Source organism: Periophthalmus magnuspinnatus, chromosome 18 (assembly GCF_009829125.3).
Source record: "Periophthalmus magnuspinnatus isolate fPerMag1 chromosome 18, fPerMag1.2.pri, whole genome shotgun sequence".
In the NCBI taxonomy this organism is placed as follows: domain Eukaryota; kingdom Metazoa; phylum Chordata; class Actinopteri; order Gobiiformes; family Gobiidae; genus Periophthalmus; species Periophthalmus magnuspinnatus.
In genome coordinates this window covers 1,989,716-2,131,741 of record NC_047143.1, presented here as the reverse complement: position 1 = coordinate 2,131,741, position 142,026 = coordinate 1,989,716, and the positions used below count along the sequence as shown (strand labels likewise).

Below are 142,026 nucleotides of genomic sequence, written 5' to 3'. Positions count from 1 at the left end.
TGTCCTCCACGTGTCCTTCATGTGTCCTTCATGTGTCCTTCATGTGTCCTTCGTTTGTCCTTCGTGTGCCCTTCATGTGTCCTTCATGTCCCCTTCATGTGCCCTTCACGTGTCCTTCATGTGCCCTTCATGTCCCCTTCATGTGTCCTTCATTTCCCCTTCATGTGTCCTTCATGTGTCCTTCATGTCCCCTTCATGTGTCCTTCATGTGCCCTTCATGTCCCCTTCATGAGTCCTTCATGTGCCCTTCATGTGTCCTTCACGTGCCCTTCACGTGTCCTTCATGTGCCCTTCATGTGTCCTTCATGTGCCCTTCATGTGCCCTTCATGTCCCCTTCATGTCCCCTTCATGAGTCCTTCATGAGTCCTTCATGTGCCCTTCATGTGTCCTTCACGTGTCCTTCATGTGTCCTTCATGTGTCCTTGTTCTCCCTCAGGTCCCGTCGTGGCTGGAATTGTCGGGACCAAAATGCCTCGTTACTGTTTGTTTGGAGACACAGTGAACACGGCGTCTCGGATGGAGTCCACCAGCCTGGGTGAGGAAAAGGGTTTTTTATCTGTGGACGTTTACAGCGTCAGGGTTTCCAGGTACGAGCTTTTTCTGTGGAGTTAGACGGCCCAGTCCATTGCAGTTTGAACAATCCAAGGGTTTCAGAATGATGAAAAACTGTTGCCATAGAAATTAACAATTCAATTTTAAATCAGGGTGTTCAAAGTACGGCCCGAGGACCAAATGCGGCCTGCAGACCAATTTTTGTGGCCCTCAAACCTCCTGATTGGCCCATGTGATCATAGCCAGTGCTTTTTTATTGCATATTTAAATAATTCTACCATTAAACTCATTGTGATACAAACTTAAGACTGAAGTTCCAACATGTACCGTCCGAATAACTCACTGTAATCACCACCGTGGCCCTTCGTCCTCAAAATGGCGCCATGTAACAGGAAGCTGAGGTCCGTGAACAGGCCCCGGACAAGACGTTACATCTGGTCCACAGTTCTTTTAATAACGTGTGTGAAAGTTTAATCATGCAGTAAAGTGAAACATGTATTTATACTTGTGTGTTCGTTCGTAGCGCTGAAGATCCAGTGCAGCTCTAGCGCCTTCTACCTGTTGGAGGAGGTCGACGGGTACGTGCTGGAGTGTAGAGGGACGCTGCAGGTCAAGGTGAGTCTGGTCCAGCTGTGTCTATCAAACTAGTATTTTTTTTATTTTTATTTTATTTGTTTGTCTGATTTAAACGTGAAATGTGAGTTTGGTCAATGGTGAATGGGCGTGATTGACAGGTGGACGAGCCAATCACGGACACGCATGTCGAAAACAAATATGGCCGCTTACGGAGAAAAAAGAATGGAAAAAAAAATATCACAAGGGACTGAAAAACACTGTGGATTTGAGAAACGTAATTTTTAATGAGAGAAATGTGATTTTAGTTCAAAACGATGGGCGACCAATGAGCTTCTTCGTTTCGCATACATCACAAAAAAAGTTAAATAAAATAAAAACGGACAGATCTGATTGGGCGATGATGTTTGGTTCTGGCTTGAGACGTGATGGAGGTGCGTGGAGACTAGACGGACCTCCACCTGCGTAAAAATATAGAGAAAATACACTTTGTCCTAGTGGTCACGGACGGAACTGCGTCTTTCCCGTCCGCAGGGTAAAGGCGACATGGTGACGTACTGGCTCGAGGGAAAGAAGTCGGGTTTGGGAAGAAAGGAAGTGAACGTCGAGGCCAAAACAACCAAACTGGTCACCATGGATTCTGGAGTGGTTACTACGGATACGGAGGCGGAGACAGAGATGTACCGCTCGCTACCGGGAACGCTCAACCAAGACCTCCTCACCATGGAATAAAAACTACTACTACTACTGCTATTACTGCTATTACTACTACTACTACTGCTACTGCTACTACTACTACTACTGCTATTACTGCTACTACTACTGCTACTACTGCTACTACTACTACTGCTACTACTACTGCTACTGCTACTACTACTGCTACTGCTACTACTACTGCTATTATTACTAATACTACTACTACTACTGCTACTACTCATACTACTGCTACTACTCCTACTACTGCTACTACTACTACTACTGCTATTACTACTATTACTACTATTACTACTACTACTACTACTACCACTACTACTACTACTACTGCTACTACTACTACTACTGCTATTACTACTATTACTACTATTACTACTATTACTACTACTACTACTACTACCACTACTACTACTACTACTATTACTACTATTACTACTATTACTACTACTACTACTACTACCACTACTACTACTACTACTATTACTACTATTACTACTATTACTACTACTACTACTATTACTACTATTACTGCTGCTACTACCACGAGCAGATTTAAATGTGTTGTTAAAACTAGCATGAAATTTACTTTGTACTTTTTAACTGTGTAATTAAATTTTAAAAATATATATGCATCGTGAAATTAGGTCAGTGAACAAAATAAATATTTATACATATTTAAATATTTTGTCATTTAAAAATATTGTAAGTTACAGTTATTTTGGAGATTGGAGAACATTTTTTATTCAACTTATACTGAAAAAAATACTGGACACAAAATGTTAAAGGTCCTGTATTACACAAATGTACTCTCTTGTGAGGTTTTAGTCATGTTATAGTGTTATTTCCTCCCCAAAAACACACCTGGAGTTGTGTTTTGTTTCATTCAAACACTTTATTATCAGTCTGTTACATCTCCAAAGCTCAAAACGCTCTGTTCCACCTTGTGATGTCATCGAGTGGTAGTTTTCAACGGGTTTTAACAGCTCCTTTTACCTTTAGTTCAGTTGTAGAGCGTCAGTTATTCCAGGACCTGAAATGATCCAAATGATTCTAGAAATGAAGGTGTGTGGAGTTTAATAAAAACATGGTGGAGCACTTGATGACATCACAAGGTGGAACAGAGTGTTTTCAGTTTGAGAGAAGAACTCGGCCTAAATGTGCAGAGTTTATTTGTGTTGAACATGTGAAAAAAAACAAAAATCGAAACAAAAAACACAACTCCAGGTCTGTTTGTGACGAGGAAACATTAGAAGAGATCAGAAAACAGCGTAACATGAGCCCTTTAAAGAAAAAAAGTGTATTTTTAAGTTTTAAAGTGTCTCGTACATCCTGTTACTACAAATATATCGGCTTTTACTATCGCTCGTGTAAATACTGTTATAGCTTTTAATGGAAACTCGCTTGAGAAAAATACAAAAATTGGATGTATATTTTTGTAGACATTTAAAAATTGTGTAAGATATTGTGAAATTGTTGCTTCTCTCGTGTCCTTGAGCCTGTCCCTCGTCCCTCGTGTCCTTGAGCCTGTCCCTCGTCCCTCGTGTCCTTGAGCCTGTCCCTCGTCCCTCGTGTCCTTGAGCCTGTCCCTCGTCCCTCGTGTCCTTGAGCCTGTCCCTCGTCCCTCGTGTCCTTGAGCCTGTCCCTCGTCCCTCGTGTCCTTGAGCCTGTCCCTCGTCCCTCGTGTCCTTGAGCCTGTCCCTCGTCCCTCGTCCCTGCTCCTCTGATGACTCTCCACATCCTGAGTCTCAGCTGCACATTCACAGTTAAAGTACTTCCACGTCACGCGTCCACTCTCCATTTAAACCCTGAGATTTTTACCCAGAACCCCGAGCTACAGAGAAAACAAAAAGATACAACAAAATATACTGAGCATAAACATGTTACTGTATTTTCGGGTCTTTAAGTCGCACATTTTTTCATAGTTTGGCCGAGGATGCGACTTATATGTGAAATATAAGTCGGTCTCAGTCTCGAATTTTGTCAGAATTTCCCCCCAAAAATGCGACTTACACTCCGGTGAGAGTTATATATGTTTTATTCTTCATTATTACGTATTTTTGGCTGGTGTGACTTTTAATCCAGAGCGACTTATACGCCGGAAAATATGTAAATTATGAATGTACTGATTGAAACAGGTTCAGTGTTTGTACAAAAATGACTAAATATTACTAGTTGATTGTGTGTTAGTCATAGTCTGTTTATATAAATGGACAGAGCTAACCTGCTAGCTGCTGCGTTCCAAACAGGAAGTGATCACGGGCGCACTTCCTGCTCCATTGACTCTGGCTCCAATTCAGTTTCTATTGAAAAACTGTGTCCTCTCTCTGTACCTGCGTCTGTCAGACTCATTTTGGTCTTAAATGTATTAACCCTCTACATGATCCTGGGTTCATTTTTTTTTTTTAGTTGTTATTTTGAGTTTTTTTTTTTTTTTTTTTAGTTGAGTTGTTTATTTTTTTATTTTTGTTATCTTGAGTTTATTAATTATTATTATTATTTTTGTTTATTTTCTTCATTTTTTGAGTTATTTTGAGGTTGTTTTTTTGTTATTTTGAGGTTTTGTTGTTTTTTATTTTAAATGTATTTATTTTATGATTTGTTATATTAATTTTTTTGTGATTTTGAGTTTATTTATTTATTTATTTTTTAGCTATTTTGAAATTTTGTCTTTTTTGTGTTTTTTTTTTGTTATTTTCAGTTTTATTTATTTTTATTTTTTCTGTACCTGCTGCTGTCAGACTCGTCATTTTGGTCTTAAACGTTCGTATTAATCTGCTCTACATGATCCTGTTTTTTTTTTAATTTCACTTTATTTGTCAGTAACTCAAGATATGAACATTAATACCAGACCAATCAGGCGTCTTCTTTCCGCGAGGCCCCTCCCGCTAGCGTTAGCAACAGGTTTGATTGACAGCGTTGTTATTCTTCATCGTTTCCATGGTGACAAATGCTACAAAATCATCTTTCCCACAGTAAACAATGCGCGCAATGTCACTTTTTCTACTTGCTGCTTTTTTTTTGGCGAGTTCACCACCTTGTCTCCATGGCGATGTTATAACTTTACCTATAATATTACACAGTATGGCTTTAAACCCGGACACGAGTAGGATCTTCCCGCAGACTGAGTTTAAGCCACTTTCACGCGCTAAAGACACGGATAATAAACGCTAGATTGAAGTTAAACGCCACACTACGGAACATTCCAGGCGAAGCGTCTCCATGGCGACGAGAAGGCGGACGGTACGGAGCGCATTTTTAGACGCGTAGCTGCCTCGTGGAGACTTTTCGATCGGTTTATCTGTCATTTTTTTTTACGTAAATCATGCAAAAATACGTATAACAAACCAGCTTTCTCATGGTTGACGCTTTCACCCTCTAACGAGAAGGTTTATAGTTCTATTCCCAGACCCCGTAGGGACTTAATTTCGCCTCGTGAACGTAAAACAGCGGCGTTTTTCTGCGTAAACCCCCCCGGCTCTGCTCTTTTGAATTGTAAATGGTGTTTTTAATCACATCTGCGGCCGGAGCGTTTGAAGTGTCTCTTAATGAAATGGGTGGTGACCTCACAGCCCATTTTTTTTTCTCTTCTTCTTTTCAAAACAACACATTTACATTTTGGACACTTCAGATGCAGCGGCGCCGTTACAGAACACATTCAAACGAGCGCTTTTGTCACCGCGGAAAAAGAGGGGAGTGTATTTGTAAAAGGAGAACGACGGGGTTTGGGTTTGAGTCGGGAAAATGTGTTTTTACGTAACAGCGTTTGATTTAGAGAAATACAGAGAAATATGGAGATTTGTGTATTTTATGTGTGTCTTTATTTGTACAGGGAGAGTCAGAGAGAACGTCACACACTAAATGAGCAAATACACAACGATACAAACTAAATCTCCACATTTTTAAGGCGCACAAGTGGATCAGTTTTACACGAGGTTTGGGAAGTAAAAAAACCAAAAGCTTTTTCCTAATTTCAGTTCAGTTTTTAGACGTAGACCATCGTGAGATCTTGGATTACAAGTTCTTTTACACCTCTACTCTCCCCAATGTTCCTCTCTCTCTCCTTTCTTTCTCCTCCTCCTCTCTCTCCCTCTCTCCTTCTCTCTATAGTTCAGTTTTTAGACATAGACCATCGTGAGATCTTGTATCAAAAGCTCTTCTCCACCTCATCCTCCTGTTCCCAATTTTCCTCTTCTCTCTCCTCCTCCCACTCTCTCCCCACTCCCTCTCCTCTCTTTCTCTCTTCCTCCCTCCCTTCTTCCCTCCCTCTCCTCTTTCTCTCTCCTACTCCCTCTCTTTCTCTCTTGCCACTCCCTCTCCTCTCTTTCTCTCTCTTCCCTCCCTCTCCCCTTTCTCTCTCCCCACTCCCTCTCCTCTCTTTCTCTCTCTTCCCTCCCTCTCCTCTTTCTCTCTCCTAGTCCCTCTCTTTCTCTCTCCCCACTCCCTCTCCTCTCTTTCTCCCTCCCTCCCTCTCCTTTTTCTCTGTCCTATTCCCTCCCTCTCCCCTCTTTCTTTCTCTCTCCTCCTCCCTCCTTCTTTTCTTTCTCTCTCTTCCTCCTCCCTCTCCCTTCTTTCTCTCTCCTCCCTCCTTCTTTTCTCTTCCTCTCTCTTCCTCCTCCCTCTCTCCTCCTCTCTATAGTTCAGATTTTATCCATAGACCATCATGAGTGTCTTGTCTTAAACCTTCACATGTCCAGGGGCGGTTGGTCTGGGGGGGTCAAAGGTCACTCTTTCCCCGGGGCCCGGTGCAGGAGGGGGCCCCGTACAAAGATATTTAGGTTTTTTCAACTGTTTTTTGTATTTATTTATTTTTTTGGAGTGTTTTCTTTTGCTGTAGAAAAGTAGAGACACGTTTAACACTTTTTTGTGATATTTGCGTCAATATCACCACCTTTTATTTTAATAATCAATTTTATTTATTTATTTGGGTAAAAATATCTTCTAGAACTTTCCAAAAACAAAAAATACAACAGCAGCTGTTCATAATCTGTGTAAATGTTTTGGTTTGTCAGTTTGTGCTGTATCTGTCCATAAAAATAATAAAAAGACACTTAAACAATAACTTATTTTGCATTTTATTAACAAAAATATACATTTAAATGCACAAAAACATCAAACGACATTGCAGTTTCAATAAATTAAAAAAATATTGTTTTAACATGTGTTTTTTCGTCTTTAGTCTTTGGGTTTGTTTCTACGTTTGGTCCATTTTAAAATGTTCAAGTTCATGTTATTGTCCCTGAAAAACAAAAGACAAAAGCAGAAACAAGTGAGATTACATTAAATTTTATGAGTAATTTAATATAAAACTGGTGTCAAAGTGCGACTACATATTTCAGGGATTTTCTTTTATTTTTTTTAATCATTTTTTTATTTATGAAAAAATGCAGTGAGTTAATGTTTTATTATTATTAGTAAAATGAATGAAAGTTCTGAAGATAAAACCACTTCAGTTTCAGCGTTGAGTCTCCATTCTCTTTTCCTTTTTTCCTTTTCCTTTCTTCCCTTATTATTTTCCTTCCTTTCCTTTCTTCCTCTTTTCCTTTCTCTTCATTTTTTCTTCCCTTTCCTTCCTTTTCTTTCCTCTCTCTCCTCCTTCTTCTCTTCTTTTCCTTCCCTTTTCTTCTTTACCCCTTCTCTCTCTCTTTCTTTTCCCTTTTCTCTTTTCTCCTCTTCCTTTTTCCTGCTCAAATGAGTATCTAGTTTCGATACAGGTTAAAGTATCGATTAGTCCCTGATTTAAATTAGTTTATTATCTTCCATAATTGATCTATTCAAACTAATTTTCTACCAGAGATGAACAAGTGCAGATGCTCCACTGATTCTGTGAAACTCTCCTCTGCAGGTGAGTGTGTGGCGCCCTCTGTTGGTGAACTGCAGAGTTACAGTTTGTCTCCACTGAGCTGCATCTGTTTTATGTCCATGTCAAATTACACATGTCCCTGTTTAACCTGAATACTTATATTTACACGATTACCCTCTCGTTCAGTGTATTTTACTTTAATTTACTACTTTCTACATTTTTTTTTTTTTTTTAAATGTACAGTATATATATATATATTTTATATTCAAATCCTCAAAGTGTCCACCTATTGCTTTGTCAAAACTATTAATTAGAGTGAGAGGGTGTGTCCAAAACTTTGACTGGTAAATGTTTAAACAACACCAGTCTGACAAAAGTTAAATATCTCAAAAATAAATTAATAAATAACTAACTAACTAAATAAATAAATACATAAATGAATGAATGAATAAATAAAAAGATAAATAAATAAATAGGTTAATTTAAAATAAGGTCTGCATTTGGAAAATTTACTTAACAAACTTGGCAATAAATAAATAAATAGATAAATAAATAAATAAATAAATAGATAAATAAAAAAATAAATAAAAAGATAAATAAATAAATAGATAAATAAATAGATAAATAAAAAAATAAAAAAATTAATACATAAATAAATAAATAGGTTAATTTAAAATTAGGTCTGCATTTGGAAAATTTACTTAATAAACTTTGCAAACCTCTGTTTCCAATGGGGTATTTAAGCTTTGGAGCGCCCTCTGGTGTTAGCAATAAAAATGAACATTTAAAAAGTAAACAAATTAAGTCCTTATCCTCCATGAACGCAACTCTAACAGAGCCGTGTGTTTGTTATGAGTAGAATGAGTCCAGTGATGGTTCATGGTCTTAAAAACTCTGTAGGAAAAGTCCAGAGTTTTATCTATGATGCAACTAAACAGGAAAAATTGAGAAGACGATGTTGTATGTATTAATGAAACGAGTGTGAATGAAACAAAATACAACTCCATTTACGAGGGGACGTGGTTAAAAGGTCAGGATGTTCTTTAAAGGGCCCATAGTTCATAGTTTTCTTTATTAACGTGAGGAGTGGTACTAACATGAAATAAAATGAAATATTCAGTATTTGCAGCTCACCTGTTTTTAACTTTAGATTCACGCCTTAGCGGCTCTTTCCTCCAGGAGCCACTGAGCCGCGATTCGACTGGCGTAGATCACATAGGCCCAGGACAACACCACGATCCCCAACAAAATCTGAAAACAAAACATAAAACTGTTTAAAGTACATCGATAAATAACACAGTACAGGTATTGAAAATCAGATACTAATCGATACTGAAACTAGCACCAAAACTAGATACTCAGGAATCAGGAATCAATACCGAAAAAGTCACATTATAGAAGAAAATACTACCATTTAATGTTGAAAATCACATTCTATCGTCTAAAGAAAGTGTTTTTAATCATCATTGTGGTATCAGAATCGGTTTTGCGTATCAAGTCTATTCCTTAGTATTGAAATTCATTTTTTTTATTTTATTTATTTTAGTATCCTATTATTTCACGAGATGCAGTTATAGCAGAGATTATTCCATTGTCACTGTAATAATGTATGTATACTACTATAAATACTTGGTTATTCATTGTACTTTCAATACATATAGACTTTTAAAGTTTGTTTTTTTGTGATCAAATTTTTATTTAAGTATTAATCTCATCTGCAGCTGTACAGGTTACAGTCCAAAATACAAAAAAAAAAAAAAAAAAAAGAATATAGAAATAATAATAAAAAATAAATAAATAAAATAAAAATAAAAAATAAGTAAATTAAAAATAAATACATAAATAAAAAATAAAATAAATAAATAAATAAATAAAATAAAATAAAATAAAATAAAATAAAATAAAATAAAATAAAATAAAATAAAATAAAATAAAATAATAAAATAAAATAAAATAAAATAAAATAAAATAAAATAAAATAAAATAAAATAAAATAAATGGAACGGAACGGAACGGAACGGAACAGAACAAAACAAAACAAAACAAAACAAAACATAAAATAATGAAAATAATCCCGTCCAGGTTTGAATTCCTTCCATACAGTAATTGCAAATTTCTTCCATCAAAAAACATCAGCAGAAAATGCATTATACATATTCACTTTGTAAAAAAGAACTGAGTGTAAACATATTCTGTATTTTTCGTGAATATACAGTTTGACAGGAGCGTCCACAAAACACAAAAACAGATACGTAATATATTTAGATCTCGATTTTGTTATGTACATAGACTTTAAAATTGGGCCATGTAACTTTTCTGATAAAGGAGGTGTTATTGTTTTGCTTGGCCATATTAGGCTATTTTTGGATCTATGTTCTAATGTCGTTTCCTCGTCACAAACAGACCTGGGATTGTGTTTTGTTTCATTCACACTTTTTTAACACACGAACCTCGGATCTCTCAAACTGAAAACACTCTGTTCCACCTTGTGATGTCATCAAGTGGTGATACAGGAAGTGCTCCGCTGTGTTTTTAAACTCCCCACACCTTCATTTCTAGAATCATTTGGATCATTTCACACCCTGGAACTGCCACTTATCTCCACTGAACTGAAGGTAAAAGGAGCTGTTAACTCAAAAACTACCACTTCATGACATCACAAGGTGGAACAGAGCATTTTGAGCTTTGTAGATGTGGACAGACTAATAATACATGGTTATTCAAACATGTGTGAATGAAGCACAACAACAAGACACAACTCCAGGTCTGTTTTTGAGCAGGTAACATCATTATAACACACATTTTTTGAGTTATTTTAAGTAAGTAAAAAGCCAAATCATCTCATTTCTTCCTGATCATGGTCCCTTTGATCGCTCACATCAGATTTCACAGTTTGCATGTAATTTAATTCATGCTCAAGCTCCAGAAATCAGTTTGTAAACAGATTTTGGTGCATGTGAAAAAGAACACTGTGGAACATTCCAGACAATGCAATAACATCTACATGGAGACAAGGAGGTGGTTGATGACCCTGCACCAGAAAAGTATCATAGGTCTCAGATTAATGTACATTTTGGAATGATAAAATATCCAAATGTTTAAATTATTTGCCAAATATACCAGTCTTTATGGAGTATTAAGACTCTTACATAGCATTGTTATTACACAGCTAACTGCTAATGTGGCTCTAATGTGTAGCTTTCCGTTAAAAATAAGCTTTAATTTACCACTGAGTAGATTTTGTCCAGGTCCCGCCGCCCTATACTCTGCATTCTTCCGTTTTAATCAAAGAAAAGCCTGAAAATGCACTTTATTCTGGCTAATTTCTTGATGTTTAGCTTTCCTCGGGGCTATTATGAATCTGTAAGCTGAGCGATATGTTAATATACGACAAAGGTCTCACACTGTATTAAACTCGAAACCACAAATAACTACTTTTTTTCAATTTTATAATCCAGTTTGTTTCTTAATTTATATTCTAATACATGTAACATCAAAAATAATGACTGCACTAATAATTAATCAAAATGTAAATCGAAAATCTGCATCTCAAAGTGACACATCCTCACTTCCGCTAATGATCTTCGCTCCCAGAGTCCTTTGCGTTTACATTCCAGCGGAAATGTGCAGCGACAGTAGCAGATCAAACTCGGGACATTTCTGGATAAATTACACATTTACCACACGGATTATCACTGGAAACTAATAAAAAATAGCGACGCCCGGTTGTCAGCTCGACCATCGGCCACAAATTGAGTAAAACAGCCCGCAAACGGAGCACCAAACCCGGATGAGAGGCTTTGGAAGACGCGGAGGGAGTCTGCTGCGTCGGATCAGGTACGCGAGCTAACATGCTAACACTCAACAAGAACTGCATTTTTAACCATCCTTATATGATCTAACTTAATATTTAATGCATAACGCGAGGTTGGCGACGTATTTGGTTATTTATTTATATGAGTCACTACGGCTTCGAAACAAAAGCCATAATGACAGTCCGAACAAAAATGCTAGTAGCGGTTAGCTTCTTAGCATAATTGCTTTTAGGAAAATAAACACATATTTAAAAGAAATGTTATGACAAAATGCACGTAGATAAAACCTGATGAAGCGGTGCAGCGTAAAAGGGAACATGTATTTAGCACAGGAGAAGGAGAAACCGTGTTTAAAAGGCCTAGCTAAACGTCAAAGTCAAAGCTTATGTCACTGATAAACGTGTATATTGACATGTTTTTATTCCCCTGTTAGATTTGAGTTATGATACAGACATGGAGAAGTGTGAAGGACTCTGTGAAATGCAGATTCATGATGATGAGACTTTAAATGTTTATAATTATTGATCTGTTTTTACAATATATTTATTTTGTGTTGTTAAAGGTGTTTACATGTTCTTCTGTTGGCCATTAGCTCAGAGTGGAGTTAGAGTATTTTTATTATTTTTATTATTTTACTATTGTGTTATTTATTTACATTTATTATTGTTGTAGTTGTTGTAGTTTTTTGTTTTTTTTTAGATTTTATTATGCAATTATTATTATTATTATTATTATTATTATTATTATTATTATTATTATTATTATTTATGTATATACATTTTTTTATCTTGGGTAGGCCTGTCACAATAATCACTATGTATCCTTCCATACAGGATGGATAAAACATAATTTTTGGGGGGTAATATCTATTATGGGAACTTTTTTTTGTACTAGTGCAAATTTTTTGGTTATTTTACTGTACATAAAATATTAATTTGCTTGTTTCTTATTAATCTTGGTCACTGTCTTATATTGAGCATTGTTATATATATTTTTTTTATTTTTTTGTAACTTAAATTTTTATTCCTTTTTACAATAAATCAACATATGAACACAAAGCATAAAACACAAAACATGTCTGGGAGCATATTCCTAGTCACTTTGCTTAAATAACATCCATTTTCCATTGTTATATTGTTAATGTTTGATTTCCTAACTTAATCAAGGTTAAATCAACTTTTTTTTTTCAAACCCTGCGAGGTGACTGCTGTTGTGATTTTGAGCTTTACAAAAATAATGATTTGAATTATTTATGACCAGTTTTTATGTGGAATTATGAGTCTGTAAGGAGGATGTTCATTTTGTGGTGTAACTAAGCGTCAAAGAGGACCGTGAATCTGAAATGTAAAGTCAGATGGATTTATTGAGTCTCGCGCAGCTCCAGCGTCGCTACGGACCCTCCAGAGTTTACAGTTTTTTCTAGAGTGTTGCCGTACGCGTGTCTGAAGGAGGATCCTCTTCTGGTCAAGCAGAGCGAAACTCACAGTCCTATCCTTGAGTCCGAACAACAACGTATTCTGTTGTGTTCTATGTGTGTGCAGTTATCATTATTAACTTTAGCATTTAGCACATTGAAATAAAAGTGTGATATTAAGGAACATTGCTAAATACAGATTCTTTATAATATTTACTACAACAATATATCAAACTTAAAGATGTGTTATCGTGACAGGCCTAGTCCCGTGTGAATCGACGTCTAGTTAACTTAGATAAGCTATCGATTTGCTTGTTTCTTATTAATGTTGGCCACTGAGTATTGTTTTATTGTTAATGTTTGATTTTCTAACTTACTCATGGTTAAATCAACAGTTTTATTAAGCCATGCAAGGTGACTGCTGTTGTGATTTTGGGTTATACAAAAATAACTGGACTGGATTGTTGTTTTTTTTGTTTTTTGTGTTGCCAAAATGTGTCTCGAGCGTGGTCCCAGAGAGATGTTTGAACTGGGTGATTTTTGCCTGTAAAAATGTTTTATATTTTATTAATTTTTCTATATAAATTAGGTTTTTGATATATATTTTTAAATGCTTATTATTTTTAGTAAGTAAGTATATTTATTATTTCTCTCCAGTATTTTTTTTCTCTATGAATTTGATTTTTGACATATTTAAAACTTTTTTTATTATGTTTTCTTCTTCTAGTTTTCTGCAAACTACCGAAAATGGTCAAAGCTGAAAAGATTGTATTTGGTGATCATATTTAACCCATTGGCCTTTGGGGAAATCTGTCATGAGATAAACTATTAAACATGCCCCTTGACATTTAATTTAACTTCACTGATTTCAAAGTCGACAGCGATTCACGGTCCTGTGCTTCTGTGCTAAACTTTGGTCCCTCTGACTGCGGTGAACAGCCTTTTTGACAGTGTCTGTATTAAATCAAAATGTCAAAAAACAATCAATTATTTCTGGTTTTCATCAATAATGCATTTTATTTGGACGTTTCTCTGAAGGCGTCTAAATAGTCGTCATATTTTAATCTTTATTTGGTTAAAAATGTATTTAAAACTTCTAAATCTACAGTAGAAATAATCGCTGACTAGTTGACTTTGCAATTATTATTATTTTTATTTATTTTTAAGTGCCCTGTTTGAGCTAAATGATTTTCTTTTCTTCTTCCAGGTGATGGCGCCCTCACGTATGAAACTGCGTGTGCGTTGCCCCGGTACCACATCATCAAGAAACGCTCAGCCCCAGAGTGAAGAAGACGAAGGACGGCGACAGGAGCGTCACCGAAGCACCTCGACTCGCAGCAGAGGCCGACGAAAAAACAGCAGAAGTAACAGAAATGCCAACAACGCGACGGAGGCTTCAAATACTACCCCCACTACGACGAGCGCCAACGTCCCCTCCGCCTCGCCTCTGCCTTCGTCCTCCTCTTCGGCCACCGCTCGCCAAGTAGTCGCCGCCGAAGACACCTCCCCCGACTCGAAATGCCCCATCTGCCTCGATCGCTTCAACAACTTGGCGTATCTGGATCGCTGCTTGCACCGTTTCTGTTTTATGTGCATTCAGGAGTGGTCGCACAACAAAGCCGAGTGCCCTCTCTGCAAACAGCCGTTCACCTCCATCCTGCACTCGGTCCGCGGCGAAAACGACTTCCAGAAGTACACGATTAGCCGCTCGCCCGAAAACGGCAGCGTGGCGGCGACTGTTGCCATGGTAGCGGCGATGGCGAGCGACCACAGGATGAGGCTGACGTTGCGGAGGAGCAGCACGAATAGAAGTAGAAGAAACCAGCGTATGGTGCCGGTTTGGGAGTGGCTCGTGGATTCGCCTCCCGACAGTCCCGAGTTCATCCCGATCTCGCCCGTAGTGAACGCCGAGGAAACGCAACCCTTCGATTTAGCCGAGCGTGGGATTATTTTCGAAGGGCTAACCGGGCTCGGATCCGCGGGGAACCTGCCTCCTTTTGTCGCGAATAATCGAGAAACGCGGAAGCTGCTTTTCAGGTTAGCTGCGAGACGGCGTTTGCAGAGGGAAGGAGGACGCGTGCGGCCTTTGCGCGATCGGGAGACGATAGCGCTGCGTCGCGGGCTTTACCGATGCGGCATCCGAGTCCGAGGAATCGCCGGGAGCAACCGAGACCAACCGCAAAGGGAGATATCAGTCGAAAGCTTTTGCCATAACCCCTCGAGTTTAAACAGACTGCGTCCATGGATACGACGGGAGCTGGCGGTGCTTTACGGCTCTCACGATTCGCTAATCACAATCGTTCAGAGGATTATACTGGCGCGTATCGCTCGGCACGGACTTGAGGATTTACCCGTCGTAGAAGACGAACTTCGGCCGTTTTTGTTGGCTCGCACGGATCATTTCCTACACGAGCTGGTCAGTTTTGCCCGCTCGCCTCTCACGATGGAAAACTACGACATCCAAGCTGTTTACGAGCCACCGGATGTAGCTTTTAACGTGGACGCTTTGGACAGTTCGACGGACAGCAGCGCCGTCATCGCCATCTCCGAGGAGGAAGAGGAGAGGGAGCGAGGAGGAGGTGAACGTGTCGAGTCAGTGCAGGAGAGTCAAACCAGCCTCAGTATGACAGGTAGGAGAGTTTGTACTGAAGTTGTCACGATACTAATGTTTCAAACTTGATTTCTTCCTGAAAATGCGACTTTTTTTGTATCAACACCTGCTCAAATGAGTATCTAGTTTCGATACTACTTTAACTATCGATTAATATCAGATTTTCGATACTTTGACAACCCTTTTCGTTTTTATTTTACACTTACTTGGTTAATAAAATCTTACTGTTTCAATTCCTTTCAGGCTGGGACGATGAAACTCCTGGCCCCTCCTACTCCATGGCAGACTCTTCCTGTTACCTGTCCTCCTTTAGCCCCGCCCTTCACGAGTCGTCCAATCAGGATCGAGGAGAGACGCTCCCTCAGACGCCTGTATCGCCGCGGCAACAAGGAGAGGAAGAGCTGGAGGAAGAGTGTCTCATCGTGGGCTACAAGAAACCCATCGCCGAACGCACGCCCGAGCTGGTCCAACTGTCGTCCGACTCCGAGGAGGAGAAGAAGGGAGTGGAGGAGGAGGAGGACGGCAAAGGAAGTAAAGAGAAAGATGGAGAGAAAGAAGAGAAGGAAAAAGAGGGGAAAGAACTAACTGAAAAGCAACCGGAGAAGTTTTTCCCAGTGCTCACTCCTTCACCGCAGTGCAGAGAAGGTAGGAAATTGTGTCGTTTTCTTGTCACAAACAGACCTGGAGTTGTGTTTTGTTTCATTCGCACACGTTTAACGCACAAACCTCGCGTATTTAGTCCTTCTCTCAAACTGAAAACACTCCGTTCCACCTTGTGATGTCATCATGTGATACAGGAAGTGCTCCGCTGTGTTTTTAAACTCCACACACCTTCACTAGAATCATCTGTCCTCGTCTTTTTCTCCTCTGTTATGAGCTACTTTCTTCCGTCTGTACCTTCTTTTTTATTAACCACCCCTTTTGCTTCCTCTATCTCTCTCCCTTTCTCTCATTATCCCTCCTTCTCCCTCGCTGTCTCCTTGCTCTCCCTCTTTCTTTCTTTTTCTTTCTTTCTCTCGAATTTTCTTTCTCTTTCTCCCTCTCACTCTCTCCTCTTTCTTTCTCCTCATCCTCTTTCTCTTTTTTCCCCTCTCTCTTTCATTCTCGCCCTCTTTCTTTCTTTCTTTCTTTCTTCCTCTATTTCTCCCTGTCTTTCTCTCTATTTCTCTTTCTCCCTTTTTCTCTCCTCTTTCTTTCTCCTCATCCTCTTTCTCTTTTTTCCCTCTCTCTTTCATTCTCGCCCTCTTTCTTTCTCTCCATTTCTCCCTTTTTCTTTCTCTATTTCTCCCTGTCTTTCTCTGTTTCTCTTTCTCCCTTTTTCCCTCTCCTATTTCTTTCTCGTCCTCTCTCTCTTTCTCCCTTTCTTTTCACTTTTAATTCAAGTTATTCCTAATATTTTCATGTATAATTTCCTTAGTTATTTTTGAACAGAGAATTGAGACTTTTTACTTATTTGGACGTATATTTTTTATTGTTTGGTCCTGGTCGATTTGTTTTCACGTGCCGGAGGCTTTAAATATCGTGATCCCGGCGTGCTCGCTCTCTCTGCTCAGGCTCCATTGCGCCAGAGTGTGTGCGCACTCTGGGTCCGGTGCTGCCCCCTGCTGGCGTCTCGGTGCCAGGACCATATATCTTTTATTAGCCTCGCTTCTTTTTGTTTTTGTCTTTGTTTTTCCTTGTTACTTTGTTTTTTTGGGCACCAGGTTTGATGAGGGTTTTTTCTCCCAGTATCTTTCCAACTTTTACAAAAAACAGAACTTACGAAAATAATAAACATCTTTGAACCTTTCCCTCTGTTCTCCTGTGTCCATTTTTAAATACTTTTTTATTTCTTTGGGTCTTTTCTTTGGTTTTAAAGTTCTAAACGCCTCCGGTCGCCCTAATCTGAATCCATTTTGTGTCCGTACAGAGATCGTCGAGGACGCACATCCGTCGAGGTCTCACTCCGACTGCCCCAACCCCGGACAAAGCCTGACCGAAGCCCTCCTCCGCGTTCTGGGAAAAGGTTGCCCCAAATCCAAGCGGAAGAAACGCGAAAGACGCAGGAATAAGCGACTCCGGAGCAGCAGCGGCACGTCCCAAAACCAAAACTCCTCCAACGTCTCCACGCCGTCGCGACGCTCCTCCCGCTCGCCGTCGCCCGAATCCAGCTTTGACTCCGACTTCCGGGGATACTCGATAGTCTCGCCTCTCGACTCCTCCTGTCCGTCGACGCCCAAATCGTCTACCACTTCCTGTTTTGGCTCCTCCCCTTCCGTAACCCCGCCCCCTCGGGAAAAAGTGCAAAGAAACACGGAGGAGGAGGAGGAGGCCGCGGCGGTGGCGGAAAAACCGGGAGGGAAACGGAAATATAAAAGCCGCCATCTCGACAGTCACATCCGAGATCCAACGTGGAGGCCGAGCGGCGGGAAAGGAAGTAAAAATAGAAGTAAAGCCAGAGAGATGGAGAGAATGAGGAAAGAGGAGAGGGAGAAGAGGAGGAGACGGAGGAGGAGGGAGAGACGGAGGAGACAGAGGGAGGAGAGGTCAGTCTCACTGGATCTTTTAGTATAACTGCATTTGATTCATTCTCACGTTTAACACAAATAAACTCTGCAGATTTAGGCTGAGTTCTTCTCTCAAACTGAAAACACTCTGTTCCACCTTGTGATGTCATCATGTGATACAGGAAGTGCTCCACTGTGGTTTTAAACTCCACACACCTTCATTTATAGAATCATTTGGATCATTTCTGTCCTGGAATTCCTTTCTGTCCTTCCCATCTTTTTCTACTCTTAGCTACTTTCTTCCTTCTCTTTCTTTTTTATTAACCTCCATTTCTCATCCTTTATCTTTCTCTCCTGTTCTCTCGCTATCCCTCCTTTTGTCTTTCTTCCTCCGTCTCCTTCCATCCCTCTGTCACTCTGCTCTCCCTCTTTCTTCCTCTCTCCTTTTCTCACTCTTTTTCTCTTTGTCCCTCCCTCTTCCTCCCTTTCTCTCCCTCTTTTTCTCTCTCCCCCTTTCTTTCTTTCTTTTTTTCTTTCTTTCTCTCTTTCTCCCTTTCTCACCCTTTCTTTCTTTCTCTCCTTTTTCTTTCTTGCCCTCTCCCCTCCCCTTCATTTCTTTCTTCCTTTCTTTCTTTCTTTCTTTCTTTTTCTTAATCTCTATTTCTCCCTCTCTCTCTCCTTTCTTTCTCGCCCTCTCTCTATCTTTCTTTCTCTCAATTTCTCCCTCTTTCTTACATTCTTTCTTGCTCTTTCTTTCTCTCGCTAATTCTCCCTCTATCGCTCTCTTTCTCTTTCCCTCCCTCTCTTTCTCCCTTTCTCTCTATCTCCCCCTCTTTCGCCCTCTCTCACTCACTCTTTCTCCCTTTCTTTCTCTTCTTTCTGTCTCTCTCATTACTCTTTCTTTCCTCTCTTTTGGATCATTTCATCTCTTTCTCTCTAAAGTTTCTCTCTGTTCAAACCTGTTAAACTCCCACTTGATGACATCACAAGGTGTAACGTCACATTTTGATCTTTGTCGATGTGACAGACTCATAATGAAGCGACTCAAACGTGTGAATGAATCAAACACAACTCCAGTGTGTGTTTTTTGACGCACAAACAACATTAAAACATATGGGACCTTTAAATTCCTACATAAACTTTAACTTTTCTTTGTTCAAACTCTTTCTGTTGTTGCTCATTTTCTGCTTCTGTGTAAAGAAAAAGTCCAAACCTTCTGCGTTCGGCTTGCGGCGCTAAACTAAAGACCAACCCGGTGCATTGTGGGAGTAAACCACAGCGTCACAGCCGAGAGGTGGAGCCTAAAGACTAAATTTAAGATTATGGTCGTGGATTGAGAGGGAAAATAAAGCGCCAACATGTCGTCGTTTGATTAGCGTAGGCGGAGCTCCAGGTCTGTGCAGGTTTTAATCAAAGTTTGTTTTGTAGTCGCAGTCGTGAGGAGCGGAGTCCCAGTGTGGAGATCGTCTACGAGGGAACGATCAGCAGCTCGGCCCCGAAACGCAAACGCAGACGCCACCGCAACAGTCTGCTCTCCAGGTGAAGTACTGCAGTATTTATACCCTCAAGTTTGGACTGTTGAGCGCGCCTGAATATAAGACGCAGGTTTTTATGTTGTAACGTGAGATATTTACGCAGAAAGACGGTGCACCGAGGTTTTTTTTTGAGTCACGTTTTCTTTCAAATCTGCACCAACACGACGTCAACACGGGATGAACACACCTGCAGGTTTAGAAAATAAAACGGCATCAACACAGGCCGTCTGCTTTTATTTCCTCTGAAAGATTTTGTCGTCTTTTTACATCGACTAAGTTCTTCCCGCTGCCGCCTCCAACGTCGCACCATAGATTCATCGATAAACTTACGTGCAGTGGCTCTATTTCCTTCTTTGATTCTAAACTTACCTGCAGTGGCTCTACTTCCTTCTTTGATACTAAACTTACGTGCAGTGGCTCTACTTCCTTCTTTGATACTAAACTTACGTGCAGTGGCTCTATTTCCTTTGATTCTAAACTTATGTGCAGTGGCTCTATTTCCTTCTTTGTTTCTAAACTTACGTGCAGTGGCTCTATTTCCTTCTTTGATACTAAACTTACGTGCAGTGGGTCTATTTCCTTCTTTGATACAAAACTTATGTGCAGTGGCTCTATTTCCTTCATTGATACTAAACTTACGTGCAGTGGCTCTACTTCCTTCTTTGATTCTAAACTTACGTGCAGTGGCTCTATTTCCTTCTTTGATTCTAAACTTATGTGCAGTGGCTCTATTTCCTTCTTTATTTCTAAACTTACGTGCAGTGGCTCTATTTCCTTCTTTATACTAAACTTACGTGCAGTGGCTCTACTTCCTTCTTTGATTCTAAACTTACGTGCAGTGGCTCTATTTCCTTCTTTGATTCTAAACTTATTTGCAGTGGCTCTATTTCCTTCTTTGTTTCTAAACTTACGTGCAGTGGCTCTATTTCCTTCTTTATACTAAACTTACGTGCAGTGGCTCTACTTCCTTCTTTGATTCTAAACTTACGTGCAGTGGCTCTATTTCCTTCTTTGATTCTAAACTTATGTGCAGTGGCTCTATTTCCTTCTTTGTTTCTAAACTTACGTGCAGTGGCTCTATTTCCTTCTTTATACTAAACTTACGTGCAGTGGCTCTACTTCCTTCTTTGATTCTAAACTTACGTGCAGTGGCTCTATTTCCTTCTTTGATTCTAAACTTACGTGCAGTGGCTCTATTTCCTTCTTTGATACTAAACTTACGTGCAGTGGCTCTATTTCCTTCTTTGAGCACAGATCCATTGCCTTTAACTTAAAACCTGCATTTCTTCATGTGTTTTGCGCAAAATGAAAGTTCAAAATCAAAACTAGTGAATTCTTCAGCGCGTCTTTCCCCACGTCTGTCTCACTTTTGCGTTTACAGCTAGACAGTGCCCCCCGGTGGACGTTAGCCAGTAAAAACATATCAATTAGCCTCACTGTTGTATAAACTGCAGGGTTCCAATTGTGGGGAAAAAGGTCGCGGCTTATAGTCCGAAACTACACAAGAGTTTTTTTCATTTATAAAAATATTCATGAACCGTCTCAGCTACAAACTCTCTATACACCTCCATCTCTGATCTGAGCGTTATATTTATTTTGTGTAGTACCTGTCAATTAAATCAAATGTAATTAAAGGCGCACTATGTAACTTTTCGGTTGGCACATGCTTGTCTCCATGGAGATGTTATTGTCTTACACAGGATGTTTTATGAGTATGGGGTGTGTTCAAGTACATGTGTTTTTATTGACTAAATGCGTTCACTCTTAATGTGAGCGAAGTCACCTCTCCACAGATCTGAACTGTAACGTGCACAGGTGATGTCATTTGCTTGACTCCATGAAATTAGAAAATGGCAGTTGTTGTGCCTTTAAAAAAAAACAAAAAAAATCAAGTTACTATATGTATTATTTAATCTAATAACTTTTTAACGTTTTTTAGCGTTAATCTTAAAGCAAAACTATTACGGAAAATCGATGTTTTAAAAGAAAATTTCAGTGGTTTCTTTGCGTTGAGCCTTTGAAGTGATTCATGTTTGAGTTTAATCTTTAGTCGACTATTTTCAAGATGCCATTTTGTCAAGACGCCATTTTCACCTCCACCTGTACACGCCCACAGTGACGCGCCCACAGTGATGCGCCCACAGTGACACGCCCACAGTGACACGCCCACAGTGACACGCCCACAGTGACACGCCCCCTGTGACGTCCACTCTTCCTTCTCCAGTTTTATTTTCTTAATCGTTGATACTCGTGGGATTCGGCAGCGTCGCGTCGTCATTTTGGTCTAACTGTGACGTGCATCTGTCCACAGGGGGCGCTGCAGCACGCGGCGCTTTGTTGTGATGACGTTTACGCCGACGTCAGCTCCTATTGGACACCGCAGTGTTTCTTTTATGAAGTGGTTTTAGTTGAATATTGTGATTTAAAAAGTGTAATTTATAACAAAATGATACACAGAGATGAGAACCATAGAGACGCAAGCTCAATACGACTGATTTAATGTCTTTTTTTAAATCAAAGTCATATTTTCTCACATTAACTAAAACATACTTTGTGTCTTTTCGCAGTCCCCCGCTGGTCATCACATTGGACAGTGACAGTGACCGAGGCCCCCTACTGGACCACAGCAGCAGCGCGTGCAGCTCCCCCTTCGGCTCGCAACAAACCGTCGACTTCTGCCACTTTCCCGCCCTCCCATTGGTCCATTCCTCCGGGGTGGGCGGGACCTTGGAGGGCAGAGACATCGGCGAACTTCCCGTGGATATTTTGGACCGTGGATCCGAAAAATCTGACATCGAAAACCGGAAAAATAAGTCCTCCGATCTGATTTCTTTGGAAAACAGCAGCGATAGCAACACGGATATCGACGTGGAGAAGGTTGAAACGAGTAAAACGCCAAATCGTGAAGCAGAGGAGGTCAAAGACGAGCCGGAAACGTTACAACTATTGCAGGATAAGGCAACTTCTTCGAGTAGTCGGAACAATTTTCAAGAAGGTAGCGAAATTCCTCACAAATCACATTCCGATGACGCTGATAAAAAACTTCTTGATAGCATTTTAAGCGTTTTGGACGGAATCTCTACAAAATCCGACCTCCCTTCAACTTCCAATCACGTTAAGAACAACATTTTGCCGCATAAACCCAAAAATCCGAGCGTGGATAGTTTTCAATCGATGTTTTACCCAAGTACGCTTCCCCCGTTTCAACAGCTAACGGAAAATAGAACAAAATTCCCTTCAGATACTTTCTCCCCGCTGGAAAAATCCAATATTGACGCAGACAGGACAGACATCGCCAACGAAATCAGGAGTATGCATAACTTGGAAACCCATCGTGAAATCGCCAGTTCGTTGTTAGCGTTACGAGATCCAAAAAACAACTCGATTCAAAACTCTACGTTTCCGGATTCCCTGTCTTCCCAAGGCAATCGGGTGTCTTCTTCCGAGATTGACACGACCGGATCTACCCCAAATTCCGATTCACTTCTTTCTAATTTAAACGAAAAAACGCAGAACGACTTGGTGCGTGAGAAAGTTTGCAGCGACTCCAGAGCCGACTTGGACATTCGAAAATACAATTCGACGAACGCGGAAGACGTGAAATGATTTGAACGATTAGCGAAACCGTTGAAGTTTTAAAGCGGAACACCGTCACTTTACTCTGGTTTCTAAGCTCTTACTTGTTACAGCGCCCCCTACATTCTGTTGTTTTATGTACACGTTTGTCCATAAAAATAAATCCATTTCCAGCTTGTTTGGTTCATTTTGGACTTTTACAGAAACATTTTTAAACCCACTGTCTGTAAAGTACATTAAAAAGTACCATGGAGTTCTTCTCTCAAACTGAAAACACTCTGTTCCACCTTGTGATGTCATCGTGTGGTGATACAGGAAGTGCTCCACTGTGTTTTTAAACTCCACACACCTTCATTTCTAGAATCATCTGGATTTTCTTTCTGTCCTCCTCGTCTTTTCCTCCTCTTTTATTAGCTACCTTCTTCCTTCTTTCTTTATTACCCCCCTTTCTCTTCCTCTATATCTCTCCCTTTCTCTCATTATCCATTCTTTCCTCTTTCTCCCTGTCTTCTTCCATCCCTCTCTTTCTTCCTTTCTCTCCCTCTCCCTCCCTCTCTACTTTCTTTCCTGTCTTCTCTCTCCCTTGCTCACTTTCTCTCTGTTCTCCCTCTTTCTTCCTCTCCCTCTTTCTCTCTTCCCCTTTCTTCCTTTCTCTCCCTCTCCCTCCCTCTCTCCTCTTTCTTTCCTGCCCTCTCTCCCTTTCACTGTCCTTCTCTTTTTCTCCCTTTCTTTCTCTCTCTTTCTCTCCTTTCTTTCCTGCCTTCTCTCTCCCTTTCTCTTTTTCTCTCAATTTCTCCTTCTCTCTCTCTTTGTCCCTTCCTTTCTCCCTCTTCTCCTCCCTTTCTCACTCTCTCTCATTTCTCTTTCCTCTTTCTTCTCTAGAATCACTTGGATCATTTCATCTAAAACGTCGCTGTTAAACTCCCACCTGATGACATCACAAGGTGGAACGTCACATTTTGATCTTTGTCGATGTAACAGACGAATAATAAAGTGACTCAAACATGTGAATGAAACAAACACAACTCCAGGTCTGTTTTTTTAATTTATTTTTTTAACTTTACATCAAATATATTTTATTATTTAATTGACGATTGGTGAATGTGTTGAAAAAAATGAATTATTTTCTCTCCATGTTCAATCTCGAGTTTCAATTTCATCTTTTAATTTTCAAAAACATAAAAATGTCTTCCAATATATTTATTATTATTATTTTTTTTTTTTATAAACACGACAAACTTTTAACCTCATTTAACTCAAACAGAAACATGATTTTTTTAAGTTTGACTCAAGTCGATCTTGGACTGAATCTGAACAAATCTGATCCAAAACATCACAGAAAAACTTTAAGACACAAAACTGTTTAAATAAACCTCAAGTATAAGTCAAACAGTTGGACCTGGAGCAGTTTTGTCACCGTGTGTTTGTTTATTCGGGGAAAAGTCGCTGAGTTCTGCTTTAATTTTCATATTTTGTTTGTTCCATGATCCACGTTGCACTTTTAGCTCTTGGTTTGTTCCTCTTTTTTCCACTTTCTCTCGTGTTCTAACGTCGTTCCTTCATCAAAAACACGTCTGAAGAGGTTTTAGACTCATCCATGCACGTTTGAGTAATTTAGAGATCTCTACGAGGCTCCGCCCCCAACAAGCCTACATCACCCACGCTCCACACGACAATCCTCCGTAAATATACAAAAACACGACACAAAACTGTTCACTACGACTTCACAAACCTGACGTGATGTGCAGTAGTTTCATTAGTGCGATGCGGCTGATTGTGTTGTGATGGTGCTCTGAAGGGGGAGGGGCTTAGCACAGAGAGCAAAGCGAGAGAGGAGAATCAGAGCAACAAAAATGAAACTGAAATGACACGTTTTGGGTGAATTTTGCATTTTCAAAACAATAAAAGTAAACATGGTGATCGAAATAAATTATGAGTTACAGTTAATACTCCATAGTAGAAGTAAAATACACTTTAAGTACAATTTACTTCAATTTTACAATAAAAACTTTTACTTCAGTACATTTTACTGCGGCTTTATCGAAATTTTTAACTCCTCTAATATATTTAATCAATAATAACCAAGAATTAAAAGCATTTATTTGAACTGCGTCTTCATTAGGTTTGTCAAAAGTATCGAAAATCAGATACTAATCGATACTAAACCCAGTATCGAAACTAGATACTCATTTCCCGCCGATATCGATACTAAAAAGTCACAGAAATGAGTTTATTCCTTAGTATCGAAAATCGAGTTTGACGAAATAAAGTGTCACGAAATAAAAATGTCAGTCTAATTTCAGTATTTCTTCTAAAGGTGCACTATGTAACTTTTCTGTCATGTGCTCGTCTCCATAGCGATGTTATTGTTTCACTGTGGGGTTTTAAATCTCCTCCAGGCCAAGTTACAAGTCACATCTGTGGAACGGTAAAAATGCAGGTTTCCAAGGTTATTTTTCTATTCCTAAAAACACTTTTGATCAAATAAGTTTGTTTAATGACGGACTGCGGAACATTCCAGGCGGAGCAGCAACATCTCCCTGGAGACGACCTCATCAGACGAGTTACGTAGATATTTTTTACTTTGAATTTGCTTAAAAAATTAACTAAGAACTTGATGATACTTGTATTTTTTTTTTTTTAACTGGAGAAGGAAATGTGGGCGTGTCACAGGGGGGCGTGTCACAGGGGGCGTGTCACAGGGGGGCGTGTCACAGGGGGGCGTGTCTCAGGTGGAGATTAAACGGCGGTAAATCGACAAAATGGCGTCTCGAAAACAGTCAATTAAAGATTAAACATGAATCACTCCAAATACAACCAAATAAATCTTAGTTTCTTCTTTTTTTTCTTCTTTTTCTTTATTTAATGCCATATGGTGTAACATTCTAAACTAACTAAAAACATCTCCTCAACCAGAAAAGTCCCACAGTGCAGCTTTAAAGACGATGTTCTGATCTTCATCTTCAACAGAATCAAAACAAAAACACGTCCTGGACTTTTTCAAACAAGCACAAACACGTCCAGGGAGTGGGCGGGGACAGGGGGGAGTGGGCGGGGGCAGTGGGCGGGGACAGGGGGCAGTGGGCGGGGGCAGTGGGCGGGGACAGGGGGCAGTGCTGGAGCCACAGGACGACACAGGACGACTCAAACCCGCATGAACCCGAGGACACGGATCATTTTAAGTCAAAGTTTCTCATTTTCTGCTGTAAAAAGTTTTGTACATTTTAGATTCACTTAAAAAAATAAAAATCCTGAATCTCCCACAGTCGAGACAAAAGTCGCCGCGAGACGAGAGTGAAATGTAACGACAGAATGTAAAGAGGAAAAAGATCAAATAAAGGTCTGGAAATAAAACTGTGACTCATTTTTATTTTTATTCACAAACTGATCGACTTTTTCTGGATTCACTTTGGAAACAGATGGAAAATGAATTTAAACTGTGGCTCTTTTCTCTTTCTCCTCCCTCTTTCTTTTCTCTTTCTTTTCTCTTTCTTCCTCCACCTCTATCTTCTCTCACTCTTCCCTCTGTCTCACTTTCTCCTCTCTCCCACTCTTCTCTTTTTTCTCCTCTCTCTCCCCCCTCTCCCTCATTTTCTCCCCTATTCTTCCCCTCTTTCTGTCTTCTCTCCCCATTTCTTTCTCTCTCCCTTCCACCTCTTTCTCTTCTCTCCCTCCCCTTTTATTTCTCCCCTCTCTCGCCTCCTCTCTTTCTCTTCTCTCTCTCCCTCCCTTCCCCCTTTTCTCCTCTCTCTTCCCTCCACCTCCTTCTCTTCTCTCTCCACCTCTGCTTTCTCTTCCCCCCTCTCTTTCTCCTCTCTCCCTCCCTTTCCCTCTTTTTCTCCCCTACTCTCCCTCCCCCTTTCTTTCTCTCTCCCTTCCACCTCTTTCTCTTATCTCACTCCCCCTCTTTTCCTCCCCTACTCTCCCTTCCACCTCTTTCTCCCCCCTTCTTTCTCTCTCCCTTCTACCTCTTTCTCTTCTCTCCCTCCCTCCCTTCCCCCTTTTCTCCTCTCTCCCTCCCCCTCTCTTTCTCCTCTATCTACCTCCCTCTTTTTCTCCCTTCCCCTCTTTCTCTCCTCCCCCCTTCTTTCTCTCTCCCTTCCACCTCTTTCTCTTCTCTCCCTCCCCCTTTCTTTCTCCTCTCTCTACCTCCCTCTTTTTCTCCCCCCCTTCTTTCTCTCTCCTTTCTACCTCTTTCTCTTCTCTCCCTCCCTCCCTCCCTCCCTCCCTTCCACCTCTTTCTCTCCTCTCCCGCCCTCTCTCTCCACCTCTCTTTCTCTTCTTCTCTTCTTTTTTAAACTATTACTCGAGTAAGAGTAAAAGTGCTGCTGGAAAAGTCCAATGTATTTCAAAAGTTACTTGAGTAAATGTACCCGAGTACTGTCCACCTCTGAGTATTTACTTTATTTGTACTTTTATGAGTTAAATTACTTTCAGTTTCATTTGTGTGTAATAATTTAAAGAGTAAATACTTGTTGTTTGTGTGTGTTTGTCGCCCTCGTGTGGCCACAGACAGAACGACACACGAGGCTCAAACTTCAACAAAAACTCAGAAACATTTAGGAAAAACTTTGACTTTTACAAACAACTACCAAAAAAACAAACTGTCTACACTTAAAGTAGAGATTCTAGCACCTGCTTGTTACCATGGAGATGTTCTATACATTTCCTGGCTGTAATGTTCCACAGTTGGGCTTTAAACTCGTCCGGTTTGTGTTTAACATGTCACAGATGTGCAGTGTGTTTAATGCCACACTGAGGAACATTCCACGTAAAGCCCTAACATCTGCAGGGAAATTAGAAGATGGCAGATCCTCCTCTAGAAAAGTTACTTAGTGCAGCTTTAAATCAGCTCTGTTGTGCTTGTGTCTCTATGGTTCTCATCTGTGACTCTGTGGTGAATAATTTAAGAATAATTTAAGTTTTTTATTTGTAATATTTGTGATGTTTTAAATTGATTTTCTGATGTTTGTGTTTTGTGGAAATCGTCCCGTCTGCGTTTGTTTGTTTTTGTTTTGGTGTTTTTTTGTTTGTTTTTTTCTGGCAGGTTCAGTCGGAGCCAAATGATTTTCCGTCTGGTCTCAGCTCAGAGTCGGCACTCGGCCAATCAGCATCTGCCTCCAACGCCTCGCACCCGCCCCCTCAGCCAGGGGGGGGGGGGGGGGGGGAGAAGGGGGAGGGAGGGAGAGGGAGGGGGGAGGGAGGAGAGAGAGAGAGGAGGGGAGGGAGAAGGATGGAGGGAGAGAGAAGAGAGAGGGGGGGAGAAGAGGGGGGGAGAGGGGAAGGGAGAGAGAGAGAAGGGTGAGGAGGGGGGAGAGGAGAGAGAGAGGAGGAGAGGGAGGGAGAGAGAGAGAAGAGGGAGGGAGAAGGAGGGAGGGAGAGAGAAGAGGGAGAGAAGAAAGATATCACACTTTATACAGAGAGGTGAGAGATGGAGAGAGGGAGAGCAAAAGAGGGAGAAGAGAGGGAGACAGAGAGTGAGAGGAGAGATGGAGCGGGAAGAGCCTAAAGGAGAGGGACAGACAGAGAGAAAAGAGAAAGAAGAGAGAGAATGAGAGAGAAAGAAAAACAGAGAGACAAAGAGAGAGGCAGAGAGAGAGAAACAGAGAGAGAGACAAAGAGAGAGGGAGAGAGAGACAGACAAAGAGAGAGGCAGAGAGAGACAAAGAGAGAGGGAGAGAGAGACAGACAAAGAGAGAGGCAGAGAGAGAGAAACAGAGAGAGAGACAAAGAGAGAGGGAGAGAGAGAGAAACAGAGAGAGAGACAAAGAGAGAGGGAGAGAGAGACAGACAAAGAGAGAGGGAGACAGTGGCAGAGACAAATGAATAAAAAGTGAGTGTAAAACGATGATTTCTGGTGTTTTTCTATGGACAGATGAGATTAAAGTTTGTTCCAGTTTGTTTGGTCTGAACAGTTTGAGTCACAGGTTTAACTCGCTCTCCTCTCCACAGACCTGCTCCTCTCTCCACAGACCTGCTCCTCTCTCCACAGACCTGCTCCTCTCTCCACAGACCTGCTCCTCTCTCCACAGACCTGCTCATTTAAACTGGACCAGACTGAGTCGTTTGTGTCGCTATGACGACTCAGACACGCATCATGATTTCACTTTAAACTGCGGCGTCTGTGTCATTTTCTCCTTTTTCCTCCGTCTTTTTCAGTCTAAACGTCTAAACTTCTGAATCTCTCCGTTCTGGAGTCGCTCACGTCGTTTTTTTCAACTGATACTTTTACTTTTACTCGAGTATTTCTTTACTCCGGTGTCTGTACTTTTACTTAAACTGCCCGTCCGTGTCACTGAAGGAGCAGGAGGAAGCGTCTGGGGAGGTGGAGGTTCAGACTGAGGCTCCACATGTTTTTCGCTTCTCTCTAGAATGTTCCGCAGTGTGGCATTAAACTGTCTCACACTGGCTCAAAAACACCTCGCCTCTCCACAGATCTGACCTGTGACTTAACGTGGTGAGTCAGGTAAGTCAAATGTGACACTGTGGAACATTTTCAGACAAAGAAATAACGTGGTCTCCTTGGTGACGAGCAGGTGGCAGACTGTCCACGGGAAAAGTTCCACAGTGCAGCTTTAAGACAAGACGAAGTTTAGACTTTAAAATGTTTTACTTTTTATTTATTGGATTTTTTTGTTTCTCAATGGGGAATTTTCAGTGTTGCAACAGTAAAGTACAAGAACATCATGGAATAAAAAAGCAAAATAAAATAAAAAAATAAATAAAAAAAATAAGCCTTAAAATAAAATCAAATGAAATAAGATAAATAATAAATACAAATTAAATAATAAAAAACAAATAAAATGAATAATACAATAAAAAATAAAATCAATAATAATATAAAAATATAAACAAAAATAAAATAATAAATAATAAAATAAAAATATAAACAAAAATAAAATAAATAATAAAATACAAATACAAAATAAAATAAATAATAAAATAAAAATAGATAAATACGACAAAATAATTAATCAAATAAATAATAAAATAATAAATAAAAATAAAGTTAATAATACATTAAAATAAAAAAATAAACAAAATAATCACTTCATAAATAAAATATATTGATATATTTTACAGATAGAACCTCTTCTTACACTGGTGGAGCTGAGCGTTCACACACACACACACACACACACACACCCCCCCCCACACACACACACACACACACACACACACACACACACACCCCCACACACCACACTGCAGCGGCTCAAGTGCGTTGCCCAAGGACACAACAGCAGAACAATTTAACGTGATTCAACCACAACAAACACAACAACCCTTCAGCACAGACCCGCGGAGGAGGACAAAAGTTCCACAGTGCGCCTTTCCCCCCCCTGTGTATTTCATAACACGCTCCTTCCTCCTGCTGCTATAAAAAGCCGTCGGTGATAAAAATGGCCACGTTTCCGCTGTCATCCCGCGTCTAAATACTCCCTGTCCTCTCACACGGAGCCATCTCTCCTCCCTCTCTGCGTCCATCCATCTCCCCCTCCCCCTCCCCCTCCCCCTCCTCCCCCTCCTCCTGTCTCCACCGCTGTGCTCCTGTCGCGATCATAACCTCCCCCCTCCCTCCTCCTCCTCCTCCTCGCACATCCTTCCCGGGGCACCATTTTCCATTTTTTATTCCTTCCTTCCTTCCTTGCGTCCTTCCCTCGTTTCCTCGCTTAATTTCCCACACCCCCTCCTCTCTCCTCTCCTCCTCCTCTCCTCTCTCCTCCCTCCACGCTCGTGCCAAACCCAGGTGATTATCCCTCGCGCCCCCCTGTTTCATACCCCGCTCCTCCCTCCTCCCTTTCGCCTTTTTTTTTCCTTTTTTTTTTTTTTTTTTTTTTTTTTTTCTCCACTTCTCCTTCTTGCTCCTCTGCGTTTCCTTTCCCGCCAGCCATGATCCGTGGCGGGCTAATTCCCAGACGATCTCCCCTCCTCCTGAGCCGCGGTAGTCGGTAGGTAAGTGTCCACACGCGAGCCCCAGGACGACGCCTCCACCGCCTCGCGCCTCCATCTTTGTTTAGTGCATGTTTTTTTTCTAGTTAAAGACATTTTTTTTCCTCCCTCCTCCTCCTCTTTCCTCCTCCTTCCTCCTTCCCTTCCTCCTCTTCTCCTCCTCGCAGCTTTGATTTGACGCTTCCTCTTGTCCTTCCTCTTTTCGCTGGAGCCTCGGGGTGAAAGAAAAAGGAAGCGAGGAGGAAAAAGAGGAAGAGGAAGAGGAGGAGGAGGCGGTTGAAAAACAGTATGTCGCGTGGGAAAAGCGCGTAATGCCCCTCGCGCTCGCTTTGGTGACCTTCGCGCGCGCCGGGCCGCTTGACCAGACGGGGGTAATTAGTCACGCCTCGAGGGAGCAGCGGGTTAGGAAGCGAGGGAGGAGGGAAGGAAGGAGGAGGGGAGAAGGGGGGAGAGCGGTTTGACACAGATTTCGCAGCCACACACGCGTGCGCTCGTGCGGGGGGGGGGGGGCAGACGGGGCGCGAGGCGGAGGTGGCGCGTTGTGGCTCGTGCGTCGCAGATTTGGCACGAGGACAGATGCTAATGGCTAAAGGTGTGTCCCTCTGGGGGGGGGGGGGGGGGGGGTTGGAGGCTGATCCCCGCAGCTCAGGCCGAGGATTGACCTTTTGGGGGGGGTCGGTGGAGTCACATCTGTGGAGAGGGGTGTTCACGCGGTGTGGGGAGAATCAAACAGTTTGTGCAGATTTATGATGTGGAAATGAGACACTGCGGGGCCCGAGACTAACAATGAGCCCGAGGAGCTCCATTTCACTCTCACATACAGACAGGGTTTTGTTTGTTTTCTTTTAGATTCTTAACTGTTTTTTTTAATTTTTTTTTTTTTTATCAGATTTACCAGAACAGAATATTTTTTTAAATTTCACTATGGGGAAATATTTGGTTCATTTAAAATACATCTTTTTTCATTTATTTATTTATTTTTTTATATACATATATTTCACTGTTGTTTTTTTTTTTGTAAGATTTAGCATAAGATTTTTTTTTTTTTTTTTTTTTTTCCACAATGGAGAAATATTTGGTACATTTTAAATACACCTTTATATTTTTTTCTTTTTTTAAATATATGTATTTAACAGTTTTTAGATTATTTATTTATTTATTTATTATTATTATTTTTTTTTTTTACAGAATGGAGAAATATTTGGTACATTTCAAATACATCTATATATTTTTTTCTTGTTTTTTAAATATATGTATTTAACTGTTTTTAGATTATTTATTTATTTATTTATTTTTTACACAATGGGGAAATATTTGCTTCATTTGAAATACATCTATATATTTTTTTCTTTTATATTTTTAACTTTTTCATTTTTAATTTTTTATAAGATTTACGAAAACGGAAATTTTTTTTAATTTTTTTTTCTCACAATGGGGAAATTCCAGTGTTGCAATGACAAAATACAATGAGAACAGCCATAAAATATAAAAATACATGAAGATAAACAAAGAAAAAGACAAAAGGGTCTAAATAAAACTGTTAAATGTAACTTTTCTAGGTCGTCTCCGTGGAGATGCTGTTGTTTAGCCTGGAATGTTCCACACTATGGCATTAAGCTCGCGTGCGTATGTTGTTTGTGTGGGACTTTTAACACTCACAGAAATCTGCACATATCTGACTGTGAGCGGGGCGCCAATCCACAGATCTGACCTGTAACTTAACCTCTGTTTGTCACTGTGGAGCCTGTAGCGTTACGTAAGTCAAATGTCACACTGTGGAACATTTTCAGAGAAAGAAACAGCAGTATCACCATTGTTTCTCAGAATTTTCAGTGTTGCAACGGTAAAGTACAAGAAAAACAACGGAATAAAACAACAAAATAAAACAGAAAAATAAGCCCTAAAAAAAATAAATAATAATAATAAAATAAATATTAAAATAAAAATAAATCAAATAAATATTACAATAAAAATAAATATATAAATAAAATAAAAAATAAAATAAATAATAAAATAAATAATAAATCAAATCAATATTACAATAAAAAATACATAAATAAAATAAAAATAAATACTTAATAATAAAAATATGTTGATATATTTTACACACACAGCAGACCACAGCCCAGGTGTCTTGCCCAACGACACAACAGCAGAACAGTTTGATGTGATTTAACCAAAACAAACACAACAAACGTCCACCATTGAGCAGTGGAGGAAGAAGTACTCACTTTTGTTAAGTAAAAGTACAGATACAGAGCAAAAAATACTCAAGTCAAAGTGAAAATATCACATGAAAAATCCACTGAAGTAAAAGTATTAAAGCAGCTGTTTAAAAATGCACTTAAAGAGTAAAAAGTCAAAGTATTTCTCACAGATTTTATGTGTTAAAAACAAACCCTCAGCCTTTTCAGCAGGTCTCAAACTATAATAACAAATACTTTTACTTTAACACAAATATATTTATTAGAACAATGTCATTTTGAGCAACTTCTGGACCAAAATAAAAAGAACCAAACATTTACCTGCACTTTTTGTTAATAACTGTGTGATTTTGGAGTATTTTTGGTGCCGTCGAGTTTTTTTAACCCAAAAAAGTCTGACTCAAAACGGCAGAAAAACACTGGATTAATGTAAAAATATGAAAAATACAGGACTTAGCGCTGGCAGGACTCCATTTTGTGTCATTTAAAAGCACTTCCTGTCATGTGACCCTCGTGTGTTGCAGACTGTAGCTGCCTCCTGCCCCTGTGATGTCGGGGATGAGCAGTGGTGTATGTATGGACACTGACCTCTCCTCAATGCTGCAGAGAAGCTCCGCCCCCTCGCACCATCACCCCAATCACCATGGATACGGGCCGCAGGGACAGGTAACGTCTGTCTGAAATAACACAAAATAACTGTATTATTCTGCGAAAACGAGGCCGCGTCTGCTTCTAAATACTTCAGGGTTTGTTTTTTTTAACAATTTTGTCGTTGTGTTTTAACGTTTATACACGGAGAAAAAAAACAAAACAAAAAACTATTAAAAAAAACATGTAAATAGACTTAAAGACTTTAAAGTACCTGATCTTTTCCCATGTTTTTGAGCTAAATGTGTCTTGCCCCAGTTCAGACATTTTGTATAAACAGCTCCTGAAAAATGACACTTTGAGTCTTTATCTTTTTATAAGAGTCTTATTGCTCATCAGGTAGTGCTCTGTTAGGATTCTAGTTGTGGCAGCTCCACTGTCCTAAAGTGAGACTCTGTGTCTCTGTAGAGCTTTTAAAATGAGCCGCTCTTCACAGTGAGGCCTCTGGTCCTAACGGCGCGTCCTAACGCTGTGTCCTAACGCCGTGTCCTAACGCCATGTCCTAACGCCGTGTCCTAACGCCGTGTCCTAACGCCGTGTCCTAACGCCGTGTCCTAACGCCGTGTCCTAACGCCGTGTCCTAACGCCTTGTCCTAACGCTGTGTCCTTCTCCTCAGATGTCCAGTCTCGCTCCGATGTTGGATTACTCTGAGATGGACCGCTACAGATCATCCATTGCCAACTTCTACAAAACCAACGTCAACATGAACATGAACAACTTCCCTCAGGCCAAACTCGCCGCGCGGCTCGCGGCCGCTCCCATTTTCCCGCCGCGGTTGGGCGCCATGGCGACGGGCCCCTGGGGTTGTCACGACAACATGAACCCGGCGGCCATGTTCTGGGGCCGACCGAAGCCGAACCATCACCACGGCCACCCGGGTCACATGGCGTCTGCGCACGTGCCCAGTGCGGCCATGCACCAGAACGCTTCAGGAAACAGCAACAGCGAATCAGGACGAGCCGACAAGAACTCACTTCCTGGTTCGCAGACGCATCATCACATGGCGCCGAGCAACGGGAACTTTCTGCCGAATTACAGCGGCGCGGACTGTTTGAACAAACAGGGACACACCCACTCGGATATGATGGGCCTATCAGAGGGCGGGGGTTGTAACGGGGGAGGGGTCATGGGCGGGAGCTTCCTGGGGTCGCTTGGAATACCTCCTGGGGTCATTGTCATGGCGATGGGATCGGCCGCGGGAGGCGGGATTTCTTCTGAAGCGGGAAGTGCTTTTCAGATGACGGGCGGCCAGCGCGCGCTAACAGACTGTCAGCAGCACACAAACCCCTCCCCGTGCCCCTCCTCCTCGCCGTCGTCAGGGGCAACGGCAGGGGGCGGGTCTTCTTCAGGTGCGTCGGGGGGCGGGGCTTCCTCAGGTGCGGCGGCGAAGAGGAAGAGGAAGCGCTGCGGCGTGTGCGGGCCCTGTCGGAGGCTCATAAACTGCGGCGTGTGCTCCTCGTGTCGAAACAGGAAGACGGGCCACCAGATCTGCAAGTTCAGGAAGTGCGAGGAGCTGAAGAAGAAGCCGGGCTCCGGGGGAGGAACGCTGGAGGTGAGAGCACCACCCGCTGGACACAGGGCACACTGCAGTTTGTGGAGAGTATCTGACACACAGGGACATTTCAGAACATGTTTATTCACATCCAGACTACAGGGTTAGCAGGTTTTATGCAGAATAAGAGACACAGGGAGACGCAGGAAGGGCATCTGACACACAAGGACCAGGGGATTTTGTCATTTGTCGAGGACATTGTGTTTCATTGTGATTGTTTAAATTTCAGTTCAATAGTGAATCATTGTGCAGCCCTAGTACACCACACAGACAGAGCTGATGTGAGTGAGCGCTCTTGGCTCGTGTGTGTTTGACCTTTGACCTAAACACTGAGAGACACCGGAGTTAAACCGGAGCCCGAGGAGCTCAGCCAAAACGGCCCATTCAGAAATACAACCCACTCACACAGAGCAGAGGACAGCAGAGCGCTCTGTGCCACGGCGTCAGAAGAAACGACAATCAGAGCGATGCTAAAAAACAGTGTCCAAACTCGATACTTATTTTTCACAGAATGATGTTGAGCTGTGTCTTTTCTAACGCGGAACATCACATTCTATCGTCTAAAGAAAGAGCGTTTTATCACCGTGGTATCAGAATCAGTATTCAGTATCGAGTATATTCTTTAGTCTTAAAAATTTTGTTTGGAAGTGATCGTGTTCGCACTTCCAGCTCCATCGACTCTGGCTCCAATTCACTTTCTATTGAAAAACCGTGTCCTCTCTCTGCACCTGCTGCTTCAGACTCGTCATTTTGGTCTTAAATGTTCATATTGTTATTATTATTTCACTATTGTGTCTGTAAATCAAGATATGAACATCAATAACAGACAAATCCGGCGCCGTCTTTCCCCGTAGTCGCTTCCGTTAGCGTTAGCAACGGGTTTGATTGAGCGTTGCTAAGCGCCCGCTCCCTGCTAAACCAGTGACGCGAACGGGAACGGGCGTTACGTTCAACATCCTTTGCTCGGGATCGGCTCTTTGGTTGCTGTGATACTCGCGGACGGAATTCTAAATATGGAACTCGTCTCCGAATTAGCCGCTATAACTGCTAGCCTCGATTAGCTTCATTTGGAGCTGAACGCTGTGACGTCGCGCTCACTTATTCCACTTCTTTACACAGTCTGTGCTTCTGTTTTTCTGATTGTTCATTGGCAAAAAAAGTGTTAATCTTTCTCAAACCAAAGTCAAACCCGTTGCAATTCCCGTTTTGAAGACTTTTTTTTTTAACATACAGGCCAAAACGAGACTAAAAAACACAAATACTTGGTAAATATAAGACTAAAAAACACAAATACTTCGTAAATATTCACATTTTTACGTAGCGCCTTCCACCGTCAAGTCGCTCAAATCGCTTTACGCCACGAAACCACACACACAGTCAAACACCAGTGACGTGCGTTAAGTGTCTTGCCCAAGGACGCAACAAGAGAGCGGGATTCGAGCCGCCAACCCGTCAGATCCGTGGACAAATGAGTACCAAAAACATACTCCGAATTCCTCCGCCAAATGTCTTCGACCCGCTCCACGTGCTTCCTCTGGCGCCGGCTGTAAACCGCTCCATTAAAAAGACCCAAGCCGATCGCTAACGACTATTCGATTAACGGTGCGGCGCTAACTCAAACCCCCCTCGCTGTTTATGAATCATGAAACCCGCTGGAGTCATGACGTCTACCGCCACCCCCCGCCGCCCCCACCGCCGCCGCCGCGAGACCCCAGCCTGACTTATCACTGATCAATAATCCACCGACAGCTGCCTTCGACCTCGGGGAAAAAGTCCATACATCTCCATCGCTAACGGCAACGAGAGCGAGACGGAGACACCAAATTAGCGGCTCTAATCGGCCTAAACGAGGCGTAATTGGACCCGCCGCGGATAAACTGGCACTGACGCCGCGAGAGCAGACAGATCGCAGAGCCGAGCCAGAGGGAGGGAGCCGTGATTAATTAAAACGAGGAACAAGAGGGAAATACGAGGCCCCGGTGTGTGGAGCAGAGAACGTCTGCACAGGCCCGAGACGACCGGACACGGCGTTTATAAGGACGCTTTAGGTTTCAGTTCTGTCCATATAATCACAATTACATCATATTTAGGTGTAATTACATCATATTTAGGTGTAATTACATCATATTTAGGTGTAATTACTGTATTTTCTGGACAATAAGTCGCACTTTTTTCATAGTTTATTATTATTATAACTTGCCTGTAAAGATAAAATTTAGTAAAATAAATTTCCCCAAAAAATGCGACTTATACTCCGGAAAATACGGTACATACAGTTATAATTACATCATATTTTTCTACATATAATTATAATTACATCATATTTTTCTCCGTACAGTTATAATTACATCATATTTAGGTGTAATTACCGTATTTTCTGGACAATAAGTCGCACTTTTTTTCATAGTTTGGACGGTGGTGCAACTTATACTCGATGCAAGACACGTGTTCAGTTCTGTCTGTGCTTCATGTCGCTGAATAAATATAAATGTGTTACGTTAGCGTGATGTACTGATATTCAGCCTGTTGTTCCACATTTTATTATTATTAACATAAATTGCCTTTAAAGATAAAATGTCTGCGACTTATATATGTTTTTTTCTTCATTATTTTGCATTTTTTTGCTGGTGCGACTTATACTCCAGAGCGACATATAGTCCGGAAAATACGGTGCATCAAATTTTGCGCCAAATAGGTACAATTACATCATATTTTGTTTATACGCTCTGGAGTATAAGTCGCACCAGCCAAAAAAATGCATAACAATGAAGAAAAAAACATAACATATAAGTCGCATTTTTGGGGAAATTTATTTTACAAAATTCAAGACCAAGAACAGACATTTTATCTTTAAAGGCAAATTATAATAAGAATAAACTATGAAAAAAAGTGCGACTTATTGTCCGGAAAATACAGTAATTATAACTAAATATGATGTAATTATAACTGTATGTAGAAAAATATGATGTAATTATAATTATATGTAGAAAAATATGATGTAATTATAACTGTATGTACCGTATTTTCTGGGCTCTAAGTCACTCTGGAGTATAAGTCGCACCAGCCAAAAAATGCATAATAATGAAGAAAAAAACATATATAAGTCACATTTTTGGGGGAAATTTATTTTACAAAATCCAAGACCAAGAACAGACATTTTATCTTTAAAGACAAATTACAATAATAAGAATAAAATGTAGAACAACAGGCTGAATATCAGTACATCACGCTAACGTAACACAAACAACAAACTGAACACGTGTCTGGTTTGTTTATGTAAGATATTAACAGTTAATCAGATACTCTACGTGTATGAAAGAGAAATAAACACAGAGAAATTAAATATGAAATGTACAAAAGAAAATGAGTCACGTAAATTTCCTCACAGGTATTACAAACACACCAGCGCGATCTAGTGGTCAAACGAGTGAACTGTAACATGTATAATCAACCGTTACATAACACGTAAACGCGCACGTGAAGCACAGACAGAACTGAACACGTGTCTGGTTTGTTCACGTAAGATATTAACAGTTAATCAGATAAATAAAGCAGAAAAAACAAGCAACGAGTTTACTCTGGATCTCACTCCAAATCAATAAATCCACTGAATTCTTCATCGTCGGTGTCGCTTCTGAACATCTCCACCTGCTCCAGACGTAGATGAAGCGCCGTTTACTCTTCTGCGTGGCTGTCGTACTGGTACACAAGCTTAGAGCGCCCCTGTGTGGTCGTCAGTGTGACATTAACGAAGATGTGAAACTATATATTTGAATCATTTCACGTATAAGTCGCACTGGAGTATAAGTCGCCCCCAGACAAACTATGAAAAAAGTGACACTTATCGTCCAGAAAATACGGTATAACTACGTCATATTTTGTCTTAAATGCTCTAAAAAAGTTTGGATTGAGGTTCAAATATCACAAATAGTAAACAGAGAAGTGAAACTAACGAGAAAAGTGCCGAAATACGTCTTTATATAATGGAGTTCGACGTCCGTTTTCTCATAGACTTTCTGAAAATGAAAAGAGTTTAATGGCATCACTATGGGCGACAGCGGCTCAGTCGGTAGAGCCCATTGATCTGAAGGTTGCCGGTTCAAATCCCGCTCTCACAGGTGAATACTGCCGTTGTGTCCTTGGGCAAGACATGTCCATGGGGAAAATGGATGGGAAATGTTTAACTCCATAGTTTTATTTTCTGTATTTTTTTCTGTCAGTTTTCTTACGTTGTACCAAATATTGATAAGATTTAGGCGATACATTTTTCGGAGTGTAAGTCGCGTCGGAGTATAAGTCGCACCGGCCAAAAAATGCGTAAAAATGAAGAAAAAAAACGACAAATATTTCACGTATAAGTCGCGTCTGAGTATAAGTCGCACCCCCGGACAAACTATGAAAAAAAGTGCGATTTATAGTCCAGAAAACTGCAAACTAATTGAAAATGGCTAAAAAAAATACACTTTATAATCCCCCCTGATCGCCGTCACAGATACGCCTCTGCTTTTCCTGGAATGTTTCGCAGTATGGCTTTAAACTGGCTTTAAAATGGCTGCTTTTAATGCTTTAAAATACCTTGAAAAACATGCGTTCTTATTGTGTCGGGGGGGTCGCCTCTCCGCGGGTCTGACTTGTAACGAGGCTTGGTTTGCGTCCCCTGCTTATCTCCACGAAGATAAGCCGTTTTAATGCCATATTGCGGGATATTCCAGGCAAAACGATGACATTTTTTGACACGGAGACCAGAAAAAACGAATCGAAATTGCAATTTGGAGAGACGCAGTTGACAAATTTGAAAGATTGGAATGTTTAAATCTGCACGAAAACTGATAATTATGTAGTTTATGTCTGCGCAAACATGTTCTGATATGTCTTTTTTGTGTCAGATGCCCTCCCTCTGTCTTATTCTGCATAAAAACGGCTAATCCTGGAGTTTAGATCTGTATAAACTTGGATTTTTCTCAGTTCATGTTTCAGTCTTTGGTCAGTTCTTCTCAACGTGTTTCAGAACAGAATCTGATTATTAAAACATAAATCACAAATCTAATCTCAATCGCAAAGTTTGTCCAAAAAAACCGCAAGAAATACTGTATTTTTTTCCGCAAACCCTTCTATACGTTTAGTTTAAAAACGTCGTAGTTAAGTCAGATTGTCCGTTCGTTCTTATTATGGGCTCTTTAAACTCCAAAGTACAGAAACTGGAGCAAAAAATACTCAAGCAAACGCAAACGAATCGGTTTTATTTGTGAGTTTTATTTGTGTATTTTTATTTGCTCAGATTATGAACAAGATAAAAATAACTCTTCAGCAAAAACTCAGCAGGTCTCAGAGTGAATTTTGTGTATTTATTTTAGTTTCGCTTAAAACCAAAGCTCGAAAATGGTAAAAATATCGCCTTAAATCATAAGAAAAGTAGTTTTACGTTTCAGTCCAGATGTAGTGAAGTGAAAATAAAAAGTACCCACTGTAAAAAGTACTCAAGTAACGCACAGATACCTCAAACTGAGTACTTCACTACCTCTTGTTCTGCTGTACAGCCCTGTATCGTTGTGTTTCTTGAGGTTGTGTCTCGGTTGTGCAGGACTGACCCGGATGTTGCAGAGTCTTGCCTCAGCTCGGCTCCGTTTGAAGTCGACCTCAGACTCCGAAACGGGAGCGTGTTGTTTCCCGGCTCCACCTTTTCCTCCGGCAGCACGGCGTTTGTCTCCGTCTCTCTCTCTCTATCTCTCTCTCGCTGCTTTAGAAACGTCAACTTCGGAAAAATCCCTGCAACTATTTCACGAGGTTTCAGACGCGTTTTAACGGCTCCTCCTCGGTTCGTTAGGGTAAATTTAAGGGTTGCAACGTTAAGTATGGAAAGAGTGGACGCGAAAATGTGCAGTCAGCAAGAAAAATGACGGTATAAAATGGATCTGACGGGATAAAAATGGACTTTGAATAAAATTAAGGTGAAAAAATGCGCTAAAATCTTTAAAATTTCCAAGTTACGCTGTTTTCTGATCTGTTTTAATGTCATTTCCTCGTCACAAACAGACCTGGAGTTGTCCTTTTTTTTGTTTCGTTCACACATGTTTAACTCACAAACCCGCAGATTTAAGCTTGAGTTCTCCTCTCAAACCGAAAACACTCCGTTCCACCTCGTGATGTCATCATGTGGCGAAACAGGAAGTGCTCCGCTGTGTTTTTAAACTCCGCACGCCTTCATTTCTAGAATCATTTGGATCATTTCAGCTCCTGGAATAACTGACGATCTACAACTGAACTAAAGGTCAAACTGTGGCCGATGTTAACGTGAAAACTCCCACTCGATGACATCACAAGGTGGAACGTCGCATTTTGAGCTTTGCCGATGTAACAGACGGATAATAAAGTGTTTGAATGAAACAAAACGCAACTCCAGGTCTGTTTTTTGAGGAGGAAACAGCCTTAGAACACGACTTAAACCTCACAAGAGTCAAGTTTGCGTAATATAGAATCAAGGAATCGACTCGTTACCGATTCCGATACCACGATGCTCATAAAAACACTCTTTTTTTTAGACAATACACTGTGATTTTTTGACGGTAGCACTTTGTTTTCTCTTCCCATGTGGCCTTATGTCCCGCCGTATGTCATTAAACGCACTTATAAATAATAATAATAATAATATATTTTATTTATTACGCACTCTTCATTAAACAGAATCCCAGAGAGCTACGACAATAAAAACTTTAAAATACTAATTCCTAAAAGCTAAAAACATCTGCAGTGAGCTTTTCTAAATATAAAAACGCCTTTAAACATATTTATTTTTCTATTAATAACAACAGATTTAATTGGACATCTTGAAAACCTGCATTTTTACTACGAGCGAGTGGCCGTTCCGCAGATCTGACTTGTAACTCGGCGTGCGTGGAGATTTAAAACGACACAGCGAAACTTTGAAATTCCAGGCGACGCAATAATATCTCTGACAGAAAAGTTACATAGCGCACCTTTAGAAGAAATAATGAAGCTAAAGTGACTAAATCCCGACTAGCGAGATTCGATACTAAGGAAAAGACTCGATACTCGTCACCGATTCCGATACCGCGGTGATCTTATACTGGTGAAAGACGCAGCTCAACGTCTTTAGAAACAGATGCAGTAAAGGTTCTGTTTGTTTTTCAGTTGTTTTAGATCAATATTTGTCATTTACTGTGAAAAAAAACGCAGAAATGTGCAGCGGCGGCGAAGTGCGTTGCTCAAAGGCACGACGGCGGTGTCTTTTTCAAACCGTTTCATTAAGTCATGATGGAGTTTTATTGTTTTTTGCAGAGAGAAAGTTGCATTTGTGCTTTTAACGTGCGATTTCAGCGGACTTAATCGTCTTTTTGTGTGTGTTGTGTTTGCTCCACAGCGCCCCCCGTCTGTCCCGGCTGGAGAGGCGTTCCGATGGTTTTTCTAAGCCCTTGAACACGGACTTAAGATGGGACAAATAAATAAAAACTGTGCGTCAGTGTGGAGTAAACCGGGAAGGAGGAGACGGTTTGGTCACGGGCACGAAATCGACGCCGTTTTTGCGTTTTTTGGTTTGAATTCAGACGTTTTTTCCTCGACTGAACCTGGACAAACATGAAGCACATTTAAGATTAAACTGTTACTTTATAAATCGCAGCTAAAAACAAGACATTTACATTTTTATTCCAAAGCAACAGTATGTAACTTTTCAACATAAAACATCAAAATACATGCAAATTTTTTCTATTTTTTTTTTCATTTTTGTTGTTTTTTTTCACGCTTTTTTTCACTCTGAGCGGGCTTGCCTCTCCACACACCTGACTCTTGTTTTTGGCCTTGCTTGTTTCCATGGAAATGTTGTTTTTTTTTTTGGCTATAATCTTCAACTGTTTCCCATAAAACTTAACCTTAAACTTATCGCCATGGAGAATGTTCCGAAGCATGGTTTTAACTTTCTATTTCCATGGAACCGTAGTGACGTGGCACCTCCAGAAAGTTACATACTGTACCTTTAATTAGCAGTTTTTTTAAGTTTTTTTTTTGTTTTTTTAATGATAATCTCTTTGCACAACTTTACCAACATGATTTTCACACATTGCGCTCCCACATCCAGCCAAATCCCATGATCCGTGGTTGTAACGGCAAAAGTCGCTAGCAAAACAGAGTCGCTAGCCAACATTTTGGATAATAAAACAACAAAAAAACAAACAAACATTGAATCCGAGTGAAAATCTTGTTCAAAGCAGCGTCTGACCTCGTGCCCAAACTGTCTCCTCCTCGGAACCTGTACAACGTCACTGCGAAGGACTTACAAAGTGACCTCATCAAAAAGGGACGAGCTCGGAAGGACTACAACTTCACCACGGTTTGGACTACAATTACCATATCACTGTTAGCCGTCTTCTGTCTACCTCCTGGAGAAACTAAAGGCAACGGAAACGCGCTGGAGTTTGAAACGGCCTGCTTCTGAACTCGGGGAAAAGGCACACCTGTGATGGAGGCGGTAGAGTGGGTTACGATCGCAAACTTTAAGAATTTCAAGGGGAGTGGCCTGGAGGGTCGTTCACTGTGATGTCACTTCCGGGTCCAAGAAAATAATGGACCTTAAATGTTAGCAATTTACTCTGTCTTTTTTAAAATCTCGCGTTAAAAAGGTATTACCGTCGTTTAACACTGGCAACGTCATAAGTGTGATATCTGTGAGGTTGAAGTAAGAAGCTAGGCTAAATTAGCATTAGCGGTAGCGGGCCAACAGGGACCTACAACTTTCACAAACATCGGATTTTGTGGCGACTTTTAGCTATTTTCAGATCATAAAATCCGTCTCAGCTCAAAATCCGTCTGTTGTCTTAAAAAAACAAACACTTTAATCGTTAGCTCCGGCTGCGCTCTACGTTCACTCTAGCTAAGCTCAAGCTCTCATTGGTTAGAGCGGTCACATGGTACGACGTGAACGAGCCAAACTGTCGTGAACGAGCCGCAGATTTAGAACATGGTCCTAAAGCACAAACATGATCATTTATATTATATTATTCTGCTCTTGTCGCACAAAATCTCATGTACCTCGTCGCTAACGGCTAAACTAGCAACATGCGCCACTGGTTCGGCCCCGGGGCTTGGATATACTCAGTGTTATACGAGATTATTACTACAGTATTTACATTTTTCATACAGTTTCAGTCTCTTTAGAAAGACAAAGGTAGAATTGAGCCGTGAAGTAGCCGCTTGGACCCGGAAGTGACATCATCGCTTAACAGTCCCATAAACCTCTATGGGAACAGGAAAGTTGCAATATGAAACTTTAGCGTTCAGATTATTGTAGAAGAAACGTCACAACTACTGACACCGTAACCAGGCAACAAACTCTTTATATTCCTCTAAAACGTTGTGTTCTTCTTGTACGTGACCAATTTTAAATGAAAAAGTAAAACAGAACAAAAATGAATGTGACAAACGGCTAAAAGCTAAAGTTTCCGTTCATTTTTCCCATAGACTTTCCGAAAAATTCAAATATTAACAGTTCAAAGAAGGCTAACCTGCTACGTGCTAACAACTACATGCTAACCAATAACCAATAAGTCCAAAAAGCTAAGATTCAGAAAGATTTTGAACAACTTTCTGGTTGGCGTTAGCCGTTAGCGTCACTACTTCCTGTCTCATGTTATCTCTATGGGGATTTTGCCGAGTCATGCTAACGCTAATGCTAATTTTGAGGCGTAATAAACATTAAAACAACACCACAAACTAAAGTATTCTCTAAATAAAAACAGTTTGGTAATTTGAACGTTAATAGATTGTTTATTTTATATTTTCTTGATTTTAGTAAAAGTGTCAGTTAGCTTGGAGACGCTGTAAGCTAGCTAGCGATTTGTTTTGAAAAGTCCACGGGATAAAAGAACTGTAAATGATGTTTCGGGGCCAGGGTTCGGAGTCGTCGGCGTCGGGCTACGTCTCCATCACAGTATTTATATATTTATTTATTTAATTATTTATTTCCGTGGCGAGTTCTGAAGCAGGTCCCGAAAGAAACACAAACTGGGGTTTAAATTACATTCCTAAAACTCATCTTTCACAAAAAAATAGACACATTTTATATTTGATTTCATGTTTTTACGACCGTCAGACTGTTGCCATTCCTGAATTTTCTCGCTGTTTTTGGATTTTGATTTGAAAATACCTCTTTTTAATATTATTCATTCGATGGACCAAATGAAGTGTCCCGTTCTTAAAACTACCTAAATGTCACGTTACTGAATTCTTATTATTCTCATTAAAAAGTGCAGTAAACATCTTTACCACTAAACTCTGTCTGCGCTGGTTTTATTTAAGGCTCTACGGAAGCCCTCGAGGGACATGTCCTGACCCCAAAAGCAAATTTAAATTGTGTTTTGAGGGTTCTGTAAAATATTTTTGTTTAAAATCTAAAAAAAACTGACTATAAATGTATTTTCAGAGAGTGACTGACTCATGGACGAAATGATTCTAGTGAAAATGTTTGGATTTTAAAAACACAGTGGAGCATTTCAGGCTGATCGTCTCTTTCTCTCTCCTTCTCCTCACTTTCCTCTCTCCATTCTCTCTCTCTCTATCTTTGTGTCTGTGCATCTCTCCCTCCCTCTCTCTCTCTTTCTCTGCGTCTCTCTTCATTCTCTCTCTTTATCTTTGCTCTCTTTTATGCTGGGTCCTTTCTTTCCTCTCTCCATCCATACTCTCTCTCTTTCGGCGTGGGGTTCCCTCCCCTCTCTCTCTTTCTCTGCCTCTTCTTGTTCGGCTTATCTTCTTTCTATCTTTTTGCCTGGTCTCCCCTTCTTTCTCTCTCTCTCCCTCCCTCTCTCTCTCTTTCTCTCCTCTCTCCATCTGTACTCTCTCTCTATCATTCAGCCTGGGCTTCCCTCCCTTTCTTTCTCTTTCACTCCCCTTCTCTCTCTACCTCTCTCTTGCTCCTTCTGTCTCTCCCTCCCTTTCTCCTCCCTGCCTCTCTCTCTCCATCCATACTCCCTTTCTCTTTCTCTCTTTTGGCCTGGGCCTCCCTCTCTTTCTCTGTCCTTCCCTCTCTCCCTCTGTCTCTCCATTTCCCTCTCTCCGTTTCCCCCTCCCCATCCCTCTTTCTCCCTCCATTTCTCTTCCTCGATCTTTCTCTCTTTCTCCCTCCCTCCCTTTCTCTCTCTCTCTGCTCTCCCTCCGTACTCTCTTTCTCTCTCTGTGTCTCTCCATCCATACTCCCTTTCGTTCTCTCTCTTTCTCTCTCCCTCTCTCTCCTCTCCATCCGTACTCCCTTTCTCTTTCCCTCTCTCTCCCTCTCTCTCCCTCTTTCTCTCTCCTCTCCATCCGTACTCCCTTTCTCCTTCCCTCCCTCTCTCTCTCTCTCTCTCTCTCTGTTTTTGTGTCTCCCTGTGTCACACCTGATGACATCACCAGGTGGATCAGAGTGTTTTCAGTGTGAGAAAAACCCCACAGCTTCATCGTGTGAAACGTGTGAATGAAACAACGACTCCAGGTGTTTGTGACGAGGAGACGACACGAGTCAAAAGTCTTTGTGTTTTTACTTTATTCATCATTAATTAGATGTTATTTCATATGAACTCACCAGGTTTTAACGAGAAATCACAAAATCACAAAATCCTGAGATGTTTTCAGTGTCACATGATCATTTTGAATCATGAAAAGACTTGATTACAGTGAAAAATACAGAGAAGAAGAGAGAGAGAACGAGAGGAATGAAAGAGAAAAGAGGAAGAGAGAAAGTAAAAGAATGGGGAGAGAGAGTGAGGGAAGGGAGAAGAAGAAGAGGACACAGGAAACAGCAGAAAAGACGAGAAGAGGAGAGGAGGATGAGAGGAGGATGAGAGGAGGATGAGAGGAGGATGCTGGGTGTCCTTGGCGACAGAGAGGCCTGTTGCCTGGTAACAGATAACAATGAGCCCGAGTCTGAAACATAAAGAAAACACATCAGCGTCAACACGAAGAGAGAGAGAGATGGAGAGAGGGGGAGGAGGAGAGAGGGAGAGAATGAGAGGAGGAGGGAGGGAGGGAGGGAGAGAGGGAGGGAGGGAGAGAGAAGAGGAGAGGAAGGAGAGGAGGAGAGAGTCTGAAACATAAAGAAAACACATCAGCGTCAACATAAAGAGAGAGATGGAGAGAGGGGGAGGAGAAGAGAGGGAGAGAAACAGAGGAGGAGGGAGGGAGGGAGAGAGGAGAGGAAGGAGAGGAGGAGAGAGTGAAACATAAAGAAAACACATCAGCGTCAACATGAAGAGAGAGAGAGAGAGATGGAGAGACGGAGAGAGGGGGAGGAGAAGAGAGGGAGAGAATGAGAGGAGGAGGGAGGGAGAAGAGGAGGGAGGGAGAGGAGGAGAGAGTCTGAAACATAAAGAAAACACATCAGTGTCAACATAAAGAAAGAGAGATGGAGAGATAAGAGAGAGGGGGAGGAGGAGAGAGGGAGAGAATGAGAGGAGGAGAGAGGGAGGGAGGGAGAGAGAAGAGGATGGAGAGAAACAGAGGAGGAGGGAGGGAGGGAGGGAGAGGGGAGAGGAGGAGAGAGTCTGAAACATAAAGAAAACACATCAGCGTCAACACGAAGAGAGAGAGAGATGGAGAGAGGGGGAGGAGGAGAGAGGGAGAGAATGAGAGGAGGAGGGAGGGAGAAGAGGAGGGAGGGAGAGGAGGAGAGAGTCTGAAACATAAAGAAAACACATCAGTGTCAACATAAAGAAAGAGAGATGGAGAGATAAGAGAGAGGGGGAGGAGGAGAGAGGGAGAGAATGAGAGGAGGAGAGAGGGAGGGAGGGAGAGAGAAGAGGATGGAGAGAAACAGAGGAGGAGGGAGGGAGGGAGAGGGGAGAGGAGGAGAGAGTCTGAAACATAAAGAAAACACATCAGCGTCAACACGAAGAGAGAGAGAGAGAGATGGAGAGATGGAGAGATAAGAGAGAGGGGGAGGAGGAGAGAGGGAGAGAAAGAGAGATACGGAGATAAGAGAGGGTGAAGGAGAAGAGAGGAGGAGGGAGGGTAAGAGAATAAGAGAAGAGAGAGAGGGGGGAGAGAGAGAGAAAGAATAGAGGGGGGAGGGGGAAGAGGAAAGAGAGATAAGAGAGTGGGGGTATGAGAACAGAGGGAGAGAAAGAGAGGAGGAGGGAGGAAAAGAGGAGCAGGGAGAGAAAGGGAGTAAGAGTAGAGAGAAGGAAAAAGAGGAGAAAGGGAGATAAGGGGGGGAAGAGAAGAGGAGGGAGGGAAAGGGGGTAAGATGAGAGAAAGGGAGAAAGAGGAGAGAGAGAGTGAAAAAGGGAGGGGGGAGGGGGAAGAGGGAGAGAGAGAAAAAGAAGAGCGGGAGAGAAAGAGACAGGGAGGGAGGGGATAAGAGGAGGGGGAGAGAGAAGAGAAGGGGAGAAAGAGAAAAGGGGTGAGGTGAGAAGAGGGAGAGGGAGAAAGAGACGCAAAGACGACTGAGAGAAAGAGGGAGAGAGGGAAACGGGCTAAGAGGAGGGAGGGGAAGAATGAGTAGAGAGACAGAGGGAGAGGAGAGGTAGGAGAAATAAGGGGAGTGAGGAAAGAAAGAAAAGGGAGAAGGAGCGAGGGGGAGAAGAGAGCGAGAAGGGGGGAAGAGAAAGAGATAGAGACACGAGGGGAGACAGAGAGGGGGAGGTAAAAAGAGGAAAGATAGAGGGCAGAAAAAGAGGTGAGTGAGTGAGGAGAGGTGTTAAATCTTTATATACAGTACAGTTCATACCGTCGCCTCATAACAGGAGAGTCTCTGGTTCAATTCCCAGTGTGTGTGTGTGTGTGTGTGTGTGTTTTTACCACATTACGGGGACAATAATCTGTACAAAAACATCAGGTCCCCACAATGTCACAACAACAACATGATTTAAAGCGGCGCATATTACGTCATTTTCTGATCTGTTCTAATCACAAATAAACCCGGAGCTGCAGATTTAGGCTGAGTTTTTCTTCTCTCGAACTGAAAACACTCTGTTCCACCTCGTGATGTCATCATGTGGCGATACAGGAAGTGCTCTGATGTTTTTAAACTCCACACACCTTCGTTTCTAGAATCGTTTGGCTCATTTCAGCTCTAAAATCGCCACTTATCTCGACCGAACTGAAGGTCGAACGTGGGCAGATGTTCACTTGAAAACTACCACTTGATGACATCACAAGGTGGAACGGAGTGTTTTGATCTTTGAGGATGTCGACACAAATGTGAAATAAAAACCCCAGGATCCTGTAGAGGGTTAATATGAACATTTAAGACCAAAATGACGAGTCTGACAGCAGCAGGGACAGAGAGAGGGAACACGGTTTATCAATAGAAAGTGAACTGGAGCCAGAGTCGATGGAACAGGAAGCGCACACACGATCACTTCCTGTTTGAAACGTAGCGGCGGCTAGCGGGTTAGCGATGTCCATTTATATCTACAGTCTATGCGCCGGAGATCGGATCATGAATACGCCCGAGCTACAAAAAGACTCTCTCCCTCCGTGTTCAGCTTATCTTATCCCTCTCTCTCTCCTCATTTTCCTCTTTCAGTTCTCTCTCTCCATCTTTGTGCTCGGGCCTCTCTCTCTTTCTCTCTTCCTCCCTCTCTCTTGCTCTTTTTCCTCTCTCTCTCTCAGCTTGTTCGGCTTATCTTCTCTGACTAGATTGAGCTGCCCCCCCCCCCCCCCCCCCTCTTTCCTCTCTTCCTCTCCTCACTCCCTTTCTCTCCGTCTCTCCTCCAGCCCGGGCCTCCCTCCCTCCTTCCCTCCCTCCTTCCCTCCCTCCTTCCCTCCCTCCTTCTCTCGTCACACCGGGAGCTTCTTAACAGCCGTTTAATGTTCGCCTGATGGTGTTAATTATCGCAGTGTCGCGGTCTCGCACCTCCCACGAGACTCATTATCCTGGCACGAGCCGCGCGAGGCGAGACGAGGCGGCGCGCGGTGCTGTGGCTCCCTCTGGCGGACAGCTGTGGTACTGCAGGCTCACAAAAAAACAACAACAAAAAAAACAGGAAAAAGACCAGAAAAATCAGATGTGTTGGACTTTTAGAATGTATAAAAAGGAAAGAAAGATTGCAGATGTTGAAATAGCTCGAATTCAACGTTTTTGAGAGGAAAAATAAATAAAAGAGGGTCCTGTTCATGTTGTAAACACGTCCAGCAGCGCAAACAAATGAACTCATGAACTAAGAATTTAACATGTTGGTACAAGTGATCATGGGACTTTCGGCTCTTTTACAGGATCGGTTCATTAAAAAAAAAAAAGCATCAAAACATTGGCTCTTTTTCTGTTTATGTGGGTGAATATGACAGAAGTCAATGTGAAAACTCATTTTATCTACAAACGAATCACAGAGAGAAATGACCAAGGCCCAGATGTTTAAACTGGGTCAAACTGAGAGTGGGAGTGTGTTTACCAATAATAATAATAATAATAATAATAATAATAATAATAATAATAATAATAATAATAATAAGAATAAGAATAAGAATAATAATGCACAAATAAATATGCACAAATCTCTCAGTCGTGTCTCTTGTTCTACTTCTGTGCTGAATCTTGTGTTCAGTATAATAATCACTATAAAAATGCATACAAATTAGAAAAAAAATTCATAATAAAGATTAATATAAAATAATAAAATAAATAAAATACTATTAATATAATATAATATAATATGAAACAAATATAAATAAATTCCTTATTTAATAACAAATAATAAAGAAAAATATTAATCTCTTTTAAAAAATGAAATCCAGATCCAACAGTTCACATTAAGGAATTATTATTATTGTTTTGTTCTTTGCATAGAGTGACCAGAAATAAAAAAAATAAAATAAAAAAAACTGATTGTAATGGTTGGTGTAAATAAACTTATGAAAATGATCTGAGGGAGTTTTGTCCGCTAATTTTTTCCCTTATATCCATTTTTCAAGCACTTTTCCCCGTGTTTTAGCTAAAAAAAATGACAATATATTCCTGCTTTTACTGTTGACAGGGATCAGACTGGTCAAAAAAGGGACAGAAATATGGGACAAATCGGTGGTTTTGTTTAAATCTGCAGGGACAGGGGACACAGGGTCAATCGGGACGTGTTTTCACTCTGTTTTTGCAAAGATTTTCTAAATAACTATAATAATAAATGCTCTTTTTTTCGCCGTTTGCTCTTCATCTCTCGTTTTTACGTCTGTTTACGTGCTCAGCGTCAGCCTCGTCTCTTCCGGTTTAAAAGGTGACGTAACGCCGTAGAGCACGTCGGGCGTTGGTGGTATAGTGGTTAGCATAGCTGCCTTCCAAGCAGTTGACCCGGGTTCGATTCCCGGCCAACGCAAAACCTTTTCATTTTGTTTTTTTTCAGGTTACAACGTTTTTTAAAGATTAATATAAACAGATAAAAGAGTTTTAAAAGAGTTTTTGTCTTACTTTAGTTATTTTTCATGTATAAATATGAAAATATGACGAATGGCTAAAACTATATTAGAAAACACCACAACTAGAACAAGACTATTTAAAACTTTAATAAAAAAACAAAAAACAAAACAAAACCTAGAATATATAAAAGATGACTATTTAATAAGCCTGTTTAACCCTTTAATAAAGCAACAGATTAAAGGTCATTAATAAATAAATATATAAAGAAACAAGGAAATAAATAAATTGATAAAAAAAAGAAATAAATTCATAATGAAAGAAAATGATAAAAAAAGGAATAAAGAAGGATGGAAATAAAAAGAAAGAAAGAAAAAATTAAATAAATAGATAAAAGTAAATTAATAAAGAAAGACATTAATAAAAAAGGAAGAAAGAAGGAAATACATAAATAAAAAGAAAGAAAAACTTAATAAAGAAAAAATATTTAAAAAAGAAAGAAAGAGACGAAATAAAGAAAGACAGAAATAAAGAAATTTAAAAAGAAAGAAAATACCAGTTTTAAGGTAGTGAAAGTCTCTAAAGTGGTTCTGTTGTTGTGGAGCTGCAGATGGAGACTGGTGTGGACAGAGCAGAGGACAGAGTCACACTGTCCCCTGTGTGTGGACAGAGTCACACTGTCCCCTGTGTGTGGACAGAGTCACACTGTCCCCTGTGTGTGGACAGAGTCACACTGTCCTGTCCCGTGTGTGGACAGAGTCACACTGTCCTGTCCTGTGTGTGGACAGAGTCATAGTCGTGTAAAGTCTCTGCTCTTTGCTTCTTTTCGTCGCCTTTAAACGACTAAACAGAGTGAAGTTTGTGAAGATGAAGCAGCGTCTGACACATGAGCAGAACAGACTGATGAAGAATGAGAAGAACAACACAGAGTAAAAACTTCACTTCAGTGTGAGACTGTGTGTCCAGATCTGTCTGACCAGGAGGTGGCGCTGCAGTTCAGTCTAATCCAGCGTCTCTGTCAGTTTGTGGCAGATTAAACTCCAAAATGGTTCTTCCTCTGAAACTACAGCCTCTGTGTGAAGAAGGTCAGGTGTCCTCTGACCCTCTGCTCTTCATCCTCTGACCCTCTGCTCTTCATCCTCTGACCCTCTCCTCTTCATCCTCTGACCCTCTGACCCTCTCCTCTTCATCCTTTCGTCTTTCGTTCAACACGACTTTCTTCAGTCGACTCGAGCTCTGGAAACACATTTGGAAACACTGCAGCGGCTCGTAATGTAGAGTAATCCACCGCCGTGACTCTGTAATCCACCGACATGATGCTATAATCTGCCGCCATGACCCGACATGACACTGTAATCCACTGCTGTGACTCTGTAATCTGCCGCCATGATGCTGTAATCCACCGCCGTGACGCTGTAATCCACCGTCATGACCCGACATGACGCTGTAATCCACGGCCATGGCGCTGTAATCCACCGCCAGGATGCTGTAATCCGCCGACATGACCCGACATGACGCTGCAATCCGCCGACATGACCCGACATGATGCTGTAATCCGCCGACATGACCCGACATGACGCTGTAATCCACCGCCATGACGCTGTAATCTGCCGACATGACCCGACATGACGCTGTAATCCCAAACATTTCACACATTCACCTCACAGACTGAATATCACATAAACGCACAGAGCTAACCTGCTAGCAAACCAAACAGGAAGTGATCATGGACGCACTTCCTGCTCCATCGACTCACTCATCAAATTCACCTTCTATATAAAAAACGTTATAACTTGCGGCCTGGACGAGCTTCGTTTGACTGAAGCTGATCGCCGCGGGTGATGTCACGCTCGCTTCACTGGGTCCACGGTTCGTTTAAGTTTGAGTTTGATTTTATGAATGAACGTGTGAAACGTCCCGGGGCTTCGATACTGTGTCATTCAGTTTGAGCGAGCTGGGCCCCTCTGCACGCTGGAACATTCAGACGCTCTGGATCAGTTTCTCAAAGCCGTTCTCTCGGGCGCTCGTGTGGACATGACCTACAAACCTTCTATTATGTGCATCGCTTTTATGCCAGATGCCCTTCCCCGCTCACAGAACACACGGGTCTGTCTGTGGAGGAGCGTCAGGTGGAGGTTTTATCGCGCGGTTTGAACTGTCGACCTCGTTACTTCAGTTTAAAATGGTAAAAAAAAAAAAAAAAAACACAACAGAAACAGCGGCCCTCGGGTTTAAAGACGCACTGTGGGACTTTTATCTGCTTGTTGCCATGGCGATTTGTGTGACGTTAAACTTATTCACCTCCACGGAGACGAAAAGCAGAAGTGACCAGACAAATTATAATCAGAACGTGACGAAGTACAAGTAGTAAAGTCCGGTACTTAAGTGGAATTTTTATGTATTTGTACTTGGATACTTTTTACTCGAGTACATTTGTATCTGTACTTTCTACTCCACTACATTTCTGAACAGGACTGAAAAGTAAAAAGTACTTTTCGTATGATTTGAAGGAGGATTTTTACCACGTTCGGCTTCGTATTTTTACTGTTGCGCAAAATATGTCTCATTTTTAATCATTTTTGAACAAATATCAACAATGAAATAGTGAAGTACTTTTACTTTTTACTCCTGTAGTACATTTTTAAACGTAAATACTTTTCGTTGAGTCAATTTTCTCATGTGATACTTTTATTTGAGTAACTTTTTACCTCTGTGTCTGTATTTTACTTAAGTACATTTTACAGTGTGTACTTTTTACTTTTACTTCACTACATTTGAGAGCAGTATCTGAAAGTAAAAGTACTTTTCGTATGATTTGAGGGGATATTTTTACCGTGTTCGTGGAAACATCCTGAATAAAGTTTTCGAGTCCAAACAAAACAAAAATAAAAACACAAAATTCATAAGAAAATTAAAAAAAAACGTCATTTTTAATCAATATCACTTAATTTAACACTGAAATACTTTTACTTTTTATTCTCAAAGTACATATTAAACAGGTACTTAAATACTTTTACTTAAGTAGAGTTTTTCACGTGATACTGTTACTTTTACTAGAGTAACTTTTTGCCTCAGTATGTGTATCTACTGAAGTATCACAGTGAAGTACTTCATCAAGAAAATTGAGCAAAACATCACAGAAGTACAAATACTAAAGTACTAGACTTAAGTATACATTTTTTCTGTTTTCTGTACTTTTTACTCCACTACATTTTTGAACAGAACTGAAAAGTAAAAGTATTTTTATTATCGTTTGAGAAAAATTAATAAATTGATTTGTGTTGTTACTGTGGCCAAAATATGTACAGTATATGTATATTTTTATTAAACAAGTACTTAAATACTTTTATTTAAGTCAATTTTTTTATGTACTTTAATAATGTACTTTACTTGAGTACATTTCACTGTGGATACTTTTTACTTGAAGCTTCACTGGATCAAAATCTGCACAAAATACTTTAACTTTTTAGTCTTTAAGTACATTTTTAAACAGATACTTTTACTTCAGTCCATTTTTCCGTGTGATACTTTTACTTTTTGATACTTTTCATTTCTGTACTTTTACTTAAGTTGATTTTTTTTCCTTCTGTTCTTTTACTTTTTCCTTCTGTACTTTTACTTAAATTCATTTTTCTGTGTGATACTTTTACTTTTTGATACTTTTTACTTTTGTACTTTTACTTTTTGATTCATTTTCCTTTTGTACTTTTACTTAAGTCATTTTTTCCATGTGATACTTTTACTTTTTGATACTTTTACTTGAGTATTTTTTACCTCTGCATCTGTACTTTTACTTAAGTTCCTCACTGTTATACATTCACGTTCGATAAACTCCTCATTAAAAAGCCCAAATATCGGTTCGATATATCGGCCCTGTAATCCGGTTCGCTCCGTCCGTCTCGTTTCCCGCCGTGTCACGCGATCACCTTGACTCTGCGTTCTCACCGCGGCAGCCATGTTGGATCGGGTTTCACTTCCTGTTTGCGCGGTGATGTCACTGGCTGCAGGTCGTACTTTAAAGCCGCGTGTGAAACTTATCCTCTTTATGTGGCCCACGCCCGAGAGGACGCCGCCGCGAGGAAGTCATGACGCCGTGTCCCACATACTCGGACGCCGCGAGGGCCGTGAACCAGCACTTTCACCGCACGGATTTGAATCTAAAGAATCACACGACGCTGTTTCTGTTTCCTCGTCACACACAGACCTGGAGTGTGTTCTGTTTCACATGTTTAACACAAACAAACTGCAGATTTAGGCTGAAAACACTCTGTTCCACCTTGTGATGTCATCATGTGATACAGGAAGTGCTCCACTGTGTTTTTAAACTCCACACACCTTCATTTATAGAATCATCTGGATCATTTAAACTGAACTAAAGGTAAAAGGAGTTGGAACATGGAAACTTCCACTAAGTCAGGTCTGTGGAAGGGCGACCCCACTCCCAGTGAAAATGCATCTCCTCTCTCTCTCTCTCTCTCTCTCTCTCTCTCTCTCTCTCTCTCTCTCTATGTCACCACCATCTCTCCCTCTTTCTCTCTCTCTCTTGCTCTCTTTCTTTCTCTCTCCCTCCCTCGCTCCACTCTCTCTCTCTCTCTCTATTTCACCACCATCTCTCCCTCCTTTCTCTTTCTTGCTCTCTCTCCTTCTCTCTCTTCTTCTGTCTCTTCTGCCCTCTCTTCTTTTCTCTCTCCTTCTCCCTCTTCTTCTCTCTCTCTGCCTCTCTCTCTATGTCACCCTTCCCTTCCTCCATCCTTTCTCTCTCTCTTGCTCTCTCTCTCTTTCTCTCTCTATGTCACCACCATCTCTCCCTCTTTTCTCTCAATCTTGCTCTCTCTGCTTTTCTCTCTTCTTTTCTCTCTCCTTCTCCTTCTTCTTATCTCTCTTCTTGTCTCTCTTCTCTCTCTCTCTGCCTCTATGTCACCCCTTCCCTCCCCCCTTTCTCTCCCTCTCCCTCTTTCTCTCTCTATGTCACCACCATCTCTCTCTCCTTCTCTCTCTTCTTCTTTCTCTCCTTCTCTCTCTCTGTCACCACCATCTCTCCCTCCTCTCTCTCTCTTTCCCTCCTTTCTCTCTCGCTATTTCTTTCTCTCTATTTTTCTATATAACCCCATTCCTCCCTCCTCTCTTTTCTCACTATTCACCACTCTCCCTCTCTCATCTCTCTCTCTCTCTCTGTCCATGTAACACTCTGTTCCACCTTGTGATGTCATCATGTGATACAGGAAGTGCTCCTCTGTGTTTTTAAACTCCACACACCTTCATTTATAGAATCATCTGGATCATTTCAGTCCTGGAATAACTGACAATCTACAACTGAACTAAAGGGAAAAGGAGGAGTTCACTTGAAAACTCCCACTTGATGACATCACAAGGTGGAACAGAGCGTTTTGAGGTTTGGAGAAGTAACAGACTAAACAAAACACAACTCCAGGTCTGTTTTTGAGGAGGAAATAACATCAGCACAAGTCTGACTTCATTAATGCAGTAATGGTAGTAGTAGCAGTAGTAGTAGTCGTAGTAGTAGTCGTAGTAGTCGTAGTACTAGCAGTAGTAGCATCATCGTTACTGTAGTATTCCTCATAACGAGCCTGTACTTCACTGACGGCTCTTTAACGAGGGGCTGGTTTTGGTCTCGTTGTACTTCATTTACATCAACAATAAAACTGATCCTCAGGGACAGATATACTGAAGTATTTACTCAAGTAGAAGTACAAAGAAGTGGGCCAGGAAATGACTCAAGTAAATAAGTACTAGTAACTTAAAGAGTAACTTAAAGAGTAACTTGAATAGTAACTTAAAGAGTAACTTAAAGAGTAACTTGAAGAGTAACTTGAATAGTAACTTAAAGAGTAACTTAAAGAGTAACTTGAAGAGTAACTTAAAGAGTAACTTGAAGAGTAACTTAAAGAGTAACTTAAAGAGTAACTTGAAGAGTAACTTAAAGAGTAACTTAAAGAGTAACTTAAAGAGTAACTTAAAGAGTAACTTGAATAGTAACTTAAAGAGTAACTTAAAGAGTAACTTGAAGAGTAACTTAAAGAGTAACTTAAAGAGTAACTTAAAGAGTAACTTAAAGAGTAACTTGAAGAGTAACTTAAAGAGTAACTTGAAGAGTAACTTAAAGAGTAACTTAAAGAGTGACTTAAAGAGTAACTTGAATAGTAACTTAAAGAGTAACTTAAAGAGTAACTTAAAGAGTAACTTAAAGAGTAACTTGAATAGTAACTTAAAGAGTAACTTAAAGAGTAACTTAAAGAGTAACTTAAAGAGTACCTGCGGGGACATAACATCTCATTTATAATTTGAGGTGAATTTGGACAAACTATGAAAAACTGAACAAACTGTGATATTTTCAGACAAATAAAATCTGAAGGAGCCAGAAACACAGAAGATGAAATAATTTAATCTTGTTACATAAAACTCAGTCACTTTAGACGAGGGGCGTCAGACTCACTGTGGTCTGGGGCCCAGACTGGGGCCCAGACTGGGGCCCAGACTGGGGGCCCAGACTGGGGGCCACATACGACTTCATTTGTCTCCAGGACCAGAAAACTCACAGCATAAATACTCAGAAATATCAATGAGTAAAAACATTTGTGCAGAGAAACATGTCAAATATTTGTACTGAAGAGAAATGTTCCTTTATAAAATATTAAGAACCTGAAACTGTCAACAAAACAAAACAACATGTAGATTTGATCAGAGCATGTGCAGATTAATACAGAAATGATGTGAACTCAACATTCTGCACATAGAAAAAAAAAAAAAAAAAGATCCAGACCTAAAATCATCAGCATTTTACCTTTTTATTTTACAGGATTTAGTCGTTTTGTTTTTGATCCATAAACGTGGCGTCTTTTAGCTCAAGTGCGTCAGTATCAGGCGTCACGTCCTGAGCAGCTGCCACTTTACAAATGTCACTTAAGTGTTTGTGCGGCTTTGAGCGCAGCTTTGTTTTATTAAGGTTCATAAATAAATAAATACAAATTAAAATTTTTGTTACAAATCAAGTCTGTAGACGGGCCGAATCCAGCCCCCGGGCCACATGATTGACACTCCTGCTTTAGACTCACAGAGGGAAGAGGAAACATAACTTTTACTCCAGTAAGAGTACTGTTACTGCAATATGAATATGACTCAAGTAGGAGTGAAAGTATGCTACTGGAAAAGTACTCTGAAAAGTACCAAGTTACTCGAGTCAAAGTATGTGAGTACTGCAAATGTTGGTTTTGTTTTGGCCTGAGATTCTTTTGTGACGGTTCAGGACCAATCACATCGTCCCAGAACGATCATGTGATCAGTATGTTTTTACTCTTTAAGTACATTTTTATACAGGTACTTTTACTTAAGCTGTTTTTTCCATGTGATACTTGTACTCTTTGATACTTTTTCCTTCTGTACTTTTACTTTTTGACATTTTTTTCCTTCTGTACTTTTACTTTTCAATACTTTTTCCTTCTGCATTTTTCCTTTTTGATACTTTTTCCTTCTGTACTTTTACTTTTTGATACTTTTTCCTTCTGTACTTCTACTTTTTGATACTTTTTCCTTCTGTACTTTTACTTTTTGATACTTTTTCCTTCTGTACTTTTACTTTTTGATGCTTTTTCCTTCTGTACTTTTACTTTTTGATGCTTTTTCCTTCTGTACTTTTACTTTTTGACATTTTTTTCCTTCTGTACTTTTACTTTTCGATACTTTTTCCTTCTGCATTTTTCCTTTTTGATACTTTTTCCTTCTGTACTTTTACTTTTTGATACTTTTTCCTTCTGTACTTCTACTTTTTGATACTTTTTCCTTCTGTACTTTTACTTTTTGACACTTTTTCCTTCTGTACTTTTACTTTTTGATACTTTTTCCTTCTGTACTTGTACTTTTTGATACTTTTTCCTTCTATACTTTTACTTTTTGACACTTTTTCCTTCTGTACTTTTACTTTTTGATACTTTTTCCTTCTGTACTTGTACTTTTTGATACTTTTTCCTTCTGTACTTTTACTTTTTGACATTTTTTCCTTCTGTACTTTTACTTTTTGATACTTTTTCTTTATGTACTTTTACTTTTTGATACTTTTTCCTTCTGTACTTATACTTTTTGACACTTTTTCCTTCTGTACTTATACTTTTTGACACTTTTTCCTTCTGTACTTTTACTTTTTGATACTTTTTCCTTCTGTACTTATATTTCTTGACACTTTTTCCTTCTGTACTTTTACTTTTTGATATTTTTCCTTATGTACTTGTACTTTTTGATACTTTTTCCTTCTGTACTTGTACTTTTTGATACTTTTTCCTTCTGTAATGGAGTACTTTGTCCATCTCTGCTTCTTGTTCCTCACTGAACTCCTGATAAAACACTTGTTCTTGTTCTTGTCCTGATCCGGGCCGGTCCTGCGCGTTTCGGTCCTGTGCGCGTGTGAATGGCGCGCGCGGGGGGGAGGAGGGGGCGGGGGCTCAGGTATCGATGGCGCGCGTGGACAGGTGAAGGGCCAGGTGCGTGTCCGCGTGCAGGGGGCGTGCACTCTACCCCTCGTGTCTTATAAAAGTGTAACCCGCTGTTTACACGCAGTCCACGAGCAGACACGGTGCGTAACGGCCACTCAACTCTGAAAACACGGATTTTTTACTTTACTACGGAACATTTATCACCGCCGAATTCAACTACACTGCCTCAAGAATAGGTAAGAAAAGTTTTATAACAAAAGAATAATATTAAGCTTGTTTAGAACTGATTTTACTGCAGAATTTGCTGTTTTCGTTACGCAGTCCGATTTGCGCCTTATAACAACGCAGACAACACTTGTTCTTTACGCATAATGACACTTTAGGGCTGCAAAATCTGTCAAATTAACTTACATATTTGCCTAAGAGGGGTTTAAAAACACAGGAAAGAAGTATTTAGCTTAGATTACAAGTGAAAAAAGGCTCCAAATGCACTTTTACGCAATTTAAGCCAAACTCAAATCAATTATTGCATTATTTTTCGCAGTAGGAGTTCATCTTTTGGATTCGCCTCGTGCTTTTTTGCTCATAATCTTTGTCTTTTCCAGTCATGCAGCTGCAGATCACGCTCCTGGCTCTGTGTCTCCTGCTCTTGTCCGTCGCTTCTCTTGTGGCTGAGGCGCGCGCCAAACTGAACTCCATCCGGACCATCATCCTCCGGGACAGCTTCGTTTTACCCGTGAACCGGAGCATCTGGGAGCCGAGCCTGGACTTCACGGTAAGACTCAATAAAATGGTTTATTTCAAATCATTTGAACTTTTACTTGAGGAAATTTTTACCCTTGTATCTGTACTTTTACTTAAGTAACACAACTGAGTACTGCATCCACCACAGCTAGAAACATGATTAAACTCTTATAAAAGACAGTTTTTTAGGCAAAACAAGTTTATTTGTACAGCACAGTTCGTACACAAAGTAATTCAAGATGTTTTACAGAATAAGAAAGACATTAAAATCACAAAACAATGAAACAAAACATAAATAATCAAGTAATTATCATAAAATTAACATTAAAAAAGAAAAATGCAAAATAAAAACCTTTCAGTCACAGGTTCAGTCCTGGTTTAGTCCTGGTTTAGTCCTGGTTTAGTCCTGGTTTAGTCCTGGTTCAGTCCTGGTTTAGTCCTGGTTTAGTCCTGGTTTAGTCCTGGTTTAGTTCTGGTTTAGTTCTGGTTTAGTCCTGGTTTAGTCCTGGTTTAGTCCTGGTTCAGTCCTGGTTTAGTCCTGGTTTAGTCCTGGTTTAGTCCTGGTTTAGTCCTCAGAGATGGTTCATTTGACATTTCTACATAAATATCTTGTATTTCCTCTGACAGTTTCTACACATTTAGCAACAAAACATTGACTTTTTGGTTAAACTAGAGGCTTTTATTTTCTCATTTTGAGTCTGCACATCCCCTGAAACGTCCTTTAGTCACAGACGTTCACACTTCTTACTCTTGATGCTTTGGTCTTGGTTTGTGCACAGTTTGTTCCTGATGTTGAGTTGGTTTGGTCCAGTTCTAGTCCTGGATTATTCCTGGTTTAGTCCCAGTTTTGATGTGACATGTGAGGAAGTACACACTCAGGCCGACAGTACAATGTGCATTATAATAACACAATCACATCAACGACCCGCCCCACAGTCCAAATCCAAACTCAAAACTATTCACACGTCCAGAGCAGAGCTGCCCCTTTAAATTAATGATTTTACTGGATTTAAGTTGGATTTGTTTAATATTGTAAGGCAACCTGAGCGTCTAGAAATAACATTTTATTATTGTTATTACTATTATTATTATTATTATTATTATTATTATTATTATTATTATTATTATTATTATTATTATTATTATTATCTTTGTCACTACAATTTTTATTATTATCACTAAAATTTGTATTATTATTATGACAATTTGTATTATTATTATTATTACTACTAAAATTTTTAGTATTATTATTATTATTATTAGTATTAGTACATTTATTATTATTAGTACATTTATTATTATTATTATTATTATTATCATCATCTTCGTCGCTACAATTTTTATTATTATCACTAAAATTTGTTTTATTATTACTACAATTTTTATTATTATTATTAGTACATTTATTATTATTATTATTATTATTATTATTATTACTATTATTATTATTATTATTATTATTATTATCATCATCATTATTATTATTTCTACTACTACAATTTTTATTATTATTTTTACTGCAATTTTTTTTTTTTATTATTATTATTGTTAATTAAAATATTTCCTTTTAAATCCTCAGATGTACCAGTGCATGAGTGACCTGGAGTGTCGGGAGGGGAGCTACTGTCACTCTTCGCCCAAAGGTGGCGCTCACTCACGGTGCCACAGCTGTCGCCGCCGGAAACGCCGTTGCCATAGGGACGGGATGTGCTGCCCCGGCAACCACTGCAGCAACAGTGAGTACTCTGGAATATTTAGATCTGACCAAAGTTATTCTGCACAGCACAAATCTAAAATAATAATACATAATTCCACCATTTTTTTTTTTTTTTTTTGCCGTTATAAAAGTTCCACCATTTTCAACAAATCCAATTCAGTTTTGTGGCGTTTTATCAACTACTTTTACGTTTTCCAGCTCAGTTTTATTAATCTTGGTTTTATTTCTTCGCAGATATCTGTGTGGCAAACGCAGACAGTTACGTATCCCAGAGAATTCCCGACTCGGATGGCGGCATGAGCTCACTGGCCTCCAAAAAATCCTGGAGGCGACGAGGAAGAGGAGACATGAAGGGGAGCGCTGGGAAAGGTGAGGAATTCTGTAAATATCAAGCTTTGGAATCGTTAAAATGAAGCGAGAGACAATAACCTAAACTAGGACTGTACAAATGCGACCGCGCGAAGGAAAACCGCTAGCTAAAGTACGGATTTAGCATTTTTAGCTAATTACGTTGCTAGCTTTAATCTTAACAGCTGCTGTGTCTTTGATTTTTATGACAAATATCCAAAAGAGGAATCCACAAATCTCAAATCTGATCATTTATAACCGTTTGTTTAGTTTTGCTGACACATTTTGAAGCGCGAGATGTTGCTGAAGTAAATACAGACGATAAACGATGATACTGAAACCAAACCTAAGGCCGAATTAGCTCCACAAACTATTTTAAATCTACAAAATTGTTAAAAATATGAACTGCAGTGAATAAATAACAGAAGAAAACTCTTAAGTAGTCGGTTTGTGTCCATAACGAGCCGTAAAAGTTCGTAATAACGTTTTCCCGATGAAGGTGTAGTCGTTGAAACGTTGCAGCTTGACTCTAAATAAACTCACTTTTTGCAAGATCGACAGACAGAAGCAGGAGTGTCTTTTCGATTAGCGTTTCGCGTGGCTTCTTCAACGCACCTGGCTTCAGAAAAACCATTGCCGAAGCGTCTTTTTTATCTCAAATCTCGTTTCTACAGCTCAAAATCTCATCGTACAACAGAAAAACAACCAAAATGTTCCCACGAGTGTTAAGAAAATGAACCAACGATAAACACTGATCGTTCCATGTGTTAAGTGCTGAACGTTAAGTCAATATCGTGATCATCGTGACTAGTTGGCTCTTTCAAAACAAACGTTCAAATGCTCTGGGACCAACTGCAAAAGGAAACTGACTCTTGCGATCGTTTCAGTCGGCAAAACATTTAAAATAATAAGTATATATCTTTGGGTTTATTGTGTTTTTTGACCAAGTTTCACGAAAAACCACCTTTTTTTTTCAATTATTGTACAAATTATGTCTTCAATTTCAAAGTTTTGCTGATTTTAGTTCCATTATTCTGCGATGAGACGTAATCCTTCAATCATTCGTGCATATTAAAGCTGAAACGGTATATTTTGGGGCGATTTTGTGTATTTTTGTTAGATTTCAATAGTAGTTTCAATGCTATCGTTTATCGCGATATTTCTCTGTAGCGATATAACGATCTTCAAAACGTAATGGGTTCATCGTTGATCATCTGGACTCGACTGGTTTTTGCGATCGAGTTGTAAAAAATCCCAATATTTCAACGCAGGTCCATCGATTTAAAATGGCGTCTGGATGAAAGACAAAACTTCTTGATCGTAAAAAACGCCGAACGCTAAATAATCCACGTTTTACCTGCTCCATCTCGGTTAAACTTCGACTTGTTCTCGCCAGAAACTAGTAATCATGTTTTCTTATGCTCGTTTACTAAAGTTCTTCTTCTTCTTCGTCTGTTTCCAGGTCAAGTCGGCGACCCCTGCTTACGCTCGACCGACTGCTCTGACGGACTCTGCTGCGCTCGCCATTTTTGGACCCGAATCTGCAAACCAGTTTTACGAGAAGGTCAAGTCTGCACCAAACAGCGACGCAAAGGAACGCACGGTCTCGAACTCTTCCAACGATGTTCATGCGGCAACGGGCTAACCTGTCGCACGCTAAAAGACGCCAAAACGCAACCCGCTAGCTCTCTGTTAGCAGCTGTGGCGGCCAACTCCAAGCTAGCGTCGTCGTTTTCCGCTTCTACGAGGCACTCGTCGCCGCACACGTCGCTGCTGTCCGCCTCCAGAGCGACGTCTTCTTCGACTGTGGCTAAAACGAGACTTCACGTTTGTCAAAGAGAGTGAACGACTGAACGGGACAAGACTTTGAAGTGATTTTAAGAAGCGATGGCAGGTCCAAGCATAGACTGTATATATAAATGGACATAGCTAACCTGCTAGCCGCCGCCGCGTTCCAAACAGGAAGTGAGCGTGAGCGAAATTCAGCTCCATCGACTTTAGCTCCAATTCGTGGGGTTTTTATTTTGGTTTTTATTCTGTTATTGTGTCTGTAAATCAAAATATGAACATGAGCTGCCGTCTTTCGCCAAAGTCGCTCCAGCTAGCGTTAGCAACAGGTTTGACTGACAGCGTTGCTAAAATGCTAAACCAGGGATGCAGGTGTCAAGGGGCGTTACCTTCAACAGCCTCGCTCCTGATTGGCTCTTTGGTTGCTATGATACTCGCGGACGTAATTCCAAACACGAAACTCGGCTCCAGATTAGCCGCTATAACTGCTAGCCTCGATTAGCTTCATTCGACTGAAGCTGAACGCCTTAGTCCACTTCTTTATACAGTCTATGGGTCCACGGAGGCTTTGCTAAATGCTAAAAAGTTGAATTAACAGAAAAAGAATCAGAGAAAGAGATGGAAATTGAAAAAAAAAGCGTCAAAAAAGAAACCGAAAATGTGTTTTGTGTGAGTAACGTGACGCTGGTGTCGTGAAAGTCGTGTTTTTCTGGTGCGGTGGTTGTGTGGATGTCAGTTTAAAGATGTTTGTGTGTTTGAAATGAATGAAACAAATGAAAAATAAAAGTTTTGTTACTTTGAAAAGTCTTGGTTTTGGGCGTCATTTTCGTTGGGAGTTTATGGAGTTTTCAAACACTAAGAGTAATGTTATGCGACGGGCGATAATTACGACTAATTATCGACTTTTTCTTTGCGTTACTGGAACATTTTTGGTTATTTTTTGGCTTTATGATGAGATTTAAGTCGTAAAAGTTTGAATTAATAACTTGTTTGACTCGTTACAGACACAAACGGACGACTAAAGTGTTTCATTCTGCTGTTTATTCATGATTTTTTAAAATAATATTGTAGATTTTGGGTCGTTTTTGTGGTTTAAATCTGCTCTTGGGTTTTCGTTTGTCGTCTATATTTACTTCAGCGATATATCAAAGGTTTCAAAGGTTGTTATGGCGACAGGGCCTTTATCTGACAGTTTTTTTTGCCTTTTGAAAACATATAGGTCGACTACTTTGGTTCATCGCAAAAGAAAATTGAATTCGGTCAATTGGACAATCGTTTTTTTAAAGAAAATGTAAAGAATAAAGAATAAACCAATTTTGTTTTGCGATGGATCAAACTTGAGCGACTGATAAAAAGACCCACTGCTTCGATTTACGTCTCATCGTTCAATCCCTCAAACTTTTCGTTGTTTTTCCCTCTCTTCCTCCTTCATTCTCTCACTCTCTCCCTCCCTCCTTCCCTCCACACTCCCTCTCTCTTCCTCCCCCTTGAGCTGCCAATCCAAAGGTTGCCGGTTCAAATCTCGCTCTCGACGTAAACATCGTCGGTTGAGCGCAGGTTGCTGGTGCGATTCCAGCGCCCACAGGTGAACGCTGTTGTTGTGTCCTTGAGCAAGACACTTAGTCCACCTCATCCTGGTTTCGTTGTGCTGTATAAAAATGTTTCCAGTCTCCATTTGAGCCTTTCCCCAAACTCAAGCACCATTATGCTCTAGAATTTAAATTTTTTGAAGTCAGCAATATTTTTGGTATTGTTTTGGAACATTAGATACATTTTTTTAAAAATTTTTTTTATATATATTTTCCTGATCATGAGGCCCACCCTTGGAGCTATTGCTGTTTTTTATTTATTTTATTTATTTATTTATTATTTTTTATGTATTTATTTGTATTTTTATTTATGTATTTATTTTTATTTATGTACTTATTTATTATTTATTATTTTTATTTATTTTTTATTTATTTATTTAATTTTTTGTAATTTATGTATTTATTTTTTATTTATTTATTTATTTTTATTTATGTATTATTATTTTTTTTTTAGGCCGTAGACATTTCTTGAGGACGCTGCTTCTAATGTGACTATTTCATCACATTTTATTTCAAGGCAGGTTACCACATTGTAAAGCCACACTGTGCAACTTTTCTAGTAGAGGTTCTGCCACCTGCTTGTCTTCATAGAATTGTTATTTGTTTGCATAGAATATCCCAAAGTAAAGCATTAAATCAATCTACCTACTATATTTTGTATTTATTTTGATGTAGGTGTTTTTACAGCTCAGAAATACCTCGACTTGGCTCTCCTGTCCACAGATCTGACCCATGACTTGGCTCAGTCTCGTTACCTGCTTATTTCCATGGAGATAGAAATGTTTAATGATTATACTGTGAAATATTCCAAGCTATGTAGTAACATCTCCATGGAAACTGCAGGTAGAAACAGTTACGTAGTGCACTTTTTATTTTTTATTTCTTACTTGATTTTGTCGATTCTTTTTTATTTCAGATAAACCGACGCTTGTTTTGATGTGCTAAACCGGACCAGCTGTAGATTGAAATAGTATTAGCATTAGCATTAGCATTAGCATGTTACGTTACATTAGCAAACATTTAGCAGGAAAAGTTTCTTCCTTTTTTCAAGCCCAAACAAAGGCGTGAAACTCGTGCCCGTGTGTCCTCATGCGCCCGATGCTAATTAGCTTCTCGCTACGCCGCTTTCTCAAACTAACTGAAACCGGCTCCTCTTTGACGTCTAGACGATCAGAAACCGGAGTAAAACCAGATCCGCGTCAAACCGGTTTGAAATCATCTGATGTGTCCCAGGTGCGACGCATTTCCTGATCGTATCTCCGCGATGCTAACGATCAAAGAAAAGAACAGGAAGTCGCCGCGGATTCTCAGGTTTATAGCGTAGTGTCGGGTTAGCGTGAAGCGCGGTTAAACCCGGGTTCACTGAATAAGCTATTGAGTGATACTTTACAGCTAATGACATCGAAATTGCCCGGGGGTGTGATGCTAACTGTAGGCACTTCTATATCTGAGGCTTTGTTAGAATTTAATCTGAGCTTTGTTTTAATAAAATCTGACGACAACGAGCCGGTTTGGGAGAGCCGATGTTGTGCGCTCTCAAATAACGTTACAGTCACAAGCTAGCTAGCGTTAGCCAACAGTTTTTCATTTTTGGTGTAAAATCAAACTCCTAAACAGGACTGTAAACGCTCGGATTGATCACAGGCTCCTGAAAATGTGTTTAAATCCATTTTGTTTTGTTTGTTCTTGAGTTTGCAGACTGTGTTAAAACATTTTGGGCGGTGTTTGCTAATGTGTGCGTTGTGTTGCCATGGTAACTGCTGAACGTTCATTAAATCAGGAATGTCTCACAGTTTCAAATGTTTATGTGGTGGAAAAAAAACAAACAGAAGTGCCACGATGTCTCACAGCAACAAGGTTTTGGGTTTGATTTCTGGGTCGCCTTGGCCTTTAAGTGCTTAAGTGTGTTTTGTGTGTTCTCCCTGTGTCTGTGTGGAGTTTGTGTGTTCTCCCTGTGTCTTTGTGGAGTTTGTGTGTTCTCCCTGTGTCTGACTGGAGTTTGCATGTTCTTCCTGTGTCTGTGTGGAGTTTGCGTGTTCTCCCTGTGTCTGTGTGGAGTTTGTGTGTTCTTCCTGTGTCTGTGTGGAGTTTGCGTGTTCTCCCTGTGTCTGTGTGGAGTTTGTGTGTTCTCCCTGTGTCTGTGTGGAGTTTTTGTGTTCTTCCTGTGTCTGTGTGGAGTTTGCATGTTCTCCCTGTGTGGAGTTTGTATGTTCTCCCTGTGTCTGTGTGGAGTTTGCGTGTTCTTCCTGTGTCTGTGTGGAGTTTGCGTGTTCTTCCTGTGTCTGTGTGGAGTTTGCGTGTTCTCCCTGTGTCTGTGTGGAGTTTGTGTGTTCTTCCTGTGTCTGACTGGAGTTTGCATGTTCCTCCTGTGTCTGTGTGGAGTTTGCGTGTTCTCCCTGTGTCTGTGTGGAGTTTGTGTGTTCTTCCTGTGTCTGACTGGAGTTTGCATGTTCCTCCTGTGTCTGTGTGGAGTTTGTGTGTTCTCCCTGTGTCTGTGAGGAGTTTTTGTGTTCTTCCTGTGTCTGTGTGGAGTTTGCATGTTCTCCCTGTGTGGAGTTTGTATGTTCTCCCTGTGTCTGTGTGGAGTTTGCGTGTTCTTCCTGTGTCTGTGTGGAGTTTGCGTGTTCTTCCTGTGTCTGTGTGGAGTTTGCGTGTTCTTCCTGTGTCTGTGTGGAGTTTGCGTGTTCTCTCTATGTCTGTGTGGAGGAGTTTGTGTGTTCTCCCTGTGTCTGACTGGAGTTTGCATGTTCTCCCTGTGTCTCTGTGGAGTTTATGTGTTCTCCCTGTGTCTGTGTGGAGGAGTTTGCGTGTTCTCCCTGTGTCTCTGTCGAGTTTGTGTGTTCTGTCTGTGTCTCTGTCGAGTTTGTGTGTTCTTCCTGTGTCTGTGTGGAGTTTGTGTGTTCTTCCTGTGTCTGTGTGAAGTTTGCGTGTTCTCCCTGTGTCTGTGTGGTGTTTGCGTGTTCTCCCTGTGTCTCTGTGGAGTTTGCGTGTTCTTCCTGTGTCTGTGTGGAGTTTGCGTGTTCTCTCTATGTCTGTGTGGAGTTTGCGTGTTCTCTCTATGTCTGCGTGGAGTTTGCGTGTTCTCCCTGTGTCTGTGTGGAGTTTGCATGTTCTCCCTATGTCTCTGTGGAGTTTGCGTGTTCTCCCTGTGTCTGTGTGGAGTTTGTGTGTTCTTCCTGTGTCTGTGTGGAGTTTGCATGTTCTTCCTGTGTCTGTGTGGAGTTTGTATGTTCTCTCTATGTCTGTGTAGAGGAGTTTGTGTGTTCTCCCTGTGTCTCTGTGTGTTCTCCCTGTGTCTCTGTGGAGTTTGCGTGTTCTCCCTGTGTCTCTGTGGAGTTTGCGTGTTCTCCCTGTGTCTGTGTGGAGTTTGCATGTTCTCCCTATGTCTCTGTGGAGTTTGCATGTTCTTCCTGTGTCTGTGTGGAAAAGTCAGCGGATTTATTTCTTTTATGAACTGCTTTTCGTTGAATTTTGTGATTTAAAAAGTGTAAATTATAACAAAATGATCCACAGAGATGAGAACCATAGAGACTCAAGCTCAGTGAGTCTGATTTAACCTTAATCTTACACTGATTTACACATTAAACGTCCACTATGTGAGGTTTTCTGGTGGAGTTTTCTGAAACATGTTTCCATAGAGATGTTATTGTTTTATCTGAAATGTTCCACAGTATGACATTAAACCTCTCCACCTCCACCAGGCCGAGTACTTTCACTCTACTCACCCAAATAAGAACAGAATATACAAATCCCCGTTCTGTTGTATTTCATGTGCTCATTTGCATGTAAAAGGTGAATTCTCTTTCTCTTTTTGTTGCCGTGGTAACGCTCTTTTGATGTCAACTTTGAGGAATCCTGTATTTGTATAATTATTTTGTACTTCACATTTGCATATTAGCACTTTGTGTGTGGCGCTTTGATAAAACAGGAGTCTGTCATTAACATAAACGTAAAGAAGTGACCACAAGTTCAGCTCCAAGTGAAGCTCATCCAGGCAGTTTGTCTGTGATTAATGTGCAAATGTTGATTTTACGGATTAAAATGTGAAATAAAAAACCCAGGGATTAATACGAACATTTAATAATAAACTAAAAAATGTATACATTCAAAATAACTAAAAAAAAAACTCAAAATAACACAACCTAAAAAAAAACCCCTCAATATAACAAATCATAAAATAAATCAACTCAAAATAACAAAAAAGCTCAAAATAACTCAAAAAATGAAGAAAATAAACTAAAAAATGTATTCAAAATAACTAAAAAAACAAAAATTCAAAATAACAAAAAGAAACCCCTCAAAATAACACAACCTCAAAAAAAACCAAAAAAAAAAACCCCTCAATATAACAAATCATAAACTAAATCAACTCAAAATAATAAAAAAACAACAAAAACTCAAAATAACTTTAAAAAAACCAAACAAAAACAAACAAACAAACAAACAATCAAACAAAAAAACAACAACCTCAAAATAACTAAAACAAAACAAAACCTCACAATAAACAACTCAACAAAAAAAAATAAAAAATAAAATAAAAATTTACCCAGGATCATGTAGAGAGAGTTAACACAAACATTTAAGACCAAAATGAGTCTGACAGCTGCCGTCACATGGAGCTTAGCGACAGCTTTTTAGTAGAAAGTGAATTGGGGCCAGAGTCGCCGGAACAGGAAGTGCTCCATGATCACTTCCTGTTTGGAGCATAGCGGCTAGCAGGTTAGCTCTGTCCATTTATATAAACAGTCTATGGTCAGTAGAATCTAAATGACTTCATACTTTAAGCCAACTGAAAAAACACAACTAAAATACAAACAGGTTTATTAGAATTATAACATACACACACACACACACACACACACACACACACACACACACACACACACACCCACACCCACCCCCACACACCCCTACACACCCCCCTACACACCCACATACACACACACCCCTACACACACACACACACACACACACACACACACACACACACATATATTTTTTTAAATTATGTATGAATGTTTTGTCATTGTAATGTTGTGTTTTGCTCTTTCATTCAACAGTAGCGTTTTTGTAGGTGCTCTTCTTCTTGCCTTAAGCTCCATTTACAATGTGAGTACTGCCCCCTAGTGGCTCCAGCAGATACAATATACAAGAGTCTGTTCTGTTGTTTCCTCGTCACACACAGACCTGGAGTTGTGTTTTGTTTCATTCACACAAGTTTAACACAAACAAACCCTAAAGATTTAGACTGAGCTCTTCCCTCAAACTGAAAACACTCTGTTCCACCTTGTGATGTCATCAAGTGGTGATACGGGAAGTGCTCCGCTGTGTTTTTACAAAAATCTACTCAAATAAAAGTATTAAAGTACCTGTTTAAAAGTGTACTTAAAGAGTAAAAAGTTAAAGTATTTTGAGTGTTATAAAGCTTCAGATGTAGTGATTTTGATAAAGATTGGAGCAAAATTTTGTTCAAAAGAAACAACTGAATCAATCATTTTATTTTTTTATTTTTTTATTATTATTTATTTTTTGTATATTTTTATTTTGCTCAAATTCTGAACATGTTAAAAATAAATCCTCAGCCTTTTCAGCAGGTCACAAACTTTAATAAAAACACTTTTACTTTTCAGTTCTGCTCATAAATGTAGTGGAGTATAAAGTACAGATACTGCTCTCAAATGTACTCAAGTAAAAGTACAGATACCTCAAATTTGATCTTAAGTACAGTACTTTACTACTTGTACTTCGTTCTGCTCTACTACTGAAAATATATTATACTATATTAATATCTCTGAAGTAGAAGTACAAAGTATTGGTCTGTAAAACTACTTAAGTAAGAGTAAAAAAGTATTTGAGTGTGAGTAAAAATGGTAGGAAGTGATGTCGTCTGAAACAGAAACGAGCCTCTGTTCTTCCTCTTATCTCTAACTCCGAGTCGTTAATCATCTGTGTGACTTTTTTACAGCTGTGGCCTCTGGAGCAAAGGCTCATGGGAAAAAACCTGGTTACACATTAACGTGTTCCTCCCATCACGAAGTAAATGTCCACAACGCACAAACGAACGCCAGGGTCCAGACGCCGCTTCATCACCTGCACAGGTAGGACTCAGGTAGGACTCAGGTAGGACTCAGGTAAGACTCAGGTAAGACTCAGGTAAGACTCAGGTAAAACTCAGGTAAGACTCTAGTAAGACTCATGTAGGACTCAGGTAAAACTCAGGTAGGACTAGGGAAGACTCAGGTAGGACTCAGGTAAGACTCAGGTAAGACTCAGGTAAAACTCAGGTAGGACTCAGGTAAGACTCAGGTAAGACTCAGGTAGGACTCAGGTAGGACTCAGGTAAGACTCAGGTAAGACTCAGGTAAGACTCAGGTAAAACTCAGGTAAGACTCAGGTAGGACTCAGGTAAGACTCAGGTAGGACTCAGGTAGGACTCAGGTAAGACTCAGGTAGGACTCAGGTAAGACTCAGGTAAGACTCAGGTAGGACTCAGGTAAGACTCAGGTAGGACTCAGGTAAGACTCAGGTAAAACTCAGGTAAGACTCTGGTAAGACTCATGTAGGACTCAGGTAAAACTCAGGTAGGACTAGGGAAGACTCAGGTAGGACTCAGGTAAGACTCAGGTAAGACTCAGGTAAAACTCAGGTAAGACACAGGTAAGACTCAGGTAGGACTCAGGTAAGACTCAGGTAAGACTCAGGTAGGACTCAGGTAAGACTCAGGTAAGACTCAGGTAGGACTCAGGTAGGACTCAGGTAAGACTCAGGTAAAACTCAGGTAAGACTCTGGTAAGACTCATGTAGGACTCAAGTTAAACTCAGGTAGGACTAAGGTTGGACATAATGAGCGAGAGAGTTTCATGAACAGATCAACTTTGTTACTTGAAGATGTCAGGACAGTTCAATAGATTCAATTAAAGGTTCACTATGTAACTTTTCAGATGGGGGTCGGTCACCAGCTTCTCCTGCTTCTCCTGTTTTTCCTGTTTCCATGGAGATACTATCACTTTGTCTCGAATGTTCCACTGTTTGGCAGTAAACATATTTATAGAGCATCTCTTTCGGAGCGGGTGCCCTGGTCCTCCTCTCCCCTGGTCCTCCTCTCCTCTGGTCCTCCTCTCCCCTGGTCCTCCTCTCCTCTGGTGCTCCTCTCCCCCGGTGCTCCTCTCCCCCGGTGCTCCTCTCTCTCCCCCGGTGCTCCTCTCTCTCCCCTGGTTCTCCTCTCTCTCCCCTAGTTCTCCTCTCTCTCCCCTGGTGCTCCTCTCTCTCCCCTGGTGCTCCTCTCCTCTGGTCCTCCTCTCCCCCGGTGCTCCTCTCCCCCGGTGCTCCTCTCCCCTGGTTCTCCTCTCTCTCCCCCGGTGCTCCTCTCCCCCGGTGCTCTTTTCCCCCGGTGCTCCTCTCCCCCGGTGCTCCTCTCCCCTGTGGTACTCCTCTCCCCTGGTCCTCCTCTCCCCCGGTGCTCCTCTCCCCCGGTGCTCCTCTCCCCCGGTGCATGTCCATATTTTCATCACGCCATTTAGATCTGCAGAGTAACAAAAGCGTGGAAGGGCATCTGACACACCTGTTTATATGTATTTTTGTGTCTCCAGTAAAGTTTCACTATTGCATGAGTAACTTGAGAGCTGATTGGTTGAGAGACAAAGATCGCAGGCTGTGATTGGACGATAGTTTTCTTTCATCCTGTTACTCCATATTTTTATTTTATTTGTTTTTATTTTATTTTGAAGGAACCGTCGGCGTCTTTGATCCAGATGTCTGTCCGAAGTCTCTCCAAACCCGTCGTTTCTGAAGTAAACAAAGATGGCGGCACGGAAACACTGGCGCTAAGTGTGCTGTTGCTAGGCGGACGGCAGAGTGGGCGGAGCTCTGTGGGGAACGCTCTGATTGGTCAGTGATCGTAAATTAATATGACGTAACTGTTGAGTTTTTATGGAAAATGATCAGCTTTGTTTTGTTTTCTCCGCAGTTAAATATTTGTCATTGTCGTTCCATTGACTGGAATGTTCCGCAATATGGCATTAAACTTATCTATTTGGCATTTATTCATTTTTACTGCTCCAAAATAACCTCGAAAAACCTGCATTTTTACTATGGAACATTCCAGGCAAAGCTATAACTCGCCATGGAAACAAGAAGATGACCCTCCACTAGGAAAGTTTCACAGTACAGCTTTAAATATCAAAGTTTTAATAAAATATATACTGTGCTCGTTTCTAGGTGGTGCTGTTTTCCGCTCAGGTCCGGGTTTCGGCGGAGTCTCCGTCACCTCACGTCCGCAGCGCGTCTCCCGGACTTTCCCGCGGTACTTCCGACGAAATGGGGCGGAGTCACACCTGTCGCTACGGGTGATAGACACGCCTCCCGCTAAGCCCCGCCCGCAGGAAGTACGCGCATTCTGTCCCGACGGCGTGCACGCGATCGTGATGGTGGTGAGAGCGGATCTGATCGGCGAGGAAACACAACTGGAGAGGGAAGCAGAGGTAAACGAGATGACGGAAAAGCAATGTTACATCTGTTTTAATGTCTTTAATTAAAGCCCTACTGCGTAACATTTTTGATTGGAGCTCACAAAGTTACTAATCAGTTCTGTGGAGAGGTACGGCCGCACACAGTAAGAATACATGTTTGTTTTAATGAGGTTTTGAGCAGTAAACCCTAATGAAACCATGTATTTCATTTCTGCCCTATTTATTGTCTGAAATGTTCCATAGTAGGGCTTTAATATGCATATTTTGGTACCAATTGACTACAGGAATAAAGGAAGACGGGAGGGCATCTGACACACTATTTTTGCATCTTTTCAGAGCCTTTTTGGTCCAGACTGGTTCAAACACTCGCTTCTCGTCCTGACTCACGTCGACGATCTGAAAGAGGCGGGGCTACAGCCGTCGCTCTTCCTCGCGCAGGCCCCTGATTGGCTGAGAGCGCTGGCTGACAGGGCGGCGGGCGGGGTTTTGTTCGTGGACAGCGGCTCTGATTGGCCATCGCTCACGGGAGAGCCAATCAGAGAGAGAGTTTTAAGTCTGTCTGCGAGAAATCACCATCAGACGCTCGCTGTGATTGGACTCGACGTGAAAGACGGCGCTCGACTTTCATGACGTGTTTTTATGTCGATTTTTGGATTGGGAAACAAAACTTATATACCGTATTTTTTGGAGTATAAGTCGCGCTGGAGTATAAGTCGCATCAGCCAAAAAGTGCATAATAATTAAGAAAAAAAACAAACATATTTCACGTATAAATCGCACCTGAGTATAAGTCGCACCCCCGGACAAACTATGAAAAAAAAGCGACTTATATTCCGGAAAAAAACGGTATATTAAAACATTCCTGGAGTTGCGTTTTGTTTCAGAAATGGAAAATATTTACACTTTTTTTTCTAAATGGCTAAATTGATTAAACATTCTATCTCATCACTTTTGACCCCCGGACTCGACGCTTCATTCATAGAACCACAGTTACATAGTTAACCTTCTTCTCCTGTTCTCCTGCTTTTCTTGAACTTGACGTTGCAACACTGGAATTTTCTTCATTCTGGGACAAATAAAAGTTCTCTTATCTTGTTTTACCCAGGCCTGTCACGATAACGCATTTTTGAAGTTTGACGTATCGCAGAAGTGAATATAGACGATAAACGATAAAACGGAAACTAATTTACGCCACTGTCAACAAAAAACAAAAAAACAACAACAGCAGATTTAAACCACAAAAACTATTCTAAATCTACAATATTATTAAAAAAATATCATGAAAAACAGCAGAATTAAACACTTTAGTCATTAGTTTGCATCTGTAATGAGCCATAGATGTTATAAATTCAAACTTTTACGGCTTAAATCTGATCATAAAGCCAAAAAATAACCAAAAATGTCCCAGTTGTGCAAAGAAAATTAACTTAAGATAAATGCTGACCCTAAAAATTACTGTTTCAGCTTCATATACTGAACGAAAAGGCGATATATGAGTAAAAATAACCATAAAAGTAAAGAACGCCGATGGAACCTGCCAATGGGTCATAATGATTTTTAATTCTCACTGTATTTTTACACATTTCCACCTCAAATCCACTGTTCGGTTTTAAAACTGTTTGTGTTTATCTGATGGAACAGTTGATGAGAGTGGGCGCTCTGCACAGGCCTTTCCCTTTGACCTCGAAGCCGCAGCCTTTGTACTGAGCCACGCCCTTCGAGTCCACGCACAGGTCGGGCTGCAGACGCTCGAACACGCGCTCCTTCGACGGCAGCTCTTTGTCTGGTTCACCTGGAAAAAAACAGACACTTTTTGAATGCGATTTTGTAAAATATGTCTCTCAAGTTCATCACAGACTGAGTAAAGACGCGACTGAGCGAGTGTGACGTCATCCACGGCGTTCAGCTCCAAATGAAGCTAATCGAGGCTAGCAGTTATAGCGGCTAATCTGGAGCAGAGTTTCGTATTTGGGATTCGGACCGCGAGTGTCATAGCAACCAAAGAGCCAATCAGGAGCGAGGCTGATGGAGGTAACGTCGCTTCCCGCCCACATCACTGGTTTAACAGGGAGCGGGCGCTTAGCAACGCTGTCAATCAAACCTGTTGCTAACGCTAACGGGAGCGACTACGGGGAAAGAAGGACCTGATTTGTCTGTTATTAATGTTCATGTCTTGATTTACAGACACAATAGTGAAATAAAAACTCCAGGATCATGTAGAGGGTTAATACGAACATTTAAGACGAAAATGACGACAGCAGCAGAGACAGAGAGAGGACAGTTTTACCAAAACTCAAAAAAACTCAAAATAACAACAAAAAAAACCCAAAAAAACAATTCAAAATAAACAACCCAACTCAAATCAACTCAAAATAACAAAACATATGCCAAAAATAAACTACTAACTCAAAATAACTCAAATATATATATATATATATATAAAAAAAACAACTCAAAATAAACAACTCAGCTCATGAAAAAAAAAAACAAACACACACAAAAAAAAAACAAACAAACCTCAAAATAGCTAAAAAATAATAATAAAAAGAGCCCAGAATCATGCAGAGGGTTAATACAAACATTTAAGACCAAAATGACGAGTCTGACAGCAGCAGAGACAGAGAGAGGAGAAGGTTTTCACAAAACAAAAAATAGACAAAAAAACTCAGAATAACAAAAAAAACCCCAAAAAAAACAACCCTCAAAATAAACAACCCAACTCAAATCAACTCAAAATAACAAAAAAATAACAAAAATAAACAAAAAAAATGTATTAATAAACTCAAAATAACTAATATATATATATATATATATATATATATATATATATATATATATATATATATATATATATATATATATATATATATATATATATATATATATATATATATATATAAACAACTCAAAATAAACAACTGAACTCATGAAAAAAAAAAAAAAGAGCCCAGAATCCTGTAGAGGGTTAATACAAACATTTAAGACAAACAAACATTTATACCAAAATGAGTCTGACAGCAGCAGGTACAGAGAGAGGGAACACAGCTTTTCAATAGAAAGTGAATTGGAGCCAGAGTCGATGGAGCAGGAACGTGGCGGCGGCTAGCAGGTTAGCTCTGTCCATTTGTATAAACAGTCTACATTTTTTATGTTTTTAATCATTTGTTGAGGTTGTACCTGTTGTAAATGTTTGTCATAGTTTTTATATCAGTCAGATACTGATGTTTGTTTGTACCTGGGAAGTTGAGGAAGGTGATTCGATCCCCGGGCGTGGACCCTGGGGGCGGGGTCAGCAACTCGATGCAGTCTTTCGATTGGCTGCAGCAGACGAGACGCGCCTTCGAGACCACGCCCCTCAGTTTGCGGGCTTTGACGTTACAGATCAACACGACCATCGCTCCGGGCAGCTACGATTAAAACCCGTGAATGAAATATACAGTTATGTCACGGGTCACCTGTCCTCACCTGGTCCAGCTGGACGTTGGGCCCCAGTTTGCTGACCACAGCCCTGGGAGCGGCCTCTCCGACGTCTACTTCCTGTATGCTCAGCGAGTGGGCGTGGTTTCGGGCGCTAAGGACACGCCCCACCCTGAGGTCCAATCGTGACACGTCCAGACGAGGCTCCACCCCCAACAGGAGCTCACTTCCTGTTCCTGATCGGACTGAGACGACAAAAACAAACGTCAGGGGCGGAGCCTTTCACCTTTTGACCTTTTCACCTTTTTCTACATCGTGAAGATTTTTTTTTTTTTTAGAGGATTAAGGATTATTTTGAGTTCTGACCTCTCCTGTCTCCTCTTTTCCTGCGCTGTCCGTCTCTTCGATCCTGCGCAGGTTGATTGACAGGTGAAGCGGCGGGTGAGTCTGAGGAGGAAGAGGCGGGGCTTGTCTGCTGAGGGGGCGGGGCTGGAGAGAACAACGCTTTGGCTAAAAAAAGCAACAAAACATAACTGAAAATTCACGTACGTGGAAGGATAGGCAGAAAACGGCGACACGAGTACAAGGGGAAAACACGAGGGGAGTTGAGTTAAGTGTCTTGCTCAAGGGCACAACAACAGTATTAAAATGCGGGAGCTGGAATCGCACCGACAACCTGCGAGTCAGCGGATCGAACGCCAAAATTATTCTTGTTTACATTGAGAGCGAGATTTGACCCGCCAAACTTCAGATCAGTGGGTAAACGCTCTACCAACTGAGCCACTGTTGCCCCCTAGTGTTGAAAAAAGATTTTAACGAGCAATTTTAATTTAGTTTAGTTTCAGTCCGTGGTGGAAGAAGTACTCAGTTTTGTTACTTATATATTTTAATGTTGGTAAAAGTGCAGGTACGGAGATAAAAAGCTGCTAAAGTAAAAGTAAAAATATATACTAAAAAAGTACTTCAAGTGTCACAGTTTTATTAATTTATAGAGTTAAATGATTACAAAAATTAGATATATTTTGGTCGCAGTAAAAATACAAATCAATTTCTTAACTTTTCTTATAATTTTTTTGTGTTTTTATTTTTATTTTTTCTCGGACATGGTAAAAATACTTCAACAAATCATATGAAAAGTACTTTTTAACGTTTCAGTCCTGTTCAAAAATGTAGTAGAGTAGAAAGTACAGATACTACTCTCGAATGTACTGAAGTAAAAGTAAAAAGTATCACTGTAAAATGTACTTAAGTAACGCGCAGATACTGAAAAATTCTACTTAAGTTAACTTTAATTTAGTTGTTCATCCAAAAACTGAGACTGAAAGTGAAAGTGAAAGTGAAACAAAAAAAACGTGACACATTAAATCCACTTTTTGGACGTGTTTTTGTGTTTTTTTCAGACCTAATCGTCTCCTCTGTTTGTCCTGCAGTTGTCCTCTCAGATCCTCAATGTCCTTTTTCAGTTTGGCGTTTTCCACCAAAAGTTTCTTCTGCTCCCGAACCGACGACTGCAGCACTAAAAACAACAAACATGTGGTTAGGACGCGCCTCGCAGCCAGAGGGTTTCAGGTTCAGTTCTGTTTTTATGTGGCGTTTGCATGTTCTACCAGTCGGTCTAAACGTCAGCTGCTTTTTTATGGATCTAAACTGTTTTCTTCTCCACATCTCAATCAATAAAACGTCTATCGTGTCCAAACTTTGAGGTGGAAATAATTATATATATATATTTTGAACCATTAATATTAAATGGAAATTATCTATTTAATTATTTTTATTTTTTTTTACATTTTATTGCAAATGGATTTCACCTTTCAAAAAAAAAAAAAAAATACAGATTATAAATATGAAAAAGTGAAGATTTTAACTGTGGTTTTGATGATCACGATAAAATAAATTCACATTTTAGAATTTATACAGAAGACAAATAAATTAAAGAAATAAAAAATATACAATAAATAAAAGAAATAAAACAAATACAAAAAATAAAACAAATACAATAAATAAAACAAATAAAACAAATACAATAAATAAAACAAATAAAACCAATAAAACAAATAAAAATAAATAAAACAAATACAACAAATAAAACAAATCAAACAAATCAAACAAATAACCTGCACTAATGTGAAGAGTGAAATTGAGATCTGGACTGTAGGAAATAAACCAGATTTGGCTCACGCTAAACATCACGCTAAATGTCACGCTAAACGTCACGCTAAACGTCACGCTAAAGGTGAGAGTCTGTTAGTCGTGTCCTCGTACGTTTCTTGTTAAAGTTCATAACCGAGAACGTCTTTTCACACAAAGATCTCAAACTAACCAAACTCAGCATTTTCTTAGCAAAGCAAAGTTAGCATTTTCTTTAACTCTATAGCGTCGGATGCTAACGTTGGTGTTAGGCTCACGGTTGCGGACTTTCCGTTACCGTAACTCCACAACCGATCGTGCCTCATGTAAATCCAAACGGCGTCTCAAAGCAGAGGCATGAGGCTCTTTAAATATGTCACTGTCATTACGGTAATGAGCTTACGTCGCCCTCGAAGACGACCAATCAGAGCGCAGGAGCCGCCGGGAGTTTCCCAGTCAGTTAATCAATGAATCAAAAGAAAAAATATGGATGGATGTGTGAAATAGAGGTAGTTGTGTGAAATAAAAGTGCAGTACATTGTGATACTTCCTTTAACATGATTTTTACGGCTAAAAAAATAATAAAAGTCTGGGCGAGCTGTACTGGTCTATAATGTGCTCAGTCCTTAAAGGGTTAATCTCGTCTGTGCCCTCTGCTGCCATCTTCTGGTGAAATATAACGCTGCTTGTAGATGTTTATTTTACTCTGGTCCACACAGAATTATCTTCATTCCAGAGGCCAGTGGACACCTTTACACGTGCCACAATTAGCCCGCGGGCCGTACGTTGGGTCTGCCTGATGTAGACACTCGACATCAGCGTGAAAGCGTAAAACATTCGGTAAAGTGAAACCAAACATAAACGTGAAAATGGAGTTTATTCTCACGGGCTTTCTCTCTGGAGAGCAGGGCCTGAGTTCTGATGTAGTCCATGATCTGAGCCCCATCGTCCGGGTCCAGCTTCATCAGCGCCGCCGCGAAACTGGACAAAAAAAACAAGTCGATTTGACGCGTAAATGTACTTCACACGTAATACTATAGTGCGCTGAGGTGTGAAGCAGTTTAAATGAGGCTAAAAACAACAGCTGCTTGAGATTTTCACTGGAACTGCAGCTGGAGTTTGTCGCCTTAAATGATATGAAAAAAAAAAGTAATTAAAGAAACAAAAGTAATTTAAACTCCGCCAATCTCAAGCCTCATGGTAACAATAGTAGTAGTAGTAGTAGTAGTAGTAGTAGTAGTAGTTTACGCCAGTTTACTTTATTTGTATTCATGCGTACATCTCCTACCAGTAGCAGTAATAGTAGTAAATGTAATAGTAGTAGTTGTAGCAGTACTAACAGTCATGTGGTAGTAGTCATAGAAGAACCAGCAGAAGTAGTAGTAGTAGTAGTAGTAGTAGTAGTAGTAGTAGAACTGATAAAAGTGGATTAAATATATTCACAGGCTTCATTCTTTATGAGGAGAAAGTATTAAAGTACTAAAGTATTAAAGTATTACTGTTGTATATATTTTCTACCTCTAAGTATTTTATTTTATTTTTTAATCTTTTTTCACTTTGTGCTCTTATTTATATTTGTGTTTATTCAGTGTGTTTTATGTTGTACTTTATCACCGCAGTAAGTTCCTAATTCCTACGATGGAAATAAAAGTTTTGTGATTCTGATTCTGATCATTAAAACAAACCAGGACTAAACCAGGACTAAACCAGGACTAAACCAGGACTAAACCAGGACTAAACCAGGACTAAACCTGGACTAAACCAGGACTAAACCAGGACTAAACCAGGACTAAACCAGGACTAAACCAGGACTAAACCAAGACTAAACCAGGACTAAACCAGGACTAAACCTGGACTAAACCAGGACTAAACCAGGACTAAACCAGGACTAAACCAGGACTAAACCAGGACTGAACCAGGACTAAACCAGGACTAAACCAAGACTAAACCAGGACTAAACCAGGACTAAACCAGGACTAAACCAGGTCTAAACCAGGACTAAACCAGGACTAAACCAGGACTAAACCAGGACTAAACCAGGTCTAAACCAGGACTAAACCAGGACTAAACCAGGACTAAACCAAGACTAAACCAGGACTAAACCAGGACTAAACCAGGACTAAACCAGGACTAAACCAGGACTGAACCAGGACTAAACCAGGACTAAACCAAGACTAAACCAGGACTAAACCAGGACTAAACCAGGACTAAACCAGGTCTAAACCAGGACTAAACCAGGACTAAACCAGGACTAAACCAGGACTAAACCAGGACTAAACCAAGACTAAACCAGGACTAAACCAAGACTAAACCAGGACTAAACCAGGACTAAACCAGGACTAAACCAGGACTAAACCAAGACTAAACCAGGACTAAACCAGGACTAAACCAAGACTAAACCAGGACTAAACCAAGACTAAACCAGGACTAAACCAGGACTAAACCAGGACTAAACCTGGACTAAACCAGGTCTAAACCAGGACTAAACCAGGACTAAACCAGGACTAAACCAGGTCTAAACCAGGACTAAACCAAGACTAAACCAGGACTAAACCAAGACTAAACCAGGACTAAACCAGGACTAAACCAGGACTAAACCAAGACTAAACCAGGACTAAACCTGGACTAAACCAGGTCTAAACCAGGACTAAACCAGGACTAAACCAGGACTAAACCAGGTCTAAACCAGGACTAAACCAAGACTAAACCAGGACTAAACCAAGACTAAACCAGGACTAAACCAGGACTAAACCAGGACTAAACCAAGACTAAACCAGGACTAAACCAAGACTAAACCAGGACTAAACCAGGACTAAACCAGGACTAAACCTGGACTAAACCAGGACTAAACCAGGTCTAAACCAGGACTAAACCAGGACTAAACCTGGACTAAACCTGGACTAAACCAGGACTAAACCAGGACTAAACCAGGACTAAACCAGGTCTACATCAGCACTAAACCTTAAAGTCATTCATTCTACTCCAGGACTAAACTAATCAGACCCAAACCAAATCCTGAGACTAAATGTGCTCCTTTAAATAATCTCATTAAAGTTGTGTGTGTGATCATTTAGCCGAGCGTTTTATTTCACGTTCCACTTTCACAAACCGTTGGACTAAACCGTTTTTTTCTTCACATTTATAAAACTTGGGTCGTCGGTTCATTTGATGACGTCATGAGGTCACTCTACATTTTGTGACCCACAGTGAGTCTGAAACTTACTCAAAAGTGTCTGTCAGAAGTGGGATTCGAACCCACGCCTCCAGGGGAGACTGCGACCTGAACGCAGCGCCTTAGACCGCTCGGCCATCCTGACACGAGGAGAGGAGTGTACTGCCCCGTGTGGACACAACAGGAACTACACCAGCAGAAAAAGTAACAGCCCGATAGATGGAGTAGTGACAAGTAGTACAGGTAGTAGCAGCAGTAGCTTGATTGTTGTAATAGTCACATGTAGTAGCAGTAGCAGTAGTAGTAGTAGTAGTAGCAGTACAAGTAGCAGTAGTAGCAGTAGCCCTGTAGCTGTAGTATTCACGTACAGTACCAGTAGCAGTAGTAGTAGTAGTAGCAGTAGCAGTAGTAGTAGTAGTAGCAGTACCAGTAGCAGTAGTAGCAGTAGCCCTGTAGTTGTAGTATTCTCGTGCAGTACCAGTAGTAGTAGTAGTAGTAGCAGTAGTAGTCACGTGCAGTACCAGTAGCAGTAGTAGTAGTAGTAGTAGCCCTGTAGCTGTAGTATTCTCGTGCAGTACCAGTAGCAGTAGTAGCCCTGTAGTTGTAGTAGTCCCGTGCAGTACCACTAGTAGTAGTAGCCCTGTAGTTGTAGTATTCTCGTGCAGTACCAGTAGTAGTAGTAGTAGTAGTAGCCCTGTAGTTGTAGTAGTCCCGTGCAGTACCAGTAGTAGTACATGTACTGTATGTGCAGCAGCTGTTGGTCTGAGCTCAGCTGCGAATCTAAAAATAAAACGTCACTGAAACACAACACGAAACTCACGACTCTCTCACCAACAAAATACTGCAGTACAACACGAGTACAGTACACTCACCACACAGTAAAAGTACATGAGTCCAGGCAGGATCCTTAATGTAAGAAAAGTTCAAAAAAGTAGTTGTAGTGATGACGTTTTGCTGCTCATCCAAGCCCACGACACTCACTACTCACTACAAGTACTTTTTTTGAACAGTTACTACAAATACGGAGACGTAGTCGTGCACAAAGTTAATCTCAGTTTTTTTGTGTTTTTTTCTACATGTTTTGATACTTTTGTACTACATTTGTTGTGTATTTTTGCGTGTTTTGCTTTATAACATCACACTTTATATTGCACTTTAAAAAAAATGTACTTTATAAATAAATTTGGTTTAATTTGACTTGAGAAATAACTACGAATTTTACTTTACTACTTGACTACTTGTACTTGTACTTCAATACCCATCCACCCAGAGCCGTGTGGTACTTTATTGGACTGAACTGGAGCGTAACAATCGACACCTGTTTGAACAAATGGCACAAAATAAACCTTGAATTCCCAGTCGCTTGGAAACACAAAACTGTTCTGCCTCAGGTTTTTACACAATATTTTTAGATTTTTTTGTCATAACTTTGATTTTTTGTTGTTATTTATTTGCTTTGTTGTTATTTATTTGCTTTGTTGTTATTTATTTGCTTTGTTGCGGATCTTTAAACGTTTACTGCATTTTCTGGAGTATAAGTCGCACTTTTTTTCATAGTTTGGCCGGAAGTGCAACTTATACTCAAATAATATTTATGTCACATGTGTTAGCAGCAGTAACAGCAGTAGTAGTAGTAGTAGTAGTAGTAGTAGTAGAAGTAGTAGAAGTAGCAATAATAGTAGTAGCAGCAGTAGCCCGGTAGTTGTAGTAGTCACATGTAGTAATAATAGCAATAGTAGCAGCAGTAATCATAGCAGTAGCAGTAACAGTAACAGTAGCAGTAGTAGTAGTAATAGTAGTACTAGTAGCAGCAGTAGTAGCAGTAGTAGTAGTAGTAGTAGTAGTAGTAGAAGTAGTAGTAGTAGTAGTAGAAGTAGAAGTAGCAATAACAGTAGTAGTAGCAGCAGTAGTAGTAGTAGTAGTAGTAGTAGTAGCAGTAGTAGTAGCAGTAGTAGTAGTAGTAGTAGTAGCAGTAGTAGTAGCAATAGTAGCAACAGTAGCCTGGTAGTTGTAGAAGTCACATAGAGTACCAGTAGTAGTAGCAGTAATAGCCGTAGTAGTAGTATTAGTAGTAGTATTAGTAGTAGTAGTATTAGTAGTAGTTTTAGTAGTAGTCACATTTTTTTTCATATTGTGTCCGGGGCTGTGACTTTTACTCAGATGCAGTTTTTATGTGAAATATATTTTTGGCTGGTACTTATACTCCAGAAAACACAGTACATCCCACGAAAGGTCAAAGGTCAAGTATTAGCGCTCTCTGACAAGAAAAACACAACATAAAGTCTAAAATAAAACATTTAAAACACTTTGCCCCATCTCAGTGCAACACAGAGGACGGGAGGGCATCTGACACACAGCAGTACTTAGGACGGGAGGGCATCTGACACACAGCAGTACTTAGGACGGGAGGGCATCTGACACACAGCAGTACTTGTATTTTGTACCTGGGGTTGATGATGTCGTCTCCTTTCTCCATGTTCTTCAGACGTGTGTGTCCTTCTCTCCGTCGCCCTCACACTGGCCCACACCTCAGCTGTGCCGCTCAGTCTCACACAGAGGTCAGAGGTCAGCCCCGCCCCCTTCTCCTCCCGCCCCATAAAACAACAAAAACAAACATGGCCGCCGTTCATATTTTCATAATAATACAACAAATTACCACAACTACTGCATGTGTACTTTTGGAAATGACGCGGGTGTAACTGATTCCACGGAAACACAAAGTTAAAGCCGTACTTCGGAACATTCTCCATGGAGATAGATGCGTTTTTATGTCATTTTGTGGAATGTTTATAGCGAAAGGAACAATATTTCTGTGGAAGGTTTGTGGAGATGCGAGCCCAAACACAGTGAGGACTTTGAAAACATCCACTATGAAAAACATGTCTATTATTGTGAACAAAAAGTTACATACTGCAGCTTTAATATGTGTAAAATGAGGTAAGTTTGGTAAAGATTATACCTAACTTTACATATACATTGTTTTCATTGTCTTAATAAACCAGTCACTTCTCGGCTTGTTGTAGTTTTAAAGTTACTTCACGATATTTCATTAAAGCAACATTGTGTAACTTTTCTGGAGGATTCAACACTGGCTCGAGCTGCAGTAAAGTCTGCGCTGTCTCTCGGAGGATAGACGTATTTAATGCTATATTGTGAAACATTTCTAAGCAAAGCGATAACACCTCAGTGGAGACAAGCAGGTGGCAGATCTGCACTGGAAAAGTCTCATAGTGCAGCATTAAAAAACAAGTATGTATGATTTATTTATTAATTCATTTAGTTAGTTATTATTTATTTATTCATTTATTCATTCATTTATTTATTTAGTTATTATTTATTTATTTATTTATTCATTTATGTATGTATTTATTTATTTATGTATGTATTTATTTTTTTATTTATGTATTTATTTATTTATTTATTTATTTATTTATTTATTTATTTATTTATTTATTTATTTATTTATTTAAAGGACTTGACACCTTCTCATAATAAAGAAAAAGCCAGTGAACATTTTGATACACCTTTGTCAGTTCTAAGCTTCTGTATAATCTTACTTAATTAAAAGTTACTCAAAAGTACATTCATTGTTATATTTTTCTTCTAGTTAAACTGGTATTAAACACTTATTTGCTGCATCAAAGGAAAAATGAGGATGGACAGAGGTGTAAAATAGAGGTAGCTGTGTAAAACAGACAAAAGTACACGTTCATTCTTCCTTTAACATGATTTTTATGGCTAAAAAAAGACAAAAATAAAGTCTGGGTGAAATATAATGTGCTCAGTTCTTAAAGTGTTAACGGACTGAATTTGGAGGAAGTAGTTTGTTTGATTATGTCTCACTATTATTAAAGATTTCACTGAACTCTGAAGTGTTTTTTGGTGTCGCTCAAAAGTATTTTGTCAGAAGTGGGATTCGAACCCACGCCTCCAGGGGAGACTGCGACCTGAACGCAGCGCCTTAGACCGCTCGGCCATCCTGACACGAAAACAACACACACTATACCGCCTTCAAGTGGAGTCTAAGTGTAACTGCAGGGGATAAGTTTTAAAGAAATAAATAATGACACATACAAAAAATAAATAAATAAAAATAATAATTTAAAAATATATAATAATAATAATAATAATAATAATAATAATAATAATAATAATAATAATAATAATAATAATAATAATAATAATAATAATAATAATAATAATAATAATAATAAATCACGTGACTTTAAAGGTGCAGCTCTTTTTTTTTCTTTCTTTTTCTTTCTTTCAGTTTTGATCTGGTCTGTCTGTCTTTCTCATAAAGGACTTTTATTATCACAAATAAAAGTGTAGACCAGACATGTTATAATCAGTAAAAGTCTAATTTGTGAAGTAGCTACCGGAAATAGGGGCACTAGGGGGCGCTATACATCTGTTCCTTAATCAAAACAAACTCATTCTTAAAGCTCACATTTTGTCTTTAAATATACTATTATTTTCACTTTATTGAGTTGTTTCTGCTCTAAACTGTAGGAAAAATAAAGAGTTTATAAAGTAAAATATTGAGCTTTAGTACTATTTTTAAGTATCTGTACTTTACTTAAGTAGATTTTAAAGTAGATTTGACCTTTAACGTTTATTTTTCATTTCTTTTAGCCTTATTTATACTTTTTTTTTTTTTTTTAATTGTTGATTTAGCCTGAACCTGAAAACAGCGCCACGGTCTTTGCTGCCCCCAAGTGTCAGATTAGTGCAACTACAAGTGAAAATTTAAAACAAAGAATAAACAAACAATAAAATAAAAGAACAGTTTGAGACTAAATAAAATAATGAAAAGTACAATTCACAATATAAACTGTAATTTTTAATTATTTTTTTAAGACAAACCTACCGCAATATGAGCTATAAAAAGTTTCATTTCAGTTTCATTTCTGTTAAAACGCCTCGAAATGGAGCCAAATAAAAATCAAAACTGATCAAAGTACAGTTTGTTCTTCTGACCATAATGTACATATTGTATTTATATTTAGACTTATTTATTTTTATGCATGCTTTTATTTTTTATCATATTATTAACTACTGTTATTTTTTTATCATGTTTTTTTTTTTTGGATAGCGACATTTTTATAACAACAAAACAGGGAGTAGTTTGTATAAATATGTTTTACTTAATGACTTTAATGAACTGATGCTGTTTCTTTTGGTGATGCAAACAAAACAATAAAACAAATTACAATAAAGAGAGTGAGAAAGTACAAAAGAGCGAGAATAAAAATGTCTCACACAAAGTTGTCGACCCAAACAAACTCAGCAAATGTTTGAATTTCTTTAATCCCGTCCCTTGCAGCCTCGGAGCTGAGATCTGCTGCCTCTTCTGGTGAAATATATCTCTGCTTGTACATGTTTATTTTACTCTGGTCCACGGCGCTGACGGGACTCACATAATTATTTTATTCCAGAGGCTGTGGGCCAGAGGGAATTTGTACACGGGCCACAATTAGCCCCTGGGCCGGACTTTGGGTCTCCCTGATTTAAGCTTCACTTTGTTCAAAAGTGTTTTGTCAGAAGTGGGATTCGAACCCACGCCTCCAGGGGAGACTGCGACCTGAACGCAGCGCCTTAGACCGCTCGGCCATCCTGACATAAGAAGGACATGTGCTATACTGCCTACAAGTGGAGTCTAAGTGTAACTGCAGGTGATGGACTTGGGATAAATGACACTGTTTGAAGTCAGTGATTTTAAGAAATAAATAATGACACATACAAAAAAAAAATATACAAAATTATAAATAAATAAAATAAAATAAAATAAAATAAAATAAAATAAAATAAAATAAAATAAAATAAAATAAAATAAAATAAAATAAAATAAAATAAAATAAAATAAAATAAAATAAAATAAAATAAAAAATAAAATAAATGTATTTGACTCATACAACTGAGAAAATATCAATGATAATATAAAAAAACAAACAAAACTAAAAGCAAAACATTTGTTAATTAATAGGTGTTGGGAGTGTATATCTGCAGTCTCTCCTCCAGTGATGCAAAATAACAAAAAAAAAAAAAAAAAGTAAAAGTAGTAAAGTACTGTACTTAAATATAAATATTTAGGCATCACAAAATTTGCACATTAACCACAACCATAGACAGGGAAGGGCATCTGGCATAAACTGTAATGAATAACAGAGCTAATAAAGTAAAGTACTGAACTTAAGTATACACTTTTAGGTATTTGTTCTTTACTTAAGTGCATTTTACAGTGGATACTTTTTACTTTTACTTGAGTACATGTGAGAGCAGTATGTGTACTTTCTATTCCACTCCATTTTTGAAAAGGACTGAAAAGTAAAAGTATTTATTTATTTATTTATTTATTTATTTATTTATTTATTTATTTATTTATTTATTTATTTATTTATTTATTTATTTATTTATTTATTCATTTATTTATTTATTTATTTATTTGCCCCAGTATCTGTACATATATGCAATGTTTTGAGGACTTTTTACCATTCAAAGTGTATTTTTCATTTTTTTTTTTTTTTAAATTAAGTTTATTTTAAATAGTTACTTGCTAAAACGTCTTTCAATGTTGCTGGTGTAGTTCCTGTTGTGTCCACACGGGGCAGTACACTCCTCTCCTCGTGTCAGGATGGCCGAGCGGTCTAAGGCGCTGCGTTCAGGTCGCAGTCTCCCCTGGAGGCGTGGGTTCGAATCCCACTTCTGACAGACACTTTTGAGTAAGTTTCAGACTCACTGTGGGTCACAAAATGTAGAGTGACCTCATGACGTCATCAAATGAACCGACGACCCAAGTTTTATAAATGTGAAGAAAACGGTTTAGTCCAACGGTTTGTGAAAGTGGGACGTGAAATAAAACGCTCGGCTAAATGATCACACACACAACTTTAATGAGATTATTTAAAGGAGCACATTTAGTCTCAGGATTTGGTTTGGGTCTGATTAGTTTAGTCCTGGAGTAGAATGAATGACTTTAAGGTTCAGTGCTGGTTTAGTCCTGGTTTAGTCATGGTTTAGTCCTGGTTTAGTCCTGGTTTAGTCCGGGTTTAGTCCAGGTTTAGTCCTGGTTTAGTCCTGGTTTAGTCTTGGTTTAGTCTTGGTTTAGTCCTGGTTTAGTCCTGGTTTAGTCCTGGTTTAGTCCAGGTTTAGTCCGGGTTTAGTCCTGGTTTAGTCCTGGTTTAGTTCTTGTTTAGTCCTGGTTTAGTCCTGGTTTAGTCCTGGTTTGATTCTGGTTTAGTCCTGGTTTAGTTCTTGTTTAGTCCTGGTTTAGCCCTGAATTAGTCCTGGTTTAGTCCTGGTTTAGTCCTGGTTTAGTTCTTGTTTAGTCCTGGTTTAGTCCTGGTTTAGCCCTGAATTAGTCCTGGTTTAGTCCTGGTTTAATTCTGGTTTAATCCTGGTTTAGTTCTTGTTTAGTCCTGGTTTAGTCGTAATTTCTTCCTAGTTTAGACCCATGTCAGTCCTGGTTTAGACCTGGTTTAGACCTGGTTTAGTCCTGATCTGCTCCTGGGTCAGACCCACAGGAGGAGGCGTTGGGGAAGACCCAGGACACGCTGGAGGGACTATGTCTCTGGACTGTCCTGGGAACACCTTGGGGTCCCACCGAAGAAGCTGGAGGAGGTGTCTGGGGTGGGGGAGGTCTGTTAGTCCCTGCTGAGACTCCTGCCCCTGGACAAGAGGAAGAACATGGACATAAAGACTTTGTCCTTCTCAGACTCACAGGGAGAACCAAAGTGTTTAAGAGTACTGTTACTTTAATAAAAACATTAGTAGTCGTAGTATTTTGTTACTTCATCTCGGTTGAGTCTTAGTTTCATTGTGACTTTTCAGGATCTTTAATCATTGACTATTTAAACACATTTGACTCAGAACTTGTCACACCCTCGTAAATCAAACTCTTCCTCTCGTGTCTGACTCTTATCAGTCCTCGACCCCGCGCGTTCACACACTCGTCACTTTCATTATTTCGCAATCGTTTTGCGTTTCAGGTGAGTCATTTCCGAGGCACAGGTACAAGGGGGCGGAGCCTGGCACTGACGCGTGACACGTACGTCCTGACGCGCCGTGGAGGACCGGGGCGCACTTTACGCAGCGCCGCCAAACCCAAAACAACACGGTTCGGACACAGAAACGAGCTCAGGTTTTGTTTTTTTTTTGCTCCAAACGCAGCGCGCGGGGTCTGAAGAGGTGAGTACGTTTTATTTTGTCATTTTGAAAGGAAAAAGTTTAAGAAAAAGTGGAGGATCTTGTCCGGCGGGCTGAACAGGTGCAGGGTAAACGTTGCGTAAAAGTCTCCAAACTTCGCCAAAAGTGTTCGGAAAGTACCTGAAACTTCTCTTTTATTCGCACATTTTCATATATGTCGATGCCTCACGTGGATTTTCGTAGTTTTGTAACAGTTTATGGGGTCGAAGGAGACAAATCCGTGCGTAAAAGACAATAAAACGCGTGATATAAAAGCGCAGGGTACGAGCAAACGACGCCGCGTCTCACGTCGTTTACGTAACAGTCGGACTTAAATATGGAAAATGTTTTGTTTTTAATGACAAAGTAAAGGACATGATGGAGGAAAGGGCGTGTTTTGTGTTTAAACCATTAACTGACCCTGTGGTGTGTGTGTGGGGGTGTGTGTGTGGGAGGGTGTGTGTGTGTGTGTGTGTGTGTGTGTGTGTGTGTGTGTGTGTGTGTGTGTGGAGTAATGTAAAGTTTGTTTAGTGGAGCCACAGCCCCGAGTGTGTCTCAACCTGAGGTGTGTGGACAGAGTTGAGGATACACAGTGTGATAATGAGATGGTAAAGAATTATCCTGGTTTAGTCCGGGTTTAGTCCGGGTTTAGTCTGGGTTTTGACTTGGTTTAACTCATTACTCCTGAGGTCCTAATCTAGTCCTAGTTTAGTCCAGGTTCTGTCCTGGTTCAGTCCTGGTCTAGTCCTGGTTCTGTCCTAGTTTAGTTCTGGTTTTATCCTGGTTTTTGTCCTGGTCCAGTCCTCGTTTAGTCCTGCTTTGGTCCTGGTTTAGTTCAGGTTCAGCTCCGGGTTTTGTCCTGGTTTCGTCCTCTTTCTGCCTTGGTCTAGTACTAGTTTTGTCCTAGTTCAGTCGTGGTTTAGTCCCGGGCCAGGCCTGGTCTAGTCCTGGTCTAGTCCTGGTCCAGTCCTGGTCCAGTCCTGGTCCAGTCCTGGTCCAGTCCTGGTCCAGTCCTGGTCTAGTCCTGGTCTAGTCCTGGTCCAGGCCTGGTCTAGTCCTGGTCTAGTCCTGGTCTAGTCCTGGTCCAGTCCTGGTCTAGTCCTGGTCTGAGTTCTTCTGGCGTCACTTTCTGTTTACAACATTTTCAATTCTCCATAATCAAGTTAGAGGCATGAGATCCCAATTTACTATTAGTCACTGAAAGACTGAAAACACCACTGCCCCCACCCGACCAGCACCACCCGACCAGCACCACCCGACCAACACCACCCGACCTGCACCACCCGACCAACACCACCCGACCAACACCGACCCATCAGCACTGACCAGCAAAAAGCAAGGAATTGAATTTCGATAGATTGAATTTAGTCCTGGTTTAGTCCTGGTCTAGTCCTGGTCTAGTCCTGGTCTAGTCCTGGTCTAGTCCTGGTTTAGTCCTGGTTAAGCTTGAGGTTTGACCTGGTTTAGTATAGACCCATGTTTTTGTCCTAGTTTCTTTTTGTTTTAGACCTCTGTTAGTCCTGGTTTAGTCCTGGTTCAGTCCTGGTTCAGTCCTGCTCTAGTCCTGCTCTAGTCCTGCTCTAGTCCTGCTCTAGTCCTGGTTCAGTCCTGGTTCAGTCCTGCTCTAGTCCTGCTCTAGTCCTGGTTTAGTCCTGCTCTAGTTCTGGTCTAGTCCTGGTCTAGTCCTGGTCTAGTCCTGGTCTAGTCCTGGTCTAGTCCTGGTCTAGTCCTGGTTTAGTCCTGGTTTAGTCCTGGTCTAGTCCTGGTCTAGTCCTGGTCTAGTCCTGCTCTAGTCCTGGTCTAGTCCTGGTCTAGTCCTGGTCTAGTCCTGGTCTAGTCCTGGTCTAGTCCTGCTCTAGTCCTGCTCTAGTCCTGGTTTAGTCCTGCTCTAGTTCTGGTCTAGTCCTGGTCTAGTCCTGGTTTAGTCCTGGTTTAGTCCTGGTTTAGTCCTGGTCTAGTCCTGGTCTAGTCCTGGTCTAGTCCTGGTCTAGTCCTGGTCTAGTCCTGGTCTAGTCCTGCTCTAGTCCTGCTCTAGTCCTGGTTTAGTCCTGGTTTAGTCCTGGTCTAGTCCTGCTCTAGTCCTGGTTTAGTCCTGCTCTAGTCCTGCTCTAGTCCTGCTCTAGTCCTGCTCTAGTCCTGCTCTAGTCCCGGTTTAGTCCCGGTCCAGTCCCGGTCTAGTCCAGGTCCTGTAGGGGGAGCAGACTGTGGCTCTGATGGTATTTCACACTAAACAGTCACATACTTGTGCCGCTAAAGGAATGCACTGCTCACTCTGCAGACGTTGTGCTAACTCAGGCTAACTCATGTTTGTGAAGAAAGGAATTGTGGGTATTTTTCCAGTAGTGCAAAGAAAAAGTCACACAAGATAAATATTGACTCTAAAAATACTGTTCCAGCTTCAATTTACTGAAGGAGAAGTCGATGGAGTCATGAACATGACGTCTAACTCAAAATAAAATACATTTTCTGTAAACACAAACGGCAAATAGTAAAAAATAAATATCTAAATGTGTTTTTTAATAGTTATTTGTTTAAAATAACTACAGAACAACTTTGAAAAATACTATGAGGTGTTTTGGGCCAACATAGTCCAGTAAATCGTCTTATTACACCGATTTATGGACTAAAATAAGGGAACCAATTGATCCGATATCGGCTGCATCAATATCGACTGAACCGATATCCAGTCCGTCCAAATGTTCAATATCGACGCCAACATCCAGTACTAGTATCGTATCACTGCATCTCTATAAAACAAAGTCAAAGTTTAACAATAGAGCTGTCAAAAGTATCGGAATCAGATACAAATCGATACTAACACTAATATCGAAACTAGATACTCATTTGAGCAGGTATCGATACCGATACAGTCACAGGACAGAACTGAACATTTTGTGAATATCTTTAGAATGATCTTGAGCTGTATCTCAAACGCTGAATCCTCATGTTTAGTCCCGGTTTAGTCCCGGTTTAGTCCTGGTTTAGTCCTGGTTTAGTCCTGGTTTAGTCCTGGTTTAGTCCTGGTTTAGTCCCGGTTGAGTCCCGGTTGAGTCCCGGTTGAGTCCCGGTTGAGTCCTGGTTTAGTCCTTTCTCTATGTTTCTCTGTTTCTGTGACTTGAGTCTTGTCTGAGTTTATCTGGAGAAAGTTGTTTTGCCTCCACACGTCTAACAGCAACAACAGGGGCCCCAGGATTGACCCTTGGGGCACCCCGCAGGTCAGGGACATTCTATCTGAGACACATTTCCCAATTTCAATAAAGTTTGTGCTCCAAAGGTTGGGAAACACTTTTGTAATGAATCTTACAGTAACACTCCCTTTGGAAACTCCATACCTGTGTTTATCTTTGTGTGTCGTGAAAATGAGCCGCCCCTAATCCTGAGGGTGGGTCCGTCCTGGGACAGTGGAGTTTACATTGAGAAAAAGAGCTTTAAATCATTAGGTTACATAATGTGACAAAGCCCACACAAAGAGACCAGCTGTAGTCCTGGTTTAGTCCTGGTTTAGTCCTGCTTTAGTCCTGCTTCAGTCCTGTTTTAGTCCTGTTTTAGTCCTCCAAGTTAATACAGTGGTTGAGTCCTGGTTCAGTCCTGGTTCAGTCCTGCTTTAGTCCTGCTTTAGTCCTGGTTAAGGTCTGTGTTAGTCCTCCAAGTTAATACAGTGGTTGAGTCCTGGTTCAGTCCCGTTTTAGTCCTGGTTTAGTCCTGGTTTAGTCCTGGTTTAGTCCTGGTTTAGTCCTGGTTCAGTCCCGTTTTAGTCCCGTTTTAGTCCCGTTTTAGTCCCGTTTTAGTCCTGGTTAAGATCTGTGTTAGTCCTCCAAGTTAATACAGTGGTTTAGACCTGGTTTAGTCCTGGTTTAGTCCTGGTTTAGTCCTGGTTTAGTCCTGGTTTAGTCCTGGTTTAGTCCTGGTTGAGTCCTGGTAAAAGCCAATGGTGGAAAGAGAAAAAAGTACTTCATTACAAGTACTGCTAGTAGTAAAAGTATATAAAAAGTACCTCCTCGATTACAGTAATGTGAGCGTTTGATGTGTTTCTTTCCATGTCTGGTAAAAGTCCTCGTTTAAACCTGTTTTTTAAACCTGTTTTAGTTCTGGTTTGGTTCTGGGTGGGACTTGGTTTGGACCTGGTTTAGTCTGAGGTTTGTAGGTACAGTACTTTAATATATTTACAGTACAAATACAGCAGGTTTCATGTTGGTACTTGGTTTGTTGTAGTACTTGTGGTGAATATTTCTCGTCAGTTAAATTCCTAATGAAGTGTTTGACAGAAAATGGACAAAACTAAAAGTGTGTTTTTTTCTTTTTGGATGTTTTTACTGCACTGATGTCCTGACTCGGGCTCGCACCTCCACAGACCTGACTCTTATTTTGACCTGTTTGTTTACACAGAAAGTCTGGGTTTAACTTTTGATTTCCAGGGAATTGTGCCGTTAATGTTCTACCCCCAAAAATTAGAATAGAATAATAAAAAAATAAAAAAGTATATAAAAAAAAATAAAAAAAATAAATAAATAAATAAATAAAAAAAAATAAATAAATAAATAAATAAAAATAAAATCTATCTGTCAGAACTGCACTGTATAAATGTATTTATGAGGGACGACGACGATGGACTGTCTCAATATTGAGGAGGGAGAGGAGGGAGAGGAGGGAGAGGAGGGAGAGGAGGGAGAGGAGGGAGAGGAGGGAGAGGAGGGAGAGGAGGGAGAGGAGGAAGAGGAGGAAGAGGAGAAGAGCTTTTAATCTAAGATCTCATGATTGTCTGAATCTAAAAACTGTCCACAGAAATGAACTGAGAGAAAAAGCTTTTCTTTTTTTTTTTTTTTCTTCATTTTACTTCCCAAAAATGTAACACATTTGACAAACTGGAGTCAGTTGTTGACTTTAAAAATGTGACACACACATTTGGACTCAAAGCTGCTCCTGGTTTAATGTTTAAATGGACCTGGATGTGCAGGTTTGTGTTTGTGTTTGTTCTGTTTTTAAAGGCTCAGACAAAATAAACTGTTGTGTTGAGGTTAAGGCTCAAGTGAAAATGGACGAGATGAACGACAGACGTGTGTGTGTGTGTGTGTGTGTGTGTGTGTGTGTGTGTCTATGTGTCTGTGTGTGTCCAACCAGGAAGTAACTATATTAACTTGAAATGAGAACATACACACACACACATATACACATACACACGTATATACACACATATATACACGTATATACACACACATACACTCATACACAGACACATACACTCATACATACACTCATAAACACTTACGTATGTGTTTTAGTATTTGTTATACTATTTGTTATAGTATGTGTTGCAGTATTCGTTGCAGTATTCGTTGTAGTATTCTTTGTACTGTGTGTTTTTCCAGTGCAGTTTACGTTGGGACACTTGGGTTTAAGTCTTTATGTAACTCCAGCCCTGAGAGTAAAAACAACAACAGCACAAAGACCCGCTCAGTCCTGGAGGTTTAAGTCCTGTTTAGACCTGTTTAAGTCCTGGTTTAGATCTCATTTAGTCCTGGTTCAGTCCTGGTTCAGTCCTGGTTCAGTCCTGGTTTAGTCCTGGTTTAGTCCTGGTTTAGTCCTGGTTTAGTCCTGGTTTAGTCTTGGTTTAGTCCTGGTTCAGTCCTGGTTCAGTCCTGGTTCAGCAGCAGCACAAAGACCTGATTGATGAAGTCGACCTGTAGTGACCTGAGCCATATAGTCTCTCCCCCCCCCCCCCCCCCCCACACACACCCCCACACACCCCCACACACACACACACCCCCACACACACCCCCCCCCCCCCCACACACACACACTCTCTCTCTCTCTCTCTCTCTCACACACACACACCCCCACACTCACCCCCCCCCCCCCCCACACACACACCCCCACACACACACACACACTCTCTCTCTCTCTCTCACACACACACACCCCCACACTCACCCCCCCCCCCCCACACACACACACACTTCCTCATTGCTGTGTGTTGTTGTAAATATATTTCTTTCGTTCTTGTGTTTACTCCTCACACTCAGCTCGACCAGGAAACTGCCCCAGACGTGTTCACGAGGACAAAGTATATAAAAAAAAACCTTTAAAATGGATCGAAATAAATATAAAATCAGACAGAAGTACTCCATTTTGCTACTTAAGTAAAAGTACAGATATTAGAGTGAAAAAATACTCAAGTAAATAACACATAAAAAAAAATCTATTTAAGTAAAAGTATTAAAGTACTTGTTTAAAAATTTGCATAAAGAGTAAAAAGTAACATTTTTTCTAACATTTTATTTTTATTTATTTATTTTTATTTTATTTATATATTTTTGTTGTGCTCAAACTATAAATGTGTTAAAAATAAACAGGTCGTAAACTGTAATAAAAAAATAAAAATAAAGTTGAAAAAATAAAAAAAACAACTAAAAAAACTAAAACCCTATAAAATAAATAAATAAATGAAAAAATAAAAAATAAAAAAATAAACTAAGCCTCATTAAATAAAATTAAAAGTGTTTATTACCACAGGGCAAATCAATTTAAAATCACACAAACACTTTTCTGCCCTTCAGCCTCCGTCAGGACAAACCGGTTCGTCCTGATCAGTGTTTTTTTTTTAAAATATATTCAATTTTTAGGCAGTAAATTAACCAAAAGCTTTTTTTCCCCATTTCCCAGTCGACCCTGAACACACCTCATCGCTCCGTCTCTCACCTCCATTTTCTCTGTCGCAGGTTTTTACCAAATCATCTCCTGGAAGCTGTTGACCAATCACCTGCCGCCTTGTGAACGTACTGACCAATCACGTGCAGCGGGCGTCAACGAACCGACCAATCACCTGCCTTCTGTGTCCGCTCATCGGCCAATCACATTTGCTTTGTAACTGGCACAACTTGGAGCTCGAAACCTGAATTTTTCAAACAATTTAGAATATTTTTGGGGGAATTTTTACCTTTTAATTTATATATTTTTATTTATTGATTTATTGTCCTGTTCATGCGTTAATGTCTCAAGTTTATTCCATCGACCGGCGGGAAAGAATTTACAACTTTAAAATATTTTTGAAAAGAAAAAACGTGAATGGCGACGTTACTTTTTTCATTTTTTGACTTCCTGTGTTGTCTAAAAATTTTGAATTAATATATTTTTTTCAGGACTTTTTTCCCCAGACATTCTTTTGTATAGTTTTTCAAAATGGCCGCCCAGGACTTGATACAGGACGACGGCGACGTGCGCATTCACGTCGAAGCTAACGTCACTACAGTGGACTCTTCTCCGCACTCCCCAGCGCACCTCGCTAACGGCACCGCGGACGCTAATGCTAACACCGTGAAACCGGAGGAAAACGCCGAAGACGACAGTAAACTCTGCCGCTTTTTGAAAGAAAAACGCCTCATTCAAACTTTGAGCAAAGGACTCAGGCGACACTGCGATTACGTTAAAATCACGATACCGGAGGATCGCGGGAAACGTCTCCCGAAGGAGTGGTGGAAAACGGGGATAGCGTTTATGTACGCCGTGTTCAACCTGGTGTTCACGACCGTGGTGATTACCGTGGTTCATGAGAGGGTCCCCGATAAGTCCCTGAACCCGCCGCTGCCCGATAAGTTCTTTGACTACATCGACCGCGTGACGTGGGCGTTCACCGTGACCGAGGTCAACGGCCTCATCCTGGTGGGACTGTGGCTGCTGCAGTGGGTCTTCCTCAAGCACAAGTAAATATTTTATTTTACTCTATTTTATTTTTTATTTTGCAGTTTATTTTTTTATTTTATTTTGGAGTTTATTTTATTTTTATTTGTTATTTGTTATTTAGAATTTTTTTTTTTTTTGTTATTTTTATTTTGCCTTTTATTTTTTATATATATTTTTATTTTATTTTTTTATTGTGCATTGTTATTTTGTATTTTTATTCAAAATTTTGCTGCAGTTTAACTATTTTATTTTATTTTTATTTTGTATTTATTTTTATTTTGCCTTTTTATTTATTTATTTATTTATTTTGTTTTATATATATATATATATTTTTATTGTGCATTTTTATTTTTGTTATTTTATATTTTTATTCAAACTTTTGCTGCAGTTTAACTATTTTATTTTGTATTTGTTATTTTTATTTTTTTTATTTGTTACTTTTATTTTGCCTTTTTATTCTAAATTTTATTTGCATTTTATGTCACATTTTTATTTTATTTTTTTATTTTGCATTTTATTATATGTAAAAAATTCCTCATCCATTTTTTTATTTTTTATTTGTTGTTTTTATTGCATTTTAATTTTAATTTTTTTTTTTGCATTTTTTTTGTTATTTTTATTTTGCCATTTTATTTTATTTATTTTTAGTTAGCATTTTTTTTCAGCTTTATTCATTTTTTTATTTGTTACTTTTATTTTTCCTTTTGATTCTAAATTTTATTTGCATTTTATGTCAGATTTTTATTTTATTTTACTTTGCATTTTATTATTAGTAAAAATTCCTCATCCATTTTTAAAATTTTTATTTGTTGTTTTTATTGCATTTTTATTTTTATTTTTTGCATTTTATTTTATCTGGTATTTTTATTTTTCCTTTTTTTATTTTATTTATTTTTAGATAGCATTTTTATTTTATTTTTTATTTGTGATTTTGCATTATTATTATTATTATTATTATACAAGAGTCAGTTTTGCACCCCAATGAAAATAACCCTGGACACGCCCCTGGACACGCCCCTGGACCCCGCCCTGTTCTCCTGCACATTTCCAGAGCAGCTGTTTTGAAAGGCAGTATATAATTTGAATACTTTGTTATTTTTACATCTCAAGGTCATTCTAAGTTCATCCAGGAAAGGTTCAACTCCGTCCCGTCGTCGTGTTTGTGTTTTAAAATGAGCGTAGAGACTCGTTTTAGTGTCATTTAGTATCAGGAATCGTTTTACCCGCTCAGTCGAGTCCAGGGGCGTAGTGTCTGCAGTAGAGGTCAAAGCCTTCCATGTGAAACGGCTCCACCTGCTGGCAGAAACGAGGAACAGCTACAGTAACTTCAGCAACTTTTAGCTTGAAAAAGTCAGAATCCTATTTAAATTATTCGTATTATTAATCGTATTTTGGACGCTATGTGCAGCAGATGTTGATCTTTTATGTAAAAATGATTAAATATAAAATCTCCGTGTTTAAAAAAGTCGTATTTGTTGATGTTTTTAGGGCGATCGTGGGCCGCCGTTGCTTCTTCCTGATCGGGACCCTGTACATGTACCGCTGCATCACCATGTACGTCACCACTCTGCCCGTGCCAGGCAAACACATGGTCTGCGCGCCCAAGGTAACTGCGTTTGACCTGCCACGGACGCCATTTTGAGGACTTTTGACCATAACAAAAAATCCATCCGCATACGTAATCTGAATGCTTTATTTTTGTCGTGTTGTTTTTAGCTTTACAACGACTCCACGGGGAAGATATGGAGGATTCTGCGACTGATTTCGGGAGGAGGTGACTGAAATATTTTTATGTGATTATAAAATGATGTAATTACTCTTAACAATGAAGGATTATTATTAGAAAGGCGAGGCCAGGCCGGAGTGTTTGTGTTGCACATTTCATATATTACGTAATTCAAAGTGCGTTACATAATAAGAAAGACGTTAATATCACAAAACAAATAAATACAAATAAAAATAATCATCATGAAAGTAAATTAAAAGAGAAGAGAAAACATTTGAGTCTGGATTTAAACTTTGTCAAAGTCGAGGCCTGAGTCACATCTTCAGGAAGAAGGTTTAGTCCTGGTTTAGACCTAGTTTAGTTTTGGTTTAGTCGCGGTTTAGTTCTGGTTTTAGTCCTGGGTTTAGTCCCGGTTTAGACCTAGTTTAGTTTTGGTTTAGTCCCTGGTTTAGTCCCGGGATTAGTCTTTGGTTTAGTCCCGGGTTTAGTCCCTGGTTTAGTCCTGGATTAGTCCTTGGTTTAGTCCTGGTTTAGTCCCTGGTTTAGTCCTGGATTAGTCCTTGGTTTAGTCCTGGGTTTAGTCCCGGGATTAGTCCTTGGTTTAGTCCCGGGTTTAGTCCTGGATTAGTCCTTGGTTTAGTCCTGGTTTAGTCCCTGGTTTAGTCCTGGTTTAGTCCTGGGTTTAGTCCTGGTTTAGTCCTGGTTTAGTCCCTGGTTTAGTCCTGGATTAGTCCCGGGTTTAGTCCTGGATTAGTCCTTGGTTTAGTCCTGGTTTAGTCCCTGGTTTAGTCCTGGTTTAGTCCTGGTTTAGTCCCTGGTTTAGTCCTGGTTTAGTCCTTGTGTTGTGATAGTGCTCTGAAGGGGGAGTGACTTAGCAGAGAGAGCAAAGGGAGGGGAGACTCAGAGCGTTAAAAACAAAAGTGAAACTTGTAAAACTTGTCTATGTTTTGGGCAAATATAACATTTTCAAAACAGTAAAATGAAACATGGATGTATATATATATATATATATATATATGTGTTTAAATATATTTTTGCAGGTTTGTCGATGACGGGCTCTCACTTGATGTGTGGAGATTTCCTGTACAGTGGACACACTGTGATGCTCACTCTGTCCTACCTCTTCATCAAAGAGTGTGAGTATCACGAAACACAATGAAACACAACGAAACACACAACACAACGAAACACAACGCAATGAAACACAACACAACGAAACACAATGAAACACAACACAACGAAACACAATGAAACACAACACAACGAAACACAATGAAACACAACACAACACAACGAAACAACGAAACAACGAAACACAACGAAACACAACGAAACACAACGAAACACAACGAAACACAACGAAACACAACGAAACACAACGAAACACAACGAAACACAACGAAACACAATGAAACACAATGAAACACAACACAATGAAACAAAACACAAGGAAACACAACGAAACACAATGAAACACAACGAAACACAACACAACAAAACACATCAAACACAACGAAACACAATGAAACAACACAACGAAACACATCAAACACATCCAACACAATCAAAGTGACAGATTTCGATGTTAAATGTCAAACTCCTCCGTGCTGCAGACTCCCCTCGCTGGATGTGGTGGTACCACTGGGCGTGTTGGATCCTGAGTGCGTCCGGCGTCGTGTGCATCCTGGTGGGACACGAGCACTACAGCGTGGACGTGGTGGTGGCGTACTACATCACCACACGGCTCTTCTGGTGGTACCACACTATGGCCAACACGCACGTAAGCATCTCACACTGTAACCCAACTTTAAAGACGCTTTCTGCTTTGATTTAACCATTTAAAGCTTCATCGGGGAACATTCAAAACACTCGAGGTCACAGAGTTCAACCAGTCGTCAACATAAAACGTGATTTATGTTCGTCTTTAAAACTAACAAGAATAATTTTATGTAATACAGGTACTTTAAATATCTGATCATTACAGTATTATATTCGCAAATGAATGTAATTTTAATTTTTGAAAGTGATTTTTTTTACTGTTTAACCATTAGTAACTATCAGGATCTATTCATGGGTTTTACAGTTACATCAGGCAGACCCAAAGGCAGGCTCGGGGGCTAAATGTGGCACGTGTACAGGTTTCCACTGGCCCGCAGCCTCTGGAATAAATAATTCTGTGTGGCCCGTGAGCGCCGTGGACCGGAGTAAAATAAACATGTACAAGCAGTGTTATATTTCACCAGAAGATGGCAGCAGAGGGCACAGACGAGATTAACCCTTTAAGGACTGAGCACATTATAGACCAGTACAGCTCGCCCAGACTTTTATTCTTTTTTTTAGCCATAAAAATCATCTTAAAGGAAGTATCACAATGTACTGCACTTTTATTTCGCACAACTACTTCTATTTCACACATCCATCCATATTTTTTCTTTGACGTATCGAATAACTGACTGGGAAACTCTCGGCGGCTCCTGCGCTCTGATTGGTCGTCTTCGAGGGCGACGTAAGCTCATTACCGTAATGACAGTGACATATTTAAAGAGCCTCATGTTTCTGCTTTGAGACGCCGTTTGGATTTACATGAGGCACAGTCGGTTGCGGAGTTACGGTAACGGAAAGTCCACAACTGCGAGTCTAACACCGACGTTAGCATCTGACGCTATAGAGTTAAAGGGATTAAAACATTTGCTAAGAAAACGCTGGGTTAGTTTGGTTTGAGATCTTTGTGTGAAAAGACGTTCTTGATTATGAACTTTAACAAGAAACGTACGAGGACACGACTAACGGACTCTCACCTTTAGCATGAGGTTTAGCGTGACGTTTAGCGTGACGTTTAGCGCCTCAAAACCACCATCTTTGACCCAGACTTGGTTTATTTCCTACAGTCCAGACCACAGTTTCACTCTTCACATTAGTGCAGTTATTTATTTTTTCTTCTGAGGTGAATAAATAGTTAATTTATTTTATTGTGATCATCAAAACCACAGTTTAAATCTTCGCTTTTTCATTTTTATAATCTGTGCATCATTCATTTTGTTTTTTAAAGGTGAAATCCATTTGCAACAAGACTTAAAAAAATAATTAAATAGTTAATTTGCATTTAATATTAATGGTTCAAAGAATATATATTAATATTTTCACCTCACCAACTCTCGGCCTCTGTGCCAAAAGTTTAGACCCCCCTGACTTATATGAACTATTCTGCTTTTAAGAAAATAACCACTAGAGGGCAGTGTTCGTCTATTTTATGTGAAACAAGTGACTGAAACTGTGCTGAGCTTTAATGTATTTCTTCACTAGGGCTGTCGAAAGTGTCAAATCTAAAACTAGTACTGAAACTAGATCAGGGACGGGCAAAGTTTTTGACGCTCGGGGCCACAGTGGGTTTTAAAATGTGACAAAGGGGCGGGGCCAGGAGATATATATGTGTGTATTACATTAGAGATTTGTCCTGCAACACGAAGTGAAGCCTGAATATGTACGACTCATTAGACTCAAGTGTTTTCCAAATGAATTCTTTTTATAAACTTCAGAGAAAGGCTTGCTAGTTTTTGTTAATTTAAATGCCAGCGTAAAACTTACCTTGGTACTTTGATTGGACTTTGGTGAAAAAATATTTTGTTGTCCACTCTCTATTAAACATATTTTTTTTTTTTGCAGAAGGGCTGATAAGAGAATAAAAGAGTAACACAAGGTTGATGTAGCTGAAGTACACCATAATTTGGTCACGTACCACCGGATTAATAAACCCAACGTGCCGTATTTGACCCCTGGGACGTAGTTTGCCCACCCCTGAACTAGATACTAATTTTTCGCAGGTATCGATACTAAAAAAGTGATATACACAAGACAGAAATGAGCCTTTTCTGAATATGTTTATAAGACACATGAGAATAGAACACAAAGTACTGCACTTTAACGTTGAAAATCGCAGTATATTGTCTAAATAAAGAGGGTTTTTATTGTCATTGTTGCATCGGAATCAAGTTTGAAGTGTTAATATCGTAACAAAATCCTTCCCGCCTTGTAAAAAACTTCAGGAAGACTGTTAGATAAATGACAAACTACGTCTACTGCGTTCTATCATCTGTGTACTATGTCAACCAGTTTGTAGTTAAGTATTCATGGGTTCAGTTTCCTTATTTCCTTGTTTATAGGCGCCATTTTGAGGACTTTTAACCATTCAAAGGCTGTAGCGCTTGACTTATGTTCACTCTGAAACGCAGAGGTGGAAGAAATATGCATTTTTGTTGAGTAAAAGTACAGATATCAGCGCAAAAAATACTCGAAATAAAAGAAAAAGTATCACGTGAAAAGATCTACTTAAGAAAAAAGTATTAAAGTACCTGTTTAAAAATGTACTTAAACAGGAAAAAGTAAAAGTAGATGGTTTTATTTGTATATTTTTGTTGCTCAAATGATGAAATTGTTAAAAAATAAACCCTCACACGATGATAAAAAGTACTTTTACGTTTCAGTCCTGTTAAAAAATGTAGTGAAGTAAAAGTAAAAAGTACACACTCTAAAGTCTACTTAAGTACACATTACACACACTAACGAGCCCAAACTACAAGAATCAAGACTATTATTCTCAAGTCGTCATTTTAAATCAAAGTGATAATAGTTTTTGTTCTAAACTGTGTCATTTTTCTTGTTTCTTTCCCGTAGTCGCTGCGTCGAGCCCAGAACAACCTTCTGTCCAGAGTGTGGTGGAATCCCGTCTTTAACTTCTTGGAGAGAAACGTTCAAGCCGTGGTTCCCGTCGAGTTCTCGTGGCCCATAACTCTGCCCTCGTCCTGTCGACAGCGATACAAGATGGTGGAAGGAGGGCGGGACGAGTGATGCGTCAAACAAACTCTTTAACCGAACGGAAACTACGGCGACGCTGCGAAACGAAAAAGTCTCCAACCGACATTCAGATTTTTGAGTTTTGACACATTTGGATCGATTTACACAGCAGGAGATGGTTTTATTTTTATTATACACTTAAAGTTGCACTATGTAACTTTTCTTGTGGTTGATCAGTGACCTGCTCGTCCTCATGGAGACGTTATTGGATTATCAGGAATGTTCCGCAGTACTAATTTAATTTAAACTACACGCGTCGTTATGGTTAAAAATCACCTGAAGATCATGCATTCTTACAGTGAGCAGGCTCTCCTCTCCACTGAGCTGACTTGTGATTTGGTTTGGTTGTGTTTGGTGGTCTAAACCGGGATTAAACCGGGATTAAACCAGGTCTAAACCAGGTCTAAACTGGGATTAAACCGGGATTGAACCAGGTCTAAACCGGGTCTAAACCAGGATTAAAACCGGGACTTAAACCAAGACTAGACCAGGTCTAAACCAGGTTTAACAACAGGAGATGGTTTTATTTTTACTATACACTTAAAGCTGCACTATGTAACTTTTCTTGTGGTTGATCTGCGACCTGCTCGTCCTCATGGAGATGTTATTGGTTTATCAGGAATGTTCCGCAGTACTAACTTAATTTAAACTGCACATGTCGTTATGGCTAAAAATCACCTGACGATCATGCATTCATACAGTGAGCAGGCTCTCCCCTCCACTGAGCTGACTTGTAATTTGGTTTGGTGATGAGATGGATACGTTTAATGCCATACTGTGGGAGAGTGCTTAGTAAAAACAGACAGGTCCTCAACTGAAAAAGTTCCACAGTGTCCCTTTGGTTCTGTAGTTAAACTGCAAAACTGAATTGAACCTTATAAAAATAATGTTCTCGTCAAATCAACACGTGTAAATATATTTTTTTTGTAGAGCAACGACAAAATATAAAAACATTCTTATTTAATGAAGGATTTCTCAAAGGCATTCTGAAGACGCTTACTGAACACAACGCTCAAGTGTTACTGATCCCCCTACACAGACCTGAACAAACCAGGTCCAGACCAGGTCCAGACCAGGTCCAGACCAGGTCCAGACCAGGTCCAGACCAGGTCCAGACCAGGTCCAGACCAGGTCCAGACCAGGTCCAGATGAGGTCCAGACGAGGTCCAGACGAGGTCCAGGCGAGAAACTTAAACCTGAGAAAAGTGTTTGGTTTAGTGAGACTTTGTGCAGCTCTCCATCTGAGATTAATGGAATAAATCAGGTCTTAAACAGGACTAAACCAGGTGTCCAGACCGTGTCCAGACCATGTCCAGACCAGGACTAGACCAGGACTATCAGTTCCTGGAGGTTTTTGTTCTACTTGAACTCTCCTGTCAGTGCATTTGGACAAGAAATAACTGGTTTTACTTCATGTTAAAAGAAAAATCCTGCATCTCCGCCTTTAAGAACTTGAAGCAGAACTGAGGGACTTTAAAGGAGCTGTACCTGATTTTCACAGTTTTAAAGAACCTGAAAAACTGAACACAGCGATGAGTTAATAAGCGCTTTACACAACTAGCATGCTAACCGCACACTTCCTGATTATCAAACAAAACACAGTCTTTTTAATCATTGACAGACAGAAAACAGCAGACATATTTGGACCTCGAGAGCCGCTTATACAATATTTCTGTGCTTGGGGTAAGACACATTAATTAGATTTTATTTCCAGGATAATCTCTAAAATCACCAGTTTTCAGTTTTTGTTGCACTGACAGAAGACACTCAACTTTTGTTTTGTTTTTGTTCAGGTGGATAAGCTCAGAAATTAAGACACATTAAACAAAATTATGGTTAAAACAACTTATTAAAACATGGAACTTGAAGCTAGCTTGTGTCGTATCTGATCTGAACGCTGTACTTCCATCTCCGACGAGTTTATATAAAATACTTTTGCACTATGAGTCCTCCACGTGAGTTTATAAATATGATTCTGTTAGATTTAGCTAATGTTTGTCTTCCTCTTGATATTTCGCCTGCATTTAATCTAAATGTAGTAATGTAGCCTAGCAAAACTAGCCTGCTAGCAAGCTAACGTTTGAGAAGTATTTAAATGATGTAGATTTGGTCTTTTGCATAATTTTGTGATTTCTAAAGTGTTGATTCGTGTTTTGTATTAATACGCTGCTGCTAACTTCTCAGAAATGTAAAGTGTAGCTCTGTGATGTAAAACAGATGTTAAATTTGATAATAAAACACCAACACGAAATGTATTTTACTGGTATTTTTTTTTATTAAGTTAAATATGTAATAGGTCAATGTAATGGACATGGAGACCAGGTTACGGGTCAGATCTATGGAGTTTCAAAATGCACCTTTTAAACAAACAAGAAATTCAGTCTTTAAGGTGCACTATGTAACTTTTCAGGTGGAGGGTCTGTCGCTTCCTTGTCTCCATGGAGATGTTATTGCTATTGCTAGAAAGTTCCTCGCTCTGGCAGTCGACGTGTCTTTCTCGCATTTCTTCAACTGCAGGTGTTTTGTACAATGAGGCTCACCTCTGCACAGATCTGAACTATAACTTGTGTTGATGACATCACAAGGTGGAACGTCGCATTTTGAGCTTTGTCGATGTTACAGACGAATAATAAAGTGACTCAAACATGTGTGAATGAAACAAAACACAACTCCAGGTCTGTTTTTGAGGAGGAAACATGTTTAAAGATGAGACAAGTGTATTTTCTTTAGCAGAGTTTGGACACAACATCATTCAAAGTGTTTTACAGAATAAGAAAGACATTAAAATAACACAAAACATAAATAAAATGAACATTAAAACAGAAAACTGCAGAATAAAAACCTTTTAGTCATATTGTCAGATAAACTGAACCGTTTTGAGCCTGGATTTAAACATTGTCAAAGTCAAGGTCTGACTCACATCTTCAGGAAGAATGTTCCAGGTTTTAGCTGCACAAAACTGAAACACTGATTCTCCAGATTTAGTCCTGACTCTGGGAGCTTTGCCTAAAAACGGCAGATTTGAGATTGGTCAGAAATTGTTCAATATTGTGGAATTAAAACTGCTCTTCTTTAGGAGAGGCTTGATAAACGCAGTTTTCAAAGCACTTGGGAATGTTCCAGATTGCAGTGACATGTTAGCAAGCGAGTGGTAGCAAACTGTTTAGCACAGACTTTAGAAATTTAGTGGGTAACACATGGAGGCAGCATGTAGATGAACTCAGACTGGTGACGATCTCATGGACAGTTTTGTCAGTTACAGGTGCAGAGTGAGTCAGCTCTAAGTGTCTTGGTGGCTGCAGAGTTATTATTTGCATTGTGGAATTGATGGTATTATTAATATCCTCAATCTTGTCATTAAAGAACTCTACAAACTCTTTGCACTTAGATGTGGAAATTGCTGGAGGGTTTGTTATTGCTCGTGTCCTGTTTGCAACAGCAAAAGGATTGTTACTGAAACTTCCACTTTTCGCTCATCTTTAACCATTTTAACCTTCATCGGGGCAATGGTGTCCAGAACATTCAAAACACTAGAAGTCACAGAGTTCAGCAAATCATCAGCATTAAAACATGAGGCATTTTCAAAGAGTGTCATTTCCATGAATCTATTTTATGTAAAATAGGACCTTTAAATAATGAGACACACTGGCATAGACAATATTTTCTCCACTATAGACCATGCTTTTGTGTGAAAGGTCTGATTTTATATTGTTTTAGGTGGTGCTCCACAGAAAGTTTTCAACCAAAAAAGTGACACAAAAAGGGTTGGAAGACACAGATTTAGTTAACCAGAAATCTCTTTAGTCGACCACAGCCCTACATCAGTTACATCTTGGTATTTTTCCTGCTCTGCGTAAGAACAGTACAGGAAGCATTAGATTACTGACCATACTCAACCATCTTGTGAGATGCTGTGCCGTTACACAACTTTCTGGATATAACTGGCTAATTTTGGAGAGGTAGCAAAACATGCAGTCAATCAGACTCCACATGAACTTCCAGAACAAAACAGCCATTATTACAACTATCCTTTGAATAGCGTGACGCCTGGATTGTTCTATTCTGGACCTGATCCGTTCTCCGGGTTTGGAGTGGCTTAAAACATGCAAAACGGAAAGGCAGCAAAAAACGCTAATGATTAAAAATACAATTGCATTACTGATTTCTACGAGTAAGAATTCTCTGCAATGGAAATACGTTTTCAGTCCTATGATGGCCAAAATCCAAAGCGACGCATTGCTGACATGTCTGATCCAAAGTCCATGTCCGTGCTTTAGGTTTAAATACGTCATAGGATGGACCACAGCGATGTAATGTTCTATACAGGCAAATATGGGGAAAACCATTTGCCCAGTCCATGGAAATTCCCCAATAATAAACCCTACACGATGGTCGAAATGACAAGAGATACTGACGAGAGCTGTAGTATATCCAACAACGCCAATAACTTCCATTGCTGCCAAGTTTAAGGTAAAAAAGTCAGCGTTGGTGATGGTAACGCACGGATTTGTTGCTTGTTGTTTGCAGCGTTCAAATCCCCAAAAAAGAACTATTAAGGAAATCGGAAGCATGACCGCTACATAGGATGCGGCGTAGCTCAGATCTAACATAAGATCTACTTTTGATGCATCAGAAATTGTAGAATTGTTGGAAGCCATTAGCTGAAGTCGACGAGGCAAAAAAGAAATGTACTGTCTCTGTGTCGCCTCCAACCAAACAGATGGAGTAAACAGACTCAGGTGTAAAGATGGTTTGGTGTTTTGCATTTTTAATATGACACTGTTAAGCTTCAACTGTAAGCAAATATATGTTTTTCATTTTGCATGTTTGGTAGAATGACAGAACCATGACACGACAAAACCACAGGAGATGGGCTGTGAAGACATGCACAGATACACTGGGGTTTAAAGGTGCACTATATACAGTAAAGTATTTAGTCAGCCACCAAGTTCTCCCACTTAAAAAGATGAGAGAGGCCTGTAATTTTCATCAGTTTCACTTCAACTATGAGAGACAGAAAGGGAGGGAGAAAGAATCCAGGAAATCACATTGTAGGATTTTTTATTAATTAATTGGTAAATTCCTCGGTATAATACGTATTTGGTCACATTTGTGTCTCTCACAGATCTGTAACTTCTTCTTTAAGAGGCTCCTCTGTCCTCCACTCGTTACCTGGCACCTGCTTGAACTCGTTATCAGTATAAAAGACACATGTCCACAACCTCAAACAGTCAGACTCCAAACTCCACTATGGACAAGACCAAAGAGCAAAGGAACCACAAACAAAACTGTAGACACCAGGCCCCGAACACTCAATCTGCAACAGGTAAGAGCTGGAGTCAACAAATCAACTGTGGAGCAATTATTACAAAATGGAAGACAAGACACTGATAATGTCCCTCGATCTGGGGCTCCACACAAGATCTCACCCTGTGGGGTCAAAATGACACCAGAACGATGAGCAAAAATCCCAGAACCACACGAGGCGACCGAGTGAATGACCTGCAGAGAACTGGGACCAAAGTAACAAAGGCACCATCAGTAACACACTACACCACCAGGGACTCAAATCCTGCAGTGCCAGACGTGTCCCCTGATTAAGACAGGACATGTCCAGGCCCGTCTGAAGTTTGATAGAAGCATTTGGATGATCCAGAAGAGGATTGGGAGAACGTCATATGGTCAGATGAAACCAAAATACAACTTTTTGGTAAAACTCAACTTGTCGTATTTGGAGGAGAAAGAATGTTGCGTTGCATCCAAAGAACACCAGACCTACTGTGAATCATGGGGGTGGAAACATCATGCTTTGGGGCTGTTTTTCTGCAAAGGGAAAATGGCAACTGATCTGTGTAAAGGAAAGAATGAATTGGGCCATGTATTGTGAGATTTTGAGTGAAAACCTCCTTCCATCAGCGAGGGCATTGAAGATGAAACATGGCTGGGTCTTTCAGCGTGACAATGATCCCAAACACACCACCCGAGCAACGAAGAAGTGGCTTCGTGACAAGCGTTTCGAGGTCCTCGAGTGGCCTAGCCAGTCTCCAGATCTCAACCCCATAGAAAATCTTTGGAGGGAGTTGCCCAGCGACAGCCCTCTCTCATCTTTTTAAGCGGGAGAATATGCACAGTTGGTAACTGACTAAATAATTTTTGCTCCACTGTAACTGTACTGGTAGGGAATTTTCTCTTCCACCACTGTCTCAGATCTGCCTCTATAAAAAAGGATCTGTTGCTTGTAATAGTGACAAAATACAAGAAAAAATAGAGCCACAAAATAGAGTAGACATGTTTGTGCCATCAGATTTGTTTATTTCAGTGGTACATGTAAAATGAAGACGCGCTTTGGTCATCTATCATTTTGAACTAAATCACATTTCTCTCAACTTAAATTAACATCTTTGTAAATAAATGGAGTGTGTATTCTGGATCCCAGGCAAGACTCATTACTAAATGATTCAAAAATATAAAACTGATGGAAAACAAAGACTTGTCTGGGACAGTGTACAGCATTTGAAACCAGGACCTTTCAGATTATTTATGTGCTCCACATTTGTTCATACACTGCTGTAGCTTTTCTGTTCGCTGCAGATAAAGCAGAGGCAGAGTCAAACTGCTCAATACGTTAGTACAAAATGAAATAAAACTTAAAGAGATAAAATCCATGTCATCTAGGCTCAAGAAAATGTTCAAAATTGCATCAACACAAAACTTTAAACTCAGCACTACCAAGACCAGGACAATGACAAAGAAGGCGTGATGTTTTGATTTTTGAATCCTCCTTTTGTCTGTTATAGCGCCCCCTGGCTTTGGATGGATGAGGACTTTGAGAACAGCTACACTGCAGTACAATATTACGCTTAAATAAGTAATCATTTGGCACCCATCTAAAATAATGAAAGGAAGACCGTAACCCTTAATGAATATAATGGGCAATAGTACAAATGTGACCACCCAAACCAGCCCAGTGGAAATGTTCCGAATCAGACGACCTTTGCTCTTTTTGAGGTTGAGGAATGTCACGGGATGCACCACGGCAACGTAGTGTTCGATGCATGTATAAGTCGGGAACATCATCTCTCCGTACCATCCAAAATGTCCAATGTACCAATGTATTAAGCTTTGGTCATAATCTCTGAAAATTACACAAAGAGTTCCAACAAAACCAACAACTGCGACCAGTTTCATAACGACAAGATTGTAGGTGAAGAAGTCGGTGTAGCTTATGAACCAAGAGGGATCATTTTTCTTGGATTCCCATTGCTTGAATCCCAAATAAAGGACATAAATACACACAGGGAGTACAATGATGATGTACATTATGGACACTGGAACCCTCAGAATGATTTCCGAGTAGTGAATCACAGAGTCATTGGTAGCCATTTTCATACTGGAGAAAAAAAAAAAAAAAAAGTTTTAAGTCATTTTTATAATTTCCAACTTTTTAGTGTCCAGGTTCAGTCCTGATTTAGTCTTTGACACATCTACAGCCTGTCTGTCCTGGTTCAGTCCTGGTTCTGTCCTGGTTCAGTCCTGGTTCAGACCTGGTTCATGTTTCCATTTTGGATCTGTTCTGGACACATCTACAGCTTGTTTTAAGTTATTTTTTTGTTTTTTGCATTGATAAAGGTCTGATGACAGGTCCCTTGGTTCCTGTCAATATTGGTCAATACTTGTCTTACTAACTACAATATTTATTTTTTCTTTCTCTACATTCATAAATCTTGTTCTGTCTTTACGTTTCTTGTTTTCTGTCTGCTCTGACCTCAGCATCCTTCTACTTTTATATTCACTATCTCTCCATCTGGATCTCACATTAGAAGCCCCACTCCTTGTTCCAAATCCAAAATCTAAGCACCTGTCATTTAAACTATGTAATATTTAGATTTTAAATGTCATAATCTTGACCTACCAGTGTCTCTGCAGGTTTAAGTTCTGGCAAATCAGGTTCAGTTGTGACTGTGATACATTTTTAAAAACAGTAAAAGTCCAGGCTACGTCCAGTTCTTTAAAAAGAAAGAATAAAGAAAACATTCAAAATGGTCAAAAAGTTTACCTCTAAATCCAGAGAGCTCCTTTTGCACGTTCGTTCATCCGTGAGTGATTTTGACAGCGTTGGAGAGATATCAGTCTGTGTTTTCTTTTGTTGAGGTCACAAACCTCATGGAAAAATGAGCTTGTATCCAAATTAAGGGATGTAAATCAAAACAATCACAGTCTGCCTCTATCTCCTCTTCACCACCAGTAGCATCTTTGGATTCTTGGAGACATATATTCCTAAAAGATTCATGATGAATTCTTTTGGTGGGTTTTGCCACTTGCTTGTCTCCATGGAGATTTCATTGCTTTGTCAGTATGGCTTTAAATTTTCTATCTCCATGCAAGGAAATGACATCCCCAAACAAGCTGCAGGTCAGATCTGTGGAGAGGCGACTCCACCTGCAGTAAAAATATTATATTTTTGTGCAATAAAAACACCTGCAAATGAATAAATGCAAAATAGACACATTTATTGCTATATTGTGGCACATTCCAGTAAAAACATCTCCATGGAGACAGAAAGGTTACAGAGTGTAAGCATAGTTCCACATCCTCCTGACAATATTTACATTACATTTTAATAACCTGTACATTTCACTTCAGAGGAAAACCATTACATTTAGTGTCACACCTCAATGTTTATGGACCACACAGAAAAACATACACAAGAAACAAACATTAGATTTTTTTCTAGCACAATTTAACACAAGTGGATATTAAATATGGGAATAACAGTGATGTCTCTCTGTGATCGTACAGTCAGATCTGTTTATTTCAGTGGCACACGGGAAACAAAGGAGCTCATTGGTCATTTATCATTTTGAACAAAACCACATTTCTCTCTCACATTAACAGAGTTTAGTGCTTCACTTGTTGATTTTATATAAATCCACAATGTTTTTCAGTCCTTGGTGATATTTTTGTCCTTTCTTTTTTCCTGGTGAGCAGTTGTATTTATTTGTTTATTTTTTATATGGACACACCATGTGTGTCCCTGACTGGTGCCCAATCACGCCCATCTGAACTCCAGGAGATGCATCAGTGACCAGACTCATGTCTTCGTAAAGTAAAACTGTATGTTCTGGATCCCAGGCAAATGTTATTACTAAATTATTCAAAAAGTATGAAATTGTCTGAAAACAAGATAGTTTTTTGGTACAGTGTAATCACATAAACTCGGGCCTGAGTTTGACATATGTGTATATAGAGCTGGCCCGCCGGTGTATGGCACATGCACCACTAATACTACAGATCCAAGAATGCTTTGCTAGTGCACTGGCACGCAGTCGAGAAGCACCCTCCTTTCAGTTGACACTCATTAGCAACCAAGCTACCAGTCACCTCGGCCAATTAATTCAAGCCCTTCACAAAAATGGCCAAACAAAAAATAGAAAACAGGAGCTTTCAAGACAGGTGGGGGGCAGATTTTTATATATATATATATATATATATATATATATATATATATATATATATATATATATATATACATATATATATATATATATATATATATATATATATATATACATATATATATAATAAATTAATAAATAATAATAATAATAAAATAATAATAATAATAATGATAATAATAATAATAATAATAATAATAATAATAATAATAATAATAATAATAATTATTATTATTATTATTATTATTATTAATATGTATTCATTTAAATAAGACATAAATACTACTAGTGTGTCTTTTATTTTAATTTTAATTTCTCATATGTTTGTAATATCAAGCTTGAGTTGTTACAGATTTTATGTTTAGCAAAACTAAAGATTGTTTCCATATGAAAAGGTTAAACATTACATATTGGGTGCAATAGTTTTTTAATGAATATTAAATTTAGGTCTGACACTCCTGGTGTAAAGTATTTGAAACTAATCTTTCAGTTTATTTACGTGTTCCACATTTTCTCATACACTGCTGCAGCTTCCCTGTTCGCTGCAGATAAAGCAGAGGCAGAGTCAATCTGCCCAATAAGTTGGTACAATATGAAGTCACAGATGCACCCACAAAATGAGCAGCATCTACTTTGTTCATTCCCCAAAAAATGTTCAAAATTGCATTGAGACAAAGCTTTAAACTCAGCACTACCAAGACCAGCACGATGACAAAGAAGGCGTGACGATTTGATTTTTGAAGCTTCCTTTTGTCTGTTATAGCGCCCCCTGGCTTTGGATGGATGAGGACTTTGAGAACAGCTACACTGCAGTAGAATATTATGCTTAAATAAACAATCATTTGGCACGCATCTAAAATAAAGAAAGGGAGACTGTAATATGTACTAAATTGTGTGGGAATTAGTATAAGCGTGACCACCCAAACCAGTCCAGTGGAGATGTTTCGAATCAGACGACCTTTGCCCCTTTTGAGGCCAAGGAACGTCACAGGATGCACCACGGCAACGTAGTGTTCAATGCATGTATAAATCGGGAATATCATCTCTCCATACCATCTAAAATATCCTATGTTAAACATTATGTTGCTTTTGTTATAATCTCTGATTACACAGAGAGTTCCAAAATATCCAACAATGGAGATCAGTTCCATAACAACAAGATTGTAGGTGAAGAAGTTGGTGTAGCTCATAAACCAAGAGGGATCATTTTTCTTGGATTCCCATTGCTTGAATCCCAAATAAAGGATATAAATACACACAGGGAGAAGAATGACGATGTATATTGTGGACACTGAAGCTCTCATTATTATGAAGTCCTGAATCAAAGAGTCATTGGTAGCCATTTTTCTGGAAAAAATCAAAACGTTTAAGTCCTTTTTACAGTTTCCAGCTGTTTAATGTATTGATTTAGTCCTGCTTTAACCCTGATTTAGTTGTCACATCTATAGCTGGTCTGTCCTGCTTTGGTCCTGGTTTAGTCCTGGTTCAGCTTTGTTTTTTTCTGGTTCAGTCCTGGTTTAGTCTTAAGCTGCATTCAGACTGGCTTTAGTATATTTATTACATATAGTTGAAACCTGAAGTTTACATCCACTATATAAAAAGACACATGCTTTTTTTTCCACACTGTCTGGCATAAAATCAGACCTTTTTGCTGTTTTAGGTCAACTAAGATTACCAAAACATACATACATTTCATTAGTATTTGGTAGTTTTGCCTTTAAACTGTATGACTTGATATCCTTCCACAAGCCTCTCACAATAATTGACAGAAAGTTTGGCTCATTCCTCTTGACAGAACTGGTGTAACTGGGCCTAGTTTGTCGGCCGTCTTGCTCGCACATGCCTTTTCATGTCTGTCCATACATTTTTTATAGGGCTGTGATCAGGGCTTTGTGACTGGCACTCCAAAACATTGACTTTGTTATCCTTAAGCCACTTTGTAACCAGTCTGGCAGTATGCTTCGGGTCATCGTCCATTTGGAAGACCCATATGCGCCTAAGCTTTAACGTTTTGTCGTGAGATATTGTGTCAGTATTTCCACATAATGTTGTTTCCTCATGACAACATCTTTTTTGTGAAGTGCACCAGTCCCTCCTGCAACAAAACAACCCCACAACATGATGCTGCCACCCCCGTATTTCACAGTTGGCTTGGTGTACTCAAGCTAGCAAGGTTCCCCTTTTTTTCCTCCAAATCTAACGATGCTCATTATAGCCAAGTTACCAAATAGTAAAACAGGGAAAGTTTAGTCTGATTTTGTGTCTGAAAGAAAGAGAAAAACAAAAAACAAAAAAAAACCCCACATATCTGTCGTGTCTTTTTATTCAGTGTATGTAAACTTCTGATTTCAGCTGTACAACTATACTCCATTAATGTCACGTCATACAGTTCTGGGTGCAGCCAAACGGCAACAATGAGGCTATTCTCATCACTGAAGTGTAGTCTCGTGCCAGATCAAACGGAAAAAGTTCAGCTTTTACAACATTTAGTCCTGATTTAGTCCTGGTTCAGTCCTGATATAGTCCTGGTTCAGTCCTGATTTAGTCCTGGGTCAATCCTTGCTCTGTTCTTTTTCAGTTCTGGCTCAGACTTGTTTGAGATCTGGTTCATGGTTCAGTCCTGGTTTAGTCCTTGTTTAATCCTGGTTCGGCTGCTACAGGTTGGTTTTAGTTATTTATTTATTTTTGCCATGATAAAGAGTCTAAGTACAGGGTGCTTGCCTTCTCTCAATACTTTTGTTAATAATAACACCATGTCTTCTTTCACTAGATTCATAAATCTTGTTCTGTCTTTAAGTGTCTTGTTTTCTGTCTGCTCTAACCTCAGCATCCTTCTACTTTTATATTCACTATCTCTCCATCTGGATCTAAGCATTTAACATTTAAACTGTAATATTTTGAGTTTAAATTTCATAAACTTGACCTTCCAGTACCTCTGCAGGTTTAGGCACTGGTAACTCAGTTCAGTTGTGATTGTAATCTTTTTTTTTTTTTTTTTACAGTAAAAGTCCAAGCTACGTCCAGTTCTTTAAAAAGAATAAAAAAAAACATTCAAATTGGTCAAAAGGTTTACCTCTAAATCCTGTGAGCTCCTTTTGCACGTTCGTTCATCCGTGAGTGATTTTTTACAGCGTTGGAGTCTGTGTCTGTGTTTTCTTTTGTTGAGGTCACAAACCTCATGGAAAAATGAGCTGGTATCCAAATCAAGGGATGTAAATCAAAACAATTACAGTCTGTCTGCCACCTCGGTGTAACCCAGTGGAGAAAACATGCCTTATTTCTCTCCTAATGTTAATCCACTCATTTTATTTTGAGAGCTTTTATTTTGGTAAGAGGAAGTGGGATGCTCTCTCTTTGTTCATTTCCTGTTTTGTCAGTCATGTTGGGTGATAATGACCTTCTTAATTGTCGAAAGTAATTAAGTCCGACCTCCTCCAGGTGCGATTTCAGATTCACATTAGTTTTTCGTTCTTTTAAGCTTTGGTTTCGTGACAGTGTTTGTTTCATGACAGTGTTTGTTTCATGACAGTGTTTGTTTCGTGACAGTGTTTGTTTCGTGACAGTGTTTGTTTCATGACAGTGTTTGTTTCATGACAGTGTTTGTTTCGTGACAGTGTTTGTTTCGTGACAGTGTGCTGTTTCGTGACAGTGTTTGTTTCATGACAGTGTTTGTTTCATGACAGTGTTCCTTTCGTGACAGTGTTTGTTTCATGACAGTGTTTGTTTCGTGACAGTGTTTGTTTCATGACAGTGTTTGTTTCTTGACAGTGTTTGTTTCGTGACAGTGTTTGTTTCATGACAGTGTTTGTTTCGTGACAGTGTTTGTTTCGTGACAGTGTTTGTTTCATGACATTGTGCTGTTTCGTGACAGTGTTTGTTTCATGACAGTGTTTGTTTCGTGACAGTGTTTGTTTCGTGACAGTGTTTGTTTCATGACAGTGTTTGTTTCGTGACAGTGTTTGTTTCGTGACAGTGTTTGTTTCATGACAGTGTTTGTTTCTTGACAGTGTTTGTTTCGTGACAGTGTTTGTTTCATGACAGTGTTTGTTTCGTGACAGTGTTTGTTTCATGACAGTGTTTGTTTCGTGACAGTGTTTGTTTCGTGACAGTGGGCTGTCAATGTTTTATGCTAAGTAGGTCTGAGGCTCAGTTTTACACTTAGTGCAGCTCAATAGACCTAGACTACAAACAGAATCTGTGAACAATAGCTGTTTACAGTGATAGGTTCACCCTTTTAACCTATATTACAGTTCAAAAGAGAAGAGAAGACAAGAGAGATTATTTTGTCTCAATATTGAGGAGAAAAAGCGGAGAGGCAAAACCTTCAGTTACAACATCACAGTTACACCTCGCACCCTATTTCTGAAGGCCCACCATTTTTCTCCTCCTTTTATTCAAGTTAGGAAACCCTAGTTACAAACACATACACACTCTGAAGGGATGGGGGGGGACATATACTTTGCAAGCAGTGTAAAAACATATGATAAAATTCACAGATAAATATATTCTGTTTTTGCATTTCCAGAAGGTCACTCTTCCCCTTCGCACAAACATCCTCCCATGACGTTTCTGTTTTAGGGTTTCACAGTGACCTTCTTCCCGTGGGATCCTGCACTTTCAAAAGACATTTTCTGCAAGACTCAAGAACAAACATTAGTGCAGATGACATAGTTTACATAGTTGAATATAACGAAGAGTGAACATTACAGTACCTTTAAAATGAACAGTGAGATAACATAATATAACTTGAATATATATTTTGAATCTATCAACGGTTTCAATGTAGTTAGCCCCTCCCTTCAGACAGATATAAGGTAGTGTCCACCAGCAATCTGACCAGAACTGAAGGAGCGACTTGGATGAGGAGCCAAACGTCTTCAATTCTACAGCTTCTTTGTCCAGTTGACAAATTTATCCTATGGCTTTTACTATAGATCAAATCTGGATGACTGAAGTGTTACACAGACACCTTGATAAGAGCAGTCTCAGTGCTGTGGTCGGGTTTAAAACCTGACTGAAAAACATCAAAGGAGTTGTTCATTTGGCGAAAGTTAATAAGCTGTTGGTAAACAACTTTTGCTGGAATAATTGTCAGTATTTGTTCAGTATTGTGGCATCAAGGCTGCTCTTCTTTAGGAGAGGCTTGATAATCGCAGTTTTCAAAGCTCTTGGGAATGTCCCAGATTGAAGTGACATTAATTTATTTTTATGTGTTTTATTGATTTTATTTTTTATGTCACTTTGTCTCTGTGCAGCACTTTGGAAACAATTTGTTTATGAAATGTGCTTTATAAATAAAGTGGATGATGGATGACATGTTAACTATGCAAACGAGCGGTGACATGTAGTTGAACTCAGAGTAGTGACGATCTCTTGGACAGTTTTGTGAGTTACAGATGCAAAGTGAGTCAGCTCTAAGTGTCTTGGTGGCTGCAGAGTTATTATTTGCATTGTGGAAATTTTAATATCCTGAACCTTGTCAATAAAGAATGCTACAAACTCATTGCACTTAAATGTGGAAATTAGTTGTAACAGCAGTGGAGGTGGAGGCAAGGCAAGTTTATTTGAATAGCACAAAGTAATTCAAAGAGGTTTACAGAATAAAAAGATATTAAAATCACAATACAACAAATCAAAACATAAATAATCACAAATAATCATGATAATATTAACATTAAAGGAGAGAAAAGTGCAGAATAAAAACCTTTCAGTCATATACACAGCTAAACAGAACTGTTTTGAGCCTGGATTTAAACATTGTCAAAGTAGAGGCCTGGCTCACATCTTCAGGAAGAATGTTCCAGGTTTTAACTGCACAAAACTGAAATGCTGATTCCCCATGTTTAGTCCTGATTTAGTCCTGGTTTAGTCCTGACCCTGGGCACCAACAGAAGGCCTGTCCCTGAAGTCCCCAAAGTGCGAGATGGTTCATATGGCACTAACACTGGAGATTTACTTATGGTGCTAGGCCATGCAGAGACTTGTTCACAAGCAGAGCTGCTTTAAAGTGTATTCTCTGAGCCACAGGAGCCAGAGACCTGAGCACAGGACACATGTGTGAAGTACTTCCTGGTTCTAGACCTGAGCACAAGACTTATGTGCTTGTACTTCCTGGTTCTAGACCTGAGCCACAGGACACATGTGCTTGTACTTCCTGGTTCTAGACCTGAGCACAGGACACATGTGTGAAGTACTTCCTGATTCTAGTCAGGACTTGAGCAGCAGTGTTCTGGATGTACTGTTCTGTCTTAAGGCTCGTTTGGAGAGGCCAGTGATCAGGACGTTACAGTCGTCTAACCTACTGGACACAAATACAGGGTAAGTCTCTCTAAGTCTGGTTTTGACAGTTTATCTTTGATTTTTTAGATGGTAAAAAGTGGCAGATGTTTATTGATTTGATGAGGCTGTTAAAGTTCAAGTTTGAGTCCATTATTACCCCTAGATTTCTCACCTGATTTTAAGGTTTTAGAGAGAAAGAGACTGGAGGTGACGCTGACACTTTCTCTATGTTTGAAGATGATGACTTGAGTCTTGTCTGAGTTTATCTGGAGAAAGTTGTTTTTCCTCCACACACTGATCTGTTGATGCACTGAGTGAATCCACTGGTCCATATTCACCTACTGCAGTGAGACATAGATCTGAGTGTCATCTGCAGAGTTGTGTGTGACACATTATTGCTGTGTATTAACTGTCCTAACAGCAGCATGTAGAGACTGAACAACAGGGGTCCCAGGATTGACCCCTGGGGCACCCCACAGCTCAGGGACATTTTGTCTGAGACACATTTTCCAATTTCAACAAATAACTCCCTGTTTTCTATATAGAACATGAACCAGTTAAGTGCCATACCACAGATGCTCTCCCAGTCCTCTTGTCTCTGTAAGAGGATCCCATGATCCACAGTGTCAAAGGCAGAACTCGGATTTAACAGGATCAAGACTGAGACTTTGCCTGCATCAGTGTTCAGGCGGATGTCATTTGTCACGTTGATAAGAGCAGTCTCAGTGCTGTGGTGGGTCTAAAATTTGATTGGAAGACATCAAAGGAGTTGTTAATTTCGAGAAAGTTAATAAGCTGTTGGTAAACAACTTTTTCGAGGACTTTGCCACAAAATGGCAGATTTGAGATTGGTCAGTAATTGTTTAATATTGTGGCATCAAAAGACTGCTCTTCTTTAGGAGAGGCTTGATAACCGCAGTTTTCAAAGCTCTTGGGAATGTTCCAGATTGAGGTGACACCTATGCAAATGAGTGGTAACAGCAAACTGTTGAGCACAAACTTAAGAAATATAGTAGGTAACACATGGAGGCAACATGTAAATGAACTCAGGCTAGTGACAATCTCTTGGACAGTTTTATCAGTTACAGGTGCAAAGTGAGTCAGCTCTGAGTGTCTAGGTGGCTACAGAGTTATTATTTGTATTGTGGAATTGATGGTATTTTTAATACCCTTAACCTTGTCATTAAAGAACACTGCAAACTCATTGGACTTAGATGTGGAAATTAGTTCTAATGCCAGCAGAGCTGGAGGGTTTGTTAATCAGTTTAGAGTTTTAATGCAACTTCCAATAATGTTCAAAAATACCTCTCCCTTGTTTGACATAAACTGTGGTTCCACATGTGCATCTTTTCTCTGTAAATCTAATAATGAACCTGGAGCTTTGACTTGCACCATTCCCCCTCGGCTCTCTGGCACTCCCTTTTCTGTGCCCTGACCGAGTCATCATTCCTCCATGGTGCTTTATGCTGATCTTTAACCATTTTACCATTCAAAACACTCAAAATGACAGAGTTCAACAAATCATCAACATTAGAACATGAGGCATTTTCAAAGTGTATCATTTCCATGAACAGTGCACCTGTTTTATCATTTATGTGTCTCCATCAAACTGTAGCAGCAGCCGCTGGTTTGGGAATAACAGACAGGTCAAAGAAGACACAGAAATGATCAGACAGAGCAACATCCACCACATTGGCATTTGAAATATTTACTCCTTTTGTAATGAGCAGGTCCAGAGTGTGCCCTCTGTTGTGCGTGAGCTCACTGACAAAGGTTTCAAGGACAAACTTGAAGTTGTTTGGAGTTGATTCCACTAGAATTACATTACCTGTGTTTGTGTCGAGCCATGTTTCGGTTAAAAACAAAGTCATGATTAAAAGAAGAGAAGATGAGAGGGGACAGGTTGGTACGGAGAACGGTTCAGCATAGTTGATGCCAGATCTCTTGATCGCATTAGGTGTGAGGGGAGCCATCTTAATTCCTGATCTGATGAGGCTTTCTAGATGGTTGGGAAGGGCCATGGGTGAAGGTGGGGAGGAAAAGGAGAGTGAGGAGACCCTAGAGGGAGTAGATGTAGCAAAGGGGACCCGGGGCTGGTCTGTGGGCAGGGGAGGTGATGGGGGCGCTGCTGGGACTGAAACCTCTGTTGGGGCCCTCGGGGAAGTGACGCTGGAGATGGATCCTTCACTTGGGAAAGTGGTGGTGCTGCTGATATGTTCTCGGGGGGAGGTGGTGGTGCTGCTGAATCCCTCACTGTGGTGATGGTGACTCCTTCTCTGGGGGAGGTGGTGGTTGCAGTTGTGGTGCTGCAGATGGTGCTGACACATTGGCTCGGTCTCTGGTTGGCGCAGCAGGAATGCTTCTCTCATTCCTTTTTTCTGTCACTGGCCTGGAACCCTGTCCAGGCCGGTGCCTCAGAGCGTGGAGGAGATTCTCCGTCAGCACTCTCATTCCACCTTTTCTCAGGTGTGGGCCATTTCCCTTGAACAGGTCCTCTTGTTTCCAGAATAGATCAAAGTTCTGAATGTAGTGCAGTCCTCTGACCGCACACGTGTTGAACAGCCATGTGTTCAGCTGAAGCAGCTGGGTAAATTTATTCATCTTCCTTCTCTCTATGCTAGGAAGAGGTCCACTGATGAAAGTCTTAACCTCCACTTTATCAATCTCCTTGAATAATATAATGAAATCTCTTTTCAAGATTTCAGTCAGTTCCATTCTGGTGTCAACTGCACCCACGCACACAATCAGCTGTTTAACTCCTCGGTGTGTTGACAAACCTTTGGCAAGAGTTTTGTAATCTCAGAAACATTGTGACGAGGGTACGAGCAAGTTTGGATTCCTCTGTGGCTCACATCTGATACCACCGGCTCCAAACAGCAGCGTATGACCTTGGCGTTTGGCACAGACCACTTGTCTGCCACTGCTCTTTTGCCAACTTAATTGCTCTTGTTTTGTGACAAAAATCCATTTTCTGTTTGTATGTTAACATCAACATCAGTCTGTGACAGTGGTAAAGATCTGTTTGTAATCTGTATTTTGGGTGTTTTTGTTTTTTCACAATCTTTGTTTTGGCTTGGCATTCGTCTTTACAAAGTTTTGGAAAGGACACTGTATCACTCAGGTTTAAGTTGAGTTTTTCATCTTCTTCTCTGAAAGTAACTGTGGGCTGCTTACCATTTGAAGTCACAGACAGCGTCCGGTGAAGTCCTTTTTCAGATTCTAAAATAAATATCCAGCTCATCCAGCCAGATAGTTCCGACAGCGCTCGACAGAATTCCTTTCATTTCTTCCTCAGGACCTGTCTCTGGCTCATCAGAAATTTTGGTCAAATATTAAAAAATGGTTTAAAAGTCTTGGTTTACTTAAAGGAAAAAAATACAAAATAAACAAATCTTCCAGCACTGGAAGACGTAAATGATTAAAAAGCAAAGTAAAGATAAAGAAGGAAGCAGCAGGAACAAGCAAAGTTTGAGTTTGCGCCATCATCAGGACAATGGTGTCCAGAACATTCAAAAAACTCCAAGTCACAAAGTTCAATAAATTATCAACATTAGAACATGAGGCATTTTCAAAACAAAGAAAGAATTTATTGGGACAGTGTAAAGCATTTGAAGCCAGGACACGTTTCAGTTTATTTACGTGTTCTACATTTTCTCAAACACTGCTGTAGCTTCCCTGCTCGCTGCAGATAAAGCAGAGGCAGAGTCAGACTGCTCAATAAGTTAGCCCAATATAAAAAGAAAAAAACACCAAAACCATCAGTGTTATCTATTTTGTCCATGCCTCTGAAAACATTTATAACTGAATTGAGACAAAGCTTGAAACTCAGCACTACCAAGACCAGCACGATGACAAAGAAGGCGTGACGTTTTGATTTTTGAACCTTCCTTTTGTCTGTTATAGCGCCCCCTGGCTTTGGATGGATGAGGACTTTGAGAACAGCTACACTGCAGTACAATATTACGCCTAATAAAGCAATCATTTGACACGTATCTATAATAAAGAAAAGGAGACCGTAACCTATAATGCATGCAACGGGCATTAGGACAAGTGTGACCACCCAAACCAGTCCAGTGGAGATGTTCCGAATCAGACGACCTTTGCCCTTTTTGAGGTTGAGGAACATCACGGGATGCACCACGGCAACATAGCGTTCGATACATGTATAAGCCGGGAACATCATCTCTCCATACCATCTAAAATATCCTATGTTAAACATTGTTTTGCTTTTGTCATAATCTCTGAAAATTACACAGAGAGTTCCAACATATCCTGCAATGGAAACCAGTTTTATAACGACAAGATTGTAGGTGAAGAAGTCGGTGTAGCTCATAAACCAAGAGGGATCATTTTTCTTGGATTCCCATTGCTTGAATCCCAAATAAAGGATATAAATACACACAGGGAGTACAATGATGAAGTACATTGTGGACACTGAAGTTCTCAGAATGATTGAGTCCTGGATCAAAGAGTCATTGGTAGCCATTTTTCATACTAGAAAAAATCAAAACGTTTAAGTCATTTTTACAATTTCCAGCTATTTTATTGTCTTGATTTAGTCCTGGTTTGGTTCCTGATTTAATAGTCACATCTATAGCTGGTCCATCCTAGCTTGGTCCTGGTTCAAGTCCTGGTTCAGTCCTGGTTTTCTTCTGGTTCGGTCCTGGTTTAGTCTTATGCTGCGTTCAGACCATGGCCTTTGTTTACGAGTAAACCAGGAAAAGGCTCAAGAAGGATTTGTGGCAAGCTGATACTTGGAAATACGCAGCAGAAACGCAGCATGGCCTAGACTCGCATGCACCATAGACCTTGCCTGTAAACTCGACACCATAACGCCACAGTCTGAACACAGCCTTAGACACATCTACCACTTGTCAGTCCTGGTTCAGTCCTTGCTCAGTTCTGGTTTGGTCCTAGTTTAGTTCTGGCTCAGTCCTGAACACATACACAGTCTGACCGTCCTGTTTTTTTGTCCTGGTTTCGCTACTGCAGCTTGTTTTTAGTTATTTATTTATTTTTGCCATGATAAAGAGTCTAAGTACGGGGTGCTTGCCTTCTCTCAATACTTTTGTTAATAATAACACCATGTCTTCTTTCTCTACATTCATAAATCATGTTCTGTCTTTAAGTTTCTTGTTTGCTGTCTGCTCTGTCAAATGTCATAAACTTGACCTTCCAGTGTCTCTGCAGGTTCTGGCAACTCAGGTTCAGTTGTGATTGTAATACATTTTTTAAAAACAGTAAAAGTCCAGGCTACGTCCAGTTCTTTAAAAAAGAAAGAATAAAGAAAACATTCAAAATGGTCAAAAAGTTTACCTCTAAATCCTGTGAGCTCCTTTTGCACGTTCGTTCATCCGTGAGTGATTTTTTACAGCGTTGGAGTCTGTGTCTGTGTTTTCTTTTGTTGAGGTCACAAACCTCATGGAAAAATGAGCTGGTATCCAAATCACGGGATGTAAATCAAAACAATTACAGTCTGCCTGTTACCTTGACACCTCAGATAAGCACATGTCAAGCCTTAAATCAGTAAAATAAACCACAGCAGCAGAACCATTAGGCCCCTCAGCCTCTCTTCCTTGTCTTCACCACCTGTAGCATCTCTACATTCTTGGAGAGATATATTTCTAAAAGATTCACAATGACATTTTTTTACGGAGAGTCTGCCATCTGCTTGTGTCCATGGATATTTTATTGCTTTGTCAGTATGGCTTTAAATGTTCTATCTCCATGCAAGCAAATGACATCACCAGGAAAGCTGCAGGTCAGATCTGTGGAGAGCCGACTCTACTCACAGTAAAAAAAAATATTTACAAAAATATTTTGAGCAATAAAAACACTTGCAAATGAATAAATTCAAAATGGACACATTTATTGCTTTTTTGTGGCACATTCCAGTCAAAGAAAGCCAGGACAGACAAGCAGGGTCAGAAAGGTTACAGAGTGCACTTTTAACCTTAGTTAAACCTTAGTTTAACCTTATCCACATTCTCCTGACAACATTTACATCCATCCATCCATTTTCTTTGGTTTATGAGGCTGGGCCACGGTGACAGCAGTCTTTGCAGGGACTCCCAGACTTCTCTCACCCCAGACACATCCTCCAGCTTCCCTGGTCGGACCACAAGGCATTCCCAGGCCAGCCGAGTTCCTCTAGCATATCCTGGGTCTTCCCCAGTGCCTCCTCCCAGTGGGACATGCCCAGAACACCTCCCCAGGGAGGGGTCTAGGGGACATCCTGAACAGACACCCAAGCCATCTCAGCTGACTCCTCTTGACATGTAGGAGGAGCGGCTCTACTCCAAGCTCCTCCAGTGTGACTGACCTCAGCCAGCCTGCAGAGAAAACTTCTTTCGGCTGCTTGTATCCGCGATCTTGTCCTTTCAGTCATTACCCAGAGCTCATGACCATAGGTGAGGGCAGGAACGTAGATTGACGGTAAATCGAGAGCTTTGCCTTTCGACTCAGCTCCTTCTTTACCACAAAGGTCCGATACAGCGACCGCATCACTGCAGATGCTGATCCAACTGTCAATCTCACACTCCATTCTTAAATAATAGTGATATCTCTCTGTGATCATACAGTCAGATTTGTTTATTTCAGTGACACATGTGAAACAAAGGAGCTCATTGTTCATTTATCATTTTGATCACATTTCACTCTCCTCAGATTAACAGAGTTTTGTGCTTCGCTCATTAATTTTGCAGAAATTCACAATGTTTTTCAATCTCCAGCAAACAGCCCAGTCTTTAAATATTTTTAAATCTTTGTTGACACTAGCTGAGCGTGACTTTAGTATGGTATTTGTTTTGTTTTTATTGTATTTTTGCATGATTTGTTTTATAAGATTGCACTTCATATTGCATTTGTACAAAACATTGGGCAGCGGTGGTTGTTTTTAAATGTACTTTATGAGTAAATTGGACTTGACTTGATATTTTTTCCCTTTCTTGTTTCTTTGTGAGCAGTCATATTTATTTTAAAAACAGACAAACTGTATGTCTCTGATTCCACCTAATCCACCTGTCAGTCACACTCATCTAAACTCCAGAAGATGCATCAGTGATAAGGGTCACGCCTTTGTAAAATATTGAAGAAATGTGTATTCTCAATCCCAGGCAAGAGTTATTACTAAATGATTCAAAAATATAAAACTGGAAACGAAGACGAGTTGTTTGGGTCAGTGTACAGCATTTGAAACCAGGTTATCTTTTAATTTACTTACATGTTCCACATTTTCTCATACACTGCTGTAGCTTCCCTGCTCGCTGCAGGTAAAGCAGAGGCAGAGTCAGACTGGTAAATAAATTATTAGAATATGAAATAAAACCTATAGAGATATCATGACGGTCAACTATTTTGCCCATGCCCCATAAAATGTTCAAAATTGCATTGAGACAAAGCTTTAAACTCAGCACTACCAAGACCAGCACGATGACAAAGAAGGCGTGACGATTTGATTTTTGACCCTTCTTTTTGTCTGTTATAGCGCCCCCTGGCTTTGGGTGGATGAGGACTTTGAGAACAGCTACACTGCAGTAGAATATTACACCTAAATGAACAATCATTTGGCACGCATCTAAAATAAAGAAAGGAAGACCATAACCTACAGTTAATGTAATGGGCATTAGGACAAATGTGACCACCCAAACCAGCCCAGTGGAAATGTCCCGAATCAGACGACCTTTGCCCTTTTTGAGGCCGAGGAATGTCATGGGATGCACCACGGCAACGTAGTGTTCGATGCATGTATAAGTCGGGAATATCATCTCTCCATACCATCCAAAATGTCCAATGTTAAAATGTAACCTGCTTTTGTCATAATCTCTGAAAATTACACAAAGATTTCCAACATGTCCAGCAACTACGACCAGTTCCATAATGACAAGATTGTAGGTGAAGAAGTCGGTGTAGCTTATAAACCAAGAGGGATCATTTTTCTTGGATTCCCATTGCTTGAATCCCAAATAAAGGATATAAATACACACAGGGAGTACAATGATGATGTACATTATGGACACTGGAACTCTCAGAATGATTTCTGAGTAGTAAATCAAAGAGTCATTGGTAGCCATTTTCATACTGGAGAAAAAAAAAAAAAAAAAAAAAGGTTTTAAGTCATTTTTATAATTTCCAACTTTTTAGTGTCCAGGTTCAGTCCTGATTTAGTGAACACATCTACAGCCTGTCTGTCCTGGTTCAGTCCTGGTTCATGTTTCCGTTTTGGATCTGTTCTGGACACATCTACAGCTTGTTTTAAGTTATTTATTTTTTTGTTTTTTGCCTTGATAAAAGTCTGATGACGGGTTCCTTGCTTCCTGTCAATATTGGTCAACACTTGTCTTACTAACTACAATATTTATTTTTTATTTCACTACATTCATAAATCTTTTTGTTCTTTTTTTGTTTCTTGTTTTCTGTCTGCTCTAACCTCAGCATCCTTCTACTTTTATATTCACTATCTCTCCATCTGGATCTCACATTAGAAGCCCCACTCCTTGTTCCAAATCCAAAATCTAAGCACCTGTCATTTAAACTATGTAATATTTAGATTTTAAATGTCATAAACTTGACCTTCCAGTGTCTCTGCAGGTTTAAGTTCTGGCAAATCAGGTTCAGTTGTGACTGTAATACATTTTTAAAAACAGTAAAAGTCCAGGCTACGTCCAGTTCTTTAAAAAGAAAGAATAAAGAAAACATTGAAAATGGTCAAAAAGTTTACCTGTAAATCCAGAGAGCTCCTTTTGCACGTTCGTTCATCCGTGAGTGATTTTGACAGCGTTGGAGAGATATCGGTCTGTGTTGTCTTCTGTTGAGGTCACAAACCTCATGGAAAAATGGGCTTGTATCCAAATCAAGGGATGTAAATCAAAACAATCACAGTCTGCCTGTTACCTCTGGATCTCGGACCATTCCGGGTCATTTTGGTGAAATTACCCTTTTTCTCACCTCTCCAAATTAAAATGATAACCATTATTGAACCTTCAGTAGTAAATAAACAAGTTTGGGGTCTTTGTAAAGGTATGTAATGAAGCAAGTCCATTACATGGGCCTTTCTCTGAGGCTAGCAGAAAGAAAGGACAATACACAAAAGTTTAACATGTTTTATTGATGAAAATGTTGTGTCAGCTAATTGATTATAATTGTTGCAAATTTCAACTCATCCATGTTCTCTGCCTTAGATGTTTCAGCCAAATGAGTCCCTGGGGAGCCGGAGCACCTTAAGAAAGTACCAGGGCAGACAACTGGGTGCTCACAAGGAGGGGTGTCAGATATTCTAGCTTTTTGGTTATCTAATCTGTGTTCACTGCTAAAACAAATAAATTAAGCATTGAGTTCTATTTTAACAAACTATTTAATTTAATAAATATTTTGATTAGAGCTAATTTTTAAGAATATAATTGGATGTGGGAAAACTTACCTGTACTACAGAGTGGGCTCAGCCAATTAGGGAGGTGCTCTATCAAAGGAGCAAACCTCAGCTGGCTAAGGAGTAGTGATGGCCAACTGAAGCCTCATGAACCACCTGAGGCTTTCAGCCAATTGTACCGGTACAAGAGTCGATACCTCGCCCAGAGTGTAATTGCTCGACTCTGCCATCTTGTGGCCATAAAAAGTGTACGCAAGTCAAGTGATGCACTGTCATAAAGCAAATAAAGACCTTTTTATTGAGAAAATCACACAAATAGTGCACTAATTAAATAAATATATTTTTTGCATGCAGTCATTTTAGTACAGTATAATTCATATTTCAAAGTGTGATTTGAGCAACCCAAGTCTCGATCTCTCAACCTTCTGCGTGGCAGGCAAACACTCATGTGTAGGCAGCACGGTGGCTGAGTGGCAACACTCATGCCTCACAGCAAGAAAGTTTGGTTTGATCCCCGGGTCGCCCAGGCCTTTCTGTGTGGAGTTTTGCATCCGTGTCTGGATGGGTTTCCTCCGGGTACTCCGGTTTCCTCCATCAACCAAAACATGAACGCCCTTCGAGACAACTGTTGTTGTGATTTTGGGCGTTACAAAAATAAAATGAATTGAATTCCTGCTCTCTTGCTCGTCTCTGCTCCTGGTCTCTGGCCTTGCTCCTGACTGTGCGCTCCAGCTCCGGTACAGTCAACCCCTTGTCTCCACCTCCTCGTCTTCCGCTCCTTGGACTACCCCTGCTCGGCTCTCTCTGGCTCCATTCCTGGTCTCGTCCTCGCCCTGGCCGACTGTAAATAAACACCGTAAATCTGCCCCGAGTTCTGCACTTTTTGGTCCGCCCTACACCAGCCATTACGACACTAGTTTAACTTGTACAAACATCCACAGTGTCCTTGGTCACGTACTTCCTTTGTTTCTTCCGTTTTGTAATGTTTAAAACACAAAACTGCTGCAAAACAGTGCGTAAAATGATGCAATTACTTGTGAGGATCTTTGCATCCAGTCTCCTCCTTTTACGCGCGCAGCAAACTCCATCTGTTTACGGTAAACCATTGCATGTCATGCATCATTGTGTTCTGCTGCTCATTGGCTGCAAGGGGAAAACATCACTAAACGTGTGTGGCTCCAGTAACTCACAATCCCCACCTTATTGGCCAATTTTGGTGTCAATCAAAAGCTCACAAGTTTGTTTTTACACTGAGGAACAAAGTTGGCGCTGTCAGAAGTTTATTATGCTTGAAATCGGCAAAAGAAATGCAGAAAAAGTGATGGAGCAGATTTCACTTTCCTGCAACAGATTGGACATGGAGGATCTAACTTCTTTTGTGGACATAATTTCTTGACTGGATTATATTCTCTGGACCTTTACAGAACGAATGAGACCAACTTTGTGTGAATATGTTGATATTTGACAGAACCAGAGCGCTCAAAGTGAAGTCCAAATCCACATTTCTAAATGGTCTACATATTCAGAAAGATGAGAGCCGTAGCTTTCATTTGATGTGTAGATTGTTTTGGTGGGTGACATAGAAATATATGTACATTGCTGTAAAGTAAAGGCTATGGCCCGAGGGTGGGCCATCGGAACGTTAAGGTGTTAAATAAGTAAAATAAGTCACAGCAGCAAAACCATTAGCCCCCTCAACTTCTCGTCCTCTTGTCCACCACCAGTAGCATCTCTAGATTCTTGGAGACTGTCGTAAAGCTGGCTAATTGGACCAAGAGACGCAAGACTCGGGGAAAGTTTACAGTGTTTATTTACAGGTTGTGAATGAACAAACAATAACGTGGGTTGAGCTGGCGGGGGACAGGGGGCAAGGTGCAGGGACCAGGGACAGGACGGGTGGTGTGGCAGAGCCGATGGTGCGGGCAGCGCTGGAGCGGGGAGCAGGAAGCGAGCCGGGGTCCGAAAACTGGGGCACAGGGACGGAGACAGGTCGAGCAGAGCCAGGAAGAGGAGCAGGGTGCAGAGCGGGGTCCAGAGGCGTACTGTGCGGGAGCGAGACAGAACTGTACCAGGCCTGGGAAGCCGGGTGGGGTGGTCCAGAAGACAGGATCTGGAGGGGAGCATGAAAAATCCGAATGAGCAGGATACAACGAGCAAAATACAAAGGCAAAAGACAAGCTAGATATTCACGTGGACACGCGGACGATCTGGCACCGTGTGTCTGGTCCTGGCTCCTCTTATCCATGGCCAGTGGCGTTGATTGTGCTGATGAGCTGCAGGTGTGCATGGGAGGAGCCAGGGACTCAGCCCAGCTCTGGCTCCGGCAGGTGGGGGAGGGAAGGAGCAGGACAGGAGACAAAACATGGAGCGGAAAGTGCAGATCGCGACAGAGACATATATTCCTAAAAGATGAATGATGTTTTTTTTTTTTGCCCAAGTGTCTGCCACCTGCTTTGTCAGGTTTTTCTATCTCCATGCAAGCAAGTCACATCACCAAGCAAGCTGCAGGTCAGATCTATGGAGAGATTAATCTGTTATGGCTTTCTTTAGCATAAATCTTAGAAATTCCACAACAAATCCAATCATACTAAAAATGCAATTTTATTTTTTATTTTATTTTTGAGCAATAAAAACACCAGCTACTGATTAAAAGAAAAAGAGACATGTTTATTGCTATATTGTGGCACATTCCAAGTAAAGCAACATCTCCATGGAGACAAGCAGGGTCAGAGAGGTTACAGAGTGCAACTTATAACCATAGTACCATATTCTCCTGACAATATTTACATTACATTTTAATAACCTATACATTTCACTTCAGAGGAACCATTACATTTAGTGTCACACCTCAATGTTTATTCACCACACAGAAAAACATACACAAGAAACAAACATTAGATGTTTTTCAAGCACAATTTAACACAAGTGGATATTAAATATGTAAAGAATGGTGGTGTCTTTCTGTGATCGTACAGTCAGATTTGTTTATTTTGTGACACGTGAAACAAAGGAGCTCATTTGTCGTTTATCATTTTGAACAAAACCACATTTCTCTCTCTCTTTAGTGCTTTACTCGATTTTATAGAAATCCACAATGTTTTTCAGTCCGCAGTGGTATTTTTTTCTTTTTTTTTTCCTTGTGAGGAGCCATATTTCATATTTGTTCAATACATATGAACCACAATGTCCCTGATTGGTGAATCCACCTGTCAATCACGCCCATGTGAACTCCAGGTGATGAATCAGTGACCAGACTCACATTTCTTAAAGTATTGGAGAAGTGATTTTGGATCAAAGGTTAGCGTTATTACTAATTATTCAAAAATAAAATACAATTTACTGAAAAAAGAGTTGTTTTGGATGGTGTAAAGCATTTGAAACCAGTTTATTTTGGTCAGTTTCACTTTATTTTATTATAAACATCAGTTTATTGATGTCTTCCACATTTTCTCATACACTGCTGTAGCTTCCCTATTCGCTGCAGAAGAAGCAGAGGCAGAGTCAGACTGCTCAATAAGTTAATACAGTATAAAAATAAACGGACAAAAATATCATGAGCATCATCTATTTTGTCCATGCTCCAGAAAACATTCAAAATTGAATTGAGACAATGCTGAAAACTGAGCACTATTAAGACCAGCACGATGACAAAAAAGGCGTGACGTTTTGATTTTTGAACCTTCCTTTTGTCTGTTATAGCGCCCCCTGGCTTTGGGTGGATGAGGACTTTGAGAACAGCTACACTGCAGTAGAATATTATGCCTAAATAAACAATCATTTGGCACGCATCTAAAATAAAGAAAGGAAGACCGTAACCTAGAATTAATGTAATGGGCATTGATGCAAGTGTGACCACCCAAACCAGTCCAGTGGAAATGTTTCGAATCAGACGACCTTTGCCCTTTTTGAGGCTGAGGAATATCACAGGATGCACGACGGCAACGTAGTGTTCGATGCATGTATAAGTCGGGAACATCATCTCTGCATACCATCTAAAATATCCTATCTCAAACATTATTTTGCTTTTGTAATAATCTCTGAAAATTACACAAAGATTTCCAACATATCCAACAATGGAGACCAGTTCCATAACGACAAGATTGTAGGTGAAGAAGTCGGTGTAGCTCATAAACCAAGAGGGATCATTTTTCTTGGATTCCCATTGCTTGAATCCCAAATAAAGGATATAAATACACACAGGGAGTAGAATGACGATGTACATTATGGACACTGAAGCTCTCATCATTATGAAGTCCTGAATCAAAGAGTCATTGGTAGCCATTTTTCTGGAAAAAATCAAAACAGCCTTAGACACATCTACCACCTGTCAGTCCTGGTTCAGTCCTGGTTCAGTTCTGGCTCAGTCCTGAACACATACACAGTCTGACCGTCCTGTTTTAGTCCTGGTTTCGCTACTGCAGCTTGTTTTTAGTTATTTATTTATTTTTGCCATGATAAAGAGTCTAAGTACGGGGTGCTTGCCTTCTCTCAATACTTTTGTTAATAATAACACCATGTCTTCTTTCACTACATTCATAAATCTTGTTGTTCTGTCTTTAAGTGTCTTGTTTTCTGTCTGCTCTGACCTCAGCATCCTTCTACTTTTATATTCACTATCTCTCAATCTGGATCTCACATTAGAAGCCCCACTCCTTGTTCCAAATCCAAAATCTAAGCACCTGTCATTTAAACTATGTAATATTTAGATTTTAAATGTCATAAACTTGACCTTCCAGTGTCTCTGCAGGTTTAAGTTCTGGCAACTCAGGTTCAGTTGTGATTGTAATACATTTTTAAAAACAGTAAAAGTCCAGGCTACGTCCAGTTCTTTAAAAAGAAAGAATAAAGAAAACATTCAAAATGGTCAAAAAGTTTACCTCTAAATCCTGTGAGCTCCTTTTGCACGTTCGTTCATCCGTGAGTGATTTTTTTACAGCATTGGAGGGAAATCAGTCTGTGTTTTCTTCTGTTGAGGTCACAAACCTCATGGAAAATTGAGCTGGTATCCAAATCAAGGGACGTAAATCAAAACAATGTCAAATCAAACATGTCAAGCCTTAAATAAATAAACCACAGCACCAGAAAAATCAGCCTCCTCAGTCTTTCCATCTCCTCTCCACCACCAGTAGCATCTCTAGATTATTGGAGAGATATACAGATAAAAAAGTATTTATTCAGCCCCAATTGTGCAAATTCTCCCACTTAAAAAGATGAGAGAGGCCTGTAATTTTCATCATAGGTTCACTTCAACTATGAGAGACAGAATGAGGGGAAAGAATTCAAGAAAATAATACTGTAGAATTTTTAATTAATTATTTGGTAAATACCTTGGTAAAATAAGTATTTGGTGACCAACAAACAAGCAAGATTTCTGGCTCTCACAGACCTGTAACTTCTTCTTTAAGAGGCTCCTCTGTCCTCCACTCGTTCTCTGTATTAAAGGCATCTGTTTGAACTCGTCCTCAGTATAAAAGACACATGTCCACAACCTCAAACAGTCAGACTCCAAACTCCACTATGGACAAGACCAAAGAGCAAAGGAACCACAAACAAAACTGTAGACACCAGGCCCCGAACACTCAATCTGCAACAGGTAAGAGCTGGAGTGAAGAAATCAACTGTGGAGCAATTACTATAAAATGGAAGACAAGACCAAGACACTGATAATCTCCCTCGATCTGGGGCTGCGCGCAAGATCTCACCCTGTGGGGTCAAAATGACACCAGAACGGTGAGCAAAACTCCCAGAACCACACGGGGCGACCGAGTGAATGACCTGCAGAGAGCTGGGACCAAAGTAACAAAGGGACCATCAGTAACACACTACACCACCAGGGACTCAAATCCTGCAGTGCCAGACGTGTCCCCTGCTTAAGACGGGACATGTCCAGGCCCGTCTGAAGTTTGATAGAAGCATTTGGATGATCCAGAAGAGGATTGTGAGAATGTCATATGGTCAGATGAAACAAAAATACAACTTTTTGGTAAAAACTCAACTCGTCATGTTTGGAGGAGAAAGAATGCTGAGTTGCATTCAAAGAACAGCATACATACTGTGAAGCATGTGGGTGGAAACATCATGCTCTGGGACTGTTTTTCTGCAAAGGGAAAATGACAACTGATCTGTGTAAAGGAAAGAATGAATGAGGCCACGTCTCAAGAGATTTTGAGTGAAAACCTCCTTCCATCAGCGAGGGCATTGAAGATGTAATGTGGCTGGGTCTTTCAGTGTGACAATGATCCCAAACACACCACCCGGGCAACAAAGGAGTGGCTTTGTAAGAAACACTTCAAGGTCCTGAAGTGGCCTAGCCAGTCTCCAGATCTCACCCTCATAGAAAATCTTTGGAGGGAGTTGAAAGTCCGTGTTTCCCAGCGACAGCCCCAAAACATCACTGCTCTAGAGGAGATCTGCAGGAGGAATGGGCCAAACTACAGCAACAGTGAAAACCTCTGGAGACTTACCGAAAACATTTTACCTCTGTCATTGCCAATAAAGGGAATATAACAAAGTATTGAGATTAACTTTTGTTATTGACCAAATACTTTTTTTCCACCATAATTTGGAAATAGATTATTTAAAAATCAGACAATGTTATTTCATTGTGGAAAATTACAGGCCTCTCTCCTCTTTTTAAGTGGGAGAACTTGCACAGTTGGTGGCTGAATAAATACTTTTTTACCCCACTGTATTCCTAAAAAATTCATGATGAAATCTTGTTTTGGTGGAGGGTCTGCCACCTACTTGTCTCCATGGAGATTTTATCGTTTTGCCAGTATGGCTTTAAATTTTCTGTCTCCATGCTAGCAAGCAAGTCACCAGGAAAGCTGCAGGTCAGATCTGTGGAGAGGCTACTCTGTTCACAGTAAAAATGTAATAGTTAAAAAATATTTTTGAGCAATAATAACACAAGCTACTGATTGAAAGCAAAATATACAAATGTATTGCTACATTGTGCCACATTCTAGTCAAAACAACATCTCTATGGAGACAAGCATATGCAGAAAATGTACATAGTGCACCTTTAACCATAGAACGACATGCTCCTGACAATATTTACATTACATTTGAATAAACTATACATTTCACTTCAGAGGAAAACCATTATGTTTAGGGCCACACCTCACTGTTTGTGTCCACACAGAAAAACATACACAAGAAACAAACATTAGATGTTTTTCAAGCACAATTTAACACACGTGGATATTAAAAATGGAACACAATAGTGGTATCTCTCTGTGACCGTACAATGAAATTTGTTTATTTCAGTGACGCATGTGAAACAAAGGAGCTCATTGGTCATTTATCATTTTGATCACATTTCACTCTCCTCAGATTAACAGAGTTTTGTGCTTCACTCATTAATTTTGCAGAAATTCACAATGTTTTTCAATCTCCAGCAAACAGCCCAATCTTTAAATATTTTTAAATCTTTGTTGACACTAGCTGAGCATGACTTTTGTATTGTATGTGTTTTGTTGCTATGGTATTTTTCCACGTTTTGTTTTATAAGATTGCACTTCATATTGCATTTGTACAGAGCATTGGGCAGCGGTGGTTGATTTTAAATGTACTTCAAAATCAATTTAACTTGATATATTTTGTCCTTTCTCTTTTACTACTAAGCAGTCATGTTTGTTTTGAAACAGACAAACTATGTATGTCTCTGATTCCACCTAATCCACCGTCAGTCGCACTCATCTAAACTCCAGAAGATGCATCAGTGATAAGGGTCACGTCTTTGTAAAATATTGAAGAAATGTGTATTCTCAATCCCAGGCAAGAGTTATTACTAAATGATTCAAAAATATAAAACTGGAAACAAAGACGAGTTGTTTGGGTCAGTGTACAGCATTTGAAACCAGGTTATCTTTTAATTTACTTACGTGTTCCACATTTTCTCATACACTGCTGTAGCTTCCCTGCTCTCTGCAGGTAAAGCAGAGGCAGAGTCAGACTGGTAAATAAATTACTAGAATATGAAGTTAAATCTGCAGCGATATCATGAGTGTCAACTATTTTGCCCATGCCCCATAAAATGTTCAAAATTGCATTGAGTAAAAGATTTAAACTCAGCACTACCAAGACCAGCACGATGACAAAGAAGGCGTGACGATTTGATTTTTGAATCCTCCTTTTGTCTGTTATAGCGCCCCCTGGCTTTGGGTGGATGAGGACTTTGAGAACAGCTACACTGCAGTAGAATATTACGCTTAAATAAGTAATCATTTGGCACCCATCTAAAATAATGAAAGGAAGACCGTAACCCTTAATGAATATAATGGGAAATAGTACACATGTGACCACCCAAACCAGCCCAGTGGAAATGTTCCGAATCAGATGACCTTTACCCTTTTTCAGGCCGAGGAATGTCATGGGATGCACCACGGCAACGTAGTGTTCGATGCATGTACAAGTCGGGAACATCATCTCTCCGTACCATCCAAAAGTTCCAATGTTCCAGTGTATAAAACTTTTGTCATAATCTCTGAAAATTACACAAAGATTTCCAACATGTCCAGCAATGGAGACCAGTTGCATAACGACAAGATTGTAGGTGAAAAAGTCGGTGTAGCTTATAAACCAAGAGGGATCATTTTTCTTGGATTCCCATTGCTTGAATCCCAAATAAAGGATATAAATACACAAAGGGAGAAGAATGATGATGTACATTATGGACACTGGAACCCTCAGAATGATTCCTGAGTCCTGAATCACAGAGTCATTGGTAGCCATTTTTCATACTGGAAAAAAATAAATAAATAAAAAATAAAGATTTCTGTAATTTTTGTAATTTCCAACTTTTTAGTCCTGATTTAGTCTTGGACACATCTACAGCCTGTCTGTCCTGGTTCAGTCCTGGTTCATGTTTCCGTTTTGGATCTGTCCTGGACACATCTACAGCTTGTTTTAAGTTATTTATTTTTTGTTTTTTGCCTTGATAAAGGTCTGATGACGGGTTTCTTGCTTCCTGTCAATATTGGTCAATACTTGTCTTACTAACTACAATATTTATTTTTTATTTCACTACATTCATAAATCTTTTTGTTCTTTTTTTGTTTCTTGTTTTCTGTCTGCTCTGACCTCAGCATCCTTCTACTTTTATATTCACTATCTCTCCACCTTGATCTCACATTAGAAGCCCCACTCCTTCATCCAAATCCTAAATCTAAGCACCTGTCATTTAAACTATGTAATAATTTGAGTTTAAATTTCATAAACTTGACCTACCAGTAGCAAACGACAAAGTTCAAATCTGTCAATTGGACAAATCGTTGTAGGAGTGAAGACCTTTGGCTGCTCATCCACGCCGCTTCTTCAGTTCTGGTCAGAATGCTGGTGGCCACTGCCTTAAATCTATCTGAGGGGAGGGGCTAACCACAGTTGACAGATTCGAATTTCGTCGTTTCTTATGGATCAGACCTGGACGACTGAGTGTCTACGCAGACAATTACCTACCAGTGTCTCTGCAGGTTCTGGCAACTCAGATTGTGATTGTAATACATTTTTTAAAAACAGTAAAAGTCCAGGCTACACCCAATTCTTTAAAAAGAAAGAATAAAGAAAACATTGAAAATGGTCAAAAAGTTTACCTCTAAATCCTGTGAGCTCCTTTTATACGTTGGTTCATCTGTGAGTAATTTTGACAGCATTGGAGAGATATCAGTCTGTGTTGTCTTCTGTTGAGGTCACAAACCTCATGGAAAAATGAGCTTGTATCCAAATCAAGGGATGTAAATTAAAACAATCACAGTCTGCCTGTTACCTCTGGATCTCGGACCATTCCGGGTCATTTTGGTGAAATTACCCTTTTTCTCACCACTCCAAATTAAAATGATAACCATTATTGAACCTTTAGTAGTAAATACACAAGTTTGGGGTCTTTGTAAAGGTATGTAATGAAGCAAGTCCATTACATGGGCCTATCTCTGAGGCTAGCAGAAAGAAAGGACAATACACAAAAGTTTAAAATGTTTTATTGATGAAAATGTTGTGTCAGCTAATTGATTATAATTGTTGCAAATTTCAACTCATCCATGTTCTCTGCCTTAGATGTTTCAGCCAAATGAGTCCCTGGGGAGCCGGAGCACCTTAAGAAAGTACCAGGGCAGACAACTGGGTGCTCACAAGGAGGGGTGTCAGGTATTCTAGCTTTTTGGTTATCTAATCTGTGTTCACTGCTAAAACAAATAAATTAAATGTAGAGTTCTAGTTTAACAAACAATTTAATTGAATAAATATTTACACTGTTTGATTAGAGCTAGAGCAGGAGTAGAGCCGCTGCTCCTACACATCGAGAGGAGCAGCTGAGGTGGCTCGGGCATCTGCTCAGGATGCCTCCTGGACGCCTCCCTAGGGAGGTGTTCTGGACATGTCCCACCGGGAGGAGTCTCCGGGGAAGACCCAGGACACGCTGGAGGGACAATGTCTCTCGGCTGGCCTGGGAACGCCTTGGGGTCCCACCGGAGGAGCTGGAGGACGTGTCTGGGGTGAGGGAAGTTTGGGAGTCCCTGCTTAGACTGCTACCCCCGCGACCCGGCCACGGATAAGTGGAAGAACATGGATGGATGGATGGATGATTACAGCTAATTTTTAACAATATAATTGGATGTGGGAAAACTTACCTGTACTACAGAGTGGGCTCAGCCAATTAGGGAGGTGCTCTATCAAAGGAGCAAACCTCAGCTGGTTAATGAGAGGGTGCTCTGTGTATAACAGCTACTGCCATGCTGATTCTTTTAAAATTTTCCTTGTTTTTGTAAATATTTTTGGTATATCTGCACAACTAGATGCTCTATTACTGTACATTTATATATCATATCAAAACACAATATAAAATCTATATTTGTATATAAAATATAGTCAAAACAAGTGGTATGGGTCAAAATATAGATTTATAAACCACACACT

The 142,026-nt window shown here is 40.0% G+C and overlaps 7 protein-coding genes, 1 long non-coding RNA gene and 5 other non-coding genes across 15 annotated transcripts in view; 8 read left to right on the top strand and 5 right to left on the bottom strand.

Annotated features, from left to right (window-relative positions):
* The window catches only part of LOC117386643 (atrial natriuretic peptide receptor 2-like), a 19,474-nt gene extending 17,616 nt beyond the window's left edge, over window positions 1-1,858 (top strand). The window contains exons 21-23 of the mRNA XM_033984054.1: window positions 438-536; window positions 1,077-1,168; window positions 1,661-1,858. Coding sequence (XP_033839945.1) covers window positions 438-536; window positions 1,077-1,168; window positions 1,661-1,858 — 389 coding nt within the window. The remainder of the gene's footprint in view (window positions 1-437; window positions 537-1,076; window positions 1,169-1,660) is intronic.
* A 5,149-nt stretch (window positions 1,859-7,007) lies between these two features.
* LOC117386329 (uncharacterized) lies at window positions 7,008-11,011 on the bottom strand. Its single transcript, XR_004542660.2, has 3 exons — window positions 10,868-11,011; window positions 8,775-8,891; window positions 7,008-7,076 (listed from the first exon to the last, which is right to left on the bottom strand). It is a non-coding gene; the product is annotated as an uncharacterized LOC117386329 (long non-coding RNA).
* A 215-nt stretch (window positions 11,012-11,226) lies between these two features.
* Window positions 11,227-23,300, top strand: LOC117386325 (E3 ubiquitin-protein ligase Topors-like). The gene is made up of 6 exons (XM_033983670.2): window positions 11,227-11,477; window positions 14,077-15,499; window positions 15,724-16,125; window positions 17,390-18,005; window positions 19,395-19,505; window positions 22,069-23,300. The coding sequence occupies exons 2-6, from the start codon at window positions 14,080-14,082 to the stop codon at window positions 23,105-23,107; spliced, it is 3,588 nt and encodes a 1,195-aa protein (XP_033839561.1). The 5' UTR covers window positions 11,227-11,477; window positions 14,077-14,079; the 3' UTR covers window positions 23,108-23,300.
* A 7,657-nt stretch (window positions 23,301-30,957) lies between these two features.
* On the top strand, window positions 30,958-42,947 carry LOC117386642 (methylcytosine dioxygenase TET1-like). The gene is made up of 4 exons (XM_033984053.2): window positions 30,958-31,033; window positions 33,759-33,900; window positions 34,500-35,435; window positions 42,814-42,947. The coding sequence occupies exons 2-4, from the start codon at window positions 33,784-33,786 to the stop codon at window positions 42,859-42,861; spliced, it is 1,101 nt and encodes a 366-aa protein (XP_033839944.1). The 5' UTR covers window positions 30,958-31,033; window positions 33,759-33,783; the 3' UTR covers window positions 42,862-42,947.
* An 8,705-nt stretch (window positions 42,948-51,652) lies between these two features.
* On the top strand, window positions 51,653-51,724 carry trnag-ucc (transfer RNA glycine (anticodon UCC)). The gene has a single exon. It is a non-coding gene; the product is annotated as a tRNA-Gly (tRNA).
* A 4,433-nt stretch (window positions 51,725-56,157) lies between these two features.
* LOC117386641 (dickkopf-related protein 2-like) lies at window positions 56,158-64,860 on the top strand. The gene is made up of 5 exons (XM_033984052.1): window positions 56,158-56,179; window positions 60,812-60,981; window positions 62,530-62,686; window positions 62,902-63,036; window positions 64,478-64,860. The coding sequence occupies exons 1-5, from the start codon at window positions 56,158-56,160 to the stop codon at window positions 64,858-64,860; spliced, it is 867 nt and encodes a 288-aa protein (XP_033839943.1).
* Window positions 64,861-72,428: 7,568 nt separating this feature from the next.
* On the top strand, window positions 72,429-76,080 carry LOC117386471 (GTPase IMAP family member GIMD1-like). Its single transcript, XM_033983831.2, has 4 exons — window positions 72,429-72,490; window positions 74,120-74,279; window positions 74,610-74,872; window positions 75,197-76,080. The coding sequence occupies exons 2-4, from the start codon at window positions 74,144-74,146 to the stop codon at window positions 75,488-75,490; spliced, it is 693 nt and encodes a 230-aa protein (XP_033839722.1). The 5' UTR covers window positions 72,429-72,490; window positions 74,120-74,143; the 3' UTR covers window positions 75,491-76,080.
* A 297-nt stretch (window positions 76,081-76,377) lies between these two features.
* Window positions 76,378-86,095, bottom strand: LOC117386364 (aminoacyl tRNA synthase complex-interacting multifunctional protein 1-like). The gene is made up of 7 exons (XM_033983718.2): window positions 86,021-86,095; window positions 81,291-81,385; window positions 79,680-79,793; window positions 78,644-78,787; window positions 78,326-78,522; window positions 78,096-78,267; window positions 76,378-76,652 (listed from the first exon to the last, which is right to left on the bottom strand). Exons 1-7 carry the CDS (start codon window positions 86,050-86,052, stop codon window positions 76,486-76,488), a joined length of 921 nt encoding a protein of 306 aa, XP_033839609.1. The 5' UTR covers window positions 86,053-86,095; the 3' UTR covers window positions 76,378-76,485.
* On the bottom strand, window positions 83,639-83,721 carry trnal-cag (transfer RNA leucine (anticodon CAG)). Its single transcript has one exon. It is a non-coding gene; the product is annotated as a tRNA-Leu (tRNA).
* A 1,382-nt stretch (window positions 86,096-87,477) lies between the features above and the next one.
* Window positions 87,478-87,560, bottom strand: trnal-cag (transfer RNA leucine (anticodon CAG)). Its single transcript has one exon. It is a non-coding gene; the product is annotated as a tRNA-Leu (tRNA).
* Window positions 87,561-89,114: 1,554 nt separating this feature from the next.
* Window positions 89,115-89,197, bottom strand: trnal-cag (transfer RNA leucine (anticodon CAG)). Its single transcript has one exon. It is a non-coding gene; the product is annotated as a tRNA-Leu (tRNA).
* Window positions 89,198-90,204: 1,007 nt separating this feature from the next.
* Window positions 90,205-90,287, top strand: trnal-cag (transfer RNA leucine (anticodon CAG)). The gene has a single exon. It is a non-coding gene; the product is annotated as a tRNA-Leu (tRNA).
* Window positions 90,288-91,618: 1,331 nt separating this feature from the next.
* LOC117386593 (phosphatidylcholine:ceramide cholinephosphotransferase 2-like) lies at window positions 91,619-107,904 on the top strand. Of its 3 annotated transcripts, none has more exons than XR_008649062.1 (8): window positions 91,619-91,763; window positions 98,477-99,457; window positions 100,926-101,043; window positions 101,154-101,211; window positions 102,204-102,299; window positions 102,777-102,943; window positions 105,835-107,068; window positions 107,168-107,904. XR_008649062.1 is itself a non-coding variant. In XM_033984000.2 (7 exons), the coding sequence occupies exons 2-7, from the start codon at window positions 98,937-98,939 to the stop codon at window positions 106,006-106,008; spliced, it is 1,134 nt and encodes a 377-aa protein (XP_033839891.1). In that variant the 5' UTR covers window positions 91,619-91,763; window positions 98,477-98,936; the 3' UTR covers window positions 106,009-107,904. The 3 variants fall into 3 exon arrangements, 1 of the variants encoding a protein (XP_033839891.1); XR_008649061.1 differs by lacking the exon at window positions 107,168-107,904 and having other exon boundaries at window positions 91,642-91,763; window positions 105,835-106,448; window positions 106,506-106,760; XM_033984000.2 differs by having other exon boundaries at window positions 105,835-107,904.
* The last annotated feature ends 34,122 nt before the right edge of the window (window positions 107,905-142,026 follow it).

Excerpts from the sequence above, each read along its gene's own strand:
- LOC117386641 (XM_033984052.1), top strand. The coding sequence starts at position 56,158 with ATGGAAACTTCCACTAAGTCAG. Across the intron at positions 56,180-60,811 it reads GGAAACTTCCACTAAGTCAG|TCATGCAGCTGCAGATCACG; the intron begins GTCTGTGGAAGG and ends TGTCTTTTCCAG. Across the intron at positions 63,037-64,477 it reads GAAGGGGAGCGCTGGGAAAG|GTCAAGTCGGCGACCCCTGC; the intron begins GTGAGGAATTCT and ends GTCTGTTTCCAG.
- LOC117386642 (XM_033984053.2), top strand. The coding sequence starts at position 33,784 with ATGTCGGGGATGAGCAGTGGTGTATGTATGGACACTGACCTCTCCTCA. Across the intron at positions 33,901-34,499 it reads GATACGGGCCGCAGGGACAG|ATGTCCAGTCTCGCTCCGAT; the intron begins GTAACGTCTGTC and ends CCTTCTCCTCAG. Across the intron at positions 35,436-42,813 it reads CCGGGGGAGGAACGCTGGAG|CGCCCCCCGTCTGTCCCGGC; the intron begins GTGAGAGCACCA and ends TTTGCTCCACAG.
- LOC117386325 (XM_033983670.2), top strand. The coding sequence starts at position 14,080 with ATGGCGCCCTCACGTATGAAACTGCGTGTGCGTTGCCCCGGTACCACA. Across the intron at positions 16,126-17,389 it reads TTCACCGCAGTGCAGAGAAG|AGATCGTCGAGGACGCACAT; the intron begins GTAGGAAATTGT and ends GTGTCCGTACAG. Across the intron at positions 19,506-22,068 it reads CGCAACAGTCTGCTCTCCAG|TCCCCCGCTGGTCATCACAT; the intron begins GTGAAGTACTGC and ends GTCTTTTCGCAG.
- LOC117386593 (XM_033984000.2), top strand. The coding sequence starts at position 98,937 with ATGGCCGCCCAGGACTTGATACAGGACGACGGCGACGTGCGCATTCAC. Across the intron at positions 101,044-101,153 it reads ACATGGTCTGCGCGCCCAAG|CTTTACAACGACTCCACGGG; the intron begins GTAACTGCGTTT and ends TGTTGTTTTTAG. Across the intron at positions 101,212-102,203 it reads GCGACTGATTTCGGGAGGAG|GTTTGTCGATGACGGGCTCT; the intron begins GTGACTGAAATA and ends ATATTTTTGCAG.
- LOC117386471 (XM_033983831.2), top strand. The coding sequence starts at position 74,144 with ATGTCTGTCCGAAGTCTCTCCAAACCCGTCGTTTCTGAAGTAAACAAA. Across the intron at positions 74,280-74,609 it reads TGTGGGGAACGCTCTGATTG|GTGGTGCTGTTTTCCGCTCA; the intron begins GTCAGTGATCGT and ends GCTCGTTTCTAG. Across the intron at positions 74,873-75,196 it reads AACTGGAGAGGGAAGCAGAG|AGCCTTTTTGGTCCAGACTG; the intron begins GTAAACGAGATG and ends GCATCTTTTCAG.
- LOC117386364 (XM_033983718.2), bottom strand. The coding sequence starts at position 86,052 with ATGGAGAAAGGAGACGACATCATCAACCCCAG. Across the intron at positions 78,788-79,679 it reads CAAACAGAGGAGACGATTAG|CCAAAGCGTTGTTCTCTCCA; the intron begins GTCTGAAAAAAA and ends TGCTTTTTTTAG. Across the intron at positions 78,268-78,325 it reads CCAACGTCCAGCTGGACCAG|CTGCCCGGAGCGATGGTCGT; the intron begins GTGAGGACAGGT and ends TTTTAATCGTAG.